This window comes from Panthera tigris, chromosome A1 (genome assembly GCF_018350195.1).
Source record: "Panthera tigris isolate Pti1 chromosome A1, P.tigris_Pti1_mat1.1, whole genome shotgun sequence".
Lineage (NCBI taxonomy): Eukaryota > Metazoa > Chordata > Mammalia > Carnivora > Felidae > Panthera > Panthera tigris.
In genome coordinates this window covers 188425932-188553578 of record NC_056660.1, presented here as the reverse complement: position 1 = coordinate 188553578, position 127647 = coordinate 188425932, and the positions used below count along the sequence as shown (strand labels likewise).

Here is a 127647-nt window from a genome sequence, read left to right as displayed (position 1 = left end):
TTGATTTCTGCTCTGATCTTTATTATTTCCTGTCTTCTGCTGGTTTTGGATTTTATTTGCTGTTCTTTATCCAGCTCTTCAAGGTGTAAGATTAAGTTGTGTATCTGAGATCCTTCTTCCTTCTTTAGGAAGGCCTGGATTTCCATATACTTTCCTCTTATGACCACACTTCCTGAATCCCAGAGGTTTTGGGTTGTGTTGTTATCATTTTCATTGGCTTCCATGAACTTTTTAATTTCCTCTTTAACTTCTTGGTTAGCCCATTCATTCTTTAGTAGGCTGTTCTTTAGTCTCCAAGTATTTATTACCTTTCCAACTTTTTCCTTGTGGTTGATTTCGAGTTTCATAACATTGTGGTCTGAAAATGTGCATGGTATGATCTTGATCTTTTTGTACTTGTTGAGGGCTGATTTGTGTCCCAGTATGTGGTCTTTTCTGGAGAACATTCCATGTGCACTGGAGAAGAATGTATATTCTTTTGCTTTGGGATGAAATGTTCTGAATATATCTGTTAAGTCCATCTGGTCCAGGGTGTCATTCAAAGCCATTGTTTCCTTGTTGATTTTTTGATTAGGTGATCTGTCCATTGCTGTGAGTGGGATGTTGAAGTCTCCTATTATTATGGTATTATCAATGAGTTTCTTTATGTTTGTGATTAATTGATTTATATATTTGGGTGCTCTCACATTTAGCGCATAAATGTTTGTAATTGTTAGGTCTTCTTGGTGGATAGACCCCTGAATTATGATATAATGCCCTTCTTCCTCTCTTGATACAGTCTTTATTTTAAAGTCTAGATTGCCTGATATAAGAATGGCTACTCTGGCTTTTTTTTTGTTGACCATTAGCATGATAGATGGTTCTCCATTCCCTTACTTTCAATCTGAAGGTGTCTTTAGGTCTAAAGCGGGTCTCTTGTAAAGGGCATATAGATGGATCTTGTTTTCTTATCCATTCTGTTACCCTATGTCTTTTGATTGGAGCATTGAGTCCATTGACGTTTACAGTACTGAAAGATACAAATTTATTACCATTATGTTGCTTATAGAGTTGGTGTTTGTGGTGGTGTATTCTGGTCCTTTCTAGTCTTTGTTGCTTTTGGTATTTATTTATTTATTTATTTATTTATTTATTTATTTATTCATTTTTGCCCTCAGAGAGTCCCACTTTGAATTTCCACAGAGCTGGTTTAGTGGTCACAAACTCCTTCAATTTTTGTTTGGGAAATTTTTTATCTCTCCTATTTTGGATGTCAGCCTTGCTGGATAAAGAATTCTTGGCTGCATATTTTTCTGATTCAGCACATTTAATATATCCTGCCACTCCTTTTTTGCCTGCCAAATTTCTGTGGATAGGTCTGCTGCAAACCTGATCTGTCTTCCCTTCTAGGTTAAGGACTTTTTTTCCCTTGCTGCTTTCATGAATATTTCTTTGTCTGAGTATTTTGTGAATTTGACTATGATATGGCTTATTGATGGTCGGTTTTTCTTTAATCTAAGGGGAGTCCTCTGTGCTTCCTGTATTTGATGTCTCTGTCTTTCCCCAGGTTAATAAAGTTTTCTGCTATGATTTGCTCACATAACCCTTCTACCCCTATTTGTCTCTCTTACTCTTCGGGGATCCCTTTGATTCTGATGTTCCTTTTTAATGAGTCACAGATTTCTCTAATTCTTAAATCGTGCTCTTTTGCCTTTATCTCCCTCTTTGTTTCTGCTTCATTATTCTCCATAAGTTTGTCCTCTATATCGCTGATTCTCTGTTCTGCCTCATCTATCCTTGCCACCATGGCATCCATTCCAGATTGCAGCTCAGTTATAGTGTTTTTTTTATTTCATCCTGAGTAGCTTTTACTTCTTTTATCTCCACAGAAAGGGATTCTAATGTACTTTGCACTCCAGCTGGTATTCTTATTATTGTGATTCTAAATTCTGGTTCAGACATCTTGCCTGTATTTATGCTGGTTAAGTCCCTGGCTGTCGTTTCTTCCTGCTCTTTCTTTTGTAGTGAATTCCTTCATTTCATCATTTTGAAGGGAGAAAAGGAATTAATGAGGTAAAAAAATTCAAATTAAAAAAATTAAAATTCAACAATATATTAAAATTAAAATATTAAATACAAACACACACACAAGAAAATCGAATAAAGGATGCTACATCCTAGGTGTGTTTTGGCCTGGGTGTTGAAAGGGGTTTGATACATAACAGAAAAAAGGGAAAAGGAAAATAAAAGCATATCATTTGAAAATTTGAAAAAGTGAATACACTACAGTCAAGTAAAATGAAATGATGGAAGTGAAATAGGATTTGAAAACATTTACACAAAAGTGAAAAATACAGTAGAAAAAAATTAAAGAAAAATATTTTTAATAAAAATTGAAAATAAAAATGATGTTTTTCTCTTTCTATATTCAAGAAAAAGAAAAGAAACGAAAAAGGGAAAAAAGAAAAAAGAAAAAAGAAAAAGAAAAAAAAAAGAAAACAGATGGACCAGTGAACAGACTGAAATATGACTGAGATTACTTTGTTTTCCCCTAGAAGTCAAACTATTAAGCACTTTATAGTCCATAAACTAAGCAGGTGGAGAGACTTGTGTTTCTGAAGAGCGTGGTTGGCCCAGTTGGGTGGGGCTTAGTGTAACGGCTCTGCTCTCCACTAGATGGCACTGCTAGCCTACTGGGGTGGAGTGTTGTGGCACTCATAGGTGCATATGTGCATGCACAGGAGCGGTGAAAATGGCATCACCCAGCTACCAGGTCTCTAGTATTGGAACTGCGCTCTCCCAGATCAGCAATCCCACAATCATCCCTTGTCTTTGGCTTCCATCCACTCCCTGCTTTTACACCATCCGTAGGCAAGCTCCAGGCAGAACCTCCCTGCTGAGTTTTATCTCGGATGTGGCTGTGTTTCCTGACCCCTTATTTCTGAGGCACTGCAGCTTTGACGCATTCTGTGCCTCTTCAGGAGGATCTCCCGAGCAACGGCCAGGTGCAGGCCGCACCCTGAATGTTTGTGGTATTATGCTGCTGCTGACGTCCAGAGACTGTGGCTGGGTGCCAGCCAACTCCAGAAAAAGTGCACAGTATTGTGTAGCAGCAGCGTTTCAGGGATGGTGGCAAATCACAACACGCATCTGGCACCAGGCTTCATCCCCAGTGACCTTGTTCCAGCACCAGTGAATGTGGTTGTTCTCCTGGGTCCACTGGCACCTTTGCCTTTTGGAGAGTCACACAGCCTCTACCAGTGTCTTCCCAGCAGGGGAACTGGCTCTTCCCATGTGCCCCTAAGACCTCTGGACTTCACTCTGCTCCTGGGGATTAGCCCTTTCCACCAGAGCACCACCATGTATGGACCTGCAGAGTTTCAGAATCTGCATTCTGTCTGTTTATAAAGTCTTAATGAAATTTAAACCCTCTCCTTTCGGCTTTTCCTGTATTCTCCGCCCTCTCCTCCTCCCCGCCCCCACACCCCGCCTCTCCATCCTCAAAAGCAGCTCCCTGCCCTCTGCAGCTTCTCTCTCCCCCAGTTTGCCTCTCCGCACTGCATACCAGCTGAATTCTGTGGCTCATGCTGTGCAGGTTGTTGTGTTAATCCTCAGATCTATTTTCTATGTGTGCAGGATGGTTTAGTGTTGGTCTGGCTGTATTTCATGGACACAAGACACAAAAAAAAACCTTCCATGCTCTTCCGTCATCTTGGCTCCTCCCCCATTTTTTATGTTTTGTATTTGTTTTTGAGATAGAGACAGAGCATGAGCAGGGAAGGTCAGAGAGAAGGAGACACAGAATCCAAAGCAGGTTCCAGGCTCTGAGCTGTCAACACAGAACCCAATGTCAGCTCAAACCCACGAGCTGTGAGATCATGACCTGAGCTGAAGTCAGATGCTTAACCAATAGAGCCACCCAGTCACCCCTAGCTATGCCTCTTTAATGGGCTGAGCTCTTTTTGAGGGCAAGTAGCTCATTTCATTCATTTTTGTGTCCTTTGGGCCTAGCATAGAGCCTGGCACATAACAAATGGGTACAAATAGTGTTTGATGAATGAGTACATGAATGCAGACTGGTATGTACATAAAACTAGGTAGCATTTGGGGTTAAACATTAAATTATAGTACATTTTTTAAAGTATGTAGATGTATAAAAGATGAAAGCAGGAGCCAAGTACAGACACTTCATAATTTTGAATCCTGAGTTTTGGACACTAAGACCATGTCTAGAACCATCAGGGAAGCTACATGATCTCTGTAAAGGCTTTGCCCAAATGGGTTTTGGGGCTACATACAGGAAGGAAGAATTTAGTCTAGAACTAAGAGGATTATGTGCAAGTTAGGCATAACCTGACCCTCCTTTTTATCCTTCCTTGAAAACACCCTACCTCAAAAGTCATTCTTGAGACATCTCCTAGTCTCCGTGTCTCTTTAATTCTGCTTATAATCCAGACCATGCTCTGAGATACATGATCTGTGGCCCTTCTACAACCCTCTCCCCACTTCCTTTAAATGCAGCCACTCTACCATTCACCTAACCCCGACAGAACAAAATACAGTCCTGTCACAATCTTGTGGCAAGCTAGATCTCCCAGCATTAAATCACCATTAAGGGTTGCTGTGAGTTTGCTAGCAGCTTAAGTTATTCCCCCCTCCTTTCCTTTTCTCTCATTTAGAACTCAGCTAAATATTTCCTGCTGTGGGAAGGAAAATGCTATAAAGACAAAGGATCGACTACCCTGTCCTCCACAGGTGCACTCATACCACAATTAAGCAGGAGTAGAGCAGAGGAATTCCTAGAAAATCCCCTTCAGGCAGAGCAGTCTTGGCTTGTAGAGCTTTTGGCAGTGGTAGAGAATGTGAAGTCAGCATCTGCATAGCCATTTATGAAACGCTTTCACATCAGGTATTTCATTGGATCCTAACAGGAATCTTATTAAAAGAAGTATTATCATGCCCATTTTAAAGATAAGGATATAAGGATAAAGAAGACGTGGTGTCTGTGTGTGTGTGTGTGTGTGTGTGTGTGTGAATATTACTCAGCCGTAAAAAAGAATGACATCTAGCCATTTGTAGCAATGTGGATGGAGCTAGTGAGTATTGTGCCAAGTAAAATAAGTCAGTCAGAGAAAGACAAATACCATATGATTTCACTCTTATGTGGAATTTAATAAATAAGACAAATGAGCAAAGTGGGGGGAAAAAGAGAGACAAACCAAGAAAGACTCTTAACTACAAAGAACAAACTGATGGTTACAAGAGGAGAGGTGGGTGGGGAAAGGGGCTAAATGGGTGATGGGCATTAAGGAGGGCACTTGTGATGAGCACTGGTGTTATAAGTGAGTGATGAGTCACTAAATTCTACACCTGAAACCAATATTACATTGTATATTACACTGTATGTAACTAACTGGAATTTAAATAAAATTTTGGAGGCAAATAAAAGATAAGGAACCCAGGGTCCAGAAGCGTGGACTTGTTAATTGGAACCTCAGGACTGAACACAGAACCTCTGACTTGGAGACTGGAGATCCTGAGGAACTTTGAAGATTTAATAAGTGATTTTTTTTTCTTTCTCAGGTCTTCCCCATGCATATCAGCCTCTGAAGGTAGACATACTAGGTTCAAATGTTGGCTCTGCCATTTACCAGCTGAGTGACCTTGAAGAAACTGCTTATTTCTCCTTCTACCAACTACAATAATGCCACAATAATATTGCTTAACAAGCAACTGCAAAACTTCAGTGACACACAATAATAAACATTTATTTTTGCTCAAGAATCTAGAGATTGGCTGGGAGGTTTTGCTGATCCTGGCAAAGCTCACTTATGTGCCTGTGGTCAGCTGGTGGGTCAACTGGGGGCTGGCGAGTCAGGTAACATGACTCAGCTCTTCTCCATGTTCCTCTCATAAGATAGCAGGCTTACCCCAGGTTTTCACATGCAGTAGCAAAGCTTTAAGAGAGATAATAGAAATGTGCAAGTTTTCTTAACACACAGGCTCGGAACCAGCATATTGTCACCTCTGTAAAATTATTTTGGCCAAAGCAAGTCACAAGATCAGCCTAGACCCTAGGAATGGGGAAAGAGATTCCATCCTTTGATGAGAGGAGCACAAAGTCACCTGACACAGGGTACACATACAGAGACCATTAAATGGTAACATTAGTGTAAAAAATCACCTCAAATCCCTGAGTTCCTTTGTTTTTGCATTTTAGAAATAGGGATTAAAACAATATCCATCACATGGGGACATTGTAGGGATAAAATGAGCCAATGCACGTGTACCATAGTGCCTTGTATATAGTACATGTAACAAGTGCACATTGTTAACTCACACTTATTATTTTGGATTCCTATTACAGAAGAACGATCCCTTTCCCTGCTTCAGTTATGCAGAACATTTTCAATCCCCTCTTACTTCTCCTTTAAAATATTTTTGCCTAGGGGCACCTGGGTGGCTCAGTCGGTTAAGCGTCCAACTTCGGCTCAGGTCATGATCTTGCGGTCAGTGAGTTCAAGCCCCACATCGGGCTCTGTGCTGACAGCTCAGAGCCTGGAGCCTGCTTCGGATTCTGTGTCTCCCTCTCTCTCTATTCCTCCCCTGCTCGCACTCTGTCTCTCTGTCTCTCTCTCAAAAATAAATATAGATTAAAAAACTTTTTTTAAATAAAATATTTTTGCCTAGAGGGTAATGCCAGTACATTAGCTTCTTCCCACAGCACTCTTTGTTGTATATTAGAATTTTGTATGAACATTTACTTAGATGATATTTCAGGATCTTTAGTCACTGATAAATACCATGCCCTTAGTTATAAAGAAGTTTCACATACCAGGTGACTAGGATGCCTGGGCAGTGGGGAGGGAGGCTCTGGTATACTCCAGAAGACAGTCATGTGCCATGCTCCATGACATTCAGTTGCCAGCACAACCTGTCCATGTGCCTCCTAAGTTTGATCATACCTAAATTCAACCAGTTCATACATTTCTGCTTGTGTTGCATCGTTTTACCTCTTGAATGCCTGTGGAGCTTGCTTTCTGTCTAAATTATTCTCTTTGTCAAGGACCTGAACTTGGTGTCTTGCACTTAGGTACTTCCTTAATGTGTTTACTCTGGAGGAAGGATTAGCTCATTTCTGTTTCAATTTGAAATTCAAAATATAATAAATAGTATTTGATAACAGTCTTCTTTCTTTCTTTTTTCTTTCTCTTCTTCCAGTATAGAACACATGCCAAGCATCAACCATGTCTTGGAAGATGGAAGAGAATAAGAGCTGGACCCTGCCCTCAAGGAAACTATGATCAGGTAGGGGACCTGGCATGCACTCACATAGATAGCTATAATACACAGGCAAATGTGAAAAAAAATGGGGGGGTAGGATAAGCAAGATTTAAGATTTAAAGAGAACTCATAGGAGGGAGACTGGGCTTCTACTGATTGATAAAGGGAGCCTTCATGAAATAGGTGGTCTTTCAGCTGTCCTAATGGATAAGTGAGAGGTTGCCAGTGTTTTTTTTTTTCTTATATGAAATTGCTACAGGTCTTACAGAAAAAAATAGGAAAATGTAAATAAGAGTGAAGTGTAATAAAAGTGAGTCATGTTTTGTGTAAGATGTTTGTTGGTTGATTACACAATATCCTTTATCATGCCACACCAAAATTCAAAGAAGGAGGGAAGTGCAATCCTACCACAGGTTTGAAATGATAGAAGAAAAGACTATTGGTTAGCAGAAACAATGACTTCTGTACTATGTTCTGGTATAAGGAGCAAAAAGTTAGAAAGTTCTTGAATTCCTATGACTTTGTGGCTTGCCATATCAGCTCTGGACTGCCCATCTCCAGACTTCTTCCACTAGAGAGAATAAACCACCATGTATTTAAATCATTATGATTTTTGGTTTTCTGTCACAGGGAGCCAAATCTAATGGATTCATATCTCCCTCACCATTTAGGCAAAAAAGCAAATATTATTTGATGAAGGTACTGGAGAGGAGACATGAGTCTTTGAGGGTAGCCATGCTTTCAGTGGCTTCTGAGAGGAGCAGCCATGGCAGTGCCTGATGTGTGCATTCCAGTTTTGTGTCATGTAATCATGCCACCCTGCACATGAGTAATTAATTGGATCAAGGCCACAGGCACCTATCAGCTGATCAGACCACTGGCCATGAAATGGCCTGGCCTAAGAGCTCTTCCCAGTGCAGGGGCTCCATATTGGGTGATGACTGACTGACTGAATCAGACCCTCACATTTATGTTTTGAATTTGAGACACAGAGAGCAGTAGAAAGACACTGAGAGAGCAGAGAGGCTGAGAGAAGCTGCATTCATCACATAATGTCAGTCCCTGGAGTATCTGGCTACCTCTTGCAGAGCAATATCACAGTTTTGAACAGTTAGCAGGGGGTTCAGTTCTCTGTGAGGTCTGGCTGTGTCAGTGCTGAGACATTTCTTGCCTTCCCTTTCTTCTTTGTGTGACTATACAATAAATTTCCTATGATGTGATAAAAAATTAGAGACCGGCCGACACAGTGTGTGTCCTTCTCCTATGTTCTATACTGTATCGATGATTTAAAAAAAAAATTTAGTGCTTATTTTTTATTTTTGAGTGAGAGAGACAAAGTGCAAGGGGGGGGGGGCAGAAATTGAGGGAAACACAGAATCTGAAGCAGGCTCCAGGCTCTGAGCTGACAGGAGAGAGCCCGACGCAGGGCTTGAACTCATGAACTGAACTCAAGAATGGTGAGATCATGACCAGAGCAGAAGTTGGAGGTTTACCCAACTGAGCCAACCCTGGTGCCCCCTTGTTGATAGTTTTTTAAAGGGTACTTTCACCTAACAGTATGTCATGATTGCCTTTCCATGCTGTTAAATATTCTTTACAACAGTATATGAACTGGTATATAGTACTTTATTGTATGACTTTATTATTTAATCAGTCCTTACTGTTGGATATTTAGGTCATCACCCATGATTTTGTTTGTGTGTTTTTTGCATATATGCATGATGCTAGGTAGGAGTTTGATAGGAGGGTGTTTAGTAAGATGCAAGACATTTTAAACCAGGGATATGGCGTGACATAAACACAAAGTTGTGAAGTAGAAAAGCACAAGGCATGTTATAAAATAATCAAATTTTGATAGTGTTGGTTACATGTAAGGAGATAGTAGCCAAATTATTGATAGGCTTGAATGCCAAGTTAAGTTATGGCCATGAATGAGGATTTTGTTTTTGTTTTTGTTTGTGTGTACATGGACAGAAAATCTGGACTATCTTGGGGTCAGTCTCTCTGTCTTTGCAAGGCTAGTGGTAGTATTTTTTATGTTTATTTATTTTTAAGAGAGACAGAGTGTGAGAGGGGAAGGGGCAGAGAGAGAGAGGGAGGCACAGAATCCAAAGCAGGCTCCAGGCTCTGAGTGGTCAGCAGAGATCCCAATGCAGGGCTCGAACTCACAGACTATGAGATCATGACCTGAGCTGAAGTCAGACATTTACCTGACTGAGCCACTCGGGTACCCCAAGGCTAGTGGTAGTGTTAAAGAGACAGTCAGCAGAGGTTAATTTGGCTCATTTCATACTAGTGTGATTTATAGTAAATGAACAAAACTACCTTTTTGTACTTTTTATTGTGCTTTGTTAAAAAAATAAAATGCTGTGATTTCAGGGGACTTTATCAGTATAGAAATAGTCTTAAAACAAATAATATCCTAACTAAAGATAATTCTGTTATGGGTTAATACCACCACTTCATATTTGTGTCAACTTTTTGAATTTTTTTCAAAATATATAAAGTGTTCCACTGGATCCCCAAAATAGCCTAGCCCCAGTGGAAGGTAACCTGCCCATTTTACAGATGAAGGAACTGGGATTAGGTGATTTAAAGATGTAGAGTGTCAGAGCTAGAATGTCAGAGCTTGATTTTTCAAGGTCACCTGAGCCCATGTCTGCAATTTCTGGGGGTGACAGTGAGGTTTAGCTTAGTTACTAACCATCATCACACAGTTCTTATGTGAAGGAGGTAGGCCTGTGCCCCCTTCTGATTTCACATCCTGTTTTCATTCCCCTCACCATGATGTCATCCAGCCAGTTGGCAGCAGAGTCTGGATGGAGGACCAGGTAGACTGATTTCAAGTTCAGTGCTTTTTCCAAAACACAAGTGGAAATACCCTTGTCCTACTTTCTTTCCTCAAGGAATTCAAACTTTAACATGCATAAGAATCATCCAGGAGCTTGTTAAACATGGAGTGCCTCAGGCCCAGCCCCCAGACACTCTTCTTTTGGTGGGCCTAGGGTTAGACCCAGATATGAGTATTTTTCACAAACTCCTCAGGTGATTATGAGAAAGGTGGTATACAGAGCAGACTTTAAGAAACACTGCCTATCGAATTTGGAGCTTGAAATCTGCCTTGTCTCCTCTTCAAGCATGCCTGCTCTTAGAAATATGACTCCAGCCCCACCTCACTGTAACCCCTTATCAGTTCTTTGTGTTTTGCAAATTGCATTTGCTCTTCATTTATGGACAAACCAGGTCAGCACTGCCAGGCCAATAAGAGCTGGATTTTCCCTGGCCTCATGCATCAGTGACATATTTGCCAAGATCAGCCCGGTTCCAACATCCCTGCAATCGGCAATGGTTGATGATGATGCAGGACACACATGACTCGATTTGCAGAGAGCCTGCTAAGCTTTCAGGGAAGTCAATAAGAAAAATCTCATTTTGATCTGAAGCTTGGGCTCATTTGATTTGGAAGTTACTGGTGGCAAAAGAAATATGGGACCCAGGGATGTCTCTTCAAGCCCCTCTCTGACTGTAATCACCCCTAAGAAGCAGTTTTCTCCATCTGTTCCCTCCTCCCACCCACCCCCCTTTTCTAGATTCAGTGTGTCAGCAACAGGGGGAAAAAAGGCAATAACTACTCTAAGACTTTCTGGACCATCCTTCTATCTCACTCTGGATAGAAAAGAAAGGGTAAAAACAGCACCCAAACCATTCCCTGCATGAGTCCTGGGAAACCCAGTTGGCCTTTGTGACTTTTCACACAGGTCTGTGGCTTCCAGCTTGAGGAGGTCAGAGAGGAAAAAGTGAATGCATCTTTATGCCCTGTGAAGTAGCTCTCAGATCTGAGTGCTCCATAGGCTAACGTGCATGCCAAAATGGTTAAGTTTACCTCCAAACTATCTCTTGACTCCACTGAGACCTATTTATTCTCCCTGCCATTACCCTATGTCTCCTATAGATTCTATAATACCCTCATTTCTTGTTTCCCTGCTTCCCACCATTTCCCATCAAATCCGTTATCCACAGAGAAGCCTGGGTGATCTTTATACACCATCCCCCATTGTAGCCTTTTGGTAGCTTTGCATTATCCTAAAGATAAGGTCTACACCTGTGCTGTCTAATGCAGGAGCCACTAGCCACACGTGCCTGTTGAGTAGTTGAGATGCGATGAGTCTGAATTGAGATGAACTATAAATGTAAACATCAGATTTCAAAGATTTAGTAGAAAAAAGGATGTTATATATCATATTAACAATTTTATATCAATGACATGTTGAAAAACATTTTAGATCTGTTGGGTTAACTAAAATATATTGTTAAATTTAACTTCGGCTCTTTTTTACTTTTTAAGATGTGGCTACTAGAAGAGTTAAAATTACATGTGTGATTCACATTGTATATCTGGGACAGACCTAACCTAAATTCTTGAACATGACTTACTCTATTTCCTTCTTGCACCATCTATTTTGGCCATATGAATTTCCCTTAATCTCTTGAATTAATCACTCATCCTTTAGTTTCTGGAATTTGGGTGGGCTATTGCTTCCTTCTATTCTACTTTCTCTTACTCATATTTCAGGATGTCTTCTGGATGTCATTTCTTAGATGTCACTAGGTCTAGGAAATTGTCCTTGACTTTGTGAGTCTGGCTTAGATGCCTCTCCTGTAGATCCAGTAGAATCTTTATACTTTCTCCTCTGTAATAATTTACACACCCCTTTGGATTTACTAGAAAAAAAAACCCACATATGTATATACATATATATATATATATATATGTATATATATATACACACACATATATATATATGTATATATATATACACACACACACATATATATATATGTATATACATATGTATATATGTATAAAGGACATATATGTGCCCATGCTACTAAATTGTAGGCTCCATTAAGACAAGGGCTATCCCTGTCTTATGCTCCTTTTACCCCAGTGTAGAAAACTCAATACATGTTTGTTGAGTAAGTTTGGTCACTTTATTAAATTGGGAAAGGAATTGAAGTCCAGACTGGGGAGACTTCCAAGTTGAATTCACATAGTGAGTTCATGGCAGAGTACCCGAGGCCAGTGGCATGTGGTGAGACACAAATTTAAATAAGGTATGACATTGGGAGAATTTTAAAATATTCAGCAGACAGAGATTAGTGCATGATGGTTTTACTTCTGCCCAAAAAGGTGAAGAAAGAGCTAACTACCTTATGTAGAAGCAACTGTGATGCAAAGCTTGGTCCTGGCTGGAACATTCTCCAGCTTAAGGAAATCCCTTCTCCATCAACTCCATACTTTATTTCTAGCATTAGAAATATTGCATTGGGAGGAATAGGGACAGGGAAGGAAGTGACAAGACCATGGAGATCTGGACTAGATATAAGTGGAACAGATACATAGGGCAAGCTGAGTCAGGGCTTTAATGTGCTGCAGGGAAATTGTTTACCTGGATCATAAACCACAGGTCATTTCTTGAGATGCCGGCATAGCTATTCCTCATGTTGACATGTTTCTGAACAGAACGAAACAAGAAGAGCTCTTTTTAGTCATGAAGCCTCCAGGGTTCTGGTATCATCCTCTGCCATACTTGTACCTGCAAGACAATCCTATCTGGTTCTAGCAATACATAGTTTAGTGTATTTGCAGAATGTCATGTCATAAGTGCTTTTGGAAAAAAAGTGATGTAAGGAGAAATCTATCTTTTCTGTAGGATTTTCTACTATAATTTCAACTTTTTTTTCCCTATATAAGCTCAGTGCAGGGAAGTTGGCAAACATTTCAGTGCAAAGAAGGAAAGCTTTCTTCATAATTCCATCAGCAAAAATAATCCCACTATTTATACTTCCTGTAAGTCTTTTGACTGTTCTTCATGTATATTCACTTATACAATTTTATAAAAGATGCAAGTAGGATACTGTGAATACTATTTAATAGTATTTTTCCTCTTAGATATATATCATGAACAATTTCCTATGTCAATAAGTACTCTTTTGTAATATGATTTTGATTGCTTAATATTCCAATATATTTAAACCCTCCCAACAATCTTCTATTACTGAACATTTAAATTGTTTCTAATTTTTCAGTATTATAAATCATTCTACTGTAAATTATATGCATATATCTTTGATTTTTGTAAAGGGTAAATCTGTAAAAATAGAATTTATTACTAAAAGACATGCATATTTTAAAGAATTTTGACACTTATTTTCAGTCAGCCTCCTAAAAGTTTTAGCACAGACTGTTTTTCAATGTTCCAAAGTATTCTTTGCACACAAGTTCTTTCATGTTTTTACATTGTACCATCTACTATCATGAAAATTGTCTCTATTAAGTTGATGATATACCCCAAAGAGAAGGAATTCCCCAAAAATATCAAAGTGAAATAAATTCTAGACTCTAAATCATATCGATGTCCATCTGATTATGTCCACTCTCCTTTAGATCCTTAAACGTGACGTTTCCCAAAATGCCCCATAGGAAAAGAGTTCTGTGGTCTGGTAGGTTGGGCAAAGTTACTTCCTCCGTCTCCATGTAGATCTTGAAAAATCCTGCTGTAAATTTCAGCAGGTTCACATCTGTTTAAATCAGTTTCCTTTCTTAAGGCTATTTGGTCACCAAACTACTAAAAAAAAAATCTGAGCCTATAAATTTTCCATTGTATACACTTAGAGAACCTAATTGTCTAGAGTAAATTCAAGGCGGTACATTATAGGGGCTATATATGGTTTTTTTTTAAGCCTTTGTATTTTTTAAACATTTATTTTTTTTTTAATTTCAGTATAATTAACATACAGTGTTATATTAATTTCAGTTGCACAATATAGTGATTTAAGAGTTCTATACATTACTCAGTGCTCATCACCATAAGTGTACTCTTAATCCCCTTCACCTATTTCACTCATGCCTTCCACCCACATCCCCTCTGACAACTACCAGTTTGCTCTCTACATTTAAGACTATGTTTTTTGTTTGTTTTGTTTTATAAATTCCACATTTGGGTGAAATCAAATGGTATTTGTCTTTCTCTGATGGGCTTATTTTGTTCAGCATTCATTATATTCTCTAGAACCATCTGTGCTGTTGCAAATAGCAACATTTCATTCTTTTTTGTGTCTGAGTAATATTCCATTGTGTGTATATAACACATCTTTTTTATCCATTGATGTATTGATGGACACTTGGGTTGCTTCTTTATCTTGACTATTATAAATAAAGCTGCAATAAACATAAGGGTACATATATCTTTTCTAATTAATGTTTTTGTATTCTTTTGGTAAATACCCAGTAATGGAATTACTGGATCATATGGTAATTCTGTTTTTAATTAAACATTTTTTTAAAAAAATTATTCATTTTTGAGAGACAGAGACAGAGCATGAGTTGGGGGGAGCAGAGAAAGAGGGAGACACAGAATCTGAGCTGTCAGCACAGAACCCGATGCAGGGCTCGAACTCACGGACCATGAGATCATGACCTGAGCTGAAGTAGGACGCTTAACCAACTGAGCTACCCAGGAGCCCCTCTATTTTTAATTTTTGATGAACTTCCATACCATTTTCCACAATGGCAGCATGATTTGCATTTTCACCACCAGTGCGTGAGGATTCCTTTCCCTCCACATCCTTGCCAACACTTGTTATTTCTTACATTTTTTATTTTAGCCATTCTGACAGGTGTGAAGCGAGATCTCATTTTGGTTTTGATTTAAGCCTTTATATTTATTCGTAGCTGGCCTGGCCAGATCAGTTTGAGTCTTGTGTCCATGGTCACATGGCAAATCTGAAGGACTTTCCGACATCAGATCTTACATATCTTTCTAGTTAGTCAAGACTATTTTTTGATGAGCAAAGATTAGAATTAAGCTTCCCCCCCCCACACAAAACTCTGTTCCCTCTTCCCAAAACAGATTTGCTTATGAATGTGTGATTGCAAATGAAAAGTTCTTCTATGTCTCATCTTCATAATGTCTAATTGGAAAGTCATTATTGTTACCTGTTTAATTCCTGCCCAAATTTATTTTAAGACTAAAATAAATAACATGTTAAAAATATACTTGTTAAAAACTTCTCTTAGACCAAGTTTTCTTGGTCTATTTTTAATATAAAAACCAAAGAAGTTTTTAGATGCCCAATGTGTCTGTTTCTCAAATATCAGAGTTTTGCTTATAGCCATCATATTTTCTTATAGTATTATTTTGTATTTTTCCTTAAATTAACTTAACATTTTCTTGATATATATTCTTTAGTTTGTCCTCAACAACATCATATGCAAAAATACATATTTGGCAGTTTTAATAGATATTAAAATAAATGTTACATAACTATTAAAAAATAAAACTGTTTGATTTAAAACACCTGAAAGTACTTCAGGGTTTGTGTTGATAAACTTATTCGTAAAGGGTCAGAAAGTAAATATTTTAGGGTTTGAGAGTCATGCTGTCTGTGTTACAACTACTCAACTTTGCTGTTATAATGCAAAAGCACCCCTAGATAACAAGCAAACAAATGGGCATGAATCTGTTCCAATACAACTTTTATTTACAGACAGGCAGAGGCTGGATTTGGCTCATGGGCTGTCGTTAGCCAATCTCTTCTCTAGATGAAACAAGGAGCTTACTGACATGTTCACCTTCTATGTGACTACATTGGTTCATTTTAGGCACAATCTAAATGCACTAACCTGGGCACTATTTGAATTTTGTAGTATTTATATTTTACTCCTATTTTCAGAGATAGTCCAAATTTCAAGCCAAGTGTCTCAAATTTTGGGATTATATTCACCACCCTGAATGTTATAGGACTAGTATTAAAATAAAAATCAGGGGCACCTGGGTCTCCATCGGTTAAGCATCCAACTTCAGCTTCGTAGGTTCATGGGGCTCTGTGCTGACAGCTCAGAGCCTGGAGCCTGCTTCAGATTCTGTGTCTCCCTCTGTCTCTGCCCCTCCCATGCTCACGCTCTATCTCTCAAAAATGAATAAACATTAAAAAATAAATAAATAAATAAAAATCAGAAACCAGCCTTTGCAACAAAAGAACAGACATCCTGAGACAGATTAACGTCAACTCACCCTCCTAATGAACTTTACAGGACTTCCCTGCTCAGTGATTTTACCCTTGCAAAATTATTCTTCATGTGAAGAAGAAAAATAACACAACCCAAGCAAACTGGGCTCCTAAATTATTGACACATTAAAATTTAAAATGTTAATTAACAGAGGCTCTTATCTGAGAGAAGCAAGTGTGCCATTAGTTCCCAATCTCACTGAATCTAGACTCTTATACATCTTCTGTTTGATTGAGTTGGTTCAAGGTTTACCCAGGTGACCTCAAGATTTATAAGAGGGAAACTTCCTAAACATGGTAGAAAACAAGGCTCACTTCTGCCACCCTTCTGCATTGGGCCACATCATTGGCCTTTGTAGATAGGAGGAATATATATTGTGTATAAATATGATAAACCCACCTCTATTTACTGCTCACTGTTTTCCATCTTAGACATTCACAAATAATGATACACCTGAATAGCATTTTTCATATCTACAAAGCTTTTCCAAATGTATGGTCTCATTAAAGTTGCTCAATAATTCCAGGAGCTAGGAATTATAATCCTCATTTTACAGGTGAGGAATCTGGGGTTAATCCTGCAGTTGAACTGCTAGCCACATGTTATGAAGAACCCTGGAGCTATGCTAGCCAATTTCTACCTGCTAGAATGGGATTGCCAAGTGCTCCTCAAGGTGATTCTTTTCCCTACCCTGCTCTGCCACAATCTGCTTATCTCCATCATCCCAGGTCATACCCTCACCCAGCCCTCCATCTACCATGGTGGCCCCAATGGGGTCCATTCAAAGGTGCCTGGCTGGGTCAAGGTAAAACCATCTCTACCACTGAAACATAACTCCAACTTAACATTACAACTGGTAATGTAAACTCCCATCCCTAACTGGACTCATATTTTCTAATTCTATGTCTAGTGTTTTCCTATATTTAGCAGCTTCTTCTGAGATACTGAGGAACTTAATTAGTATTGGCAGAATTGCTCATTCAACTTTCAGTTATAAAGGGTAGTTAGAGAATTAGGATGGGTAATTGTAAAGCAGCATACATTGATGGATCTATTTTCTCTTCATTTGCAAACTCTTCTGGATTCATCCACAATCTAAGATTATAACTTAAAGACTCCTTAACTATCACCTAATTCAACTCCTATATTTCATATTTGAGGAGATATGGGAGAACTTTGCCCAAAAAAGATTAATAATAATAAATAAGAATGATGATCATCATTTGTTTAACTTAGCATGTGCCAGGCACTATTCTAAATGCTACAAATGCATAAAGATTGTTACTCTGGTCTAGAGCTAAAGCATCTAAAACTTGTAGAGAAAAATGGATTTGCCTGAGGTCATGTGTATGTAGGTAGTGGGGCCAGGGTATGAGGTCAGGCCATCTGACTCCAGAATATCATTACAGCATAGTTTTTCTACCAGAGCAGAGACCAAAGTTGTGAAGGGAACAGCACTACCCTGTCATGAGAAGGGTACTTTGGCTCTGCGGTCTTCCTGTTGAAACCCATAGCAGCAGTCCAACTGAGAAAAACATCAGACAAGTCCAAACTGAAGGATATTTTACAAAGTTCCCAACTTGCACACTGCCCAGAGAATGAGTGCCCTGGACTTCCCTCCACAGACACTAATTTAACTAGTCTTGAGTGGGGCCAATATACTGGCATTTTTTAAAGCTCCCTGGTGATTCAGATGTGCAACCAAAATCAAAATACCACTGAGCACGCATTTTTTTCCCAGAAAGAGAGAGTTAGCGAATGAACCAGGAGGGAAAAGGAGCCATAGAACCCAGGCTGGATGAAGCATTGTATCTGGAACAGGGGCTTTCACTGTCCTGGGTGTGCAGATTCTTTTCACTGCAGGAAACAACCAAGAAAGAGGACACAAAGGGCTGGAGTGGGGATGCCTGGAGGCTGCAAATTTCAGTTTCCTAATCAAGAGGACTTTTAGGAAAGCATTTGGGGATCACTTTGGCTCTAAAGATCACCACATCCTTTGCTCAGCAAATTGCTGGTTTCCCTTGCCTTTTTTCCCTTGAATATCGCAGAATACTTGTTTACAGTCAGCCCCACACGTAAGTGGACACTTGTCAGTTACGCCGCCAAAAAGTGTGTGAACAACCAGCCTTGTCAGCTAAAAAGGAGGCTGACTTCTTGCATTTAAAATGAATATTGACTTGAAAAGAAGGGGGCAGGGGGAGGGAAAAAAATCAAAAGTGAGAAAAATGGCTGAGTCAGGCCAACCTCAATGCATATGGTGTAAAATAACATCATTAAGAGTTTGGCCAGGGGTTGGGATTATGCAAGAGCCTCTTTCAGCAAACCTAAAATGTTTGGGAAAATTGTTCTGGAAAGTTTTATGTTAAAAGGTTAGGAAGAACTGGAAGGTTACCTGAGAGGATACACATAATACTTTAGAAAACTTAAAATAGAGACTCTCATTACTACAAAGAAATGAATGCTTTTTTTTTTTTGAGACTTCACTAAACTGATAACCCCAAACTTTTGCCCCACCACTGGCAAATTACTTAATATTTCTGAACCTCAGTTTACTATTCTGTAAAATGGGATTAACCATGCTGGCCTCATAGATTGGTTAAGAGGATTAAGTGAGATAATTTGATGCAGAAATCAGTGACTTGGCCGAAAGTGATGTAAATTGGAAGTGACAAGACAGCCTTCAAACTCATGGCCCCCTGTGCCGTGGATTTCTATTTTACACCCATCCCCATTCCTGGTAAAGATGCAAAAGCCATGGATAATACAGTCACCATAATGTGTGCTATGCTCCTGGCTAAGGAAGCTGCATGGACAAAGAATTTCCAGAAAGGACACTTTCCCCAGTTCCCCAGTTCCCCAGTTCCACAGGGAGACTCTCTGGAGGAATTTTAACCTTCTTTAGTGAGAGAAAAGGATAGTGACCCCAGCACTTTCATGTAACTTGAGAAGACCCTGAGAGAAAAGGAAAATTTTAGATGTGATGGACACATTAATTATCAATGTGCTTTACCCCACATTACGTCTTGATGGAAATTTGGGAATCATCAACTCCTACCTCATCTCTCTGAACCCAGCCAGTCACCAAGTCTTGTCAGTTCAGCCTTAGTGAAGCCTTTTCCCAAAATAATCTTCTTCAAGTACATCTCTGACTGTGTCTTCTGCTTGCAGCTTTCCTGAAGGCCATCTCTCTGTATGGCGGACTTCAGCTGAAAAGCTCATCCTTCTATCCTATCCTGCTTTTTCCTCATCCCCTCCTGCAGCCAAACATAACTACCCAGTGTCCTCGAGCACAGCTGCAGCCCCTCTTTTGTATGAACTTGTCCTGCCAGTGGTACTGCCACTTCCTTCCCAAGCACCTGGAAGTAGTATTTTCGTGGTGGTTAGGAACACAGGCTCTAGATTCAAATTCTGACTTGACCTTACAGGATATGTGTTCTTGGGAAAGTTATTTTATTTCTCTCAGTCTTGAGAATATTATGAGGGATAATAATACCTAATTCAAGGGGTGAATTCATGAGATTAATAATACCTAATGCATGGGGTTGATTAAATGAAATAATGTGAGTCACCTGCTTCTCACAGCATCTGGAATGCAAAAGGCACTCCACAAGTGTTAGCTGCTATTATTACTGCTGATTTCTTATTCTTGTTTTTACTGTTGCCCGTTTAAACAAACCCATCATTTAAACATCACCTCCTTCGAAAAGGCCTACTGACAGCACCCATGCCCCTTGAAAAGTAATCTCTCCTGGTTTTATGTCCTCGTAACACTTTGCAGACCTCTCATGGACTCACCACGTGTTTTCTTGTGTGTGTCTTTATCTTAGTCTTTCCTTTAGAATATAAACTAATTGTGGGATGTTATCTTGGTAATCTTATATCCACAAAAGCCCTAATCACTGAGCAATGACCTAATATTTGTGACACCTAAATAACTTGGACAAATAATAATAATAGATGCTGTTAAATGTGATCATCTAAAAGGCTCTTAACCTAGGCCTTGATTCATAGAAAATGCTCTATAAATGTTAGCTGTTACAACCGTTTATTGTTGACTGTGATATTTCATGCATTATCTAATTTGTTCCTCATAACAGCCCTATCAGGCAAGTTCTATTAATGCTACCATTTTGCAGTTGAGGGCTAAGGCACAAAGAAGGTGAAGTAATTTGCCCATGATCATGTAGCTAGTGAGGGGCAAAGCAAGGATAAGGACCCCTGGGGATTCCATTATATTCAAAGGCCTTTATCTCAAGCAGTGAGTGGGGATCATTGGATTTTATGGTCAAATAACAGATGAGAAAACTGATGAATTGAGAGTCAGTGCTGGGTTGACCAGTCCAGTGGGTTATGCACAGAAAGGAGAGGAGGCCATAGGTGAAAGACATTTTAAGCTTCAACTTGTGTCAAACTCAAGTAAAAAGCAGATTTCATCAAACCACTGATCAAAGTGCCAAAAATGGTTTAATTTTTTAAAAGCACATGTAACTTATTTTCATCTGCTTGACTGGTCAAGCCAGTAAAAACAGTAAAAGCAGTTTATTCAATGAAAAACACCCACACCCACATGGTGGTTATTGGGCCAAGCTGCCCAGCCAAGCAGACAGTTAAAATAGTCATCCAGGTGTGGATAGAGTCTCAGAGGAAAACACTGAAAGAAGCCATTAGCAAAATGCTTTCATGTCTGTGGAGGACATTTAGAGTGTGTACACCGAGGTATCTGGCCAAAGAAACTATGGCTAAGCAAGCGAGAAGGAGGAGAGAGGTCATTTGCATAGGATCCTAGGGATCTTCTATGAGAGTCAGGACTGAGCCCCTCCTCCTCCTTTCAAAAAAAAAATGTAAGCTGCCTTGAATCTTTTGGAGTAGACTGAGTATCTTTGACTGACTCACTTGTGGAGGAGAGGCCTTGTGACTCCAAGGGTTGAAATACACCAATCTGGACTTTAGCCCCTCGTTACAGTAGTAAAAGGGAATGGCTCTTCTGGGTTCAAGAGACAGAGGACCCTGGCACATGCCCTGATTCAGATTTTTTAGGTTTAACACTGAGCCTTGGGAAGATACTTTTTTAGTGAATTAAAACACACACACACACACACACACACACACACACACACACACACACTTACTGTAATTTGGGAGCCCAGAGAAGTTTCACCATGGAAGAAATCAAATGTAGCACTGAAGACCTATTGGCTCTTCAGTAGGGATGGGCTCTGGCAAGGATGGAGCACCCGAAAGCCCACAGAGGGAGTAAAAGTCATTCTTGAACAATCAGCACCAGAGCAGGGGAGGCCTCTAGGTTCAGGAAGGCACACTGGAGTCCTGGTTCCAATGGGCAAGACCAAGCTTGACTTCATCTTAGAATAGTCAGGAAATGGAGATGCTGGGTTCCTGCTAACCCAGGAAAGTCACTCCATGCATATTGTACTTGGGGCACAGGGAGATGCTACTCAGGGTGAGGGAGAGGGGAGATTGTTATTCACACCCAAGATTATAAAGCTAGACATACAGCTATTGGTCACTTTCCAAAATCCATTAGACCTAGATAGATAGATAGACTAGATAGATAGGTAGGTAGGTAGGTAGGTAGATAAATAGATAGATACTGAGGGTAGAATAAAGGCCTATTTAGGAATGAGGATAGTCCTGGAGGAAGAAAGCCATTAGAAAAGCTACACAATTGAAGTTACTTCTAAACCTGTCTTTAATGAGAGAAATCAAGAAAATAAATTTGGTCAATTAGAAAGTAATGAGGACCTTGCAAAAATAACTATTGACAAAAGGCGGCAAGGGATTTCTCAAGTAATTTGAGCATAACACACACTGTATGAGTCAGCAGGTCAGGAGGGGTTGCCTCCTAGGAGATTAGAGCTGGTATCATGCCTACTCGATTTTTGGCAATGATTTCTTCATTTAGCAAGCAAAATTGTGATCTGAAATGAACCCAGAAGCAAGATAAATGAGGTTCTAAACTTCAAAACCAGGAGGAGGCCACGTATTAGTGACTATTCGTCCAGGTCAGGCTGATGCATTTAAAGGGGACTGGGCCTGAAGGAAGGATATCCTAAAACAAAAACACAAAAAAGGAATTCAAAGGGCAGGCCATGGTCTATTAAGGTAAATTTATGGTGTATTAACCAGCTTTATAACCAGATTATCAGAATCTGCATAAATCAATCCAGACAAATAGTTTCTTCTTTAGGTTATCAGAAGGGAAGGCAGTGCAAAATCTTCTTATCAGAGTGAAAAGTGAGGACATTGTTTCTTTTTTTGTGTATATCCATCAGGAAAAAATGATAAAAAGCTGAACTCCTACAGGGCTGGGTTCCATAAAGTTTCATTTCCAAAGCAAAATGTATATGTGTGTATATACATCTGTGTGCATACATGCATATTTGGTGAGGAATGAGACTTTGGTAGAGCCTGGATGGTCTCTTTCTGAAAATGTAGAATATGGGGAATAAATGTAAGGTTGGTGTGGTGTTACAGGTATGGGCCCAGGACTTACTGTGGTCTTGATCCTATGAGAAGTCAGAAAAATATTCACCAGACCATTAACAAATGATAGTGTAGAATTTTAGGGTTGAAGGACTATCAGGGATCATCTAGTCCTGCCTATCTTCTTAAACATTTACTAGACCAGAGATGTTAACTCCTTTCCTAAAGCCACATGGTATGTCCACGTCACAACCTGAAATGAAACTGTACTGACTGGGAGTGGTCTTTGTGTCTTATCATCCCACTTCCTGATGATGCCAGTTCACAGCATCTGTTGCCAACTGCCAGGCTAAAATAACCCCAGAGTTTGAAAATAATAGGAGGAAATTCCACTGGAGAAGAAAGTGAAAGCTTAGTTTTCTATGTAAAAATAATCAAAAGTGGCCAGTCTTTACTGGTGGGCAAACGTCCTACGAGTAATCATGCTGGATGAATCTAGAGAGTAATTTAGTCCTGTGTTGAATCACCTGGCAAGGGGAAAGGCCTTACTTGGGACTGTTTGTAAGGCAACATCAAAAAAGAGAAAGGACAGGTTTGTCAGACTACATTGAGATCCTGTACTTAAATTTTGGAAACACTTCTAGGTTAAAAAAAAAAAAAAAAAAACAGAAAAGAAGAAATCCTGGACATTGGAAAGATTCCAGAGAAAACAGCACATAATTAAAGGAATGGAGTAGAGAAACTGATTTATGGAAGGAATTAAAGCAACACATTTTTTATGGCTCTGTTACAAATAAGGGCACATCTTTGACATATATCAAGGACTTTAACTGAAATAATAAGTTAATCCAAAGAGAGATGATTTAAGCATAGTATCAGAAGAAAGGGTAACATGATAGGATTGGAGAATTACCTGTTGAGATGATGAAATTGTCATCTTTCAAATGAAAACTAGACGAATACAGAACAATTAGGGAGATCAGATTTAATAGTAATTTTATATAAAAAGATTTGGCTTTTAGCCTTTGAAAAAAAAAACTATGAGCCAGTAGAATCATACTTTCTATGTTTCCTCAATTCTTAAAGAAACTTGAACTTATGATACATCATCAATTTAATAGCAGCTATTATACTGCATTAAATGTACAGGTTGATTGCAATCTACATCTCAATTTGAAAAAATGTTAAAATGTGAAAAATATATTCATTTTAGAATTGGAGAACTACATCAATTATTTAAGTGATATACATATACAACCCTGTTCTGTAAGTTCAATTCCTGACTACTTAAAGGCTAATTGTATCGCTTATATGAAGGTGGATGTTCTATGGAATTTGCTTGCTGTGTCCTCATCCCCTTCTCAGAGAATCTGTTCCCACCCTGGTGATTGGGAAGCTGACCAGTTTCTCTGGCCATTACTGATTGGGCCAGGAATAAATATGTGACCTGAACTAGGCCAGTAAATTCCCTTTAAAAAAAAAAATCAAAAGAGAAAGAGGCAGTCAGTGAGATGGGAGCTCATATGAAGTTGGGGCCACCATTAGGCCATGGCATCCAACACCACAAACAAATTAGTAAAGGGCAGCAAAGCCATCAGTAAAATGGAAAAAGTTGGCATGGATTAAGAAAAACAGACCAGATATCCAGCAAGCACCAGAGAAAATAGATGAGTAAATAGAAAGGTACTGTATTCACTTGTAGCCTCCCCTCCCAAAGATTCAATGTGACTCCACAGGAGGCAGAGGGAGGAGCTTCCATGCTCCACTTTTTACTATAGGTCCTAGGTGGTCTAACTGAATGCAGTATCCAATCTTTGGATAACCTTGACTTTCCCTTCAGTAAAGATACACTTTTATCTGAGCCAGTTTGAATGGGTATCTGTTCCTGGCTACTTGGATCCCTTTCTCTCTACCTCTGCCCATTTCATGAATGCCTCCCAGTTATAGCATATTAAGAAAAAGCTTTTCAGAGCAAACTCATAATGCTAACAGTCTGGATTGTAACAATAGTTGTAGCAATCCTACAAATGAATAAACTGATATAATTTCTGATGCCTAAATAACTGGCTGCAAAACCATTGTCTCAGCCATTGGAGAATGTGATGCAGCCTGGGTTGACTCTTGTCCAGAAGCCAGGTCCTAACTCAGCCTGTATTTTCTGGATCTTCTTGCCTTCACAGATGCCAGGGTAGCCCATTCTTATGAATTGTTCAACCGTGAGACTCCTTAGACCATGACCAGTCTACCCACCCCTATCACAAACATTCTTTATCTGGGACCAACATTTACATTCTCAGAATCTATACGTCCTTTCATCTGAACAGCCCACATCATTGACATTTCGATAAGAGGCCATTCTGATTTCAAGAAAAACTCATTTTCTGTTCTGAATTGCAGTGTCTTCTTCTGCAGTGCTTCCCTAAGCAAATGTACGGGCTGTTTGCTTTGCTTTCAACCCTCATGAATTTTTAATGATTTACAAGGAAAAGATCTTTTCTCTCTGGTTTTTTTTTATAATAAATTTAATGACTTAATACACATCAAGTGGAATTGTTGGTTTGTGGTGACGGTTTTATAATTCCAAGTTCAAGGTTTTTTTTCTATTTAATTATGCAAAATAACACTCATGGAATATAATGCAATAACAAAAACATGCACCAATGTTGGCATAAGAGCCTGTTGTTTATTAGTATTGGTTCTGTGCTTTATGTTTGAAATAAAATATTTGGAACTAATGTTGGCCATACTTCCTCCAAACTAGATAAAAAAAAAAGTTTCTTTCTGAAAACACCATGCTCCAACCTTTGGCGATAAAAGCCAGCAGCTCTTGAGACACCAAATTAAATTTTATTTGTAGAAAGCACTGTGCTGTGTTTTGTTGCTTCCTCAGAGTTATTTTTTAATACTAATAATTTAATAAAGTGGAAGACCGATACATTGACCTGTGTTCTCCGAGGCACCAGAGGATTTCCCTGGGTTAAAAGGCATAGTTTGTTGAAAGGTTGTTTGTTTTACATTCTAACCTATTACTTATTTCTCTTGCTGTCTTGCCAGACCTAGCCTTAACTTTTGAAATCATTTTTGAATTTTGGAAAACATAAAGTAGTTGAGTTTTCAGAACCTCTAAGCCAGATTTTTAAAACTCTGATGGATAAGGACTATTTTTCCTAAGATCCAACACATTTGAATTTTGTATTGCTGAATAGTAAAATTATCTCTATTCTTTGACTGAAAAAATAATTTAGAGTTTCTTGGTAGAAAGGACGTAGATGTTCAGTTTCATCAAACAAGTTCAGTAATAAATCTTGTTCAACACATCCACACTGGAGGGAAATAGGTTGCAGTTACAAGGTGAGAGGATTTATCCCAAGGCTCAGCCTGGGATATCTGGACTTAGGTGAGGGTTGTCTGAGAGCCTGGTATTTCGCACAGGTACAGCAGGACTAGCCTGGGGGCTTCATGGTGTTCAGCCAAGTTGGAACCAAAAGACAATATCTAAACATAAAGCCAAGGACCAAGGAGACATTGTAAATGAAACATCCATATAAAGGAGCTGGGGAGGAAGACTGAAATCAGGTATAAGAGGATAGGATGAAAACTAGATGCCCCAGGAGACATTAAGGATGGAGGACAGGGACAGTACCTGGAGAGATTGTCTGAGGTCCTAGAGAAACCCAAGGATTCATTAGAGAGCCTGTGGCCTTGCTGTGGAGGAAAATATAATACAGTATTTGAAGTTACTAATTGAGGAATATGGACATGGGTTCAAGTTCCAACTACACAGGTCAGTTGCTTTATGTGCAAAATGGGGAAAGTATAATAAGCCACTTCATAAAGGCTGTCATAAAATTTAAACAAGATAATACTACTGTTGGTTCTTATCAGTGCTGAGTCTGATGGGAAAAGCTGCAAAGTCAGATTCCTTTTAATGTAAAAATGCTGCTTTTTAATTGTATACATATTTGAATTGATAGAAAGGTATGGATTTTTGGTCTCTTTATACGTAAGCGGTATCTATTTTTTTTTTGATATTTTATTATTTATTTATTTTATGTAAACAGTTTTTAACTGAGGTATAACAATCATTTAGTGAAATGCAGTATACACCTAGGTGTACTGTTTGATCAATTGTAATAAATACATTCGCTGATATAAGTCATATCCCTATCAGGATATAGAATATTTCTATAATTCCAGAAAGCAGCATTCTAGAAAACCCTCCCACAATCTCATGACCGTAGAAGCACATAGTCATATGAGTTATCACGATAGATTAGCTTTTCCTACTCTGGAACTATATTTAAATGGAACCAATAAATATATATATTTTGTATTGGAATTCTTTTGTCCAGAAAAATGTTTTGGAGATTTATCCATGTTGCTATGTGTAATGGTGGTTCTTTCCTTAAAATTGCTGAGTGATACTCCATTTTATAATTACATCATCTTGCTTATATTCCTGTCAATATAAATTTGGATTGTCTCCATTTTAGGACTCCTATAGGGAAAATTGCTAAGGACATTCTTAGATACATCTTTTTGAAGCATATGTTTTCATTTCTTTTGATTATATACCTATGAATAAGCTTCTGCATCATCAGTAGGTATTAGTTTAACTTTATGAGAAAGTACTAGACTGATTTCCAAAGTGTTCATACTGTTCTACACTCCCATCAGCAATGAATGAGAATTCTAAATTTTTTATACCCTCCCAAATATTTGATATTGTCAGTCTTTTAAATTTTAGCTATTCTAATGGAAACATGGTTTTGCATTATGATTAAAACATCCTCTTAACAAGCTAAACTTTTTGTACTTAAATTTATTTCTGAAGTTTATTTATTTATTTGAGAGAGAAAGCACGTGGGGAAGGGGCAAAAAACAAGGAAGAGAGAGAAAAGCTAGACTCACACAAAGGGGCGATCATCCTAACGGGGGCTCACCCTAAGAAGGGCTTGAGTTCACCCAATGCCGGGCTTGAGCTCATGAACCATGAGATCATCAACTGAGCCGAAGTCAGATGCTTAACTTACTGTGTCACCCCGGAGCCCCTATTTTTTTCTTTATAGAACTTTTTATTATCTGAAATATATTTATTTGTTTATTATCTGTCTACCTTACTGTAAATAAAAGCCTTATATTGGCACTAGAATATGCCTAATATATAAACACATACTTCATAAATATTTGTTGAATACATTCCTTTTTGTCATCCTTGATATTTTTTCTAACCTGTGTGTGTGTGTGTGTGTGTGTGTGTGTGTGTGTATGAATTATGTATTTTAATTAACAGATTTCATCTCTTCATCTAAAGGCTTTGGGAAGACTGTGACCTGATCTTTTATTTCAACATATAGGGTAGACTTCCCCTAAAGGAGGGTTCTTAGGCGATATTTCCTGACAATTGACAGTAGAAGAAAACGGGTGGCTATTTTTCCAACTTGTTTATTTGTTTGTTTATACATGTGTGTATGTTTGTATGTATGCATATATATACGCATGCATTTTAACTAACAAATATTACCTCCTCATCTATAGGTTTTTGGGGGATAGCAATCTGACTTAAATATCTTCAACACAGTGTAGACTTTCCCAAAAATGTTTATATATATATATGATTAAAAAAAAATACAGAAGACCCAGAGTTTAATTCTGAAAGAATCCACAGTCATCTGAATGACAGTTTGGGGGTATGACTGGGGACTGGAATGGACACAGAGCTCTTTTAATTCTGTCTAACAAAGCCACAGACTAATGTTAAGGAATGTTTGTGTGATCTCTCCAGCGTGGAATCAGTTACCCAAACACAGGAGTCTTTGCAAAGATCCAAAATAATCATAAAACCATTATAACCACAAGACCTCTTCGGAGTTATCCCCTCAATAGTGAATGCTGCCCTTTTAAGCCAACTCTAATATTCAGAGAAGGATTGTAATATCTCCAGCCTGGAAGAAATCCCTATTCCTGTGGCTCATTTACTTCATCTCTGTGGTTCTTGGAAGGAAACATGGAGTGAAAGCCACCCGAGGCATTTGACTGAATTCTAGTCTTAAGCAGCGTACAGAGAGCTTTAATAAACTTTGGCCATTTATCCAGCCTTCATTCCTGGGAAATACTGTCCAACTATCCCCAAGTCCCAGTAAATTGTTTGTCATAGGACAACCCTCTGATTTATGGTCCTGGGCATTCTTAGGAATGTGACCAGAGAAAGAAAAGGCATACTCACCATGCAGGAGCTCTGAAGGGAAAGCTTGCCCTTGAACCATCAGATGCTTTGAGAAGGGTACCAGTGGACATAATTCTTCTCTCACTTTGTATCTTGTTTTCATTGACATTTCCTGCTCTTTCACACATAGGAGTCACTCCATAAATATTACATGGAGGGGAGAATGAAATAATGTAGGAGAAAGAATGAAACAAAGGGAGGAAATGAAAAGGAAGGAACTCATTTTCACTGGATGTCGGCCATCTAATGGGAGAGTGGGACAAGAGTTCAACTGGTTTTAAGTTATAAAGCAAGGTTAGAACTTATACTTCACTGTAAATTCACACACATAATTTTTTACTTAACATTTGCATTCTCTACTAGACTGTAAACTCTATGAGGGTTGAAACTGTATTTAAAATATATGTGTGTGTATATATATATATATATATATATATATATACATACATATATATATACATATATATATATATATGTATATATATATATATGCCATCGTTTTGACCCACATAAAGAGCCTGACATTTGAACCCATGATGGGCAAGAAACTAAGTGGGCCCTTGCTGTAAGCTGGTCCGAGGATGTTTCATGTTTGTATCCCTCACAGACTTTAGATGATTGGTACAACATGGATGTTTACTAAGGATTTCATAAATGAACACCTGATTGAAAAAAAATCTGAAAAGCTTTATAGCAATGGATCCTTGTTATGTTCTTAGAATTCATTAGAAAAACAACTCCGCTGGATATGAAGTTGAATCACCAAGTTTTTTTCCCCATGTTCTGTTAACCTCTTGCCAATATGATGGGTGATGCCAGCAGAGTTCATCAAACAAGATAGTGGGATTTCAAGTCATTACATAATAAGGAGAATTTTTCAGAATTCTCAAACCTGCTTTGAAAACATTTCTACGCCGGTCACATCATGATCTATTTGCCATTTGTAAAGTAAAACACCATCATGAAAAAGAATATTTAATGCCATAAAGAAAAACCCTACTTTTACCAGCTAATAAATGTCAGATTCCCCATTCCAGCTGCATGGGAAAAAAGGAATCATAAAGTAAGATCATAGCCTCCTGTGATTTTTGAATCAAAATGGAAATTAAGAAATGAAGGTTTAATAATCCTTAATGTTTGCTCTTTGGGAAGTCTGCTATTTGTTGAGAGCAGGGCTGGCATACATTAGGGGGTGGAGAGCTGGGATCAGACTCCTTTTCATCACCTTTCTCTTGTAGTGTTCGTTTATGCAAACTTCCTTGCTCCAGGGTTGTGCAAATACAATGTTTCCCCCGATGGCTTCACAGCATGAGAGGAGGCAAAGCTGAGGAGATGCCAACTCTAACTTTCTGAGACCTGTTTCAACATGAGAGCTCAAGCACCAAAGAAACCAAGTACCTGGCATTGCCCAGGTGCCTCTGGTTGCTTTGGTCTCAAGGCTTTTGGTGGCCATCTTTAGCCTCCTACAGATAGAAATGCCTTTTCTTCAGATCTTCCAGTGAAAGAAAATTCAGAGTTTGCTTAGTTACTTTATATCAGGGCAGAATGTTTAGCACTCATAGACATTGTAGAAAGCATTTTCATATCATCTACAGGATGGCCACAATGTCTGAAAACATTTTGGTACATTTGATACATGTGATACATTTTTGAGCATATAATACACATAGATATGTGTATTCATAGATATTATCAATGTTTTATTGATATGATGATATAATTTATAAGAAAATAATATTATATATGTTTGCAGGCTTTCAGACACCATGTATTACAGTCTTAATGTACACACTCTATAAGCCACACTCCACTTCTCATTATCTCCTTGGACCTGTGCTCAGGGAAGTGCAAATAAGGATGTTCACTGTAGCCATGATTGCACTGCCAAAAAAAATAAATAAAATAAATGGTGATATCCTAAATGTTTATTGATATAGGTCTGCTTAAGTAAATACTGTGTATATGAGAATGAGATAATAAGATAATGAGTAATATATAATGATTTATAAGAATGGCCCTCTCACACAGAACATTATAAAGTACGAACTAAATACAAAATACAAAAACACCTACCTAAGTGCTCTAAAGAGTGAACAATTGGCAGATTTGGGGAAGAAGTCAAAACTTAAAGTTTCTTTTTTTTGTGGTTTTGTCTTATAGTGGGCAGCAGTTTTAGTACACAGCAGGGCAACAGAAGACACCACTCACACACACACACACACACACGCACACACATGCACACACACATACGCACACACCTACCTCACTATTTTTCTGGTCTAAGGAACTAGAGACATAGCCTGGGGCAGACACTGTTATTAATCTAGAGGGCATTTTTTTTTAATATATGAAATTTATTGTCAAATTGGTTTCCATACAACACCCAGTGCTCATCCCAAAAGATGCCCTCTTCAATACCCATCACCCACCCTCCCCTCCCTCCCACCCCCCATCAACCCTCAGTTTGTTCTCAGTTTTTAAGAGTTAGAGGGCATTTTTAAAAGCAGGCCATAGATTCCTGCTTTGGTTTAATAATTTGTTCAAAGATGCAAATTCTTGTTTATCAGTTTTAACATTTGAAAGTTTAGTGAAGGCATTGGGCTCTTTCCTTTAAAAAACAAAAAAGGAATGTAAGAAGAAGCACACAAAAATCTACATGTAATTTCAGAAGTGTCACAGACTCTTGAAAGACATTCATAATGCTCAGATTAAAAAAAAAAAAAAAAAACCAGCTCTGCTGTAGGGTAGACTGTCTTCATGACAGAAACTAAAATAAGGTTGGTAGACCAAGTAATATCATGGAAAAAAGAATCAGGATAAAACATTTCTTTAAGGATGGGGATGCCCCAAAATTCAATCTGCTATAAATGTAAAATCTTGCATTTAGGTCTAAATAATTAATTGCAAGTGTACGAAATGACAAAGATATGACTCAGTGGACTCATAAATAGAAAAAAGCTATGGAATTTTGTTGATAATAAGCTCCATTATGTACTATAAATAATATTACATGCCTGCCAAAAAAACAAATATGATCTTCAGTTGCTTTAATTGAAGAAAAGTCTAGAACTGCACTGCACAATGTGGCAGCCCCTAGCTATGTATAGTTATTTAAATTAAACTAAGTTTCATTTAAACAATATAAAAAGTCCAATGTCTCAGTCACAGTAGCCACATTTCAAGGGCTCACTAGTCACATGTGGTTAAGTGGCTGCTGTATTAGCATTGATATAGAACATTTCCATCATCATAGAAAGTTCTTTTAGATAGCACCCTTCTAGAATAAGGGAGGTAAGAGTCACACTGGGCTCTGCATTGTTCAGAACACACTTGGAATAGTAGACACATGTGTTTTTTTGCTGCTCAGAATGGATTCCTCACTTTCCCTGGAAACAGAATGTTGAATGTCCTATGGGAAAGCACCTCCTTCTCATTCTCAACCATGTGATTTGGGCAGGATTGGTGCCTCTATTAGCTTTAGGAAGAATGGGCTCTTATTAGCTTTATTAGAGCCTCATGGCTCCCTCTGGACAATGTGGTATAAGGATGAGAGATCCAGAACTGCACAGGTCTTTTGATAGCATCACTGGAGAGTTCAGACCTGCCAGTCAGCCACCTGAGGCTATGCCAATGCCAGATTATAGGACAGAGAGACAGAGGGAGATGAAAACTTGGTGACATTGTCTGAACTTCTGGATGAAGCTTCACCTGAAGCCCACATGATTTCTTTTATGTAATACAAACTTATAACCTCTCTTCAGTGTTAAGTCACTTGAGCTTGGTTTCCTACACTTGGGACTCTAAGAGCCCTAACTGATGTCTCTGATAAATTGAGTTCAGTTCAGTGAGTGTTCCATTTTGGACAATGATACAGCATGATGGAATGTTTTCAGAGGAGAAAGACCAGGAGGGTGAAAGAACTTCAAGGAAATATTTATCTGCTATTCCCATGACCAAATTAAGTCCTCATTCCCAGGCTAGTCCAAGTGGCTGATGTGACCATTTTGACATTTCATAAATTCCCCTGGGAAGAAGGATTCTAAAAGCTTTCAGTCTTCATTTAAAGTAGTGTGGTAGAAGGAACAAGATCATTTGATGAAGTCCCTGAATCATAGATCTCCTCATATCATCAGGACAAAAATATAAGAGAGAAAATCATGTAAAATTACTTTCCTTTTAAAAATAAGTGACATTCATACCAGCTCAAGGCTGCATTTTAATAACTATGCTGCTCCAAAATGTGTCACTTTAGTTGGATGATACTATAAAAGAAAACCAGTGGATATTATTTTTGTGTCATTTTTCAATCCAGTACATTTTTATAAAATTCTACAGATTGAATTAATATTTTAAAGCTGTATGTATAATGAAATTTACAATATCCTGTGAAGATAGCTCTCCTGGAAGGCTGATAGAAATGTCCAATAAAGGGCTACAGAGAATTGTTTTCAGAAGCTCGAGTGGGAAGGTAGAAAGATTCTGTGTACTCCAAATCATTTTTAATTTTGTTGATTGTCTTGTGAGCTGCCCACTTGGCTCCTTGCCTGCTACATCACCCTCCTCCCCATATTGAAATGAGAAGGTAAAGATTCTTCAGAGATTAGAAGTTTACAACCCTGTCTGTACACTAGAATCACCTGGGGAACTTAAATATGGATACTATTAAGTATAGAATTATCATATGATCCAGCAATTCTGTCCTTGGTACATACCCAAAATAACTGAAAGCAGGGACTCGAACAGTTACTCATATAGCAATGTCCATAGTGGCATTAGTCACAATAGCCCAAATGTGGAAACAATCCAAACATCCATCAATGGATAAATGGATAAACAAAATGTGGTATATACTTACAATGGGATATTATTCAGCCTTAAAAAGAAAGGAAATTCTGTATATGCTACAACATGGATGAACTTGAAAAACATTCAGTGACGTGAAATAAGCAAGACACAGAAGAACAAATATTTTATGATTTCACTTATATGAGCTACAAAGAAGAGACAGAAACTAGAACAGTGGTTTCCAGAAGCTGGGGGAAGGAATAATGGGGAGTTTTAAGGGTACAGTTTGTTTATAATGATGAAAACACTCTGCATGTTGAGGCTGATGATAGTTGCACAATAATGTAAATGTATGTAACATCACTGAATTGTACATTTAAGATGTACAATTATATTAAAAAAAGATGTACATATATAGGATGTATATATGTAGATGCCAAGGTCTCACCACCAGAAATTCCTATATGGTTGTATGGGGTATAGTTAAATGTTGGAATGGTACAGGCCACTCAGATATTTCTAATGTTCAGCCTCATGCCACAGGGTCCAGGCAGGTAGTATAAATGACTGAAAGCAGCCAGGTGGGGATTGTGAAGACCTGGAAGGCACATGTTCTGTCTTTGGGAAAGAGCTGCCACCACTTGGCCCTGGTGAATTACTGCCTTGATGGAACACAGGTCTCAGAATGTCCAGATCTTCTGAACTGTTAAAAGAAGTATGTACCTGGATATTTTTAGAAACACTTATTTTTCAATGATTCTAACTCATGTTTTAAAAAGAAATAAAATAACAGATGACAAAATAAAATATGTCTGAGGGCTATATGCTAGATATTAACTCTCTTGGTTTGCCGGGGACTGTCTTAGTTTTACTACCAAAAGTCTTCGTCTTGAAAAATTGCCCAGTCTCAGGCAAACCAGAATGGTTGGCCTCCCTAGTACACTACTAGTTTATGTCTTCTGGTCTGAAGGCAGGGCAACACCCATATATTTGATCCCCTTCAGTAGCCATGTGCTGGGGACAGTTTGCAAAGAGGGAGTTCACAGGGTTTTTATCTCCCTATGATATTCATCAGTGGTCCTACCTCAAACCATCCCAAATAAACCTGCACTCTATATAAAAATGCCAAACATGCTAAGCAAATCCAGTCTTAAGACAAATCTCACTGCATTTGCCCTTATTAGATTTGTGCGTCTATGCTCCTCCTTTACAGAAAATTTGGAACCACCACTGGCATAGGCAGCTGCACAAGGCACAATTCTGGGAAGAAAGAACCGTGGTCACGGTTTCTCATTCATTTTTGTTATAAATGAAGTTGTAGAAATGATAAGGAAAGACGTCGTGCCTGTTCCAGAAGGGGGTCCCTGGATGTTGCCTAAAGTCTCTCATTGTTCAGGTTTCTATCAATCTCTGTGGCTCTTTATTTCTTTTCTTTTCTTTTCTTTTCTTTTTTCTTTTCTTTTCTTTTCTTTTCCTTTTCTTTTCTTTTCTTTTCTTTCTTTTCTTTTTTTTCTTCTCTTCTCTTCTCTTCTCTTCTCTTCTCTTCTCTTCTCTTCTCTTCCCTTTTCTTCTCTTTTTTTTGGTCACTTTTTGTCAACTACTCTGCTTGGAGACATTTCCTTGGTCTTCATCCTCATTTCTGGCACAGAGCTCCTAAAACCCTTGGAACTTCCTAAGGGATGAGAGCAACAAAGGTGTCTTCTGTTATGTTAATAAGTTGACTTTAGAAAAGCACCTAAGGGTGGGGTCAGTTGCCTGGAGAACCAGCCATGTGATTAGAAGGTTAGAACTTTCAGTCCCACGCCCCTGACCTCTGGGGAGGTGAGAGGGACTAGAGGCTTAATCAATGGCTAACAGCCAATGATTTAATCAACCATGGAAGCCTCCATAAAAATCCAAAGGATTTGATTTGGAGAGCTTCCTGGTTGGGGAACACTGTAGAGATTTGGAGACAGTGGCTTGGAGAGGCCATGAAAAAAACTCTTTGCCCTTTATCCATACCTTGCCCTATGCATCTTTTCCATCTGGCTGTTCCTGAGTTATATCCTTTTATAATAAACCAGCAACTGTGTGAGTAAATGGGTTTCCTGAGCTCTGGGAGCCATTCTAGCAAGTTAATCAAACCCAAGGAGGGAGTGGTGGGAACCTCTGATTTATAACCAGTCAGTCAGAAGTACAGGTTACAACGTGGACTTGCCACTGACATCTAAAGTGGGGGCTCTTGTTGGACTGAGCCCTTAACTTGTGGGATCTGATGCTATCTCCAAGTCAATAGTGTCAGAATTGAGTCGAATTGTAGGACACCCAGCTGGTGTTGGAGAATTGCTTGTCGGTGAGGGAAAACCCCACATCCAGCTGGAATTGGGTGCAGAACTTTCAGTGGGAGGATTTAGGGCTATTCACAAGTTTTCTGCTTCCTCTCTTTCTGGTCACATGGCTTTCCTGGGCCTCCAGTTTGCAGAGCCAACCTATAGATCTTGGGACTTGCCTTCTCCCATAATTGTATGGGCCAATCCCTTATAATAAATATCTGTCTTTTTCTGCCTCTCTTCTTGTTTCTATATCTCAATATAAAACAAAACCAATAGGATGTATGTATGTGTGTGTGTGTGTGTGTGTGTGTGTGTGCGTATGCACACACACACACACACACACACACACCCCTCTTATTTTCCTCCTGGTTTTATTTCTCTGGAAAAACATAATACGGCATGGCATGTAAAGGTGGGCCTAGAAACACTGTATATTTCCAAGCCATTACTTCTCTTTGACTGGTGTTCAAGGCCCTTCCCAAGTAGGCCTAGACTCCAGCATCTCTTCCCGAAACAACCAGTGATGCAGCCTCACTGGACTCCTCAAACATGGGGACATCCTTACCTTCATGCGTTTGCACATTCTATGCTCTGTGCCTGGAGTGCTCTTCCCTTCCTCTGGAACTATATTATTTTATATATATATATATATATATATATATATATATATATTTTTTTTTTTTTTTTTTTTTTTTTTTTTTTTTAAGCTATCACCACTATGTATTTCCAGAACTTTTCTGTCATCTCAAACATAAACTCTGTACCCAGTGAACTATGACTCTCATTTTCCCCTTCCCTGAGTCCCTGGTAACTTCCATTATACTTTCTCTATGAATTTGCCTATTTTAGGTAACTTATATAAGTAGAACCATAGGATATTTGTCATTTTGTGTCTCTCTTATTTTACTTTGCATGTTTTCAAGACTTATCCATTTTGTAGCATGTATCAGAATTTCATTCCTTTTAATGCCTGAATAATAGTACATTGTATATACCACATTTTGTCTATTTTTGAATTGATTGGTCATTTTTTTGTTCTTGCTGAGTTGTAGGAGTTCTTTTTATATTCTAGATATTCATCTGTTATCAGTATATAATTTGCAAGTGGATTGCATTTTCACTCTATTGACAGTGTCCCCTGAGGCACAAACATTTTATAATTTTGATGAAGTTCAACTTATCTATTTTTCTTTTATTGTCTGTGCTTTTGGTTTCAAATCCAAGACATGATTGCCAAATCCAGTGTCATGAAGATTTTCCTCTATACTTTCTCCTAAGAGTTTTACATTTTTAATTATTACATTTAGGTCTTTGGTCCATTTTGAGTTAATTTTTTTGTGCGTTGTGAAATAAAGGTCTAATTCTATTCTTTTGTATGGAATATCTTGTTACCCCAGCATCATTTGCTGAAAAGATTATCCTTTCCCCATTATGGTCTTAGCACTATTGTCTAAAACCAATTGACCATATATGTAAGTCTATTTTTTTTAATGTTTATTTATTTTTTGAAGCACAGAGACACAGAGTGTGAGCAGGGAGGGTCAGAGAGAGAGAGAGGGAGACACAGAATTGGAAGCAGGCTCCAGGCTCTGAGCTGTCAGCACAGAGCCTGACACAGGGCTCAAACTCATGAGCCATGAGATCATGACCTGGCTGAAGTCGGACGCTCAACCGACTGAGCCACCCAGGCACCCTGTAAGAGTCTATTTTTTTAAATTACAGGAAAGTTTATTATTTTTTAGTCTGATTTCTTATTGTCTTTTTTTCCTAATTACATAACAAAAATCAACTGATGCTTGCACCTGTTGATCAGGTAATTGTAAATGGAAGACAAAATGGAAAATCTTAAACAGTGTCTATCTTGTATTTATATGTGTGTTTATGCTTGTAGTCAAATTCATAGTTTGATATAAAATATTATATATAATATGTAGAAGATTAAATCTTATATATATTTTTAGTATAGAAAGCTTAGGCACACTTCAGTATTCATAGGAAGAAAGGAAGAAATGAAATGATAATCCTTTTAGCTAGGTGTTACCTTACCACCTCCTTGGTATCTCTAGTTTTGAAGGCATCTGCAGTCTGAAGAGTCATGCTGTACCCATTCATTAGGTAGCCAGACACCTTCTGATTCTTCAGCTTCTCAGAGCAAGGGTTTAGCAAATGCAATCATTTCAGCTTCTTTTCCCTTTCTCTCATACCTGACACTAAATCCAGGGGACTCAGAACACCTTGGTTCTGGCTACACTACGTACTTGCAAAGATTATGAAAATCATGAAAATGTCAACTTCTATATTCCAGTTCTGTAGACTATAGATATAGAATTATCTTCACTCACTCCCCGTCTTTACAGCTTGAGCAACAAGCCTTTAGCTTCATGTTTAAATAACAAATAGAATGACACCCACTCCTGTGACAGATGGTTTGCGGATGTTTCCCAGTCTTCTCTCTAGAAACAAGTTCCAGGCTGTGGATAAAGAATACTCTGACACTACATTCTTACTTTTACCCATTAACATGAACAATCTTGGAGGAGCAGCTATCTGGTCAAATTGAGAACTATCGGTTGCACCGTGACTAAGGCTTAGAAAATATATGATTTGGGGGCACCTGGGTGGTTCAGTTGGTTGAGTGTCAGACTTAAACACAAGTCATGATCTCGTGGTTCTTGAGTTCGATCCCCATGTCGGGCTCTGTGCTGACAGCTCAGAGCCTGGAGCCTGCTTCGTACTGTGTGTCTCCCTGTCTCTTTGCCCTTCCCTGTTCACACTCTGTCTGTCTGTCTCTCTCTCAAAAATAAATAAACACTAAAAAAATTAAAAAACAGAAAATACATGATTTCATTGTATTTACATAAGTAATACCAAAATAAAATAATGGCAGCTAGAACAACATAAGCTTCAACTCTATGCCAGGCACTAAAATGAGTGCTCTATGCACTTTATTTTATTTAATTTTCATGACATTTGACCATTTTACAATTAGGAAATAGACGTTGAATGGCTTGTTGAAGGTTGCACATCTCGTTGATAGTTGTTTGAAAACTGACTGTTAAATATTATCACCAGAGCCTGTTCTCCTTCTCTCACACCATCCTCCTTCTTATTAACCTCTTTCCAGGCTCTTTAATTTAAAGAAATGTATAAGTTGGGACACCTGGGTGGCTCAGTTGGTCGAGCCTCCAACTTTGGCTCAGGTTATATCTCTCAGTTTGTGAGTTTAAGCCCCACACTGGGTTCACTGTTGTCAATCTGTCAGTGCAGAGCCCCCTTCAGATCTTCTGTACCCCTCCCTCTGCCCCTTCCCTGCTTGCACTCTCCCCAAAAATAAATAAAATATTTTTTAAAAATGTATATGTATATATACATGTATGTGTATATATACATGTACATGTATATGTATATGCAAGTTCACTCCAATGTTAGAAATCCATGCTGCTTAAATAGTTAGAACTAGTACCTATGTGTGGTCATTACCAGAAGAATTTTTTGCTATAACCTAAGAAAAAAATTTTAACAATACTGACTGCCTCAGAAGGAGGCAACTCTCCATCTTTGGCAGGTATTCAAGCAGGGCTGAAGGATTATTGTTAGCAATGTTGTAGAACAGATTTCTGCCATGGATGGGTAGTTGGGATAAATGACCTTAAAGCTCTCCTTTTGTTTCTAGGATCATAGGTGAAAGGCTTCTACAGGATCCCTTTTAGATTTTCTGAGCAGTTTGCTTTCTCTAACAGTTTGCTTTTCTCCTCCCCATGATCCAGGACACAGGGGTGACCTCCTTGAGCACATGTTTGTTCTGCTTGACTCTGTTCTTTGCCATAGACAATTAAGGCAGAAAAGTTACCAGATCCAAGATGAGTGCAACAACCGCTTCCCATCCTCAGGAATTTAGAACTGGGATGAAGTAAAGCAAACCTGGGTTGGTCTCTTAAACATAGGACATTTAAACTGAAGAACACTGCACTCACCATGTAGACAAGGGATCAAAGGATAGGGTGCACAGAGCTGGAGAAACAAAGACGACAGGTGGTGGTAAAATATCACCATGTCCCTGATGGCCTCTCATTCCCAGCTCCAGTTCTTCCCAAGGACTTACACAGGGTTCTCAGAGACACAGGGTTCTGTGAGCGCAACCAGAAGGGGCTCAAATAAGTGAGGGTGAATAGGGATCAGCTCTCTCTTGAACACTGGCAAAAGGACAGGTGGCCTCTCTCTGTACTGCAATTCCCCATCTCCATTTACGTTGCCTTTGCTACCTGCCAAGTCCAAGTCTGTGAATGCTCAGGAGAGTCCATTTCTGTGTTAGAAGAGTTGTGTGAGAGCAAGGGAGATTTTGGGGGCTTTGTTTGATTTCACTGTGGCTTGGAGGGGTTAGTAAAAAGAAGGGTGCCTGTGAAGGAAAATTACTCAATAAATGGATCTCAGGAAAGCTGTGTTTCAGGCCAAATCCAACCATTACATCCCAAAGTTTGGCCCAACTCTTATTCTATTTATGAAAGTGAAATATTATTGTCTTCCATAGAAGTTCAGAAATCTTTGCTTCATACCTGATATATCACCTCTGAGAATGGCTTTAGGGTGAAATCAGTGAAGCCTGTCTAGTGCTTTCCAGTGAAAAATTTGGGGCCACCTCTCGAGCAAACTCTTGCATTGGGCATGCTTAATCGGGAGAAACATTACCTCAGAGAGACAAATAATCTTCCCATTCTTAAGGAAGTCTGGACTGTTTTTCTAGCACACATGGACAACTCATAATTATTCTTAAGTAACCCTGAGAATTTTAACATGAATTGAGTTATGTGTTTCTTGCTAAATGGATCAAATTTCAACAAAGCCCGGGAAACATCTTGAAAAATCACATGAATGCAATTTCCAAAGAAAACAATCCAAGAATTACTGCCAAAGAGTTTTATTTCCACTAGGAAGGAAGAGAAGAGTTTCATTTTGCCCCCCACACAGACTGTATGTTCAATTTGTGGTCTGCAATGGAAAATTCTGCTGATTTTGCTGAATTCAAGCAAGGAGAGAAATGAAGGGGACTATTGTTGTTTGAGTGATAAAACTGTCTTTCTTTCTCTAGCATTAATATGTTATTAGCATTTTCAATTTGATTCTACAAATATTGAGTTTTAATGGTGTGGGAGGTACAATGGGAGGGGGAACAAAGAACTTAGCACATGATGTTTGTCCCATGGGCCCTGTAAATTAGACCTACAAGTAGGGCACTGCCAGCCCACACAGTGCCCTTGTGTAAATTAGAAAAAGATCCCCCTTCCTGGCAGATGTAACCTTATGGGCAACCAATTAGCACAGGGGACATTTGTGCAAATTAGGAAAAACCCCATCTCTTCCTCTGATGGGCATAGTCTTGTGCCAGGGCGCACACCTTGATTTTATCCTTCTTCCCTTTGACTGGATACTCTTGTGCTGGACACAACTTGCTTATCTGGTTGCAACATTTATGACTATAAGATATGTAAAGGGCTAATCTGGGAATCACCTTTTGTCTAAGAGACAAGGTCTAGAGATAAGGTCTAGAGATCATATTTACCACATTCTCCCAGGTGCTTGTGATACAGGTGATCCAAGAACAATAGTTTGAGAAGTAAAGATGTAAGAAGTAGATGATTGGGGTCATCTGGAAAGAAAAGAGATCAAGGCTGGCTAAACTTATTGGATCTATAGAAGATGGAGGATTTTACTTATGTGATAACTAAACTATAATTTCTGGAACTTTTACCTCAGTAGAAAAATGTTTTCATGTCCCAAAACGGATAAGAAAAGATCAGCTAGCTTCTTTGAAGTTGTCCAGAAGAAAGCAATGACAGCTGAAGAAATTGTTTCTAAGATGAATCCCTGAATTAAGCTTTGTTGGGGAACTGAAAACTTTGCACCCACTTCTGTCTTTAGACATGAAAAGAGCCAATATGTTAGTTGGGACTAGGCAGAAATTGACAGTAACACCAAGACGTCCACAGACATGATACCTCTGCAACTATCTTTCTCATTGCTTTCCACAACCTTCCTCCGGTAGCACCCATAACTTTCCAAGGCACTGCTGATAATACCACTGCATATTTAATAACAGAAAACAGCTCTAGCTTCTGGCACAACAAGATTTCCTTGGGAAATGGAATTGTGGTGTATGTGGAATAGTGGTTTCCATTAAAAAAATTCATTAGGGGTTTTAAAGCTTTTAATCCAAAGTTTTATACTTTTCTGAAGAAAAATATTCTATGATAATAAGGAAAATATAATCTGAAGTATTCTCTGGCACAGAAAACTTCCTTTATTTCTTCTTTCCATAGCAATAATTACTTATGTTTTAAAGTTTATTCATTTATTTTGAGAGAAAGAGAGGGAGAAAGAGAGAATCCTAATCAGGCTCCATGCTGCCAGAATAGAGTCCAATGCAAGGCTCAAACTCACAAACTATGAGATCATAACCTGAGCTGAAATCAAGAGTCAGACGCTTAACTGACTGAGCCACCCAGGCATGGCTACAATTACTTCTTTTTGGTTATATGATTTGGGAAGAGGAGCCTTCCCCATCTTTCCTGGGTCAATCTTCTATCTTTGTGTTTTGTGTGTGTTAGAGGCAATCACTTTATCTCTAAAGGCCATGTCTGAGAAATCCCAGGATGAGAAAAATATAAAAAGAGAGGTGCAGTTGCAATCCATAATATAGCAACTTCCATGATTCAACAGTCTGTATGCTGGATGATAACAGGTAAGAAACATTACAACTGTTAATCAGTCATTAGAAACATAACAGGGTCTTGACTTGTATAGAGTCTTGAACAATAGAGTATTTTCAGTTGGTTTAGGTAAGAGCACAAAGGCAGCAAGGAAATTGGAAGTTGTCCCATTTGATAATGGTAGGCCTTTCCAACCTCTTTTTCATAAATCAAGTATATCATCCAAGTAGCAATTCAATTTGTTTCTTTCTTCTGGTTAACTTCGTTGACTCATTAGTGCTGCCTACTGAAGACCAAAACTTAAGAGAAAGCCTATGTATGGAAAAGGGAAAATGGAACTCATCCTTCATGTTGGAAATAACTCTTCCTTCTTGTCAATTTTCTCTAGGCCATTCATGCTCACCCTGGTAAGGTAAATGATCTATTAAGGTTTAAATAAAGTAAACAAATACCTTTAAAATAATTCTGTTTCCATTTCAATTCATTACCAAACAATAAGTACTTTTTGTGAAGCTGGAATTGTGTAGAGGGATGGAGATGTGGTGCAGGATATGCAGCAGTTAAGAGCATGAACTTTAGGTCAAACAGGCACATCTGGGCTTGACTTACAGGTCTGGGATTTAATGGTTGTGTGTCCTCAAGAAAATTGTTTTACCTCTTTGAGTTTTATAGAACCAAGATAAGAACACCTAACCCATTGAGTTGTTTAGGATTTAAAACGATAAAGCACAGTAACACAGTGATTGACATATAACAAGCATCTGATATGCAGTGGAGATTATCATACCAAGATGAAAATCATATAGTTCTACCTTCAAGGCACTCATAGTCTAATCACAGGGAACCACAAGCTTTTTCTGTAAAGAGATATGTAATAAATGTCATAGGCTTTGTGGACCATTCAGTTACTTTCACAACTACTCAAATCTGCTATTGTAGAATGAAAGCAGCCATACACATATGTAAATGAATGAACATGGTTGTGTTCTAATAAACTTTGTTTACAAAGACAGGTTACAGATCAAATTTGATGACACATCCAGTAGACCAGCTTATCGTGCTAAAATCATTGAAAGCTAGAAGTGGTGCTTGTGCTGCGATCTCTTTCCTTAAAGGACTGTGTGATGGCCCACTAAATAATTTTTAATCCTAGTTGGTATTCTCCTGGAATATACCTTCTACTTTATGGATGAAATAGGCTATATGTAATAATGTCAGCCTTGGTGTTAAATTTTGCTACTCCAGTGAGCAGTGGATTTCTGTTAACTAATAAATTCATTAACAAATTTATAAGCAATGTGTTTGTAAATGTCAAAAAGCAATACGTTTATAAATGTCAAAGCAATAAGTTCATAAATGTCAGTGGCTCAATATCAGCTTCATCTGGATTATGACTCCAATAAGAAAGCATAGCTCATGATGGCAACAAGTGATTGATGTTTGGTCTCCACCAAATTACTATTTTTAAGGACTTATGGCTCTTTCTAGTAAGAACTTTTTTGAAAACATCATTCAATTGACAAAGGTATTCAATACATAATTATGGTCATACCAATATTCTAAAAATTCTACTTGGACCATGAGATAGTAGTCTAAGCAAACCAAGACAAAGGGTTTAATCAACCACTCCCTGGATCCTGCATGCCCAGGGCCTCTAGCTCAGAGTCTCCCTTCCACATCTATGTAATCAATTAAGTATTCAGATGACTTCACCAGAAATTAGCATCTCTCTGTATCATATTTCAATGAATTTTTGGTTGAAACTAATTAAATATTGACTCAGATTAACCTAAATAGGAAGGGAACTTCATTGGCTCATGCATATGAAAAATCCAGAGTCCTCACCTGCTTCAGGTGAAGACTGACTTAGTGACTCAAACAATGTCAATAGAATCCTTGTTTCTCTCTGTCTTTCTGGTTTATCTTCCCTTGTGACATCTGAGTCATAAGATTGTGTTCTTTCATATTTTAAAGATGGAGCCAGCAGTTTCTGCCACATGCTGCAGGAATAAGAATGTATAATGTATTTTTTTCCCAATGTTCACAGCAAAATCTAGAAAAAAATGCTCTTAATATACCAGCTTAAGTTATATATTTATACCTGAGCTAATCACTGTGGCCAGGCAAACAGGGTGTTCTAATTAGTTTAGCCTTGGTTACATAATCCAATGCTGGAGGTCAGGGTAGAGTTGGTTCCCTGAGAAATTGTAGCTGTTGGAATGGAGAAGAGAGGAACTGACATGTAAAGAGACAACCAGCAAAAGGACCAGGAAAGGTTTCTGTACTCACTGGTGAGCAATTTATTCAGGTTGTGGATGGCACATTAAAAAAAAAAAAAAAGTGTTTTTTATGCTATCACAACTCTTGCCACCTTCCACTGGCCACCAGAGGATGTAGTGCCTCATTACCTTAGAAAACTTACAGCCATATAGACCTAACATGCCCCACATCTCTTGTAATCTTTGGCCACCTCAAGATGTGTTAGCTCCACTGCCATCTGTCCTTTCATGTACTCTTGCTTCATGCTTTATGCCTGGTCAAACATTCCTCTTTTCTTTCAGTCTTTCCTGCTATGCCCTCTTAAATCTCCACTAGATGAATAACATACTACCCTGCCTCTTCAACTGTTTCACATAATCAGTCTCAGCATTTCTGTATGTCTCTCTAACATTTTTGAACTGAAACCTAAATCTCCTAAATTCTAGGTTTTATGTCCATTATCCAAATATTTGTTCAAATTTTCCACTTGAATATCCTAGAGATACTTAAAACCCAGCATGCTACAAATAGAAATCATTACCCCTCACCCAAATTCACTCCTTTCCCTTAAATGGTTTCAAAGTTTAATAAATAGATAGATAGATAGATAGATAGATAGATAGAGATATGAATTATGTATGTGTATATGTACATCATAGTTACATATTTAGACATGGTTTATTTGAATTGAAATGAATTCCAAGAAAAAATAATTTGGTGGTAAGATTTTAAAGCTGTAATATTCTTGATGTCTTCATACCTGGTATTAATGTAAGAATATTGAATTCTTATGTTATAAGTCAAAAGAAGGTATTATTAGCGTCTCAAAGTGTGATCATAGCATATGTGTTCTGCAGGATTTTAATAGAAATGCTCAGAAGTGTTCCAATCTAAAAAGAGATAGGGAACACTAGGTTAATGACTAGGTTGCTCTACTGAAGGATTTCTCAGGGTTTTTAATATATTAATTCACACTGTGACTATTTCAAATAGGGAAAAACTACATCATTTTCAGACTTTTTTTAAACCACAAAACCCTCTCTCCCACCTCCATCTACATTCTTCTCTACACAAGTACATACACACACACTTTTAGATTTACATACTATGGGATATACTTTAAGAAATATTTGCAGTGGCTTATGTCCTCAACAAACAATATTTACCTTTTCCAAAACCCAGCCTTTTATATCAGTGATTAACAAGTCACTTCATGGTCTGAAATGAGCTTTACCATCTCAGAAATTCACATCCTTTGGAGTTTATTGAGAGAATGAAGAAGTTACCATTACATGAAATAAATAGAGAAGAAAATGAACAGTACTGGGTAACATGAGTTGGAATCACTGAAGCAGACCAGAGAAGGGTGTAGCAGACACTTGTTGTCCACTCACCATCCATTTCCACTTCCTCCTTCTTAGGGAAACCCTGATTTTGTTTAGGTATCAACATCTTCACATGAAGCCTTGCACCTTTAAAAGGTGACCCCATCTCCAGCTCTTGGGATGGGCCTAATTGGTTTTTTATTAATCGATTTTCCCTTGTCTGTGATTGGTTCCAAGAAAGGCACATGACCCAATCCTGCCCAATGAGACAAGAGGAAAAGACCGCAGAGGGGCTTGTGGTAAAAGTTTCCTTCCTCATAGGAAAGAGAGGTATGAAGAAATAGTTTCTCTTCTTTTTCTAGATGTTGGGTCTTGAGTAATGCCTGGAAATACCATCTTACTTCTAACCTGAACATTAAATTAACACCAAGGATAAGACATAAAGAACAAGGATCTTTGATGATAACACTTAATCCAAACTCCCCGAAGCCTGCCTGAAAGGGCTCGATTTCTGACTAATTTTTGTGTCCATCTGAGTCGAAGTTTCTGTTGCTTGAGATAGAAAGCTTTCTAGTTGAAACTGAGGGTGAGATAAATGTATGATGAGATAAATGTATACTAGAAGTCTAGAGGGGGCTTCTAGTATTTTCTACTTTCATCTTATATCTGTGGCTAGTCAAAACATGCTCTCCCCAAAAATCTTGAGTTGAAACTCTATGGAAATATTATGTGGTGATCTGAAAGATGTTGGCTGGTGAAGACCACAGTTGTTAACCATCTGGATCTAGTGAAGACCAGGATAGTGGAAAGGTTACTGTAAAGGTCAAATACTGGGTCAACAGAATAGGGTTTGCTTCTGAGTTCTGCATGTTACTGACTGTGTGACCTTGGATAAAACACTTAGCCTCTCAGAAATTCAGTTGAAATTTTAAAAAGGGGGTAAATAATAGTATATATCATAAAACTTTTTTATGAGTATTATATAACGTGACCCATGCCAATCCCCATCACATAGTAACAGTCAGCTTTCGAAGAGCTGGCTCTCAACTGTTTAGGGAGAAGAAAGATATTCATTGGTCTCAGGAGTCAGAGAAGGTTATTAAAATGAATAATGTTTATATTACCTTCTTATTTCTTAACCTGTAAGTTTCATGAAGGTAGGACAGAGAATATGTTGGATTCATTTTATGTCTTCCAACAACACTTAGCACAGAAAAAGTATTCAGCAACCATTTATGAAGCAAAATGACATCCTGGAGCTTCTTCTGAAAACTTAACCCATTCTTAATTCTGTGTTGTGGAAGTTTCAAAGCATAGCTGTAAATTCTTTAACACTCTTCCCTTCAAGAAGTGATTCTATGTTAACTTTTGGATCTGGGTGGGCTTATGACTTGATCAACAGAGTACAACAGAAGTAATGTGATGTGATTTCTGAGGATGAGCAATAAAAAGTCATGGAGACTCCACGGTGTTCACTGGGACACTTATTCTTAGAAGTCTGATCTTCCATGTAAGAAGTATGACTACCTTGATGCCACCATGCTATGAGAAAGCCCAACGCACAGGGAGAGGCCAAGTGTATGGTCTCTGGTCAATAGTCCTGGCTGAGATCAGCCTTCAAGTTATGCCAGCCTAGACCTGAATGATGAAGTTTCCAGATAATTCTAGTCCTCAGTTGTTCTAGTCATCCCCAGCTATTTGAATGATCTCAGTTGAGACCCCAGACACCATTAGGCAGAGATAAGACATCCCCACTGTGCTTTATTTGAATCCTTGACACACAATATTTGTGAGCATGATAAAATTGTGCTTGATTTATGCCCTTCAGTTTTGAGTTAGTTTGTTAAGTAGCAATAAGTAACTGGAATACCTGTCATTCTTAGTTTGATTTCATAGCTTAAGTAGCTCATGGCCCAGGATTCCCTTTCAAGACAAAAACACATATTAATGATTTTAAGAAAAGTTTGCATATTTCATGACTCTCTCTTTCAAACTTTTATGTAATTGGAGATGCTCTGGTTAGAGATGGTGCTTGATATCTTATTTGGTTCAATTTCCTTCTTCTAGAAATCTAAGGAATAAGATAAAACTCTTGATATATCTGAAAACTTGACATTTTTCTGAAATTCTCTCAATTCAGTGTTATGTTTCTGTATATCTGGCTTGAGAAATTTTAATTGCTGGGCAAATTTTAAACCAATTTCTTATATAATGAATAGCTAAATTAAAGTCAGAGTATGCTTACCCTCTAGTTTTGCTTTTCATTATCTTTGCTCTCCTACATTGTAGGCAATGTTGAATAGTGCCAGACTTTTTAGCATCTGGAAATCATATAAAACTCAGTTTATGAATAAAAATATTCTACCATTTCCTGGTCAATTTATTTTGTTAAATACCAAAATTTGGCTTATTCCTTTGTAAATGATGAAGAGGAGCAAAACCTAATGCAACTTTCAAAAAATATATATGTTTTTTAAATGACCATTCTGTTGCACAAAATAGTTCCACAAATTAAGTAATTTATAAAATCTGTTTCTGACTAACATCTAGTTCTAAAAGTGAAATCATTCATTGATTTGTTAATATAAATACTCATTCAATAAATATTCATTGAGTACCCAGGATGTATTAACCAGTATGTTGGGTAATGAGATTTCAGAGGTGAGAAAACCCAAAGATTTCTCTTAGAGGGATTCTAAAGAGACACAGAAAATGTTTTCCTGATGATTACATTCCTTGAGCTTTCAGTCCCATTTCTGGAACAGCTGCAGAAGGTTCTCAGAAGCATATTTGCAGTATCTCCAACAACTTTGTCACTGTTGGCAACAGGCAGGAAGAATCTTAGGTGGAGCTGTTCTTTTAATAAATTAAACAATGATCAGAACTTTGTTCACTTTTTCCACCACTATTTGTCATCTCATTTTCAATTCCCATGAAGACACTCTGTGTGTGATAAGTGTATACAGAATCCTACATATAACAAAATAAAACATGCACATATACAGAACACAAATATATATACTGGGTGAAGCATAATTCACCACATAGTTTTAAATATGTGTATTCACCCGGTAAAAGATAGTGTCCACTTTGAGCTTTGCAAGAGATATCTGTTGTTTTGCCTAACCAGCACACGTTTGTTTGTTTATTTGTTTTCCTGTAGCATCATCCTAATTTTCCTTGGGGAAACCAATGCTGTTCATTCTCAATCTGTGTGTTTTGAATGTGGTGAACCGTGCTGCCCAGAACCAGAAATGGGCGTATGACATACGCAGCCAATCAGCATACCTCAATCTTTAGACCACAGTTATTGGCTCTGGAGAAGTCATCTGACTCAAGCTAGTCCAATGAGAGCTTTATCCAAGTTGCTCAAAGGGCTTATATAGAGGCATTTGGTTTCCCCTTTAGGGTTAATAGTAGATTGTGATGTACCTTGGAGCTTCAGGTTACCTTCTTGTTACCACATGGGAAGATTCATTCAGAGAGTAGAGCCAACCGAGAAGGCAGAGCTAAGAGGAGGAGAGAAAAATCACACCCCGTGATGTTAAGCTTTTATCCCCCAGGCTGAAATTTCCTTAATTTTTTTTCCTTTTTTGTTATTAGCAAATCTGTCACTTTTAGTAACTTCGTCCACCTCTGTAGATGTTTATAAACTAACCAGTTTATATATAGTACTTAAACACTCACTTTGCTTTAATAAGCTGCCTTTCAAGCCATTAGAGAAAGATTTAGAGGTTAAAGAATGATGTGGTAGGTAATTTATGTTTGAATCAGCCTCCTTTTTTATAGACTATGTTAAAAACTACCTATAAATATTTCTTCTTGGCATCTTCAGTAATCTTAATGGGTTAAGTGCCCAGCATGTTCTACATGTTGCTCAATTCACAGCGATCTACCTGAGCAGGCATGGGCTTCTTTCTCATTTACCATTTCCCTTCTCTTATTTCCATTAACACTCTGAGGTCTGACTCTTCTGCAGTACAGGATAGTGGATCTCCAAGAAGTTTACACACACACACACACACACACACACACACACACACACACACACATTCCTGGTCTTAACTTTCTGCTTCTACCCCCAGGATTTTGATTTCTATAAGCCCAGATAGAAATCCCATAATATACGTTTTTTTCATTAGAAACCCAGTAATTCTAATCCACATAAGCTACTCTTTGAGAGGTACTAATTAAACTACCTCTAGATTAGAATCTCAGAGGATTATAGCTGGAAAGAACTATGATGTAGTCCAGTCTTAATCTCCAACAGCCATTTCACAGTTGTGGAACTGACTCAGACCCAGAGGTGAATGTAACTGGTACCAGTAGTAGAATCCAAGTCTCTCAACTCTGTCCAAAGCCTTTTCCCCTGTGCTTGTGTGGTCTTCACATTCAAACTCCAGGCAGAATATAGTTGTGCTCTCCTCTGCAGTCTGAACTTAAGATACATTTTTATTTATTTATTTATTTATTTATTTTATTTTTTTTATGTTTATTTATTTTTGAGACAGAGGGAGACAGAGCGCAAGAGGGGGAGTGGCAGAGAGAGGGGGAGACACAGAATCTGAAATAGGCTCCAGGCTCTGAGCTGCCAGCACAGAGACCAATGCGGGGCTCAAACCCACGAACCGTGAGACCATGACCTGAGCTGAAGTCGGATGCTTAACCGACTGAGCCACACAGGCACCCCTTTATTTATTTTTTAAAGTTTATTTATTTATTTTTGAGAGAGAGAGAGTGTGTGTGTATATGCGTGCAAGTAGGAGACGGGCAGAGAGAGAGAAAGAGAGAATCCCAAGCAGGATCCATGAGGCTCAAACTCATGAACTGAGCCAAAATCAAGATCATGACCTGAGCCAAAATCAAGAGTCAGCTGCTTAACTGACTGAATCACCCAGGCACCTTTAGATTACATTTTTAGAAAAAGAAAGAGGATAAAAAAAAATAATGTGAAATCTTTTCACTGATGTTATGCTATTCTGCTGTGGTCCTTTGTCAGTTATTCTGTATATGGGACAGAGAACATCTATAATAATAATATGCTTATAGTTTTCTGAGGATATAATATATGACAAGCACTATTTGCATAGTGCTTTCTTTTAATGTAACATCATTCTTTTTTTTTTTTTAATTTTTTAATGTTTATTTATTTTTGAGAGACAGGGCATGAGTGGGGGAGGAGCAGAGAGAGAGGGAGACACAGAATCCGAAGCAGGATCCAGGCTCTGAGCTGTCAGCACAGAGCCCGATGCGGGGCTCGAACTCACGAACCGTGAGATCATGACCCAAGCTGAAGTCGGACGCTTACCGACTGAGCCGCCCAGGTGCCCCTGTAACATCATTCTTAGGAAAGAGACACTAGCACTGATTCTGGGTGTGAAAAGTGAGGCTAAATAATTTGCCCAAATCACCAAGCCAGGACTCAACTATGATTTCAGTCCTAACAGACACTAGTAGCTTGACCTACTTTCCCTTCTCCTTCTTTATCTTTCTCTCTCCCTCACTCCCTACCCCCCAACCCTGCTGTCTTCTATCTTCTTCCTTTTCCTCCTCTTTTCTCCTCCCCATCTTCCTTTTTCTCCTTCTTCTCTTTCTCATTCCTAAGGAATAGACCCCTGACCTCATGCAGCAAACCTGAAAATGCACACCATTTGTTATAATATAGGAGTGGATGGCAGGGTGCACTATGCCTACACAGCAATTTAGAATGGGGTCAAAAGCTTTGTCTTTGTCAATAGAGGACAACGTGTTTTAAAATAAAGCCCCAGAAAGCTCAATTGCCAGGGACATGTTGGATATGGAGCTTGAATCTCTTAAGGTAGAGGAAAAGTCTGAGATATTCCTAATGATGGTGATGATTATGGCAGTGATGATGATGATGATGATGATAAATAATAGCATTCATTGAGAGCCAGTGATGTCTCAGACACTGTCTTAAAGGTTCTGTATACAGTATTTCTTTTATTCCCCACAACAGTCCTAAGATGTATGAACCATTATTAGTCTAATTGCTTTTTTTAAAGTTTATTTATTTTGAGAAAGAGGGAGAGAGTGTGAGTGGGAGCAGAGAGAGAGGAAAAGAGAATCCCAAGCAGGCTCCATGCTTGTCAGCACAAAGCCTGATGCGGGCTTGAACTCACAAACTGTGAGATCATAACCTGAGCCTAGATCAAGAGTCAGATGCTTAATCAATTAGCCACCTAGGCACACCAGTGTAATTGCTTTTTTAAATACACTGAGTCAGAAATTGTTTCAGGAAGCTGCCACAGTTCTAAGTGGTGAGCTAGGAGTCAAACTCAAGTAGTTAAGCTCCTGAACCTATGCAAAATAGGATAATGACTAAATTAAAAAAAAAATTGAATGACTTGCCCAAATCAGGAAGGGTAAATCCCCAATTCAGAGTCTTTAGGAGTATCCAGGAAGACTAAATATTTCATGCTTCTTGTGTATCTTTCCAGATTCCTAGGACAGTGTTAGTATGGAGAATAATGACAGTAATATTGATTACTAAAACATTCTGATAATGTACTCTATATGGTGGACACTTTAAGTCCTTTGAAAGCATGATGCTGTGTAAACCCATAGTCACCCCATGAGTTGGATACTGTTATTAAATTCCACTTTCAGATGAGAGATCTCATAATTTGCCTAATATCATTGCCCAAGCTGGTATCAAAGCTTTCCCTCAGACATTCGAAAGTACTTGTTACAAAGCACTTGATCTCTATCTCTTCTAGGTCTAAAAGTGCAAGAAGATTCTACAAGTCCTTGTCAGACATTATAAGAGCTTGGTTATCCTCTTACAGAAATAACCACAGTCTTAGTGTGGCTCTCAGTGGCTGCGAATACTTCCAGCATATTGTATGCAGAGTTGTCATTAAACATTTTTCTACTGCACCAGAGTACATTGGCACAAACCCAAGTGTAATCCATAGCACAGAGTCCAGAGAGGGTCAGGCCAGGACTCACTTCATCTAAATAGGAATGAACTTTATATTGTATTCTTCCTGAGCATTCCTGATATGGAGTCCATTGGAAATAACCAAAAGCCTCCCTTTTGGGGACTGCTTTATAATTCCTCAAACATGAATTACCAAAAAGTAAACATTTAAATCATTTAGCTATATATCCTGCAAATATAATTTCAATAGCTTCTTTTCCATTAAAGCTTTGTTCTTTTCTCTCTCTCTCTCTCTCTCTCTCTCTCTCTCAATTCCTAACAAAGCAGCTCCCTAGCTGATTTCCTGTCTGTGGTTTTGAGTTGAGTTGCAGTATTTGGGTCGAGACTGCAGCCCACGGTGAGCTCTCTGTACCATCTGCACACCTCATTTAGCACTGAATCATACATTCTTCTGTCTTAATGTGTCTCTTGTATTGCAGCTTGTATCGTTATTTAAATGTTTGTGTGTTTAACTCTTGTCTCCTCAATTAGCTTATAAGTTCCTTGAGGTCAGGGACTATAATTTATTATTATTATTAGTATTATTTTTTGCAGCCCCCACAGTACTGTTGAGTACATTGCCAATGAAACCTCCTGAAGGAACTCTCTCACATGCTGTCTGAGTTCTCTGTGCTTTGCACATTGTGGAGACTTCATAATCTTCATCAAGTTGAAGTGCTGTCTTTGTTCAAGTGATAGGTCCCCAGGACAGTGATAGGTCCCCAGGAGGGGTCAATAACAGATGGTGGGTAATGATCAGACTGCTTTGGCTTATATACCAGCTCCACCACTCATTAGCCATCTGACTTCAGAAAGTTTTTAAACCTCTCTAAAGCTAAGTTTCCTCAAATATTATGACGCTAACAATCATGCCTACATTCTAAAGTTGGTTGAAGGATTGAGTAAGCGAACACATGTAAATTGCATAGAAGAGGCCTTGGTGTTTTGTAGATGATCAGTTTGTGGTGGCTGTTACTGTCGTAATTACTGTTATCAATGACCTGTAGCCAAAGACTGCTAGGAGCACACTTGTAGTTGAACAAGTTGCGTTTATTAATCATTATAGTGGCAGAGAGTACACATCATGAGGAACCATGGAGCATCTCACTAAGAGGGTGTAGGATTTGGGCTTGTGGTAAGTGATTTGGGAGAGGGTTTAAGGAAGCAGGAGTATGCTCTGGGTGGGCGCTGTCAGAAAGTAGGGATAATCCTATGAGTGGCTACCTAAAGAAATCTTCTTTAGAAGGAGAGATAAGGTAGAGGTTAAGTGTCTAAATAAGTCTTATAAAGAAGTAGGAAATGACAGACAATGCTAAGGCTGTATTGGTTAAGAAGCAATAGTCACTTATTAGCCAGGAAGGGGTGAAGTTTGGTTATTTTGGTGGTTGGACAATGTTCATGTGTTGACTTTATTCAGATGTGATTATGGAGTGGTCTTATTTTTAGCTTTATCCATCATGGTCACCAGAATGGTCTTGTCTGGGGGTTATGCTCTATGAAATTGTTTATGTTCAGTTGGAGAACACTGTGGCCTAGCTGATAGTACTAGGTCAGCTCCTGGTTGTCTGAGGTGGCTTGTCTCTTTCTCTGTGTGAATAAAGTAATAATGATAGCCACCATTTAACGAACATATTTTATTTTCCAGACATTGTGTTCTAAGTGTATGGAAGAGGGAGTGATACACTCATTTGTTCAATAAATATTTATTGAATATCTCCTCCAGTATGGAGGCATCATGCTAAAACTCTAGGTCTAGAGTTGAATGAGTGAAATAAATTAAGTCCCTGACCTCTTGCAAGTTATGTTTTGTGGGAGGGAGAAGCATTAAACAATTAAACAAGTAAATACATAATTATACAATCAGATAAAAGGTAGGAAGATAAGGAACATATCTCTGTGGTAGACAGTAGCAGTATGAGGGTAGGACAGATATTAGCCCTAGGTAGGCAGGGAAGGATCTCGAAGAAGCAACTTTTCAGCTGGGACCTAACAGCTGAGAAGGAGACATCTTTGAAAAAAAACAAGGGAAGAGCATTCCAAGCAGAGGGAATAGAATGTATAAAGGAACTATGACTGGAGAAAGCTAGGGAAATCCTGGAAAAGGAAAAGGATCTAGGGTGACTAGGGTATAGTTTGAGATGAGATGGGAAGACAGCTGGGCAGATCATTTAAAGCCTTATAAGTTTAACCAGAGAATCCAAAATCCTTTCCTCAATGCAGTGGGAACTCATTGAAGGCTTTTAGGTAGGGGGTGAGTTAATTTCAAACTATAGCCTCAGAAGGGCTTAATGGCAGAGGGGCATTTAAGTTGGGCCATGGAAGTTGGATATTATTAACAAATAATATTTGACATTCCAAAAAAAGTAGAGCGTGTGAAAAAAGGCACAGAATAGGGAACCTCAGAATATGTGTTGGGACCAGTGAGTGATTCCATGATGCTGGAGAGGAGAGTTTATGATGAAAATGGAGGGTGCAGTGGGAAAGCAATTCTGGAAATTTTGCTTGGAGTCAGGATGTGGGCCTTGAAGTCCAAATTTCTGTAGAGAATGAGGAGTCATAACATCAAGAGACATAGGATTGACAGATGGCACAAAAGGTCTAAGTTCTTCTCCTTTTTGATACTTTATTTCTATGGATTGATTTGTAAGTATTCATTGGCCGTTTTCAGATAAAACCCAGTGATAACAGAGCCAGGAAGATAGATTCAGTTTGCTTACAAATACAAACAAAACAAATACAAGATTTGAGGTTTATGGTATTGAAGAGATTCATTTTTCTGTGTTGCTAATGCTTTATATAGTGATTATTGTTATTAATGAAGTAACTCTTCTCAAAAACTCTCAGACTTGTAGGTTTTAGCTGGTACTAGAGAAGGCTAATCAATATTCTAGAGAAACATGTGGTTTTTCTATTTGCACAAGAAAGACTTTTGAGGAAAAAGTCTTTTCATAATACTGTCATTTTTGTCAAAATGACATTTTGACAAAAAAATGTCATTTTTGTCAAAAAAACCCAACTTTTTACACCTGAGTAGCTTTGTCCTTAGTTTGGACAAAATACCAATATGGCTGTGGGCCTACTGTCTCCTCCTGTGATAGGACCATTTGATATTGTAGGGTGGGAGAGGATTTCTGGAATCTCGTGCTCTGTGGACTGTATTATTATAATTGTTAGGATTCTTTTTAATTATAACAAACCTATTTGATATAGCATAGGAGAAAAAAATTTTTAATAAAAATAGGGGACACCACTTATTACTTTTGATCCTACCATCTATCCACCTTACATATGATAATCATATATCAATGCCTTCTGGTAAATCACTTTTTCCCCATTTCAATCATGGACTTCAGTAGAGCTGGCTTTTCCTTTGGCATAAGTCTGACCATGTGATTCAGTTCTGCCAGCCAGAACAACACATTCCTCCAGACCCAACACCTCCAGGTGTTGGCTAAGTGTGGCCAGTTTTAGCCATGGAGAAGCCCAATACTTTTTCTGGCAATCCTGCTTAAAAAAAAAAAGGTCTCAGTTTTGTCACAGAGAATAAACCTAGCAGAGAATAGTGCTGGGAAATCCTGGAGGACATCTTATGAGTATGAGGAGTGAGCCTGCCAGAGAGTTGAGAAGAAGTTCCATCAGGGAACTAGAGCTGAACAATGGAGAAAATGAAACAGTTCATTGCTTGTATTCTCGATCAAGCAGTGCCTGAAGCTGATATATTCTGAATTGTTCACTCATATGAAACAATAAACTCTCATGCTTAAGTCAGTTGGGGTTGAATTTTTCTATTCTTACAACTGAAAAATGCAAGGGGGTGACGAGGATTTTATGGAGCTAAAGAACAGGAATTTTGATGAGGATCAGAAAGGGCATGAAAGCAAAAAATAGAGACCCATGCAGAACCCCAAGCAGCTTTCTTACTCTTTCTCTCCTCCCTACTTCTGCCTGGGTGCCTTTTTATCCTTTTCTCACTGCAGACTGGCTTCCTCTCTTCAACAGTTGCCTTTGCAGCACCTGCCTGCCAACAGCTCCCCAGCATGCATGTTACCCCTCAGTCACTGGAAGAGATTAACAGAGTCTCTCTAGATCCCAATTCCAAATTACCTGGGGAGAAGGTCTGAATGGCTTCAGTTAGGTTGGGTAGGCTTAGGAATAAATTCTATTATCTGAGCTCTGAGATCTATTATTATCAGGGCTCTGGATGGAAAATGTTCAGCTTCAGACTAGATTTATTATCCCCATCCTGACTCCACCCCTCATTTGTCAGAGGTTTGGGAATAGGCAGCATGAATGGCATGTTCAACATTGACAGAGATGGGCAGTCATGTCCATCAGTGAAATGTTTCTAACTTTAGGAGCTTTCTATGGTCAGTCTTGCAAATCTGGACAAGAGAGATGAAGGTCAAGTATTTTCCCAGGACTAGGGGATTCTTAGGACAAGGGACTTTAGTGCTAAAAGCAGGACGAACTTGGACAGTTGGTCACCATAGATTTGCTGGTGGCAGGCTGAATCTTAATCCTTAGACTAGAACAGAGTGCTGGCTGCATGGTACTCCAATTAAAACTGTGGTTTCAGCCACCTTCCCCTTGTTCACACTTCTAATTATTGGCATCCTGTATCTTGTGTCATTGGACATAAATTAGCAATCACTCATTAGAATTTCTGTCTAGCTGATTAATGCACTATTGATAGGTTTATTGGGTTCTTAGAAAAAAAAAACATTTTCTAGTTTTGGCCTGGGATGTAGGGTTCAGTGGAGAAGAGGTAGCTGTACAGAGCAGAGGCAGAGATAGCATATCTTGGTGAGACTTTTCCTTTGAACCTCTACAGGGCATGTAACTGTCAGCAGCACTCTCTGGAACTCCAGGGACCTTCTAGAAAAAAGATGGATGCTCAGTTATGGTTCCACCACCACCACCCTTTAACATTCAGACTTATATTACCATCATGGAATATTTCAAACTAACAGTCTAGTACTTTAATTTAGGAAAGTGGCTTCTGACCTTGGCTGCCTATTAGCATCACTTGGGTAGCTTTCAAAAAAAAATTCCAATGTCTCCTCATTCCCCCCAGACTAATTGATCAAAATCTCTGGAATAGGAGTTCAGATTTTGTCAGTTTATAAATGCTATCCAGGTGATTCTAAGGGGCAGTGAGGATAAGAATTTCTGGTGTAAGGGACTCTTTACAAAGAATGGGCTTTCTTGGTTGCTGAACCAAACTCATCAGCAAGGCTGCATCCTTGTTTTGATGCTGGGTGAAAAAAGCAAAGCCATTCCTGGGTGTCCTGGGAAAACATTTCAGTCTCTTGTCCCAGGGTCTCTGAAAGCCTGTCTCCTGAACTGGCACTCCTCACTCCACACAGTGCTTAGACACCAATGTTAACCTTTCTTTATCTTGTGCAAATGAGGCTAAGTAAGTAAGGAGAAAAATTAGGTCTGTGATTCACAAAAAGTATTGCATTGCAGAGCGGGGAGGAGTCCAACCTCCTAACAATGTAGATTTTCCAACTCCCCAGCATGTTTCAGCTGCACATTGCGTTCTGGTCAGCCATGGCCAGAGAAGTAGGCATCATTTAGTATGCACTTGGTTACTGGAGTCCCAGCCTTACCCTTGTGGATTAGAGGGCAGTGTCTAGTAAAGAAGAATATTATGAACTGGATAAATACTTCAAAAGGTGTCAAATACAGTATTATCTTTACAAAAAGAAATGCCATAGGTGGAGAAAAAAGGAGCATTGATAAGGTCTCATCACCTATACTTCTCATCAATGAAACCTAACACTTCCTCTAAACCCTCCATCCACAATCTGATGTTCTGTGTGATGAAAATGAAACGTTTGGATGAGGACAGAAAGAAATTAGGAGAAATATGGCAAGAGAAATGTGGGAAAGTGTTGGAACCTGCTTAGAAACAAAATGTTTGGAGCCTAAGTTGTCAAAAGAACAGAAGGTGGGAGAAACCTATCTTTTTATCCCAACTAGTACCATAAACTTTAGTGGGGATGGAGAACCTGACTTTGTTTGAACAGCTGGAGTAAGGAGTTAGTATAGTTCACTTGATCTGTCTGGGTGTGCCCCTCTGAAGAGTAATTAAACCTCTAGCATCAGAGAATGACTGGCCTGCTAAGGGCCTTAGTACTTGTTGACTTTACTCACTCACCTTACCAATGGACTAATGGGGAAACAGAGGCCCCAGGATAGCCCCAAAATTTACCCATTTACCCAAAATGTCTTAGCTAGTTAGGGGTGAGGCAAGGATTAACTACAAAATCTCCTGACTCTGGAGACAGTGAATGTTCTCCTTAGAAACAGACTTACCAGAAAGAGTCACAGTGAATTCCCACATCCTCATCCACTGCCAAGTGGACCCAACATACCCTCTTTTAAGACAGAAGGACATTTCCTTTCCAACTGTGACTCCCCACTCCCAACAAAGCCCACTCTAAATCAGATTGTGAGATAACCCCTGAACCTACAGATGGATTTCATTTTGGAAGAAAGCATCACACCCATAATGCTCACAACAAGATTACACTGAGGACTTTCTCCAATTCTGCCAGTCTGCTGTGTGGCTATTTATTATATCATCATATGTCATTTTGGATTGTTCTTTTTTCTTTTCTTTCATTCTTTTTTTCTTTTTCTGAAACAGTAAACCATATTATTTCAGACTAGTGAGACATGTCCATATGGACTAGTGATGATGATAAATTTGACCATGGCTTTAAAGAAAAGTGTTTTCATTATCTGAAAGTATACTCCATAACCCCAGTTAGGAGTTTATTTTTTATTTTTTTAAATTTATTTTTGACAGAGAGAGACAGAGCATGAGTGGGGGAGGGGCAGAGAGAGGGAGACACAGAATCTGAAGCAGGCTCCAGGCTCTGAGCTGTCAGCACAGAGCCCGATGTGGGGCTCGAACTCATGGACCGCAAGATCATGACCTGAGCCGAAGTCAGACGTTCAACCGACTGAGCCACCCAGGCGCCCCAACCCAGTTAGGAGTTTAAATTTCTTACAAGAAGTCCTTAAAGTATCTGCTTTAAGTAACATACATTCAATAATTTTTTGTGTGTGTGCTTGCTATATGTTGCTATGGTCGTTGTTGGAATTAAAAAGGTGCAAGCAGTTAATTTCTGCCCTTAGGAAGTTTGCAGGAGAGTAGGGATAGAATAATTAGTTAATTAATATGATAGTTATTTGTAGGATACCAAAGTCTCTAAGATGGTTCCTAAATGGGTCTTTTTCATGCAGTTTATACATCTTCCAATCTTCTGCCTCAGAATTTTCTTCATGCTTCTAATGCCCTCAGCAAATCTTTTCAGTACAGAAAGCTTAAAGGGCAAGATCTGCCTAGCTCCAGTTCCATAGATTGCAAATCCTGACTCAGTAACAAGGTTTGATGAGGTATTCCTTGCACACAGCAACCCCTTGCAGAGCACATAACCTTTCTTACACCAAAATAACAAATAAATGCATGTATTTGCTGATCTCATAAAGGCAACATATCTCATTGTCCTAATCTCTGCGAAAGACATGAGGGTGTGTCTTCCTTTGGCTTCATCTCTAAATCACCTCCAGCCCTGAAGTTCCAGCCTGTCCCCAGGCGGCAGGGTGAAGGGGCTCCTGTTATCTGGCTTTGCTGATATGCCAAGCTAATGGCATGAAGCTCTCTTGGCCGTCCAGAATGGAAGAAACAGAACACCAATTTAAATCATGAAAAAAGTCAGTGAATCTATCATCATTAATCTTGCTGTCAGTTTTAATTTTGGGGACATTACCTCACTCAACACCAGTTGAAAAGAGCTGCCAAAACCGATGATGTCATCATCACTAGCTGTGTCTGACCCTGCCTGCTGATTCTCAGAGCTCGGAGCAAGTTAATAAATCCCCTGGCATTTGGACACACAGTGGAGTTTTATTACAATGAAGGTATAACCCATGATGTTGTTTCAATTAAATGGCCTGAGAAAATACTTTCCTGTGTTTAGCAAAACTGTAAAACATAATTATCCTCATGCAGTTGGGCCTGGTCATTGTGCTGACGTGATGATTATATATTCTCTTCCCCACTCCCCCCACCTCTCTCTCTCCCTCTCTTTCTTGCTATCTCAATCTCTCGTCTCTCTCGCTGTTTTGCTCTCTCTCTTTCGCACACACACACACACACACACACACACACACGTGCAAGTGTCAGAGAGGAGTGGCAGGAATTCCAAACATGGCTCTAAAGACAGCTGAATATTCCACACAAATATCTTTTCTAGGTCACCACCTAGAGACCTGGCTCGTAGCTGCATAACTACATAGCTACACTGAGGCATCCAGGAACCTTTTGTGTGAGAAGCAGTTGAGGGAATTCTGGGGCTTGGCATTTGAAATCTTAGTGAGAGCGGAACACTGACTCTCTTAAAAAGGGGCTAATACACGGGGGAAAACCTGCAGACCAACAGCTGCTCACTCCAAACTTGGACCTCGTCGCTCTTCAAATATTTATGAATAATTTCCTTCGACATGTTTGCTAACTGTTAAGGATATTAGTTTTTGCTGGTTCTTACTCACGACCCATCTGAAGTACCCTGGCCTGAGCCTCTTGTGAAGTCATCCTGCTGAACAGGAGCCATTGTCTTAGGGGCATTGCCATGGCGTCGGCACACGGGGGCCATAAACACAGGCCTTGGCGGATCCCTGCCATTTCAGCTGGAGGGGCACTGGGCTGTAAGGTGAGAAGGCTCCTTCTTTCCAGCCCAGTTTTCTTTGAAGCAATGCAGCAAGTTTAGAGGACATTATACTTGGTACGTGATGTAGAAAAGCAATGTTTTCAAACACTATTTGGCAGTGATTATCTCCATTCTTAAGCGCTTCCTATATGATATTATGCATGTGTGACTGCATGAATGTAAACATACACACGCACACACACATTTTAAAGTTTTCGAGTGAAATGAGCTTTGGTAAACAGCAGAAACCTGGCCTAGTCTCCACGACTCCTCTCCCCCTGACTTATTCCAAGTGACTCCTCCTAAACTCTTCTCCCCCTCTCCCAGCAAGCTCCCATAAATGGCCCTCATCAATCATGCCAAATGATACAGTTGGCTTTGCACAGAGCACAAATGAGGATGAAGGGAAGACCCCCAAGCTCATTTTTCATGCCCATCTCAAATCGGAACTGATCCTAGGTCTCCAGGGGTGAGTGAACAGTACACAAATTCACTGTCCCTTTTGCCCTCCCTGATGGAGGCCCTTGGAGATTCTTCATTATTATTTTTAATGGTCTAATATAAAGTATATCCATTCACAGGATACACTGCCTGATTTGAGAATCCATAACTGCATCCTGTTAACAATTCCTACTGTTTATGGAGTTTTGTCTTGACATGCTTGTTAAACCTCAATAAATATGTTTTTAATAACCATATGGTATTTAACATATAATAACTGTTTTATTAGGTCTAAATTAAATTCTTGCTCATGACACTAACTTTAAGGTGTGACAGTCTTTTTCTGGCTAAAAAGGAATTCGAAATATCTACTGTGGGGACACTTCTTTTGGAAAGAACAGAATGGTTAAAAAGTATGTGTTTTGATGATATGATTAAAGCAAAATTACATTTTTTTAAAACTCATACATGAGGGATCTGAGTGGAAATAACCTACAGTGGAGTTGTAACTATACAGGAAATTGACTAGGTAAAGGATCACATTTAGAACTCAATTATTTCATGTGTGATGCTTATAAGTCTCTAAGGTATGCTAAGAGAGTGGCTGTGGCTTATCTCTCCTTTTGTTCATGTTCCTTTGCGCTGCCCAGCATGAAGGTGTTAGACAGTGCTGATTCTGGGCAAAATAATGAAGGACAAAAATGAGGTTGCAATGCACTCCTCTTTACAGGTAACCTTTTACCCTTTTTATTGTTTTTTGTCACTTCACTCATTTTGTCCCTTGGTCATTCAGTTTCCCACATAAATGCCTGAAAAGGACTTATATGTCCTTTTATGCTCCAATGCTTTCCTTAACACTTTGACAATCGCCAATGTGGAGGGTGAATGGACAGAAAGAGGCTTGCAGACAAGTGGCTGGGGAGATGCCTGCCATGGTTGTATTTTGGCTTATGGAATCTGTTCAGGCAGGGAGGCTGCCCAAAGAGCTTTGGAGAAGTAAGAGGTGGAAGGTGAGTGTAAGTCTTAGCCTAGGAAGCACCTGCTCTAGGGGGCTGTGTGAATGCAGTGCAAGGGAGAGGAAGTTCCAGCCAGTAGTGACAGAAGTGAAAGACAGACCCTGAGGACAGAGGCCAGCTGCTGCAGGAATCAAAGGATCTGAGCTGATACCAGGAGAGGCTCGGTGAAGTGGGTGGCCTCTAAAACCTTAGTTGGGTAACGTTTGGCCCTGTGAACACAGAGGTCCCTTTAGTCTAGACAATGGTTCTGTGGTCCCTGACCAGCAGCTACAGCATCTCAGAGGAACTCATTGGAAATGCACATTCTCAGGCCCCACTTCAGCTCTACGGAACCCAAACTCCAAGTTTTAGAAGTTTCTCAAGTGATTGAGTTGCAGGGCACCATTTAAGATCCTCTGTGCTAAAGTAGGCCTCCTCAACCTTAATAGTACTGACATTTGGGACCCGATAATTCTTTGTTGTAGGGGATTGTCCTCTGCATTTTAAAATATTTAGCAGCATCCCTGGTCTCTACCCACAAGAAGCCAATAGCACCCCATCCCTCCCCAGTTGTGAAAACAAAAAATGTCTCCAGGCACTGTCAAATGTCCTTGGGGGAGCAAAATCATTCCCCCTGGTTGAAAATCACTGCTCCAGAAGAAAGAACAGCATATGAAAAATCATGGCATTAGGAATCTCAGGGCATGTTTGAGAAATAACGGGTGTTCTAGCCCAATGAGCATTCTATGTACGAGTGTAGAAGAGTTGGAAAATAAGCTGTAGAGAGAGGCTAGAGCCTGAGTTTGGGAACCATCGAACACTGGGTAAGTTTGTTTGGACTTCATTCAGACAGCACTATGAAGTCACTCAAAGGTTTAGGTAGAGGGTGGCATAACTTAAATCTCTGCTTCGGGCTACATTAGATTTGAGCTATGGCTTTTAAGCTATTGTGAGAGATATATTTACATAATGATGGCTCAGGGCATATACATACACCTTCAGCAAAACTTTTAGAAACAAACAGTCTGACTTTTTCCCCCTGTTTTGTTCTATTTTGTTCTGTTCTATTCATTTTATTTTTAAAATGCTTATCATGTCATTCTACATGATTCCATATCCCACTAATGGGCATGGCCCACTGCTTGAAAAACACTGGGTTAGAAATTAAAGGCATTGGAAACAAGGCAGGGGAGAGGAATATTTCAATTATCCAGGAAAAAGATAATGCTACCCTGATACTAGGGTGGGAATGGGGCAGAAGGAAGAGCTGGAGGGGACATTTCAGATATAGAGACTTTAAGGAAGAAGGAGAAGTCAGAAAAAAATGTCATAGATTTTTGTAATTACTATTAATTACTTTAGTGCAACCAACCTATCATATGCCTAAATGATAAAGTTGGGGAAGGTTGTTTTTGTTGTTATTTCTTTAATAATTTTTGGCAAGGAGGGGATAATGTTTCTACCTATGGGACTGAAGAGTTTGAGCTGCCTAGCACAGTAGAAATGTCCAGTAAACCACAGGAAAGGTAAGCTGTGGCACGGATGAAGGTCAGAGGTGGTGTCGTGGATTTATGAGTCATGCCCATGCAAGGCCTGGTGGATGAGGTCACCAGAAGAGAGAGAATGTGGTTTCTGAGACTAATAGCCTCTCCCTGTATATTGATATCTATCTGAGTAATAATATTCATTTCTAGTGTAATAAAGACCCACTCAGCAGATGGTATCACATCATAAATAAGTCAAGACAAACTCAAGATGTGATCCTTGCCCTTTGAGAGGCTATAATTTATTTAGGCCCCCCAGTTTGAGCTGAATCGTATTTTCATATTTATTGAGCACCAGCTATCAGCCACACACTATTCTAAGTGCAGAGAATAAAGCAATGGGCAAAATAAATATTCCTGCCAGCATAGAGCTTATTCTCTAGTAGAGGGATAAACAAATAAATGAAATATACATTATTTCAGATGGTGGTAAATGCTGTGGAGAAAAATAAAGCAGGAAAAGGGAATGGGTGCCAGATAAAGGAATTCCAACTTTAAATCAGGGATTCCTCTTGAAAAATTGGCAATTAAGCCCCCTGGGAGTCCCTGGTTTCTTGGGATGACTGACATGACTAGGGATAAAAGCATAATGAAACTAGTCCCGATGGTTTCAAAGCAAAGCATGATAGAAGGCTGTGATGGACATGGTCAGGAGGCAGGGGGTGAGGATCTTACTAGGAGCACTCAGCTCTGGGCTCCTCTCTTCATTCTTGCTTTGGAGGCATAGAGGCCACGGAAGGGATCCCCCCAACCTTAATTCCTAACTTCTTCATCATACTACACTCCCGTTTATTAACTCTTCATCCCCAAAGCTCCTTTCCATCTTGGTTTTCATCTAGAAGTCACAAGACTCTCTGAACATGGGCATCTCAGAATTTAATCACATGACCAGTGAGAGACACTGGTTTTTGTTCTAGATGTGTCCACTCATAGCTGACTATGGAACATTGGTTCTATAGGATAAGAGCTATTACCTGAAAATAAGATTTTATGGTCAAATATGTTTTGGAAATGCTGGGCTAAACAAGTATAAACATGTTTATATTAAACAAGTATAATGGAATTCTTGACTATAAGACATCACAAAATCTTCAGTGTTCTATTGGGCATTGCAAATCTCCAAGAAGGAAACAGAGTTTGCACGATTTTCCAAACTTATTTGGTCATGGAAACCCTTTGTTAGGGAAAATCTCTCAGGGGACTAGGTATACACTTTGGGAAATAGTCAATTGGCTGTATTGTATGATGATGGGCAAATTACTTAGCCCTCCTGAATCTTACTCTCCTCATCCATAAAATGAGAATGTTGGCCTACTGCCCAAAGAATGTCAACGGTACCACAGGACTCTGTTGTTGGCCTTGAAGTTGTTCAGGATTTTATCAGTGACCTCAGTGAAGAGAAAAGAGATAATTATCACATCTGGAGATGACACAGGGTTGGGAAGGGTGACTAATAGGTCAGATGACAGAATCAAGACTTAAACTTATCTTGACATGTTAGAATGATAGGCCAAACTGATCTGCAGAAAATTTAATAAGGATGAATATATGTTCTGCTTTTAGTTTCATAAAATTGATTTTTAAAGCATAAGATGTGGGAGAGTAGGTTTGACAGCAGTTTATGTTTAAAAAGAGAGAGAGAGGGAGAGAGAGAGAGAGGGAGAGACCTGAAGATTTTGATTGATCACAAGCCCAAGATGAGACATCAGGGCATGTGGCTGCTCTAAAAATGAAACCAATGAGGCTTTATTAACAGAAATAATTCCATTCTGAAGGAACTGTGGGCCCCCCTGGGGCTGGATCTTCTGGTTAGTTGCTCCCTGGAGCATTAATGTCTAACATTTTTTGAGTGTCTGTTAAATGTTTGTCACTGTATCATACATGTTGTATGTGTCATCTGCTTTGGACACACAATAGACACATGAAGCGCTATTATTATAATAACCATTTCCATTCTACACGTGTGGACACTGAGATTCAGAGATCACACCAAAAGTGACTTATGGAGCCTGGATTTGAAAGGAGGTGGACTACATCCAGAATTTGAGTTATTCTGGTTTATACTAGGTTTATACTAGGATGGCCAGAGATCTGGGAATCATAAAATTTGAGGGAATAAATGATGTTGTTTAAAAGGATGAAAGAGCCAAAAAATGGGCACAATCTCCTAACATACAAAAGCTCTTCAATTGAAGAGGCATCAACTCTTACTATACTACTTTATTGGATGGACTTAGAAATGGCTGGTGGAAGTCACAGAGAGAAAGGTTTCAATTCAATATAAGGAAAGACTGTTTAAGGGTTAGAGTAATCCAAACTGGATTGAGAAACCTCCTTAAATAGCATTCTCTGTCTCTGTCTCTGTCTGTCTGTCCCTCCTCTTCCCTCCTTCCCTCTCTCTCCAGGTGGTGGCTACATAATCACAGGTTCCAATTCTTGGTAAAATGTTGAACTGCATTAACTGGTCTAGTAATTAACTACTCCAATAACTCAATCTGTATATGATGCTTGAGAAACTTAGGGATGCACAAAATAATGTGACACAGTCCCTCCTTTCAAAGAACTTCTTATCAAGTCAGGGAAAGAGACATGTAAACAAATAAAAGGTGATCCTGGACCTACAGTGGCTTAACTTGTGAGCTCTGCTTTCATGACCCTTTTTAGCCTAAATAACACCTTCTCAGAAACTACCAAAAATTGTGTGTGGGGTACAATGGCTGCCAACGACAGTCTTTTGACAGTTAATCGTGGTCAGGGTCTAAGGCAATTCAGGGCACACTAGTTGAAACGGAAGAGCCAGAGATCACTGGCGAAGGGCTGGGGTTAAAGGGGAGGGAGAAATGGAAGCAGAAGCATTAACCGGTGTGCTTTCAGAAGCATTAACACATATTGAAATGTACGGTTTTTGAGAATGATGATTCTAGTTGTGAACACCATGCAGGTCATGGCAGCAAAGAGGAGTATCTCATAGGAGAGTAACCAGGAAAGGAAAGTTTCTTCCATCCAAGCTCATTGGATTCTTGTTTTGAGGAGCTTCAACCATTCTAACCCCTGATGAAACTTTTCCTCAAAAGAACTTTTCGAACATAGCCTTTGTGTTCAGTGTTCTATTTTTATGTAATGAATGCTTCGCAAAATCATTTTTTCAACTCATTTATTTTATATTAGGTTTGAAATTTTTATAGATTTATGGAGTAAGGCAACTCCTGTAACTGAAACATATGTAGGATATGATGGGGACACCAGGGAGGAGATGACCTACTGCCACCAGAGGGGTTGGGTGGTCAGAGAGGGTTCATGGTGAGATGCTACTTGAAATACCAGTAGGAATTGTTTAGGCAGAGTAGAGAAGGAAGAACAAATACTAGCAGGGGAAGTAATGAGATCAATATCACAAAGGCCCACAATAGTATGGCTGCATTTTTCAGATTATTCTATGACTAGATCATTGTTTAACAGAATTATGAGATAGCTATTACCTAAGGCATACAGAATGATTTTAAGTGAGTGGCACAAACTTATGGCATCAAATAAGACTTTATCTAATAATGAAGAATTATTTCTTTATGATTTGTTTTAATCCTTCTGATTATGTCAAGGAGAAAGTCTTAGATTCATGCATGCATGCATGCTCACATAGCATTTTAACAAAGAGAGAGCAGGTCCCAAGTTTACCTTTCTGTGCCTCAGTTGTCTCATCTATAACATGGTGGTGACAAGGTGAAAATAAGTACTATTTCATAGAGTTGTGAAATTAAGTGAAATATTCTATGTTTATAAAGCATGCAGAAGAAGGCCTGGTAACATACTAAGGTCTCAATAAATACTACATGTTATTTTTGTTTTTGTTGCTATTGTCTTCCAAGATAAGCAACATTTATCTGGCTAGAATTTAATAATATGGCTTTGTTTGTATTAAATTTAATTTTGTAGTTAACAGTTACCTTATGTATATTATAACTGATACTGATTTCTTTTAAATTAGATTCATAGAAGTAAAGAATAATTAAAGTGGTACATGGAAAAGGCACAAATCATGCAGGCAGAATGCAAATGAACACAGTTTGGAAAATACAGACCTGGATGATCTCTAAGGGTCTTTGTAGTTCTAAAAGTCAAAGATTGCACTGATGGAGGGAGGCCCAGAGAGGATAGAAATTTTACCCAAGGTCACTGGGCTCATTAGTGGCAGAGCTAGGAGCAGATCCAAGACCTCCAGATGCTCAGGCTCACGTTCTTCCCTCTGAGTCTTGCTCGTGGTCCAAAGCCCTGGGACTTCTCAGCTAAGAGAGCCCTGTCTTGGATTTGCCCTGGAAAAAGGGGCTGCTGACAGGGGTACAGTCCTACATAAAGTTCTGCTCACTCCTGACTGCAGCAAACCCTGAACCATGTCCTAAAACCAAGCTGCCTGCCGGAATCTTGCTGCATTCTTACCGAGCCCTGACACCACGGTCAACACTGGGAATTTGGGTGGGCCTAGAGTGCCTTTAGTATTACTGCTATAATTCAAAACATCCAAATTATTATTTTCTCCACAAGATGAAGCCAGGGGAGTGCTGTTAAGTGGAGAGAAAAGTGTTTGTTACGCTAGGCGTTCCAACAAAATGTCCTCCTTTGCCATTAAATCATAGCATTTCTAAATGAAATGATATTTTGCAAACTTTGGCAGTGCCTGAAATTTGGACATTGTGCAGATTTTTTTTTTCTCTTTCCCATTTTGTGCTTTTTCTCCATGTAATACAGAGAACTACTATTTTCTGGCTTTACTTTTCTTGTTTGTCTTTCCTTATGATTCAAGTTGTCTACTTTCCCCAAAGACTTCAGAGAACTTGATTTTCTGCCCATAACTTATCATTTCCAATAAATAGTGAGGTGACAAATAGAGGCTCAAGGATACAAACCATTGCCCAAATTGGTTGTTTCTCAGTATCCCCCTTTCTCTAGAATTAATTATGAAGGACTTTATGGAAAGAGATCTGCTTGTTACCAGGATATCCTCAAACAAAAAATTAACGAGGGTGGCATACACACACACACACACACACACACACACACACACACACTGGAATATTACTCAGCCATAAGAAAAGAATGAAATCTTGCCATTTGCAACAACATGGATGGAGCTAGAGAGTATAATGCTAAGTGAAATAAGTCAATCAAAGAAAGACAAATATGATATGATTTCACTCATATGTGGAATTTAAGAAACAAAACAAATGAGCAAAGGTGGGGGGAAATAGAGAGGTAAACCAAGAAACAGACTCTTAACTACAGAGAACAAACTGATGGTTTTAGAGGGGAGGTGGCAGGGGCAGGGGGAAATGGGTAAAAGAGGTGATGGGGATTAAGGAGTACACTTATGATGAGCACCGGGTGATGTATGGAAATGTTGAATCACTATATTCTATACTTGAAACTAATATTAAATTGTATGTTAACTAAATGGAATTTAAATATAAACTTAAAAAAAATGAAGTGCACGTAAGATTTTTAAAAACTAATGAGAGTATATCAACATGGCAATTAAGTCCTCAAAGACTAAAATTGACCAATAAAATCTATGAAAGTTGGCTTCATCCACATTAAACTCTCTACTCTTGTACATTCTGCGTGAGCAATACTAATGTGTATTCACCTGTTCTCCAATCACCTCTGCTTCCATGAGGCAGCTCTGGGTAGAATTGACTTCCTCAGGTCCCAGCTTCTTTTTCTTTTCTTGGTCTTCTCTGACACTGCCTGCAAATTTCAGGAGAGTGGCTTTTGCATCCACAGCCCCACTGCTGGAGCTCAAAAACTCAACATAGCTGCTGAGGAAACCCATTGACAAGGCTTGGGTGTGTCTGGGCCTATAGCTGGCCTGCTTTCCTCCTATGAGACCTCAGGGGCATTGATCGAGTAGGACTGAGGTTGCAAGTCAGAAAACTCTCTGAGAAATCTGGCTTACATTAAAGAAAATTCCCCTTGGTGAATTGAAAGGCGGAACTTGACTGTTCTGCTCTCTGGCTCAGGGAACACACCATACCTCTTCCTTCAGAATCTTTGGGCAGTGTCTCTCAGTAGGCTTGGCTGTATCTCTTTTGGGCCCCCTGTTTCTCCCTTTCTTGCCAGCTCTCCATCCTCAAACAATTATTTAGACCTATAACCTAACTTTGGAATGTTTGGACTCAGGGCTCAAGGAACAGAAATAATAAATAAGAGCAGCTATGTTCCCTGGCTTGGCCTGAGATTGATTCTCATTACTTGAGTATCTTGGTATTCATTCATTTACTCATTCATTCATTCAACAAATATTTATTAAGAACAGTGCCCAGCACCATTCTAGGGATTATCTGTGAACAAAAGAGACAAGAATCTCAGCTTACATTGGAGCTTACATTCTTGGGATCAGCACCAGCTTCATAATTTGCAGGGGCCAGCACAAATGAAAATGCAAAGTCCTCGGTTCAAATTGTTAAAGATTTCAAGACAGCAACAGCAAAGTATTAAGCAATATGTGAGAGCCTTCTAAGCGTGGGCCCTAATGTGACTTGCACAGGTTGCCAGCTCTGGTAGGGTTGAGTGGAAAGTTAACATGTATACCACTAATGGATGAACAATGCAAAGGATGGAACACAAGAAATCTGCTATCTACAAGAATGACAACTGTTGGATTTTCCTTTGGTGATTCAGGGATCAACACAGAATTTTCCTGGGTCTCAGGACATTATCAGATTATCATTTTTCATTGCACAATTAAAGCGTTGGCTTTGTGAGCTCTGAGTATCAGGATGATGGCTTAGGGACAGTCAGTGTGCTTGGGGATTCTAAAGGAAATAATAAGCTCACAAAAATTATACATTTTAAGATTAAACTGAGTGGAGTTACTTCTCATGATTACCTCCCACAACCTTCTGAAAATCCTTTCAGTATCCAAGTGAATAAAAGTGTGCATGCCATATGAATACCGAAATTGTTATAGCTGTAGATATCAATTATTCTGGTAATTTAGGACAACCTGTTTGAAAGAGCCCCCAGTGGAGTACCAGTGTGGTACATAGGTTCAGGGGTTAGTTTCTCAGATGATCTGTATAGGTCCTCAATGTGATTTTGAATGCACTGACTGCCGATATCTGCGGATGGCTATTCCATCATGTCAGGCCCCAAGCTTGTGCCAGATCCTTCCCTTACCTCCGTTCATGTTTCTCTTCCATCCAAAAGTAATGAAAAGAGAGCCAAGGCTCTGAGAGTCAGACTCTGTTAATTTCATTTCTGGAGAAAAATACCAAGAACATGATTCCCAATTCCAAGCCCAACTGACAAGGAGGGGGATTCAAATGAATGATGTGCTGGCATACTCATCCTGGGGTTTTGTGAAAATAAAAGAAGTCGTGCAGTCTTTGAAAACGAATACCAACTGAGTAACAGCACTATGTAGGAAAGGTTTTGTTCTCAAGGTGACCATTTCACAACTTGGACTTTTGGGGGGCTATTCTGTTTAACAAGTGATGTGCTCATCATAACTGTGTAATCAGGTGTATAGAAAGATCACTGAATGAAGAGTCAGAATAACTGCTTTTGAGTCTTGTCTCTACCATTAAGTCAAGTTTCTAGTTCTCTGAGCCTCAGTTCCCATCTGTAAAATGGGGAGCTAATAATTTGTTACTGAATTGCAAAGTTCAGATTAACGCTACATATGAAAGTACTTATAACCTTCAGAATGCTTCACCCATGTAGGGTTGATTATTATTGTTATTAGTTTCTATTTTCCAAGATGAGCTCTTTAGATGGCAAACGTGAAGATGGATGAAAGCGACATTGCAGGTGGAGCCTCTGACTATTCCCTCGTGGGGAGAAGCAGATAGAGTACAAGATTTTGCCTCGCAGTAATGGTTCAGGGCAGCTGAGTCCTGTCACAGAAAATTTAAAGGCCCTCCCCTTTTTCATTTCCCTCCAAGAACTTCTACCTGTAGTAATAAAAAATCCTGTGTTCGTGTCTGTGTCGCTTCATTTTGGGAACTTGACTTTTATATGAATCTCTGTCCCTGTGTGGGGCTGCTGAGTATTATTTCTGCCTCATCTTACCAGTGAAGAAAGGGAAGTATATGACATTAAATGATTTGCCCAGGTCACCCAGAAGTTTATGAAAGAGTCCATTGTTTTCTTCGTTCTCCACCTTGGTCACCACAAGAAATCCCTGCAGAGTGTCCGGGATAGTCTGATACTCAGCCTTAATTCCTTGCCAGGACCAGAAGCCATGGTTATCCCTGTAGGGACATGCATTCGACCCTCTCCCTGTCCCATATGACTGGCAGACCTTCTTTCCTGTAACCAAGACATTGTTAGCACACAGGGATTATAAGCAATACTTGCCCTATGCAAACCCCTTAAAGCTAGGTACTGACAGACACTAGAAGGGGACCTGGCACCCTACAGCAGAAGCACAAGCCTAGGGAGCAGCACTGGAGGAACCTAGAAAGACCTGCTCTAAGAGCCATTTGCACCTGGTTTTGAACCTCAGGCTAGCCACTTACTAGCTGTGTCACTCTGAACAAGTTACACAACCTCTCTGAACTTCTATCCCTTCACTTTTAAACTGGAGTCTTTAGTATCTACCTCAGGAGGACTATTATGAGAATTCAGTGAGCCTCCACATGCATATATAAGTGTGGGCATACACAGACGATAAGATTGAAAGAAAGAAGGAAAGAGAAGGGGAGACTACTGGCATATGTTTAACACATGCTGGTAGTGCAAGAAACATCATTTCCAGCTCCCTTTCCTCCAACTGGCCTGTGGTTTATCTCAATGATTCTTGGCTATATGGTGCTTCTCAAAGGCTATCATAAAACACTATGGTTTTAGGTTTGAATTAAGTACTACATTGTTTGCAAGGAAAATTGTTCATTAGCACTCAGAGAGGAAAGTTATTTTATGACTTCTTAGAAGAGGATTGGCCCCAGAGCAGGTAGGCCACAGGCATTGTATCCTTGTAGCTCCCTGTACTCGCCCATCATAACCCTCAAGAGGGCTCGTTGCTATTGCTTACTTCAATTTTTGTCTTTCCTGCCAAGCTCTCAGCCCCCTGAGGGCAGGGGAAGGGTCTGTTCCATTCATTATTTCTCTACTCACACCAAGCCTCCTACCTGTATATTCTAGCAAACCAATAACTGCTACTCATGTCTGATTGTATGAGAGGCTAACAGGAATTAAGTTCATGGGTGGTAGGTTTAAAATGGATTATTAACACGCTAAGTAGATTTCAGGCCCATTTCCTCTTTTCGATATCAGTGTGCAAAGGACAATCCAGTTCTCAACAACAGTTCCTTGTTAAGAGAAGAAACTTGGTCTGGCAGAGCCATGTATTCATTCATTCATTCATCCATTCCACAAAATTCTTCTAGCATCAACTACACACCACGGACTATTCCAGCTGGGATCCATACATAAGTGACCCCCCAAAAAACCTAAGTCCCTGCATTCTAGTAGATTACATTCTAGTGGGAGAAAACAGACAACAAACAAAAAAATACACAGTGTATCAGGTGGTGCTGAATGCTATGAAGGAAAATAAAGCTGGAATAGAGAGCCAGAGAATAAGAGAGGTGCTGTTTCAGATATTTCAGGTGCTATCTCAGTTTTAGATAGGATAACAGGAGAGGCCACAGACAAAGGGAAGTTTGAGCAGAAGCCTGAAGAAGTGAGAGACTGAGCGTGTGGGTGTCAGAGGCAGCATGTCTGAAGTAGGAGGGTCGGCCAAAGTTGACAGTCATGATTGGCTTTTCCTCTGATGGAGATTGGAAGCCATAGGACTAAGGGAAAGCTACGGGAGCCAGTATGGTGGTTGCAAAGAAAATATTATGCTTCTCAGAGCTTGCTCAGGGCAATCCTGGCTCCTCTTTCAAGCAAACGCAGGTGACCATTCTTGTCTTTGGGCTAAGGAAACAATTGTGGCTTTGTTTTATACCTTGGCCAATATTCTTACAAAGGTTTTAACGATGGAAAATGCAAACCTGCAGATATGATTCCCACACTACCTGAAGGCCAAACACCTATTTACGTTACCCAGGTTGCCGCAGGGCCTGGCCGTGACTCCTTCACTCTGGGAGGCTGCTGGCCAGGAATAGCTTTTGGGAGCCAACCAAGGCAGATGCCAGCCCCCCTCTCCACCATCACACCCAGGAATCCTTCACTGACAAATAACAGAAGAGCTAGGGCAGGGAAGAGAAGCATGCCACTTGCCCACCGAACACACACTACAGCAGCTAGACAGTTAATCTTCCATCTAAAGAAATTTTCAGGCAGCTTCAAGATACATATTTCCAATTTCTCCTGAGAGGAGAAACTGATGGGAAAGTCGCACCTCCCAGTCAGTCCCCAGTTCACAGTGAAGAGCTTGAAAAATCACACACAAGGAGATGTGAAACCGATAAACAGAGCTGAGAGCTCCTCTGAGAAACTCAGAAACGCAGTGGCAGCTGGAAAACCTTGTTTTCCTCAGGTTTCCAAACTTCCCTCAACTATCTTCACTGTTGGTCTCCGTCTGGTGTGAAATGATTAATTCTTTTAAATGATGTAGGGCATCATAGAGATCCAGGGCTTCTTTGCTCTGCTCTGAGACTAGAAAGAGACAGATGCCATCTCACTACCTTCTGGTTGGTTTTGTTATATGACCTCTCCCCCATAAATATTTATGCTGGCAATTTAAAATGACCAAGTGATGCTCTATTTACCTGGGGCAAGCTTATCCTCGTTCATTCATTGTTTTTCTTGTACACCCTATCTGCTTTGGCCACAGGACACACTTGTCTGCTGATCTAAAGATAATACTCATATTCCCTAGTCCCAGGGGATGCAGCGCTTGGTAAAAGTTGTAGGAGCTGACCTGGACCAAGGGGCTACAAGAAGGTCAAGTAGGTTGAATGGCTTTTTAGTTTTGAAATTGTCTCACAGTGTCTTGTGAATTATTCATTGATCCAAAATTATTTGTATTAAGTGCTGAAATGTGCTGTGTTGGGGTTACAGAAATGAATAAAATGTGACCCTCAATCTCAAGGAGATCACAAATTGGTAGAAGCAGAATATGAAAATTGAAGACTAATGTGACAGTAGTGTGGGTGGTTAGTGGCCTACCCAGAAGTTTGCCCCCCCTTCCTTCCTTCTTTCCTTCCTTCCTCCCTCCCTCCCTTCCTCCTTTGCTCTCTCCCTACTTTCCTCTCTCCCACTGTCCCTTCTGCCTTCTGTCCCACTCCCCTCTTCATTACATATTATTGATCATTTAACCATAGCAATTACCAGTTGACAAATAGCACATAAGACCAAGTTGTTACCCTCAACACACTGACTCTTTAGTATTACCCAATGTCTTAGTGAGAAGTGGTTTACTTAAGGGGACCAGTGGCTCTCAAATTACTGGGCTTTTTTTTTCTTTATTTTTTTACCCCGTCAGCCACACTCTCTAGAAATATCTCAGCAGCAGACCGTAAGCAGTTTCTGGGAGTAGGAACTCAGTTATTCCAGTTTTCTTCTACTTTCTGTTTATCTGGTACAGAGTAACAGCTCAATAAGTGTTGAATGAGTGAGTGAATGAATAAATAAAATATCCCAATTACCACAGAGTGGCTGGGAGACTTAACATCCCACGGGAAAATTGGATCTTTATTGGTGGCCAAACCAGATAACTCAAACCACAGTTGGAAAATTTACTTTGGTGTTTTGAGTTGTATGCCATAGACCTAACTCAATAAAAATATGTGGCTCTCTTGCCCAGGAGGTTTCTAGACCCATCTAGGAATGACACTCACTGAAAATATTTTGGCAGCTCTTTTGTCAACTTCTTTCACCACTTGAAAGCTGAGTTTTAGTAGCAAGAATATTTTACCAACTCTTACCTGGAAGGTTCTAATGATGCCCAAAGGGAGCCTGGAGATGACTTGGTGGAGTCCACTGTGCTTCCTGTCCATGCTAATTTCATGCCCTATTGCTATACCTTTAGGACTTAGGATCCTGGTTTGCTCTATGTCATGTGCTTGGTGTGGTGAAAGTGGTGGAAGAAGATTAAATTCGAACTTAAAGGATCAAAGGGCAAGTTGGGAGATAGGCAGTGTGATCTTGAGTCCTGTATTAGTTTCCTGTTGCTGTTATAACACGTGACCACAAATTTAGTGGCTTAAAACAATACAAATATATTCTCTTACTGTTCTTAAGGAAAGAAGTAAAAAATGAGGCTTATGAGGATAAAGCAGAGTGTCAACAGGGTTAGTTCCTTCTGGAGGCTCCTGGGTGAGTTCATTCCTTGCCTCTTCTGCTTCTAGCTGCTGCTGGCATTTCTTGGCTTCTGGCTGCATCATCCCAATCTCTGTTTTTGCAGTCACATTGCTTTCTCCTCTACTGTGGTCAAATAGCCTTCTGCTTCCCTCTCACAAAGACCTGTGTGATCACATTGGGCCCCTCAGATAATCCAGGATAATCTCCTCATCTCATGATCTTTAATCACACCTGAAATGTCTTTTTTGTTATGTCAAGTAACATTCACAAGTTCCAGGGATTAGGAGGTGCGTGTCTTTGGGGGAAGGGTCATTATTCAGTCTACCATAAGCCCTTCAGTCTTGCTGAAACTATGTATGTAAATTATGGAATAAAAATGAATTGTTACATGGTGTTTTATATCACTCTTGTACTGTAAAGACCATTAAAACACACAGTTTATTGCTGTTGTTGTTATTGTCATTACCACTACTCTACTGAAGAACCCCACTACATTTGCCAGTCAAAGAAGGTTCATGATCCTCAAACAGGATTCTTTTAGTGAATTCTCCCATCCCTACCCAGGTCCCAATAAACTGTGAAACTGCAAAATCTGTTTGATTATTACATTTAAGGTGCAACTTACATTCAGTAAAGCACACAAATTTTAGCTTAATGAATTTTCATGTATGTTCACCTTCGAGTAAACAGATCCAGATCAAGATATAGAAAATTCCTAGTACCTTAGTAAGGTTTCCTCAGGCCTCTTCCCAATCAGTTCCCCCAGGTACTTAATGGTCCTGTCTGGATGGGGGTTTTTTCATTCAAAAATTTGTCCTTGAGATTCCTTTGAGTTTTTGCAAAACCAGAAGTTTATTATTTTTTTTCACTGTGTGAATATGCCATACTATATTTACTCATCCTATTTTTAATAGACATTTGGGGTATTTACAATTTGGGCTATCATGAATGAAGCTGTCATGGAATATTTTTGTGCATGTCTTTTGTTGGATATAAGCAGTCATTCCCAACAACCAGGGAAGTCCATCATAATGGAGGAAAAATAGGGAAATGAAAAGCCAATTTCACTTTTAAATACAATGTAACAAATAACAAATTGAATCCAGACCTAGATGTGGAGTTTTATAAACACAAAACAGGAGGGAATGTTCTTACCCAAGTTAAGGAGGTTAGCTCAGATACAGTGGAAGAATGTCTGAGAAGTTCACAGTCCATTTCATGGCCATGATTTTGTCTGGGACAAAAACTTTGGTTCTCTGTAGGGGCTGCAAAGACCCATCAAGTGCACTTGCTGACCCGTATCAGTTAGGACAGAAAACTCTGGCAGGAATTGAATCAAACTCTGGCATGTCTCTCTCTCTCAAAGGTGGTTGGGTAGGTGGAAGAGGGCATGGTTCAAAGGCAAGTAGGGAGGACTGTGGTTTGAAAAGAAAGGAGGAGCCATTGGCAGCTTAAGGTCATGGAAATGTGGAAACAATCCATGTCAGTTTATTTTATGATCATTCCTCAGAGTTTCCATCTCACATTGGATTTTTTTCTGGGGCAGATTAAGAAGGGGAATCAATTAATGTGAATCTCATGTTACTGTAAACAGTTGGAGGTCTTAATTGGGCCAGGAGTGAGCAGGTGGTCCTTCCCCAGTCAGCTATCCTTTCACCTGTCAGTCAAATGAGGACTGGGCCTCCATCATTCATTAGCAACCATTTGTCACCTCAAACAGAGCTTTGAAAAGATTTCTTTGAACTTTGTTTGGGATTGATTTTCTGCATATGCTGAGCTGTTACTGACAAACTCTGGGCAACTGCTCCTCTGTAACAAATGCATTAAAAGAAAGGGTGAGAGGATTTTAATAGCCTCCAAATTACAGAGCCTAGAAGGCTGGGATTCTTTCTCCACCCCGAATTCACCTCACCAACCCTTCACTTCCTGGCATTGCATTACAATGAATAACAAGAACTTTATCCTTCTTAAGAGAACTTACACTTTTGCTTATTTATTTATTTATTTATTTATTTATTTATTTATTTTAATCTGCCACTAGTTCCAGACTAAAATGGATTCTTAATGATGCTTAATTAAGAGCGGACTTTATACCTTGGCTTTGTCTCTTACTTTTCAAGGAACATTCAGGGAGGGTATTTGCATTATCAAGGGCTGGTTTGGAGCACTACCCAGATGGTCCTAGAGATGCGCTTTTAGCCTCTTTCTTCCATTCTTGCCCCTCTTAAGGTCAGGGGCTATGGCTGGTTTGCTCAATACTAGATGTCAAGTATGCTCCACTGTGTCTAGCACAGAGGTGATGCTCAATGAATATTTATTGAGTTCATTAACTGATTCAAAAAAACAACTAGTTGTCACTTTTGTCTTGTAAGGTAAAGACATGTTGTAACTTTCTGTAGCCAAGGAGAGTAGCCATAGTTCATCAGCCAAATAAATTGTTGGAAGGATCCAGCTTCTATTTATTGATTTACTTGTTTTACGAGTATACGAGTAAAATTTATGCGTTGTGGAAATTTTGGAAAACATACATAATTCTGATGAAGTTGTGATATCCCCTGCCATAGAGCAGGGTCTTATTTAAAGAAACATGAGTGATCCAGCCAGAAATAACCATCTTTACCTACATTTCTGTCATATGTGGAAAGCCACTGAAGAACTTCCAACACGTGAACTCTTATTTCAATCTCTTCTTCCCCCTATGTCTTCTCTGGTACCAGAAAACATCCAGAGTCTCCATTTCTCTTCCTATCACTCTCTCCTCTTTCAACCTCTCCCTCTCCCTCCCATGCCCTCCCCAATAGAACACTCTTGCCCTGCATGATGGCTCCACCCATCAGCTTCCCAGTCCCCTCGCTTTTCCCACCATGGGAGGCTAGTTCTGCTGTGGCTCTCAGTACATTTTCTAGAGATAATCTGTCTAAGCAACTTCAGTTCTTTCTCAGAGATCAGGGAGGATGAAAGGGTGGATTTCTCCTGTCACACACACGTTAAGAATTATCATCCTATCTCAGGCAAAACTTATTAGAGAATTCAATTTAAATTAAATCTCACCATATACACATAACCAGTTTGTACTTTTTTTGTGACGATACTATAAATTACAGTATTGTATTCCACTGTTTAACTTAGCATTTTGAGCGTTTTCCCATGTAATTAAATAATATAAAAAATGATTTATAGGTGCTGCCAGTACTCAGTCTTACGGAGGCCACATTGTTTTAGACAATTCTTCTATTGTTGGGCATTTGGGTTGATGTGAGGTTTTTATATTTCTCTTCAATTCCATGCCATAGGGAAGGCATTGGCTCTAAAAAGTGGACTTTGCCAGAAGACAGGCACCAGCATAATGAAAGGGGGGCACTTTCATTATGGACCTAGGTCTCAACATTTACTATACACATTTTCCTCTTGCTGGTTTGGCCTCCTGGGGGTCAGAAACTGAAGCTGTAATCAGTGGAAGCCAAGTGTGCGGGCTGCCAACTTGACTCACATTAGGAAGTTCCCAAATCTCCTGGGCTGTATCTTTCTTTAGAACCTGACAGATCCAGGCATAGTGCAAATTAAATAGGATGAGCCAAGCCAAATCTCCCCATCTTTCAAATTTCTGAGCGTAGGTCTGAAGCAGCAAGGGGACTTTTAACACTGACCTCTGGTAAAAAATGATAACACACTTCTGTTAATGGACCTGGAAAACCCCCAATAGCTAGAATCGGTGTGTGTGTGGGGGGGGGGGGATATTTTGCATTCTCAATTTTATTAGTTTGGTTCACTCTACCAGATTTTTATACTCTGTTCCTTAGGAACTATGGAATGCCTATAAACCCAGAAAACTGCACTGAACTTTGGGAACTGATCCAGTTCTGGTTGCTAAACAGATAAAAAATAGAAAAAAAAAAAAAAAAAGGAGCTTGTCAGAGGATAAGCCTCATTTCAGTGCTTGCCAGTCTTCATATGTGAAGCCCTGGGACTATACTGCCTCAGTTTATTTGTAAGGAAGATTAACAAACAATCGTCTTGGGGGGCACTCACCATGTGTCCTGAACATCCCACTGCTAAGTAAGCACGTGCTGGCTGACACCGCCTTTCAGTGGGCAGAGTTCTTTGGGAGTCAATGCAGATCCATATGGAAAGCTGAGTTCATCCCTTAAGATCCCTTCAGTGTTGGTTTTTGGCCAGGATCATGTTTTTGGATCACCAGAGAACACGTGCTTTTTGGTGTATTTCCTCTGGCTAGCTTTATGCTTTTTGGTTAGGGAAAGGAGGCAGCGTGTCATCTCCCTGCTTTGCTTACAAAGGTGGCTGTTCTGGCATTACATGAAAAATGAAATAATGGGGAAAATGTGACCAACACTGGGATGGTAACGTTAATAAGTAATCAGGCCAAGGTGTATGCGAGACAGGTGTGAATGGGACACCAGTACCTAATGGCTGTCTCTTCGTGGATGGGGCCTAATTTCTTGACACTAAACATGGACAAACCAGAGGTTGTGTTAATTGGGAATGACAGCATGTATCCTGTCTGTGCTAGTGTTTTGTTGAGGTTGACAAAAGTTGACTAAGCCGGGTACATTGTGCTAGGAATTGGGCATTGTTTTTGACACTGACCTATCCTTCTCTACTAATATTAGCTCTTTAATGAGGTCATGCTGATATCAATTTTTAATATATAAAATGTTGTAAATATCTGACCTTTTAGCTGCTGAGGAGACCTTCACAATCTTGTCATCATCTGCACAGATTCTTGTTTTTCATGTTTTCCTCCTATCTTCTTTTATGTCCATGCTTTTATATTTGTCGTTAAAATTTTTTTTTAATTTAAAAATACCAGAATCAATTTTCATGTTGGAATTACATAACACTCCATTGTTTTAAGAGCCACTCTATTGGTCAGCTACCTTGAAGGATGGGACTTACATTCTTTCCATCTCTGTGTTAATACATTTATATTGTTCTTTCTTTAGTGGTACGGCAACTTTGGAACATTGTAGAAACCATAGGGTATTCTCGTAACACACTGTGTCCAGATCACTTACCCGATGAGGACCAACACAAAAAACACTCTTGTAAAGGTTTAGTCTGTTATGATACTATGGCAGATCTTTCTATCTCCTGCACTGAAGGCAGTGTTGAAAGCAATCATTGGAGGTACTGTACCTAAGATATAATGCATCTGTATCTAGCTTGCTATTTATAATTTTAGCACATCCATGGTATCAGAAAAACAGAACAACAGCTCTGTTTAAAAATCCTTGGCAATCTGTGGTAATCTTCTTCACTTACCTCATCACGTTTGCAAGGTAAAGTTGATATTGAAACTAAACTCTGGGAGTCCTGTCTTAGTATCACCAAAGAGTTAAAGAATGAAATTCATAGCTTAGATTTTTCTCATCTGTACTTTGGGAATAAGATTTGAACACATAGCACCAGGTACTGGCAAAACTGTAAGTTAAAAATGACTAGATGGATAAGGTATCAGGAGTTCAGATGATGGCAGGAATTGATGAGGTGGAGTAGGTAGCTTCACAGGACAATTTGGAATGAGAGAGGAAACTGAGGCAAAATTAATAATGGCTTAAAGTATTGAGTCTTTTGAGAATATTTCTATTTAATAAACCAGAAAATTTTCAAGAACCAAAGGACTGACTCTATTACAATGGACTATCAGGCCAAATGACAAGTCGTGAGGATAATTTGGGGTCAAGGATTTTAGCACAGAGCCAGTAAGTCACTGAATAAGCTATCCCTCTTAAAATGCCTCTTTAAACTGAGTTTTGATAGGCAATGCCTTTGGGCACTAAATCTTTGAAATAAGGCAATTTCTCAGAAAGAGTAATTAGTGCCTTGCTGTGGAACTGCCTCTGGGGCCTATGCTTTGGGACCACTTTAGAACTGAGGCTGCTTTGTCACATAGTGCTTCAGGTGACTGTCAGAAACAAATCCTCTTTATGCATCCTTTTTCTTGCAGCTGATGGTTTTAATCTGGTGAAACCTGGAAGCCTGATAAAAGTGAGATTCCCTTGCTTAGAGCTGTGATGGCATCTGCACCAGAGTTTAGTTGGAAGTGGTTAGACCAGAGCATGCGAGGCACAGGCTCCTGACCAGACTCACAAGGATGTGGCTGGAGATACTGAGAGTTCTCAGTGCTGAGTTGTCATGGGCCATTGTCATTGATCCCAGATGCCACTGGCTACTTTGGGAGATAGCTGATGGTGGTACCTGTTAAGTCTGGCAGTAGAAAATGAGCAAAAAATCCAGGAAGGTAGGTAAACACCATCCTTACCATATTCTAGAGACTTCCTGGATCTAGCTCTTGCCTGCTTATCCACCCCATCTCTCACTACCCTCCCCTCATTTATTATCATCCAGCCCTAATGATTTTGGAACAGGCCACCAGTTGGTTTCTACCTCAGGACATTCAGACTTACCATACGAGATGAACCTCCATCCTGTGTTTGGCTCATTGTCTTCCTTCAGTTTCATCTTCTATATCACCTCCTAAGATCATGCTCCCCGGATCACTCTCCCTAAATTACCCTAATATTACTTTAGTCACATGGATTAGCTAGAATTATCCCATAAATTTGTTTATTTCTAGCTTATTTCTAGAATATAAATTTCTTTGAGAGCAGGGAGTGTTTCTGTTCTTTTCACACTGTCTTCCAGATGCCTAGAATGGTACCTGCCATATAGTAACTGCTGAGTAAATATTTCTTGCGTGGATAAATAAATAAGTGGACAAACAGGGGAGCCAACATAGGAACTGAGAGGTAGAGAAAAAGAAAGCTTTGGGGTATAAGGCCATGAAAAAATAACAAAGAATTAAGCAACAAAATAGTTATTGGGACCAAGTAAAATGTCAAACTCAGCTTAGTAATAAATACTGACCTGATGAAAAGCCACTGACATAGGTCCTTAAGTTTGTTCTAATTAGCAGTCACTTTTAGACTTACAGCCTGTAGTATGGCTGAGCCTGCATGAGGGTTAAGTCATTTTTAGAGTTGCGTGCCTTGAGCTAGAAAACCAAGTGGACATTACAAACAAAATTGGAAACCAGATCAGCAAATCCCAGACTGGTATTGGTGCTACCACATCCCTCTCTGCACAGATGGCAGACATCGCTAATAGATGACAGAATCTTTATTGCCAATCTAGCAACCACCGACCACTAGAATGTAAACTCCATTTGGGCAGGACTTTTGTCTATTCACTGTTTTATTCTCTGCTCCTAGAACAGTGCCTTTTACTTGTAGAAATGCAATAAATATTTGTTGAATTAAATATTTGATGAGTGACTCAATCAGACTTGACAAATGAGATACATTTTATTTGCCATCCCTGACCTAAAGCAAAAAAGATAAGGAATTAAAATTGGATTCAGAGAAGTGTTATCATAAAAGAGTAACAACTAATCTGGTCATTCTGAGAAGTGTTTCCATGCTGATAATAGGCACCTGCCTCACCATCTCCCTAAAGTACAAAGCCTGGGGTTGTTCCTTCAGTTTGCTATAAATTTGAAGCAACTCAGCTAAGATCCAAGATGCATTCTCTTTGTACCAAATTATACTACTTAGCAAAAAAATGTGATAGCAGTATATCAGGTTATTGTCATACTGCAAGGACATCCATTCAACATTTATTTATTGCCTACTATACACTTATATTGTCCTCCATGATGAGATTTTTGAGCCTAAATTTCTACTTCCAGAGAGGAGAATTTCTCCAGCAAACATTTCTCAAAAAGTCACTGTTCAAAAAGAGATTTGTCTGGCAGTGATTTTATCTATTAACATACTGTTGATCCATCACAGAGGCTATAGCTGAAATCGTACATGGGTTTCATAATTAAGAACATGATCTCTTTTTAATTCATTCATTTATACAATCAATATTTTTTGAGAACCTACTATGTGTCAGGCCTGTGCTGGGGATACAGTAATGAAAAATAATGATCAATAATAAGAAAAACCCAAATCTTTTTCATGTAGATTATATCTTAATAAGGAAAATGGACAGTTAACAAATCAAAGCATAAATATATAATACAATCTCAGTAATGACAGAAAACTTGTTTCAGTCGAGTAGTGGAAACAGGAACTTGATTAGAATGGGTTCAAAAAAGAATGAGATGTTAGGACATAAAATAGTGATATAGGACAATTTTTAAAAATGGGTTTTGTTTTATAGGGAAGCCAAAAAAAAAAAAATGGTTGAAGGAGTAAGAGTATTAAGGGCAAGGATTTTATTAAGGTGAGAGATTGTTTCAGAGCTGCTGGCAATGACCCACTGGATGGGGGAATTTCACAAAAAAGAGAGGGGATAATTGCAGGAACAGTGTCTTGGAGGAGACATGAGGGGGCAGGAAGTAGTAAGCACATAGCTTTTATTTTGAGAAAGGTTAAGGCCATTCTATACTTGAGTGCTAACTCATCCAGGAAGAGATAAAATTACCTTACTCTCATCCCCATCTGTGTTTCTTCATGCCAGCCTACCGTCAGCCATATTGGAGAAACTGAGGCAGTTTAGTAGCTGGCTCACGACTGAACCTGGGGATGCCAAGAGAAATGAAGCAGAATTCTTGCCTTCAAGGACATCTCAGTCTAGTAGACTTCTGGAAAAATACACCCCTCTCCTCATATTAAAGAGAGGTTTTCTCCCAGAGAATGACTTGATCACTTAATTGATTTTGTTGAGTCATTTTAAATCCAGATTTTTATTAACCTTTCTTTCTTTTACACCCATTCTTGAGTATCTTGCCTTGAATTCATAAACTCCAATTAAGTATTCTTGGCTAATAACTTTGCCATGAAAATATCTCAAACTATTAAAGTCTTGAATAAAGTATTCTGTGCTTGACACTCCCCACAAACCTCATAGGATTTGAAAAACTTGAAGTATGCAGAGGGAAATCAGACTAAACGCTCACATATATTTTATTAGAAACATTTCTTTAAAAACATGAAGACAAGGGGGAAAAAAAAAAGACCAAATTCAATTTTCGAGCCTGGCACTTCAAGTTCTCCACAGATAGCTCTATTCTAAACAGTAAAAATAAAATCAGCTTTGTTCCTGAGCATATGCTTTTGACATTTTTTTTTCCTTGAAGTCTGTGAATTATTAATAAACTAATTTCTCTTTATAGTTCAATCTTTGGAGATTTAAAGTGTTCACTCAAATGCACAGGGCAGAGATAGAGCTTCAGTTCCAATCAGCTCCAATCCTCTCCAGAGATGCTGGCCTTGAGGTATCTCTGAGTCTTTGATATCAATCTTTGATCCAACTGGGAATTTCTGATCATTTCTAGAACTAGTCTGTTAATACCACTTAATGCCCTATTTAAGTTGGACCATTCTGCCAGCTGATTTTATGCTTTCACTTTGCTCCTGAGATACTTTATGTGTGTGTTTATGGCATACATATGTACATATATCTCGCTATATAGTTGTACTTGATGGATTATTTCTTGGCAGGTTGTATTAAAAGGCAGAATTTTTGATAACAGAGGATGTCTAGTATATTGGCAGCTCTTGTAATGAACCACATTGGAGCTAAGTACCACCGAGAGTTCTTCTGCCCTCTCAGTGGAGCTTAGTGAAGAGAACTTTGGGCTCTATAGAGAAAATAAGTTTGCAAAACTCAGAACTGTATGACAGTGGAATAGGTGAACTCTGGATTAAGTTCCTTCCATCCATCCTGCGCCGGTGACCAATGGTCAGGGTGAGGAGGGAGAGAGGATTCCTCCATTAGCTGAAGCCACTTCCAACATTATTTAATTCTATTCCCTCCTATGTCCTCAATGTATGAAAATTATTCTTTTTTGTTGTTGTTTGTTTTTTTATTGAGGGAGAAACTGAGACACTGAGTTTAATTGACTTGCCTCATATCCTGCATGCTATATTAAGGGACTGAGCATGATTTCCCATCTATTTAATAGACCTTAGGGGGGATTCAGATTCTGGATGAGGTCTTCTGCCTCTCTGATCTCTGGTCTATATTATTGATCCAAAAGGAAAAAAAAAAAATCTAGCAAACACAGGCCAAGCCTTATGCACCAGTTCCTTGCCCCTCGCTCCCTTGATACTCTCTGAGGGAAGTGGCTTCATACTGAACCCATCCCTGCCTTTTTCCCTCTTCCCTCTCCCTTAACAACCTGCTAGATTATTACCAAGATACAGGGATCAAGCGAGAGGATCGCCAGGTGACCATGTCGAAAGAGCCGCTTAGCAGGAGCACCAAAGAATTCAGTCTTTGCCAACATTGCCAGCTCATGCAGGCAGCAAACTTGCCTCCCTCCTGAGAGGCCTGGGTCAGAACCTGAGCCACAGAAGCAAAGGGAGGAGGAGGAAGGGAAGGCAGAAGAAGAAACGAAAGCTTTTCCTTTTTTATTTTTAAAGCCAGTTCTATTCTGGGACTTTATTTACTTTTTTTGTTTGGCTCCAGGGGTTAAAGGGCTCACAGTAATGGAAACTGGAGGCCACCACTTTATTACTCTTCCTCTGGACTCTCAGGACTGGTTTACTTGGTGCTGAGTATCAGCTTCGTCAGTTTTTCTCACCCAGGACCTCTGCCTCATCTGGCCCTATGAACTCCCTCTGTCCAGGACCTGGGAAAAGTCAGCTCAGCTGTAGCCATTGCCAGCCTCAGCTAATTGGAGGTTCAAGTGGTTGTCCATATGAAGCAGCATTTGCGTTTACCAGTGTTTATGCTTCTCCTTAAAGACCCAGAAAGCTTTGGGATGAAAGAAAATGCTTGTCAAAGAAAAACTTTTTTTTTTTCATATTTTGTAGTATTTTTAGCCTTTCCAGGTTTCCTTTTAAAGATTTTGGTTCTCCCTCTTCTCTCAAACTCCTGGGCTTCTTCTAAAGAAATATGTCCTTATCCTACCATTATACATATTGCAGAAATGTGTGTCAATAGCATGTCACATTTCTTTGTAGAGGTGGATTTGATATAACATGCATCAGATCCTTTTCTGGAAGGAAGAAGGATATGTCAAGAATGGCATAGAGAGTCTGAATAGGCACCACATCAAGGTTCTCCAGAGAAATAGAACCAGGAGCTGGCTCACATGATGATGGGACTGGCAAGTCTGAAATCTATAAGGCAGGTCAGGAGACTAGATACTCAGGCAGGAATTGATGGTACAGTCTTAGGACACATGTTTTTCTTCTCTGGGAAATCTCAATTTTCCTCTTAAGGCTCAACCATACGATCTAACACTAATCTTCTTTACTTAAAGTCAACTGATTGTAGATGGCAATCACACCTACAAAATTCCTTCACAGCAACACCTAGATTAGTGCTTGATTATTTCACTGGGTTCTAAGCCTAGCAAACTCGACACATAAAATTAATCATCACATGCACCACCAAGTCCTTTCATTTATATTTAATGACTTTCTCTAATTCATTCACTTCCCTCTATAATCCCACTCACAACCCTAATCCAAACTGTTGTCATCTCTCCTGAAGCAATACAACTTCTTAATTTGTCTCCCTGACTACACTTTTCCCTCCACTCTGCAAGCAGAATAATCTTTTCAACATGTAAATCTGATCCTGTAGCCCTCTGCTTAAAATCACTCCATTGCATTTGCCTGGATCTAGGATCAGTCACCACTTCTTAGCACCATGGAAGAAGCCCTGAAATGTTGGGTTCTTCCAATTTCTGCAGGCTTCTCCATGTTTTGTGCATTCCAGCCACACTAGCCATTCAGTATCTTGTATCCATCCCTTCTGCCATATGGTCTTTGTTGGCCAGTTGCAACCAAACTGTTGCTTCTGCTTGACAGCTTGTTCCCTCCTCCTGGGCCTGGGTAACTCCTACTTATGGCCATTAGTCAACCTATTCTTTTCTCCACTACCCTGACCAGATCAAATCCTCTAATTATATATTATCATAGCCCACACCTCTTCTTTGGAAGATGCATTACATTAGACAGATTATATTCATTTGTATGATTATTTGATTGATGTCTATGTTATCCCTAGACATTGCTCTGTGAAGATAGCAGTGATGACTAACTTGCACACTGCCACATGGCTAATGTCCAGTATGGTGTTGATTCATGGAGGGTACTCAGTAAATATTATTGACTGAACATAGGGATGAATTGTCCAAGTTAAGATGGAGGTCATGAAAGGATGCTGGTTACATCCTGCCCCTTATCCTTACCCATTTCACACTCTTCTCCCCACATCTTGGACACAGCTACAGTTTCCTCTGACTTACAATCTTACCTCACAGTTGGACACTGAGACTAGGAGTTTCAAAAATGGCCAGGAAATCAATGGTAATTACTGCATTTCAACCTATTTGGCTGCTCCCTTGAGCTTGTTTGGTACCTAGACCCCTCACACACATCTAGTGTCTTTAGTCCACTACACATTTCTATATTATTTTATTTTATTTTATTTTATTTTATTTTATTTTATTTTGTGAGAGAAAGAGAGCACAAGTGGGAGAGAGCAGAGGGAGTTAGAGAGAGAGAGAGAGAGAGAGAGAGATGGGAAATCTTCAGCAGGCTCTATGCTCAGCATGGAGACTGATGCCAGACTCAACCTCAGGAGCCTGGGATCATGACCTGAGCCAAAATCCAGACTCAGACACTCAAGCCACTGAGCCACCCAAGTGCCCCTCCCCACCAACATTTTTGTAGTTTTGAAGATAGTTCTAATATTTTAAAATAAAAAAATTTGGGGCACCTGGATGGCTGGGTCGGTTAAGTGTCCAACTTCGGCTTAGGTCATGATCTCACAGGTCATGAGTTCGAGCCCTGCATCCGGCTCTGTGCTGACAGCTCAGAGCCTGGAGCCTGCTTCGGATTCTGTGTCTCCCTCTCTCTCCCCTCCCCTACTCACTCTCTCTCTCTCTCTCAAAAATAAAAAAAAAAACATTAAAAGCATTTTAAAAAATAAAATAATAAAAAATTTTTATCTAAAATATAAATTTATGACTTTCCACTAAAAAAGAACAAAAAAGTTCTATCTACCCTGGGCCTATCATCTAATATGGCAAAAATGAACTTGAGTTGAGTAGCCACTGTCCATGAGTTGAGTTGAGAAAGGACAGGTGTCCTCCCCTGTGTACATTGGAGTTTGAGGCTCCTGCTATAACTGATGACAAGCTACCAATAAGCTTACTTTTCTCTCTCCTTCTCCTCTATTCTGCAATAAACTCCAAGGATCATGTTGGTGGAGGCGGGGGGGGGGGGGGGGAATGCAATAATTTAAAAACAAAGAGCCATCTGATGTCCTGTCTACTGATGCTCTCTGCTATAGGCTGTGGCTGACCAAGGCAAGGCCAGCACTCTCTATTGTTCACTTAAAAGCCTTTTGATTTGGGTGGGCCAAGGATGAAGCAAGGCTGTGAATTTACGGGCAGTTTCTCTACAAAAACTGAAACAATTGCTGTATCCGCTTTTGTCTGTAGAATGGGAGTGAAAATACTTAGCAGAACTGACAGCCAAAATGGCACAGTATGAAGGCCATGCACACGAATTTTTTATGGCCTTACTTCTCCCGGGAACTTAAGAAAATTCCCTGAGCTTGTGACCTTCCACTGGATGCAATACAAAGGGTTGTTATTTGCTCGATTCTCATGCTTAAAGGAAAAAAAAAAAAAAAAGGAAGTCCAGATGAAAGTTAAAAATAGGGCATGTGAATTTAATGCAACTTTCTCTGGGATCATAAGTCTGGTGAAAGGAAATAAAGAAGGAAGAAAAAATAGACACTATATTAAGTGAGCTTCCTGGAAGAATGTTATTTGCTCACAAATATTTATCCAGAGAACTCCTCAGACTAATTCCTCATTAACAAAAGTGTCCTGGAATGTAGGTGGAATCCATCCGAACATCCTCAAAGGAAACTTGATAGCTCAGAAAAATCCCAGGCTTAGAGACATTTTCCCTGTTCTGTAGATTTTTCCCAACTACTCTTATCCCTTACTAAGTATTTTTTTCAGAATATCTAGAACACACACGTATAACACTCCCACCTTTCTGGAAGTCAGAATTTTGCTTTGGGTCATATGGCTGAATCAGAAAAGAACACCCTATCATTTCCAAATTCCAGGGTCCATAGTAAAAGGGACCCTTCTACTTAGCAGACAGGATTCACAGATAATAAACATTGTTTTCTGCAGTTTGGTCAAAGGCAGGGATGATGAGTCTAAACTTCCAATTCTGCCTCTGAAGCATTATTCCAATCAGGGAATTATGCTGCAGGTGGAGACATGTCCCTGGGAAAGAAACCATCTGCTTCCATACAAATGTCATCAGTAATAAAGAAAGATGGGGGAGCCATGTGATTGAGGAATTGGATCACATCCATATCAGATCTGCTTTTCAGTTGTAAAAACAGTTAAGTTACCCTCAATTATTCTTATGCACTATGTGAAAACCTTTTCTTAGCTTTATCAAGGTCCAGAAAGAGACACATGAGCCTGGTGACTGTTTTCGAAAATGATCATTTCTGAATTCTGCCTCAAACTCCATATGCCACTTCCTGGTTCAGGAGCAAGAGGCTTGGGGGAAAATAAGTTTAAGCTCATAAAAACACTCAAAGGGCATACTGGTCATCAAACAGCTCTGAGCAAACTGCATTTGCAAATGAATCTGAAAACATGTGGATTCAATTTTCCTTGAAATGCCCAGAGGTTAAAAAATTAAAGGGGGAATGCTTGGCAGAAAAAGGCTGGGGTTTGGCTATGTGCACCAGTTTCTGAAACATAAATTGATTGTTTTGCCAGAAAGAAAATATTACCTGGTCCCCCTTCTCAATCACATCTCTAACTTAATTATCAGTGGCCCCATTTCTCATTGTGCCTGCAAAGTGGACAGGAGACTTGAGCTCATTTGAAAGAAAGCAAGTTTTGTTCATTCCCAGGGTGGCCTTGTATGTGGCCGACCCAGGATCTCAGTACTGTCATGGGTTTCAACTCAGTGACACAGTGGCAAGAAAACCATCTGCTAGCAAAGTCGTTTCTCCTCTGCCTATTGCCTCCCATCTGCCTCCACTCATCAAGTTTTACCCCTCTTTTTCCTTCCGCCAACCCCCTAAATAATACCTTTTTTATGACCAAATAAACACAGGCAAATGTGGAACTGCTTTAGAGCAAATCCAAACTGTTTTAAAAGATCATGAAAATAGAGTGGGTGGGGGAAAAACTACATCTGTGAAAAAGCAGTGATTAGCCTTAAAACAATGTGAGGCCAACGGCACAGAGTCCCATTACAAGATGATGTGTGGTGCCTGTAAGTGGCTGTTCCTGGTCTCTGAGGTAGCAAAATTGTCACATGTTTCTGTTGTTGCCATGGCAATAATCTGTAATTGTGCAGAAAATCCACAGAACTCACAAGCAACTCCTTAGTGGATTGGGCTGAAAGAAAATCAAACCCGTGAAAGCCCTGAATTGATGTGGTTATGAGAGTGCGTTGGCCAAGCTGGTCCAGTTTAAGCTGACCTGATTTTGCGGATTTCCTTCCCCTGGCCCCTATCTAGCTATGGTGAACTCCCTCTTTATGTATATTTTTCGCACTTTTATGTTCCTAGCCGGTGAGAGGCATAAATCCTACTCAGCTAGGGAAATGCTTCAGCTCATTGCTTAGAATTCTGAGTGCACAGTTTGGGATCTATAGGGTGGGAATTAGGGCTGCCAGAACTTCTAGACCTTGGACTAGCACTGAAGATGGAGGCCTGATTTGTCCATAAAGGTGAAAAACATTGAGTGTCCACAAGGCCAGGTGGATATTTCTCCCCAACAGGGACACAGTGGGGAGGAGATTAGTGCAGCAAGGATGTGTTTTTCCTGGGGTAGCTTGGCAACTGAGTACACACACATGTACAACACACCCATCTGAAGGCGTGCCAAGACTCGCCTTCTTTAAGGCAAGCTAATACAAACCATGCCCAAAACATGGCCAGGAAACAGAAGGTAGGTAGCACGTCTCCTTTCTGCACTAGATGCTGTATGACGTTTATGTATGTATCAGCCGTCAACCCCAAATGTTTGAGGGCATGAGTGAGTGTGGGGGCCCCTGTCAGAAAATTGAGCAGGAAGAGGGGCCAGACAAATCACTCTCATGTTCCAAACTTCAGTGAGAATCCCATGGGAACGCAGCTTCCAAGTAGATCCCATGAGAACATCTGGGATGAGGATACTCACGCCAGGCCCTAAACCCAGACTCGTTAGTAATAATGCCTCATTTTTTCTCATGTATTTATTTATCCTCTCATATACTGTGAGTATGATTTACGTTCCTTCTACAACTTTTCCTAGTGGGAGCCAGGAAAGCAAGGTGGAGAATGAACACCAAGCTGTCTATTAGGAGGCTTTCTCTTGGATACCCTCTCATTTGAGGTTACTCAATTGCAGGCAACAGAAACTCAGTTTGCTTAATTTAAGCAGAAAGGAACGTATCATAGGAGAGTGGAGGGCTCATGGATTTTGGGAAAGGCTTGAGAATCAAAATAGGAAACAGGAACCTAACAGCTTAGGATTCTAAGTAGCAACAACAACAAAATGAGCAGTTTGATCATAGTTTGTCCCTAGAATTCTTAGCTTCAACTGCTTTACTCTTCTGTCATTTTCTCGAGATTCAAAATCTTGGGAAAAAGAGTCTGAATTGCCTAATTGAAATCAGAAACCCAGTTCTCTCTCTTGGAACAGGCATGAGAGGGAAAGAAGGGAAAGTGTAGCTCTTAACTTAGAGTCTCATCAAGATTCCATAGAGTGGGAGAGAGATACTTTCTCAAAACAAATCCTAAAGTGCGCTCAGGAAGGGAGGAGACTGAGGATTGTGATAGTTGAGGTGTTGGCTTGGAAGAGAGAGTCAATGACTAATGTTCAGCATTGTAACCTGGAGGGAACGTTGAATAGTGGAAGTGTCGATCAACTGACATACATCCGTATGCCTGAGCAGAAATTTGCTAAGGAAAATTGGAACAGAAAGGTTAGGTAGATGGGGAGTGAGTGAAGAAGAATCTAGAAAATATTTTGTTTGGCATCTGAAAGAATTTAGAAAAAAGGTTGTTAAAAACAACCTGATTTGACACCAGCCATGCTAATGGGGTAGACTTCCTGCTAGTCAGAGCTCCCGGTTAATGTCCACTTCTCAGCGTGTCTGATTACGGGTTGAAGTTGACCGATCAGCAAACTACTCAATTATAAGCCCATCTTCTCCCTGTGGTGCCACTAATTAAAACAGGAACCATGTTGCAGCTCACACTCTCCATGCAGTTCCACCTTCCAAAAGCTGAATCAGTCACTACAATTAGCTGTTGTCAGTGGAATCAGCCTGCCTTTCCCTTTTTCCGATCCCATTCCTGTTTGGTGTGAATTCATCTCTGAAAAACCTTCCCTTGGGGTGATTGGTCTCCCCCCATACCCTCAGCTGTGAGAAAGGAACACATGTGGCGGGAGCTTTGAAATGCAACCTCAAGATGCAGCTATGTGGAAATCTCAGTGTTCTGGAATGCTCTGACCTTTTGTCCTGCCAAGTGCCATTCTTTTTTTCTGCAATCATGTCGTGAAGGGTATTCCTACATGAATTTAATTTTTAAGAGGAGAGGAAGAAGAAAAAAGACATGGCTCAGTATGGATCCATTTGCAGGAAAGTTGTTCTTCAGGCAGCTGGGACAAAGAGCAGCATTTTTTATTATTATTATTATTTTTCTGTCTTGATGAACATAATGGACCACTTGGGTAATTTCAGCTGTAAATGTACTTCTCTATAACGGGATGATGCTTCCATGTGTAAGAGTGGAGAGAGAAAAGATGTTGAGAAGCACCATGGTGACAGGCTAGCAGAACAGGGGCTTGTTCCATGACTACTGAGCATATCCTAAACTCTCTTGAATGCCAAGTCCATGGCTTCCCAACCAGAGAGAGGAACTTTTGTGAACTTCTCAAGGTCCAGTTCAAATCTCCATTAGTATTAAAATCAATACCCCTGGCCGGAAACAAGATGACATTTCTGGCATCCTTCCAGAGAGACTGCCAATTAGCCTCCAGCAGAAAGGTCTCGGCCCACACTCCTCTTAATGTCCCTTTTCCCTTGAAGAGGCAACTTTAGGTGCCTTTGTCTTTTAGTACAAACTTTTCCATTCAGTGTTTGATGACTCCGATGTTTTCTCCCCAAAATAAACTTCTAAGTTTCTCTATCAAAAATTTTTCTTCTCAAAACAACTGTGCACATTGAAAAGTTTCTAAGAACATCCCTGCACTCAATTGTAGAGGGGCAGACCAATCTCAGGGTCACTGCACAGATACAGTATCATAAATGAGAATAGAATGTAGCTAAATGTTTCGTATAAAGCAATGGTTAAGTGCCTTGACTCTGGGGTTAAAAAGATTTTCATTTCAATTCTGAAATCACTAATTAATTCATCTCTGGGTGTCAGTTTCCAAATCCATAAAATGAAAAGTATAATAATGCCTACCTCATATGGTTATTGGGAGGGTTCATTGAAATGAGGGTTAAAGTACTGGGCATAGTATTTGTCACATAGAAAGTGCTCAATAAATGGTGAGAGTTATTACTGAATAATTTGCACCTTGGACAGCATTCCCAAGCAGGTGACCAGTCAAAGTGGGCAAGGAGGAAGGAGTGTCTAGAGCTCTGGAACCCTTATGATATGCTCACCATGCATTAGCATAGGACTTCTGACGGTCTGTGTGTCTCCATATTACCCAGATCTCTTTGTCACTTTGTTTCTACCACTTACATTTTGATATAATCATGCCTTCAGTCCTGAATCTCCTACCTTGGGGAAGATGTCCACAATGGGATATGGGGAGCTGCAGATGACTCAAAACCTCACTTATTTATCAGTGTTCTTTATCCTATGTGACTTCAAGTTACTAGTCAGATGACAAAAATGGAGCAGGAAACACAGACACACACATACACACATTAAACCAGAGTCATCCTGTTCCACAAATACATGTTCTCAAAGCTAAACACTCAGTGACTATCCACGTATCTGTTGATGGAACATCTTGGAAATGGAGATCATTTTGTATATTCCACATTTTAGATTGATTTAGGTTGGGATGACAAACTGATATCAGCCAAAGTTCAAGTCAGCTCAGAGATGGAGAAATGGGGTCCACAAGTGGCCAGTTTCCTCTAACCCAGTGCCTCTCTGACCATTCACACTCTAAGCAGGGGACAGGGCCTATGCTAACAAGGAGTTTTCAAGGGAGGACACAGTAATATTAGGGAGATGGTGGGTGGGGTTCAGGAAATAGCATGACTAGCTCTTACACAGGCTCAGGTTGCTCACTGTCATATACAATAAATCTGCTGAAAATGTTAAGGCAATTAAATAAAATAAAGAGAATACAAATGTGGAAAAAAGCTATTGTAATTGGATATTCCAGAACTTGAGACCCAGGCATAATGTTTTTATAATAGTGTATATAAGACAGTGTTCTATTCAATAACATAACAAGGATTATGTAATTGAACAACATTATTTCAAAATATTTTCTGGGTTGGATCTTATGTCCCAGCATCTCAAATACACACAGTTCTAGTTATGGGAATCTGCAGTATTAGGACAATGAGCTCCAGCCCACAGAACATCTGGCTTCAACCACTGTTCCCAATCTCTTGTTTTTATAAGCAATAAATTGGGAGAGCCAGGTTTGCATGCTTGGGTGATTTGATTCACTTGATGCACAGATAATTTTGGCCACTTGTTATAGCTAGTAGTCATAGGTACCTGACTTCAATCCCTAAAAGTAAAAATGGTTATAGTCTTTCCAGTTAGTCATTTAAGGATATTTTAGGTCCCTGTTACCTACATAATGCTTCATGATGGGTCATGATTAAGTCATTTACAAAAATATTTATTGAGAACCAATGATGACACAAGTTCCCTGCTCTCACAAACTTACAATCCAGCAGGGGAGACAGACATTAGATAAATCAACACCTAGATGATTATTTGATTACAGTTGTGAAGAATGATTCAGAGGAGAAGGATGAGGTGCCATAAGGATGGATGCTCACTTGGTCTGGAGGTCAGCAAGGCTTCTCTGATAAAAACAACACTTAAGACATCTAAACCAATGGCTGTGTTGGTCAAGGGAAAAGGGAAGAGGTAGGAGAGGAGAAGTGAAGTCTAGAGTTGCAAAAGCCTAGAGGCAGAAGGGATAAGATATATTGAGGAACTAGAGGAAGGCCAATATGGCGGGAGTATGAGAGTTACAGGGGAGCTTGGCAGGAGATGAGAGGGAGGAGGTAGGCAGGGCCCATGCTGAGGACAACAATCTTATTTGCAAAGGTACCATCTAATAGAGAAGCAGCTGCTTCTCCAAAGTAAATTTTGTTGATTAGGCTCTCAAAAAATATTTATTTAATGTATAATTACTCCTTGCAATTTGTTCCCACCACTGGTGAAAGGAAAAAGAAACAATTCAATATCAATCCTACTCATTGGGGGTTGGTACAAAGCACAACACATTTCTGTTACCAATGTTTCCTGAGTTTCTGCCATTCATGGGTTAGTCAGGATTCTCCAAAGGGACAGTGCATATATCTAGGACTTAAGAAGAATTAGGGGTGAATATGGAGACCAGGAAGTCCCAGCATCTACAGTTGCCAAGCTGGAGATGCAGAAGAGGCAGTGTGTGGGTCCAGTCCCAGTCCAAAGCCTGACAACCAAGATTACCAACACGTAAGTTCGAGTCTGAAAGCTGGCAGGCTCGAGACCCAGGAAGAGTTGATGACTCAGTCTGAGTCTAAAGGCCAGAAAAAGCCTATGTCTAGCTCAACAGTCACACCGGAGGAGTTCCCTCTTACTTTCATTCTCTTTAGGCCTTCAGTTGACTAGACGAGACCCGCCCACATTTGGGAAAGAAATCTACTTACTAAGTCCACCAATTCAGATGTTAATCTAATCCAGAAACATCCTCATGGACACAACCACAATAATGCTTAACCAACTGTGTGGGTACCTTGAGGCCCAGCAAGTTGACAGGTAAAATTCACTGTCACACAACCCTAATGATTTTTGTCACACTCATGTGACACCCATATCCTAGTTTATATAATATTTTTGTTTAAACAAAATCCTCTTTTTCTTAAACACATTTATTTGTAAATGGAACTTTAAGTCACCACTGTAAGTGCCATGTCAATATTACCTGCCATAAGTTGGAAGTATACACAAAAATAGAGTTGTATCAAAACAGTATTATTATGTACTCGAAAATCATCGTGGTCTACTGGAGTTCTTAGCCTGTGGTCTCCTCTCCATTATATAAAAAGAGAGATTAAAAAGAGATGGAATAAAAGAGATGTATAAACACAAAACTGAGACTTTTCCCCCGACTCTGTTAGTTGGTTTCAAAGAGAATTGAAAAGGAAGCAATTTTCTCACTGAGTAATACAGTGTAAGTAATGTCATGTCAGAGTGCCACATAAAAACATCCACAAACCACTGGTGGCACGTGGCCCACACTTTGGGAAACAAAGTTATTTCCTAGATAAATGTAAGCCAAAAGTGTACAGTCTCAATTCATTGAAGGAAGGCAGGCCAGTCCTTGCCATGGCAGTGAATGTGTCCTCTGCTTTTTGGAAATGAAATAGACACTTTGATAAGTTAGGAAGCTTTTTTATAGATAAAAATCTCAGGGATGCTTTATATGGACCAGGTCTCGGTGCAGGTGGACCTTGAGACTAAAGGGATCGGCCAGAGGAAGTCACCTCAGAGAGGACCTTGCAGTGGAATCAGGCCAACCAAGGGTCATGGAGAGGGGGTGGATGGGGTGTTGGGTGACCACTAATAGAGGTCAAGTGAAGCCTGACAAGCAGCCACAGAAGACTCTTAATGCATATTCTGTAAGCAGAAGCTCTTAAAATTGTTGATGCTGATGTTATCATTTTAAGTAAACGTGCCAGCCTGTTACTGGCATCAGCAGAGTCAAAATGTTGGCAACAGAGACTGGGAATCAAGGACACCATCTCTGACCTGATGAGAACTCGTGAGAGCCAAGGAAGATCCAGGTTTCAGAGGGAATGGCCTATTAGGCTGTTATTCAGTCAGAGCCTAAGGCATTAAGGGAATGAACAGGAAGAGTCAATCATCAAAACTAGGCATTTGGCCCCCCATGAGGCAGGAGTTCTACAGCCCTTGAAGGTCAGTGCAGAGGAGAGGCAGACCAGGTGTTAGTTTCTACAAATACAACATAGCTAGCCTTGGCCACAGTTCCCAAAGTGCAGTCCCCCGGTCACCAGCAGCAGTATCAGCTGGGAACTTGTTAGAGAAGCTTATTCTCTGACCCCACCTCCTACTGCATGTACCAGAAACTCTGGGGTGGGGCTCAGCAATCTGTGTTTGAATACATCTTCCAGATGATTCTGGTATATGCTACAGTTTGAGAACGACTGGTCCAGGGGAACGAGGTGAGTCTAAGTGTGCACAGCTAGAGGACAACAGGGTTGCCGTCCTGGCAGGGACACACGGGTGTCTCTGCTCAGGACACCAGTCAGGACACTGTCCAGCTTCTGTTCTGATCTCTCTTCAGTTGGTAGTGGCTTCTCACACTTCAGCAGTCACTTTGTCTGGCCCGCTCCTCTCTTTGTGCACACAAATAAGCCTCACAGTTGCAACAGGTAATTAGAAGGCTCTCTCATTAAATCATTGTTAGCATTTATCCTTTTTTTTCCTCTCTTTTAGATAGAGACTTCTGGGGGAATTTCTCCTAGTTTATATGATGTGGTAGATAATTTTATGAACATCTCCTAAGGTTCTTTTGTTTGGTTTGGTTTTAAAGCGAGGGCCCCTCTGTACTACCCCATTGCCTAATGAGGCACTCAACTCTTGCCTGACATTGGAAAAAAAGCCTGCAGCTTCTCTCTCCCCAACATTCATGCAGATGTGGATTCGTTCTGGGAAAGAGGGTGATTTTGCAACAGAGGAACAAAGACCTTGGCAAAGGGAGGCAGCACGGGAGGCAGCACAGGAGGCAGCAGGAGAGGAGTCGTGGCCGAAGCACAGTCTATGGATCCAGACAGACCTGGGTTTTCTTGACTTTGCTAAATGTTAGCTGCTCAGCCCAGGGAAGTCACGTGAGCTCTCTGTGCCTCAGTTTACTCATAGTAATATAACAATTTCATAAAGTTATTGGGAGGGTCCAAAAAGACAGTGTGTGCATATGAAATGCCAAACTTACATTAGTTGCTCAATATAGAGATGTCATAAATTTGTGTTATTCTCTAATTCTTTCCCAAGTCTCTCGGGATCCACAGAAGGGTAGTTTACTGGGCACGATCTGACAGATAATAGCCAATACTTACTGAATTCTTATCAGTTAGATGATTTTACTGCATGTAACCAAAGTCTGACTCAAAGTGGTATAAATGACAAAAAATTATTACATCATATAACAGGAAATCCAAAGAGGGGTTGGATGATACAATCAGAGCTCCAGCCCTCATGTTCTTGGTTGTACCTACTCTGTAACTCGGCTTTCTGAGACTGGCCTCCTTTGTGGTCACAAGATGACTGCAATAGCTGACGTTTAGGGGCTTCCCTGCTCACATCCAGCAAGGGAGGGAAAAATGTCTTTTGTGACCAGTCTTATTGGACCAACATGGGTCATATGATTTTCCCTCGAATAAAGACATGCACTGATTGGCTATGTTTCAGAGGTCTGGGGCTCTGATTCAATCGCTGGCATCCAGTTATAATGATTAGTTAGTCAAACCAGAACCCTGTCTGAAACTTGGGGGATAGTACCAGCTTCCCCGAAGGTTCTTGCACCGAGTTTTGAAAAAAGGATGAATAGCTAGAAATAAAGAAAAGGAGAGCCAGATATGTTCACTACACTCTTCTACATCCCAGGGACTGTGCCAAACATTTTATATTTATTCTTATTTCATCTTCACAACCACCCTATGAAGTTACTCTTTTCACAGTTGAGGAAGAAGAAACTCACAGAGGTTAAAATCACTTGCTCGATATCGCTGGCAAGGTTGACAGACCAGAATGCAGGCTCTGGCCTGAGTGCCCCCAGAGCCATGTTCTTCACCTTTGTATTGCCTAGTTGGCTGGCCTCTTTGGCACGGGAGCAATACTTTAGCCTCACAGTGCAGGGTCCAGGGATCCTGGCACTAGCCCAGTGAGGTGGACTCGTTTTTACCCCATGCAGAGGAGTGATGGGAACACTCTGCAAAGAACTTGAGCTCAGCTCTCAGGTTTCCACAGTTATTTGTCTGTTGTTACCAAACACTAAAGACTTTAAAAATGTACTGTGGTCATATAGGCAGGAAAAATGACCTCATGCTTGCAACCACAAATCCAAAATGCTCTGGAATCTGTAAGACGAACTGCATTTTAATTAGAAGAGAGAAAGAGCAATGAAGACGTTTCTTGGATATTTTTTCAAACCCTCCCTTGGCTTGCCTTCAGGCCAAAATGTGACAAGTGCCCTAAATCTGATAACAAACACACACTTCTGAAATCATTGTTAGCTTTCCTAAAAAGAAAAAAAAAATCACATTAGTTTCCTGTTACCAGTAACAGTTCAAGAATGTGCAGCCTTGAAATACAGCACATGGGAACACAGGGAATCATCCTCCATTAAATATTAAAAAGTAAAAGTGGAGTTCTCAGCCCATTTTCCTCTTTGCTTAGAAGGGTTTTTTTTTTTTTTTATTACGTTAAGTCCTAAGAACCTTGAACCAGGCAATACTAAAACGACTTGTACTTATCCCTAAAATCTAGTCAATGGTTATTGTCCATGTGTTATTCTTAACCACTGGGTCAAACTTCCTAGCTGTTGATGAAGTTTTCCCAACCGACAGCAGTGAATGATAACGCAGTATCAGTGAGCTACTATATCCCATGATTTGTGTATAGAAACTCCTGACCTTTGACACAGTAGCCTCTTAATCAAAGGGTGATTGCAGGGAAACAAGAGAACTTTTTACATGTTATATGCTTACTATAACGTACACACGTATAACGTATAACGTTCCTGAGAACTTTGTATGTATTATTTTATTCAGTACTCTGAACAAACCAATGTGATCTTTTATCCCATTTTATTGATGAGCACAATGGGACCTAGAGAAGTTAATTTACTATGGTTGACAAACAATATAGATTTGAACTGCATAAGTTCACTTACATGCGAATATTTTTTTCAATACAGTACAGTACTGTAAATGTCTTCTCTTCCTTATGATTTTCTTAATAAAGTGTTCTTTTCTCTAGCTAGCTTTAGAGTAAGAATACAGTATGCAATACATATAACATACAAACTACGTCTTAATCAAGTATTTCTGTTCCTGATAAGGGTTCTGGTTCACAGTAGGCTGTTAGTAAAGTTTGGGGGGAATCAAAAGTTATACCCAGATTTTTTTGACTGTGTGGGGATCAGCACGATAACCCCATATTGTTTAAGGTCAACTGAATATGTAAGTTAGAATTACTTCAACTGAAAGCAAGAGAATGTATACCTGAGAATGGTTAACTCAAGGATTTGCAATCTCTTTCTGTAAAGAGCCAGATAGTAAATATTTTAAACTCTGTAGGCTATAAGATGTCTGTCAGGATTGACAAGCTCTGCCATTATAGGATAAATATATCTATAGATAATATGAAAACAAAGGTGTGGCTGTTTCCAATAAAACTTTATATATAAAAGAAGGCATTGGGCTAAAGTGGCTCTCAGAGTTTGCAGAAAACTGGCTTCAAGCAATGCTTCTCAAACTATCTGGGACAAACAACTAGTTCATTTTTTCCTCTAATTTCCAGTATATCATGGATTGATACTTTTGTAAAATGTGATAAAATGAATTAACAGAAAATGAAATAAGAAGATATTTATGTTCAAAATTCTTTTGTTTAGATTCAATAGACATAAAATTACTCCATCAAACTGTTGCGAAATTTATAAATGCTCCCAAATTCTGAATTTAGCATGAATCAGTAATAAATAGTCCATAGATTGGCACTATTTTATGATTGACATTTTGAGTAGCTGTGCTTTAAAGATTAGGATATTTATTATCTCACCTAGCAATAAATCTAGAGACGATCAGGGTCAACGGCCTAACCATGTTCTCAAGGACCCAGGCTCTTTCTACCCCTCAGTGATGTGATGCTCAGCATTGTCTCTCTTCTTTGTTCAAGATGGTGACCACAGTCATCACTGCATTCTCACTTCCAAAGCAAGAAGGTGAGGAAAGGAGGGCTTCCACTTGCTCTACTATCTCTTTTATTAGGCAAGGCAAACTTGCCCCAAGCAGCAGTCTATTCCTATGTTTCACTGGCTATGGATAACATGAAATAACTACATCAGTCTCTAGGAAAGAGTAATAGGGATTCCATGGTTGGCTTGGTCCAATTGTGATTTGTCCCCTCAGGCTGGACCCAGACCCACCTGACAAAAATAGGACTTTTTAAACCAAGGAGGATGCCAGCTCCAGGAATGTGTTTAAGGAAACCTTGCTATTAGTTATATCCTGGGCCTGCAGTCCTGATCTATTACAAACGGTGTTCCTTGTGCTCCGGTAGTCTGTTCCAGGGAGAGCATTCTCCTTCTGCTCTGGTTCTGGCTTTATGATCTGTGTCCAGTTAATCACTCGTAGGAAGCTTTAAAGATTATAATGTGCTTCCATGTATATTATAAAATTTCAATGTCCATGCTTACGTGTTTGTATGGATGTTGTATCAAAGGATGGAATTTAAGCCCACCAATCATGCTTGAGATCATACAGCAAGAAGAGGCAACATCAGAGCTCTTGCCTAGGGCTTCTGACACTCTTCAGTGCGTTCTTCTCAAGGTATTTGACCATTTGTTCTGTGCTGATCAGTCAGTAGAATCAAAACCACAGCCAACTAATCCAGGCAAAAAGTCACACAGACAATTGTTAGTGTGAATTCACTGGTTGTGTCATAGAAAAGACCCATTTTTGACCATGTTGATCTGGATAGTCTTGTGTAGGGTGACCAACTGTCTTGATTTACTTTGGACTGAGGGACTTCCCAAGATGTGAGACTTTCAGTTTTAAAACCAAGATAGCCACAGTTTTTCATTTTAAAACAGAGGAAGTTCCAAGAAAACCAGGACAATTTGGCCATCCTTGTTTCTGACCCCTGTCTTTGCCATATTAAATTCATAGGCCCCTAGTTTTCCTTGCAAATCAATAAACAATGAATCTAGTTTCGTCTTGTGAATGACATTCCCCCCACAATTAAAATATCTAAATTCAGAGAACCACAGATACATCTGAGATATTCTTTACTTCTTCCACAACGTCCATGATTTCCATGGGAATATTTTGGAAATATTTTTCCTTGATTGTGAAGAGAGACATACAGGAAGACCTTGTCAACATCTTTTCTGCTTCTTTTAGATCTGCTACCGAGGCCAACACAGACACATGGCAGAAGGCCCTAGAACCCACTCATTGAGCTGAATGTATTTAAAGGTGCTTCAACCTTTTCTCTGTTTATCTACAACTTGGAAATCATGTTGTCCCACACATTGTATTAACTATTCTGGTGGCTTAAAAAACAAAATCAGTCTGAGCAGTTAAAGAGGCCTTAATGAGAACCTTTACAGCTATGAGGCTTGCTTTTGTCATATTACAGAAAGCAAGGCTGTGATTTGTCACTAATTTTCATTAGAAATTACCTAGGGCCCTTTAAAAAATAAAAGTAAATTAACAAATTCCCGAGCCCTACACTATGCCTGTATTGGAAGCTGAGAATGGGTAGGAAATGGGGGATGGGTTTGGAGCCCAGGGACCTTTACCTTTCACAAAGTTCCTGAGGTATTCCTGACATGCTGCCAGCTTCAAAAACCTGGCTAGAATATGTCATTCAACCTGTCTGAGTGACAACTAAAATTGTAATTATTCTGTTAAAAGAAAACCTTATGAAATTGTAAAGTTGCTCAGTTTTTCCTTTCTTCCTTTCTTTCCCCTAATCTTCCTTTCTTCTTCCTTTTCTTCCTTTTCTTCAATGGTAGCAGTTTACATGCATGTTGGGAGCAAATTTAGGAAATGTTTGTGGAATGACACTTAAAGATCTTTGAAGTAAATTTAAATATGCCTTCTAAAAATTCAATCTATTTTCTACCTAATGCCTGTAGGGATATGAAGCTGGAACAAAAGCTTGAAAGAAATTGATCTCCAGATTTATCCCTAGCAAGGGACATCTCACACTGCCTTATTCCTCCACTGTCATCGTTCCTCGGGTCTTTTCCTTCTCGCGCCTTCATTGTCCTCACCCACCTGAGACTGCATGGGCAGAGAGGATTTGATTTACATTGCTCATTAGGCCACCAGTCTCTTGGCTGAGCCAGGCAACAGGAATGAAAATTAGTGACAAATCACAGCCTTACTTTCTGTAATATGACAAAAGCAAGCCCCATAGCTGTAAAAGTTCTCATTAGGGCCTCTTTAACTGCTCAGACTGATTCTATTTTTTAAGCCACCAGAATAGTTAATACAATGTGTGGGACAACACGATTTCCATTGGGGCACAATCAAAAAGGAAGCTACTTTCCGCACTTTGTTTAATCTCTCTCCTTACATCAACCTGAAGCAGTGCAGAGGTCCCCCTGGGATTCCTGCTCATCAGCCCTGCCTCCTACAAAAGGGAGATTTTGCCTAGACAGCTCCAAAGAGTCCTGATTCAAAGGTAGAACAATTAGTACACATTAATCATCACAAGGATGGTACTAAAAGCATAATCCTCTTAGAACTGGAACAAATTAAACTGAAAGTAGCAATATAAAATCAAGCAAACACACACACACACACACACACACACACACACACACACACACACACACAAATGCAAGGAAGATGAGAGGACACTGCTCTGAAGTCCCAAATCTCACTGCCAAAGGGGTCCCCAAGCATCCACCATCTTTGGTATTCATACAAAAGCTACCCTGCCTACTTCAGTTCCCTGTAAAAAACAAAAGCTCTCCAAGCAGGGGCCATGTAACCATCTCCTCACAAATCTGGATTTGTGAACACCTGGAAACTACAATTATAGTCTGATATCTAATGGGTTTTCTAAAGGTGGAAAGTTCCCCCAAAATCCTGGAATCAACCCACCAAAGACTTCTCCAAGAGGAGAGAAAATTATTCTTCTGCTTTGGAAAAGAAGGATCTTTGCTCAGATTTCTAAATGAGGCCAGCCTTGGGCCAAAGTTTGACTTAGACAAGGAATGTCTGCTTCCTTCACACCCCTCTTTATGGCTTTTGTTTTTTTCTCTCTTTGCTGAGCTTTCGCCCATGAGATGAGAACTGTCTGGGAAGAGAAGACACATACTACAATAAGTAACAGTGCTTTCACACCCTGTAACAGCTGGAAGGCATGTAGGGTAGGTCCACCAACAGGAAAGATACAAAGATATTACTTATAGTCAATGACACATACACTTGGAATTCAGAGAAGGGTGCAAAAGTAACTTTTCTACTTTTTTCAAGTTGCCCTTCATGGGCCCTTTGATGTTTTCCTTTGTTCTCTCTCTATCTCTCCATCCTTTTTACACTCTCCCAGGTTCCCAACCATGTCCCAGTACCCTTTGTCATAGGCAGTCCCATTTCAGATTAGTATCTTTGTTCTTTGAGCCAACAAGCCTCATTTGCTCTGGACCTTCAGAGTATCCGAGTAACAACTGGTACCAATAAACTCATGAACTTTTCTCTCTTGCTTCCTCATAGCACAAATGATGCATTATTAGAAGACCTCCTTCCCACCAAAATTAAGATAAGGTGAATCAAAGGGAATGAAATGGACAGAGAACCCACCCAAGGTGTGTGGAACTGGGTGTTTTATTTGCACGTTCATAGAGAATTATCAAAAAGAGGGCAATGCTTACAACAAGGGATTATTGGTGGATTCTCATGACAGTGTGGGAACTATTGAAGATAGACGTATCTTCCCAGAGCCTTTATATCCCTGCTTATGAAGTTGGAACCTTTTCCAGATATAATCAGATTTTTTACCGTGAGAGGAACCCAATTTACAAATTCAATTCCTTTAATTTATTTTGAAGCTCATGCTATTAACTAAATGCTCAAGAGTTTAAATTATCTGTTTTTTCTTCTCACCTTTGCCCACTTTCTTACTCTCGGGATATCACCACAGGAGACAAATAACATGATGCTAGGAGGAAGGCCAATAGTCATTGGCCTCAGTTGAGGTTCTGGCTTGCAAACTCCCCCAGAGTCCTCCTATCTCAGTTCTGCATGTCTGTAGGACATACTAGGGAGGTGTTTGATTTACCCGCCCGTGGCAGAGTTCAGGTCATGTGATTATGAACTTTGTGCCATTTCCAAAATGGAAAATATTCAGTTTTTGATGAGATTATTAGCTTTCCTCCTGTCCGGTTCCAACAAATGAAAACCAGATTTGCATGTATAAATAACAATCAAGCGCTGAAATGATTTATTTAGTAAAGTTACTGTTTTGGAAACTAAATCGATGTGTCATGTCAAGATCCAATCTGCCCTTCACTCACATGGCAAAGGAGACTTCTCCGGGGTCTACTGGTAAAAAAAAAAGTTGGAATCCTATTAATAGTTTACTCCTGCCACGTGAGAATTACAGTGGAATCCAGCTATGAGAATAAAAGCTCAAAATAATGTTTCCGAGAACATCCTGATAGTAGCGTGTGCTATTTCTTATTGTATTCAAGACACACATGAATAACTCTCCCCCAGAAGAAAAGGAAACAAAGCAAAGGGCAACATATTTTCCCACTGTGTAAATTTCCTTCCTCAAGTAGAAATAGTTAAAATTAGAAGGCAAATCCTATGGTCATTACATGTCAGAATGCTGACATGATGACAACTTCAAAGGCGTGTCGGGCTACATTTGGCGTGCTCTTTTTTAAAAAGACAATAGGCATTGAAAATTAAGCACTGCATCAAAGCCTCCCAACTCTATTGAGACAAGTCTATGGAAAACTCAAACCAAGATGCAAGGCTGTTCCTGTGTAAATTATGTGGAGGGTTCGATGCATGGGAATTGCATTGTCTAAGATGCTCTGGAGACAACATACAACCCTGATCTGAGTGGCATGTCAGAGCTAATGACTACAGCTAGTATGGAACCATCTGCAGCTAATTTTAGTCATCCTCATGGCATTAAACTAAGACTTGTAATTTGAATCAACCCTATAAAAGCTCAGAGACCTCACTGTGATGCCACTCAGTACACAGTGGGCTTGGATAGCTGATAGTGCCAACTTGAAGCCTGTATGAGGGCCAAACACCAGAGAGCAGAATGGACCAGGAGGAAAGGCCAGGCATTAGACCAATTCCAGGTCTGTTATTTGTCAGATAAATTGCTTTACATCGATTGTTTGATTTCTTTGAGCCCTAGTTTCTTTATTTACAAGATGGAAACAGTAATAGTTAACTTGAAGGGGTATTGAGAAAAATCAGAAACTTGCATTATATAGTGGTGACTCAATAAATGGCACTATTATTTATTTATTTATTTATTTATTTATTTATTTATTTATTTGCTATAGCACCTAATGCATCCTTTTATAGCAGAGATTATTAATCTGGGGTCCAAAGACATATGAGACCTAAACTCACCCACCTCCACTGAAATTATATACAAAGTCTCACGCATATGTGCATTTTTCTGAAGACAAGAGTTCATGAATTTCATAATATTCTTAAAGGAGTCTATGATCAAAGTAAATGTTAAAGTCACCACTTTCTGATTTGGCTTCACCTATGTGTGGATCCTACAGCACACAAAGAAGAAACAAACAGTTTGTGATTCTTTCCGTGTTTAAAGTATTCTGTATCCAGTTGGCTTCTAAAATAAAGTTCTGTGTGTGTATGAATATGTGGGTGTTCACATGGACATTCATGCTTGTGGGTTTAGGAAATGCTAATTTTATAATGAGCCACAAGTTTACTGGGAAGACAGAACAATTGTAAGACCAAAAAAGTTGATGACAGATGTACACATGGAGAGAGGCCTGGGATACTGTGGGAAGAACACCAAGGGAGGAAGCAAAAGGAATGTGGAGGAGAACAGAGCTCGGGCAAAGCTGAGAGCCCACTGGGGCCCATTTTTCCAGAGACTTAGCAGACACAGGATCCCAATGGACTTGTGGGAGGGTTCTTAATAGGAATGTATGATTGGATGCTACATATAGAGAGGGTATATGGAGAATCAGCAGGAAAGAATGTGTGTTATCATTAAAGGTGATACCACAACAAGTTCTGGAAGAAAGAAAGAAATGCCCCAGGTAGGGGCAAATTAAATAAATTAGATAAAATAAGGGATAACCCAACAGGCAAAAGACTCAGAGATTTAGAAGCAGAAGAGAAATTCATAAACTTGTTCCATCCAAGTTCACCTGGCTTTCCTTGACTGAGATGCCAGTGGTTTAACTTTCCCTAGGGCCATGCTGTGCTTGGTGCATAGTGGTGAGGCATGGTAAACATGTCTCATAATGTTGGGTAAGGAATGAAGTTGAGTACTTGAGTTAAAAAAATATATGTATGTTTCTATTCCTACACACATGCACATATATGGACACATACTGTGTGTATGTGTATGACTCAAGTTCTTGATCAAAATTCTTGAGCTTCACTTATGCAGAATATAGCTCTGTATGTGCATAGGTACATATATAAATATAGCCACAAACATGCCTTAGTATTTACTATTTGCTAGGCTCTGTGAAAAGAGTTTTAAAGCTCATTCCCGTTTAATCTTTAAAGCAATTGTATGTGATAGGGATGATTACTGGTTTCCATTTTATGGATGAAGAAACTGAGACATACTATGGGAAGTGATTTCCCCAAGATCACACACTTAGTAAATTCTTAAGCTAGGACTTTAACTGAAACAGTTTGATGCTGGGCACTGTAGCCACACTTTGTGTATATTCCTAGGGAAAATTGAGTCTGTTTACAAAATGCGAGGGTGATAATTTAAGCTGCAGCAAAAGAGAAGGGAACTCAGGTTTGAAGTTTGAGGCTAATTCTGAGTCTCATGGAACCATTTCAAAATACACACCAATGTGGATGTATGATATCTTAACTTTGTACTGTGCTCTGCCATGTTTTATTACTTCTCTGTATACCAGGCAATAGAACTCCAAACAGAAAAGAACGGTCAGCTTAAGAAAGGAGCATAAAACTATTGAGAGCCCTTTTATTTTTTCTACACTAGCCCCGTAGGTCTGAGAAAGTCAAGGACTTGATATTTACCACTCAGTCGCTCTACACAAATGGAGATGCACACTCAGAAGGCACAAGAACAGAAGAAAATGAAATTCAGCACCTCCTAGTGGTCATAGTAATGTGGAAGGACATGCTGGAGCTGATCTCTAATGGTGACTGGTTAGTTCTCATGAGAAGTAACCAGCAAGGAGGAAGGGTCTCTTCTGTTATGAGTCTGGAGAACGTCTTGACTTTTACAGATTTCTTGTGAAAGGAAGTCAGTATATTGCATATCTCTGAAGATTAGAAATTTGGTGAATTTTCTCAAAGGTCACAGCGGCTTCTGAATGCCCAATAATTCATTAAGTACTACACACTGTTCTGCCTCAGTTGCTTACATTATCTTTCTTCTCTAGAACGCCTGCAACTTCCTCATCCCTGTGTATTGTCCCCCCACCCTTTTCTTTTTACTTACTAATGAGAACTGCATTGGAACCATGTTATGGAACCATGTTAAGATAGAGACTGAATGGCACACACCTATGATTAGGCAGCCAGGTTTCTGCTGTCTGAATACAGCTGCTGAGGTAGTTGGGGCTTCCTTGGAGAAACAGGGACATTTTAACACACTGATTTGGATGAATGCTAATAGCCTTCCTTCCTTAGGCATGCAAGGTGTTGTTCACTTTTTTAAAGTTTATTTTACTTTTTATTTTGAGAGAGAGAGAACAAGCAAGGGAAGGGCAAAGAGAAAGGGAGACAGAATCCCAAGCAGGCTCTATGCTGTCACCACAGAGCCTGATGCGGGCTCAAACTCACAAACCATGAGATCATGACCTGAGCCAAAATCAAGAGTCAGATGCTTAACCAACTGAGCCACCCAGGTGCTCTGCACTGTTCACTTCTCTGCTGAGATTTTAGATATGGTCTGAGGATATCTTAGAATTCAGAGAATATCTGTGACAGATTGGATGCTAGTAGATATGTTTTTTTTGTTTATAATATTTTGTTTGTTTATATGTATTTTTTTTCTGGCCAACATGTAATTCTCTACTATTCCTAGTTATTGGAGCTTCTGGAAATTACTCATGCCTGTCATTTTCATCACTATATTCTAAGCCCCTAAAGCAATGCCTGCCATGTGATTGGTGTTCCATAGAAACTTGTTGAAGAAATGAATAGATGGCCAAATGTGAATTTGTATCACTAACGAGGTGGCCTTATCATATCCCAGCCTTGAGTTCCTAACACAGTGCATGGTTATGGCTAATCTAAACAACTATTGTGAGATACTCCTGCAATTCCTGGGTATATGGACTATAAATCATATAGAGGAGTTATCTGAGGCTAAGGGTTTCTCTGGGGATCACACTAGGGCAATGGATGCTGGGAAGGAGTGGGAGGAAGAATCAGTTACCCTTGCTCTTTAGGATCCTAATATTGCCTTGGTTGGCAACACTGTCCTTTGGTTCATCAGGATCTCCTCCCTAGGACTCCTTAACTTACCTTATGCTGTGTAGTAAATTCCTATTCATGTACCCACTCTGGGAAATATTTCCATTTAAACAGGAACTTTACCAATATTGGGCATTAGTCTAAAGGAGAAGCCCTAATAGTGGACTCTTCAGAGAACATAACAAGCCAAAACAGGAGAGATGTTTGGAAGCAAGTGACTATTTTCTGTTCTTATTTAAATTCCATCATTCTGACATCGTCTTTCTCTACCTCCACAAAAAGGGAGTCATTTCCTCAGTCACTATGGTGATAGTTCTTTTATTGGAGGGAGAAAGAGACTCTCAGGAAAGGAACCAGACAGGCCTAATTGAAAGAAATAAGACTCTTAAAGAATACCTTTAGATTCTCCCCTACTTCCTACCACGATTTCAAATCAGCATTCTTAGTAACTTCCCTTTAGAAGAGCTCCACCTCCCCTGTGTCTTTTTGTGAGGAAAAGCAACTCAACTTGTTAAAAAGCCATTGCAGCTAGCGTATTTGAAAACTATATTTTATTTATTGACATTTCTCAAAAAAAACATACATTTTTAACAGAATTTTTGTTGAAGTTATTTTTAGGTGATATCAACCCTTGGATAAAATGTGACAGTGTGTACACAGTATAAATGAGTGAAGTTCTGCACATAAAAGATGGAAATTAATGATGTATGAATTTCACTGCATGTATTTTTCCTTTGTATAATACCTATATCTAGAACAGTACCAGTTTCTTTATATCTCGATGTCCTCTTATGTGGCTCTGAAATGAGCTCTGGACCAAGTCAGGTGCTCTGAGGTTTAATCCTGGCTCTGTCTCAAATTTTCTCTGAGGCCTTGGGAAAATAAGTTTAAGTTTTTTAAACCTCGGTTTCCTAGTTTTTAAAATGGTATTATTGTAATTTATAGAATAAAAACACCGGAGCTTTGCAGTCTTAGTTTGGATTCTGGATAGACTCTTACAAGCTATATGATCCTGTGAAAGTCATTTAACTTCCCTGATCTGTTTATAAAGCAGAGATAATAACAGCACCACAAGTTTACATATTAAAAGGCATAATCTATGGATTCCTGCTTCAAGGTTGGCCATAATAGGGTATGGCAGGCAAATACTTCCATTGTAATAATCAGGAAAAATGATAAATTACAAAAATAAACTTTTAAAAACAAAAGAGAGCTATAAGAACAAAGTAATGGGAACTAAACTAAAATTTCAGAGAAGAAAGATCCCTAAATAGGAAATTGAATGGTCTCTGGTAGTTTTCTTAATTGGAGACATTTGCAAATTCTAGGATTGGCCTCAGGATTGGACTTCAACCAAATTGAGGGATTTTATGGAGGAAAGATAAATCAGCAGAGGTTTTGGCAGTCTAGAGCTGGCATGATAAACTAGAAAATAGAAGAGTCCCAAACATAAGGGAAATTTGCTGAGTTCTAAGAGGGTTTAGGAGACCCAGGAGTGCCTGGGTGAGAAAGGAAAAGTGGAAATTCCCACACTCTTGCAGTATGTGTAAGTGTGGCCTGTTGTCTTAGTTTATCTGGGACTCAGGGGGCTCCCAAAATGTGAACCTTTAAGTATTAAAACCAAGAGAGTTCCAGAATGAATTGGTCACCACTAACTGTTTAGAGAAAAAAGTCCAAGTAGTGATGGAGCCTAAATACACAACCAATCTCCTCCTCAAGACATTTGCCAAATATTTAACTTGCATAAAGTCTGGGGCTAAAGAACTAAATTCAAAATATGCAAAGGTTACACTTTAAAAGTTGAGGAAATTGAGACAATCAAAAGCTTGTCAGGGCCATGCTTAAGAACCTGGATGGAGTAAATCTTACTAAAACTGAAATCCAATCACAACTCAACCAATCCTTGATGGGATTATAATGACCAGCTCCTCACTGTGTAACAGAGGAAAGGAGAAACTCCGACTGGTAGAGAGTATCATATGGAGATCCTATGGTTCTTTTATGTCAATGTTCAGTATAGAATCCTTGGACACAAAAGGAGCAGGAAAATGTGAGCAATAATCAAGAAAAAAAAAATGGGTAGAAACAGACCTGCAGAAATGTAGGTATTGGAGTGTATGTATAAGGAGTTTAAAATAACTATAATTAACATGCTACGGAAAATAGTGGGGAAAATTGACAAAATAGATAAAACATAAGAAATTTTAGAATTTTAACTAATAATGATAGTAGAGAAAAAGAATCGAGTGGACATCCTAGAACTACAAAACACAAATATTCAAACAGCTGTCTAGGATGGCAGAGGATATGATTAGTAAATTCACAACTGGTCAGTGGAAACTATCCAAATTAAAGCATAAAGAGAAAAAAAGAATAGAATGAACAAGAGGAATATGAAAAAAATCAAAAAGTATAAAACCTGTAGTTAGAGTTGCAGAAGGAGATGAGACAGAAAATGTTTGAATAGATAATGGTCAAGAATTTCTAAAATTTATAAAAACCATTATCCCACAGATTCAAGAAGCCCAGTAAACTTCAACGATACATAAAAGCAGAATGAACTACATAGTCACATTTAAAAAATTTTTTTAAATATTTATTTATTTTTGAGACACACACACACACACACACACACAGCACGAGGGGGGGGAGGGGCAGAGAGAGGGAGACACAGAATCCGAAGCAGGCTCCAGGCTCTGAGCTGTCAGCACAGAGCCCGATGTGGGGCTTGAACCCACTAGACGTGAGATCATGATCTGAGCCGAAGTCGAACACTTAACCGACTGAGCCACCCAGGTGCCCCCATAGTCACATTTTATTTAAGCTATTAAAAATTAAAAGACAATGAAAAAGTCTTAACAGTCAGAAAAAAAAAAAAAGACACATTGCATTCAAAGAAGAAACAATAAGATTAATAACTAACTTATAATTATAAATTATTGGAGTCTGAAGACAATGAAATCACACCATCAAAGTAATAAGAGGGGTAAAAAATTTCCAATCTGTAGCTCTATACCCAACAAAAATATTCTTCAACAGTATGAGAAAGAAAGACCTTTTTAGACAAACTGAATATGAGAGAATTAATGAATCCCATTCAAGCAAATAGCCATTCCAAGAAATACTGTAGGAAATTCTTCAAGCTGAAGGAAAATGATCCCTAATGGAAGCAGGAAGAAATAAAAAAACACCAGATAGGGTAAATAGATGAGTGAATGTAAGCAGATATCAACTGTCTAAAGCAGTAATGAAACAGTCCTGTGGAGTTTGTAACATCACAGAAGAAAGAAAGAAAGAAGAAAGAAAGAAAGAAAGAAAGAAAGAAAGAAAGAAAGAAAGAAAGAAAGAAAGAAAATAGGTTAACAATAGCACAAAGGATAGAAGAGTAAAAAACAGTTGTAAAGCTGAAATGTTTCTTTTGTTATTTAGGAGGTGGTAAAAATATTAACATAGACTTTTAAAGTCAGGGTTGCATATTTAAACTTGTAGGATAATTGCTAAAAAAAATTACAAGAATATATATCTAGAAAGCTAATAGAGGAGAATATATTAAATAAAACACTTGAGGAACCCAAAAGAGACAGGAAAGCAGAGTAAAGAAATAAAGGATGTATGTGAAACAGAGAAATGAAAAGCCAGTGAGTGTCAGTTATTACAATCCAGGTAAATGAATTAAACACTCCTAAAAAATTGAATGTTTGGCAAAACCTTAACTATATGCCATTTATAGGAGATATAAGTTAAATGTAAAATTGCAGCTGGGTTGCAAATAAACAGATGGTAAAAATATGCATCATGAAACACTAACAAAGCAAAGTTACTGTCACCATATTTATATTGAATAGAATATTTTAGTGGAACATAGCAATTGTTCAATAAATTGTTAGCTCAAGTTATTAAAAGAAAATATGTTATAAAAAATCTGAAATCGAATGATTTGGAATTCTATAATATAACTTAGGGATGATCTTAAAAATTTTGTACTATATTTCTTCCAAGCTACTTTTCAGAATCTGCCATAAAACTTTGGTTTTATTTGCCCAGGTATATTTTTCAACTGATTATATATTTGTTGACATGTCACCACAGTTAAAGCAAGACTCTATTTGTACATTAAATATTTTCAATTTGGGTTCTCTAAAATACATCAGGTACATTTTAAGGGGAGGGCTATGATATGCCAGCATGCTTGAAATTCAGATAGCCATGAAAAATCAGAATTTGGAGGTTCAATCCTTAAATTGCTAAATCCTCTGTGTTACAGACATTGAAACTTAAAAATCTAAAGCATTTATTTTTTTTAATGTTTATTTATTTTTGAGAAAGAGAGAGACAGAGCACTAGAGGGAGAGGGGCAGAGAGAGGGAGACACAGAAACCAAAGCAGGCCCCAGGCTCTCAGCTGCCAGCACACAGTCCAAAGTGAGACTTGACCTCACAAACTGTGAGACCATGACCTGAGCCGAAGTCAGACACTTAACCTAATGAGCCGCCCAGGTGCCCCCCAAAAATCTAAAGAGTGTAGGTCTTTGCAGGCATCCACTTATTTTGCAAGTGAAAGAAATGTAGCCCACAAAGGTAAAGATAAAGGGGTGTATCCTTGGCATCCTGAATCATTGTCTGATATTCTTTTTACTTCAGTATCCTGAAGGCCTTCCTAAAACTCATTTAACAAGTATTTTGGAGTATTTTCTATATGAAAAGCCCTGATCTAATCATTGGAAATACAATAAAGGGCAAGGCCCTGCTATCCATAGGCTTACAGCCTAAAAAAGAACATAACATTACATTTTAAAAATTATTCTTTTATTAAATATTTAATGAGTGCAATCACATGTAGTAAAATCTCAAGAGTGAGATTCAGCCTAGTGTACTTTTCATGGAAGACTTTCTCAATGAAGGGAATTAGAGTTAACTAGGGAAAGTCAACTAGGGAAAGGGAAGAATATTCCAGGGGGAGAGGAGGAAGTATGATGACCTGAGATAGGAAGGGGTTTGGTGCCATTGGATCTGATAGAAAGCCAGTGTAACTAGAGTCCAGAGAATGTGTGCATGTGGGAAAAGAGTCAGTGTGGGAGGTATAGCAAGACTTGAGATTACAGGTCTGATCCTGAGGAACCTTATAAAGCTTGCTAAGGATTTTGGACCATATTTGGAAAGCAATTAGATATCACCAAAGAAAGGGAGAAAAAAATGTTCAGATTCATGATTTTTTTAAATAATCTGATTTTCAAACTTACATTTCATGAAGACAAAGATGATATTTTTTTAATATAACATTGAATTCTCAAACCCTAAAACACAGTGCCTAACACATAGACTTTCATAAATACCTGATAAAGGGTGGAGATTGGACGGATGGGATGGATGGATGGATGGATGGATGGATGGATGGAAGGGAGGGGAAGGGAAGGGAAGGGAAGGGAAGGGAAGGAAGGAAGGAAGGAAGGAAGGAAGGAAGGAAGGAAGGAAGGAAAGAAGGGAGGAAGGGAGGAATAGTGTGGGAAATGGGTTTAAGCAGATACAGTGGAAGTGGGGACCAGTTCAGATACAATGAATGTCCAGGCAAAACATAACGGTGGCATAGAATAGGAGAGGTAGGTGGTGACAGCAAAGATAAAGTGTACAGATTTGAGAAATTTTAAGGAGACAGGTTAAACATAACTTGTTAATGAATTGAGTATCATGGCTTGGAAAGAGGTTATCAACGATGATTTCCAGTTTCTGCTATGAACTCCTGGATATATGGAGGTGCCATTTATTAAACCAGTAAGAGTAGGTTTGAAGAAATATTGTGAGAGTCCCTAATGGACTTTTCTGCCTTTCTGCAGTGAGTGAAATAAACATAATTCAGTCTTTCTTCTCTGGCTGAGGAGTTTACAGGAGCAAAGCATCCTTATTGGGCTCAGCAGGGAGTATTGCCCAGGGCTATAGATAGAGATGCAAAGCAGTAGGCACTGAAACAGAACCATATGCAAAAAAAAAAAAAAAAAAAAAAAAAAAAAAAATTGTAGGCTTATTAAATTTATTTATTTATTTTGGAGTGAGGTGCTTGTTTTTGATATCAATTTGTTTACTTAACAAATTTGTGTCTTAGTCTCATAAATTACCATATTTCGGGATTCTAAGATGCAAATATTTTCACAACTTAAATTGGGATGTGTCTTACTATTCATAGGGCCTGCCTGAGACTGTTTGTAGCACCTTCATGCAGGTAGTTTAATTTGGGGCCAACAGTGAGTGTGTGAACAGGGAAGGAGGGGATGTCAATGCAAGTCAGTACTATTGAATGGCCATAACTGTAGGCAACTAGCAATTCATCTTGGACCTTTTGTGGAGAGCCTTATAAAATTTGGCTCTGCAGCATCTGCCTGAGGATATTGTGGGCAGTTGTTTGCAGTGGCCCCATTGGGCATGACTTGTCCAAGTCTTTTGTTGCAGGTATGCCAGTACAAAGTGTAGGCATCCCATACTGTGGTGTCAGAGAAATTCTGGGGCATAAAGCAAGATACAAGTGGGCCAAAGACTGCACAGAGCTGTTGCATGTGAAGGGATGCATAAAAGGCATATGTAGTTTACAGTCTAATCGCAGTTCTTTCTTTCTTAGTGCTACATATGATAATAGAGTATCTTAAAATTGATGCCATCTTAGATTTAATGGAACATGGTAGAATATTGACCTTGCAAAGATGAACTTTGTTGAAGTAGGATTTGAATAAACAACATTTGTAAAACTAAATGGAGCCATTGGAGTCGATAAGGCACTGACTGCAATTCTTGTATCTCTTGCGATCATTGGAACTGTACAGACAATTTTCCACATCCAAGAGTTTATCACTAGTGGAGAATATTTTACCTGGGAAGAACAAGTAGACTGGTAAAATGGTATCCTGTTATTTAAAGTGGCAAAGAAGAACAGTTTTCATTTTTGTTCTTAAAGAATTGAATCCTTTGTTTTCACATAAAGTATTTTCCAGAACACTAATTATCTGTTTTATGATAGGGAAGAATGGACAAAATGGAGACAAGAGTGGAGACGAAGCAGGGTTTGGGGGTTCCAGGACCCCACAGCTATATTGACTCCTTATCCCCTCTGCAGGCCTTCTGAGGTTTTTATATGGAACCCTAGAGTTCCCACAAGATTAAGAACCTGTGGTTCACAGGAGACTTGCTTTTCTGAACCCACCAAGGCATTTATTAGTGTCCTTTCTCTCTTATTTGAGACACAATTCTAGCAGATTTGGCTATTTGGTTTCCTGGCTTACAACAGATTTATAAGCAACAAATTACATGAAGGGAATAGTTATTAAAAGCTGGCATGGGAATCTTTACAAAGAGAGGAAGCTGGAAGCTAGAATTATAACTGTAAAACTACAAAAAGCAGCCTTTAAAAAAGGACAATATTCAGATAAATTTGGCATGTGGACAATGACCCAACCCATGTTAATAGTTTGAGAAGTGTTGGAGTTCTTCAAGAAGATGGAGGAGGTATTTAGGATTATAAGAGCACTTTGCACATCCTCTATTCAGCATAATTCTTAAGGTGCTGAAGTGTATAACATAATTTATAATAAATCCCATCCCAAACAGTTTAAGTCAAATAGATTTGATATATAATGTGTCAAGCTTCAGTTAGGTGAAACATTTGTGTGAGAAATTTATTTCTTGAAGTTGTTGAATAAATAAGACATTGCTGTGTACATTAGTATTCTTTCATATCTAAGTAATAGAAAATCCAGCTAAAACTGGTAAATAAAGGGTGTAGTTGAAAGTCAAGAAGTTTCAGGTAGGGTTTGATCTAGCTTACTGATATTACCAAAGAATGGATTTCCTTCTGTTCTCCAATTTGTTTTCCATACTCCCATAGGTCTGGCTCACTTATTGGCCACAAAATAGCTGATTGCTTCTTTATTCATGTCCAACAGGGGTGGGGTAGAGGGCAGTGAGGACAGTGAGAGATGGGAGTTAGTTCTCTTTCTTTAATCATTAAGAGAGTCCTCAGATTGACTGAAACAACACAGTTTGTGTGCCCATTCCTGATACAATAGCTTGATGTACAATAGATGAGATTATATGAATTGATTTAGGCCAATCAAGGCTTACCTCTTCAACTAGAGATGATGTTAATTCCCATGGGCCCCATGGTGATATATATATATATATATATATATATATATATATATATATATGTATATATATATATATATATACACATATATATATGTATACATATACACATATATACATATATATATGTGTGTATATATATATACATACACATATATATGTGTATATATATATATGTGTATATATATATATATATATACACACATATATATATATATATATATATATATATATATATATGGAGAAACAAATGCCTGGGATGGTAGCAGACCATATCCACAGCATTGTTTCATAAGGTAAATATTGATCAACGGGACTCTAAGCTCAGTGAAGTCAGGTATCAACCCTCTCTTGCCCATTGCCATAGCCCATGTGTGAGTAACCAGGACTATTATTAGAGGACCTTAGTAATATTTATTTACTGATGAACAAACAAATGGATTTTTTTTTTGTTTGGAGAAATGCCAAGATTTCAATTTTATTTTTTTTCTACTTCTTGATGCTCTCTGGTTGCTTGTTCTAGCTTAACAAGAAGCAGAAAGTATCAGGATCAGTCAACACACAAGAAGCATTTTCTCTTAAGATGTTAAGCACTATTTCCAAAATAAAAGAGGATGAAATCAGTTGGAATAAGGCAAGATGAAGTCTATCATTTCTTTCCTCAATTATGGATATCAAAAAAAGAAAGAGGTGGAGAAAGAGAAGGGAATGGCGGGGGGCAGGGAGAGAAGGAAAAAAAAGAAAAATAAGAAAAGGATGAAAGCAAAGAAGAAAGGAAGAAAGAGGGAAGGAGAAAGGGAAGGAGGAAGGGAGGGAGAAAGAAAGGAAGGGAGGATAGAAAGAAGGGGAAGGAGGAAGATATAAATAGAATCTGGTTCCCGGGCAAAGGCACTTGAGATAGTGGTTAATCTATGATACGAATTTGCTGTGTGTGTGTGTGTGTGTGTGTGTGTGTGTGTGTGTACACGCACATGTTTCTTTTCCTGATAGAGTAAACATCAAGCCCAGTTTTAGGCCTTTAAATTGACCAAACGGCTATGAGAATGTGGATAGCAAGTTATAAATCACCCAATCACTTGGGTGTGGATAAAAGTCCCGAGCCAAATACCTGAGTGTCCACTTCATAACAGGAATAATAAGGCTATTTGAAAACATGACCCAGACCCCAAGCTATAGTTTTTTTTCTTTTCTAGAGGACTGCCTGACATGTTTATATGCACATATTGGAATTGTATCCAAGGGGGGGAAAAACTATTGACTTTCTGACTTTATAGTCTGTCATTGACTTTTAAGGTATTTCATGAAATGAAGTAATAACTTCGAGATCAAGGGCATTTTCCTTTGGGTCTTCATCAATTATTTCACTTTCTCTTGGCAATGGCCTCCACCCACTTCTTCCGAAATATCACCGGGCTGATGTTGCACTGGAAAAACTTACTCTTTCTCTTTGCCTTCCTGAACGCGTGTTTCATGCATTAAATTGTTTTAATCACTTCAACTTTTACTAGAGTTTGGCAATTGGTACATTGCTGGATTGTGTGTTCTCAATTTAATGTTTTTAGAATTTATTTAAGTAAGTTCCAATGCACTTAGTCATTGCTATTCAAATGAGAGAACCATATTTCAAGGAACGGAGCTCAGGGAGAAAGATGAGGTGAGTAATGAGTAATAAGCAAAAACCATCTATCAAGACACATTGGAGGCTGAAACAGATGGTGAAGAAATGCCCCTGAGTCCATCCCCCCTTGCCCTGAAGGACCTACCAGTTTTATTTCCAGCAAACATACACCTTGGCTGGCTTGCTCTCATAGCTTATGGCCGATGTTTCCTATTTTAAGATTTTAGAGAAGTGGGAAACTGACTTGTTTCTCAGACTTCAACTCGTAAAAAAGTCAGCCCTGTGGGGAAGATAAAGGCCAATGTTAGGAGCCCCAGGCAGGTGCTGACATTTATGGAGGGAGGGTTGGCTCCGTACCCATCCGTAGCACTGGTTTCTGTAGAGTGTTAGGAACAGGACAAAGGAGCAGTGGCATTGAGGGTAAGCATTCAAAGTAGACAAAGCTTGGCCTCTTCACCCTACTTTTACTACTCATCCTCCAAGTGCCCAGGGCATTTTGTGGCCCCATAAATTCAAATTTCAATAGTAAACTTCTCTCTTTGAGGAATTTATCCAGCTTCTGAGCTTCCGAGTCTTCATATATAAAGTAGATCAGATGATACCAGCTTCTTAAGAATGATCTGTGGCTTGCACAAGATAATGTGCGTGAAGAACCTTCCAGAACCAGGCACAGGTTAGTTGTGTTTTTCGCCAGATATTTTCTCTACCCTGGCCTTTCTTGCAGAATCTGGGGAGCTCACAGTGAGCTTAAAGGTAGGGAGGGCTCCACCATAACTGGACATCTGGGACCTAAAATTTGAAAAGTAACTCTTCAGGCCATTTGGCAATCTGTATCAAATCAGCAGTGCAGGGCATCCAGAGCAATTCCATTTCTGGGAATTTATCCTAAAGAGACATTTCACTTAACTCTGCAAAACACACATGTAAAATCCCACATCATATCATTGTTTATAATGGCAAAGAATTACAAACCACCTAAATGACCATCAATAGGGTACTGGTTAAATATGGTACATCCAGATAGTGAAATAATATTCAACTTTTAAAAATGATGTGGTAATTCTATGTTTATTGATATTAACATTTGTTCATGTCACACTATAAAATAAAATATGAGTTTGCAAATCAGCATGCATAGTATGATTGCATATATGAATACATTTATCTATAGCTATGATAATATATATATTTTTAAGTATACTTATTTATTTTGAGAGAGAGAAAGCGTGCATGTGCCCACATCAGTCAGGGAAGGGGCAGAGAAAGTGAGAATCCCAAGCAGGCTTTGCACTGTCAGTGCAGAGCTCGATATGGAGCTCGATTCTATCAACTGTGAGATCATGACCTGACCCGAAATCAAGAATCAGACCTTTATCTGACTGAGACATCCAGGCGCCCCTACCTGCAACCATATTTATAGCTATGCAGAATCAGACGGCTACAGAGATATATCTGGAAGGATGCTAAGTAGGATTTTAACAATGTATTATCTCTGAGTAGTGGCATCTAAGTAAATTCTTTTTTCTTTGTACTTTTCTACCTTGCATGAATATATATTTTTTAAACAGTGGACTTATGTTTATCCAAAACACTAAAACTATGTGTCCCCTGAAAATTTCTGTGCCAATTTGAAACCTTGAGAATAGGTATTTCTATCTCAATCTGTACTGAACTCTGCCTCATCTGTTCGTCACTCTACTGGTGTAATTGCCTAAGTCGCTGATTGTTTTCCCACTAGCCTGGAATCTCTAAACTCAGGGTTTTACCTTTACCCTAGTCCCAATGTCACATACCATTGCCATAATACTCAACGAATGTTTCCAATTTTTAAATCTAGAAATCTGGTGATCTGGAAGCTATCCCAAATTCTGACACTGCCTGGCAGTGAGGCCATGATCAACACTTTCTCCTGAGATGGTTCATCCTGAAACAAAACTAGAATGATCTCTGAGGTTCCTTCTACTCCTAACCTTTGTCATTCTGAAACCGAACTTGTCCAATCCTCACAAATCAAATGAAATCAAAAAAGACAACATACAAAGATGAGCTTTATAGACTCCAAAATGCAATAAAAATGTAATGTGGGATTAAAAAATTTTTAAACACAAACAATAACAATGATGATTCTAATATATCGAGGCTGACATAGAGAAAGCAAATTCTACTAGGATCTGAATGATCTCTTATTGCCCTTCGTCTCCCCCTGCCCTCACCTCTGGGCCTTAATTCCTCACGGAGTTAACACTGATACTCAGTTTGGGGATTAAAGCAGGAGCTGACCTGGATTTGCTCCACGTTGCCCATGCCCTAGATTGAAATGTTAAAGGACTTGGAATAAAAAAAAAAGTTGCATTTTTCAGTAACAGCTTCACAGTAACTGGGGAATTAATGTCAGCCAGACAGTGATTTCCCAGTGGTTGGGTTTGTAGCAAAAGTCTTCAACTTTTATGTGTGGCCTGTTTGAAGTTGAAAATTGTTGTTAGACTCTCCAAAGTTGTTTGAGGTGTCACTCATCCTTCCCTTTTGTGTTGGGGTGAGGATGTGAAGCACAGAGGCTGGGAATAGTTCTGTGACTACCACCTCCAAGGCAGGTCTCTGCCAGGGCCCAATTGAGTCCCTCTCCCAGGGAATTCAAAGCTTTCAGTGCAATGCGGCTCTGCATCCATCCGCAGCCTTATCACCCACTACTCCCTTGCAGGAACTCTTCACTCCGGGAAGAGGGAGGATCTCATGGCCCCATGAATGTGCCATGCAAATGTACGTGTCTAGCATTTTTATTCAACATACGATTTTCCCTCCTAGGATATCATCCCTCAGAGTGGCAATAGCACAGGATAATAATAACAAATAAAGATAGCATAACAACAATAATAATACCAGCAGCTAATGTCTTATTTAGCACTGACTATAGGCCAAACACTTCACAGATGATTTTCTCTTTCGATTGTCTATCAATAACCCATCAGGTAGATACAAATATCTTTATTTTATGGATGAGCTAATCTAGGCCCAGCAAGCTTGAATGAATTAACCAAGGCTATACAGATATGAAGTTGGGATTTGAATCCTGCAGTCTGACTCTAGAGGGGGCTCCTGAGGGGGAGGGGGCTGAGATACCCTGCGTCCCACACAGACACCTACCCATATGGAGTAAGATAGCAATTGAATTCCATTCATGGACTTTGAAGGCAAGGTTTCAATTCCAGCTCCTCCGTGCTCTGAGTAAAGCAAATAGCTGTTACTATAAGATGGAACACTCAGTGCCCATGTGAATGCCCTGCTGGTTTGACATTCTTATTATAGAGGCTGAGAAGCTAGAAATGGCATTGCGTAAACTCCACTGCAGTTATGGCATCCACACAAGACTCGGAGGCGGCCCTGAGCAGTGGGAGGTGGTGATTATGTTCAGAGAGAGCAGATCTTCATAGTGAAAGAAGCTTCTGTAATGGTACCATTTCCAGTATCCCATCTCTAGGGTCAGATGTATTGATTGATGGGTAATGCAGGCAAGGGTGTAAGTGGGCCTTTCTCCTGGGTGTGTCTATATACAGTTAGTAGGTTGCAAATTCTCTGTACCTTCTGTACCCATATCCGTGGTCCTCTAGGAGTTTCTATAAGCTACATAGTATCTTTTTACAAATTTTCCTGCTTGAAACAGCTATACTCGCTTCTGTGTTCTGCAACCCAAGAATCTTGACTGATACACTAGAAGTGTTATTACAGTTAATTACTTAACTTTCTGGAGCCTCAATTTCCTCCTCTGCAAAATAGTAATATTAAAAGGATTGCCTCATGGCGCCTCAGTGGCTTAGTTGGCTAAGTGTCTGACTCTTGATTTCAGCTCAGGTCATGATCCCAGGGTTGTGGGATCAAGCCTTGCGTCGGGCTCTGCACTGAGTGTGGAACCTACTTAAGATTGTCTCTCTCCCTATCTCTCTCTCTCTCTTTCTCTCTCTCTCTCTTTCTCTCTCCCTCCCTCCCTCTGCCCCTACCCCAATTGCACTCTAAAGCTCTAAAATTTAATAAATAAATAGATAAATAAATGGATTGCCTCAAATGAAATAATGTGTGCAAAATATTTATCACAGTATATAGTCTAAATGAGCTCTCACAGAGGGTGAGCAAGTAAATAGGAAGTTAGAATTAGGTACGATATATAGCCAGGGGTGGTAGAATGCACCCAGAACTTTGAAGCCCAAAGGAGGAACAGCAAACACAGCTTGGTCAAAAAAGGCTTTGTAGAAGACATGAAACAAACAAACAAACAAAAGCAGTGCTTAAGTTGAGATCAAAAGTATGATTCCCATACAGTATGTACAGTTTTCTGTGTCTTCTGGATTTTTTTCACTTAGAATCATTTTTCTGAGTTACATCCATATTGTGTGTTCCTCCCTTTTTATTGCTGTATGGAATTCCATTGAATAGATATACCATAATTTCTGAATTCATTCACCAGTTAATGACATTTGGGTTGTTTCTATTTGGGCCAATTAGGAATAAAGGTGCTATAAACAAACAAACAAACAAACAAACAAACAAACAAACAAAAGTATGATTCCAAGATAGCCACATGCAGACGGTCTGGGGAGAGAGCAATGGTGTGCAGCTGGGCCTCTCCTAATAAGAAGACACAGAACATGCGAAGTCTTGCAGAGAGGAGAGAACACACCTTGCTGAGCAAGTGAGAGAAGTTTACCATGACTGCCATGGAGAGTGTGAGGAAGGAACTTGGAGATAGTGTAGGTGGACCAGATAGTGAACAGCCTGGAAAACAGAGGTGTTTGGAAGTCATTGGCCTTCCACAACATGTCACTTGAAGACCGTTAGTCTGTGGCATGCCTGGTTTTACTCCCTCAAGTCACCCTTTGGTAAAGATGCATAGCCTTGATCCAACCAGACTACAAGCTCCTGGAGGGTGGACACTGTGTTTTTTACTTCTCAAGGGGCACTGTCTTGCCTTCTCCACCAATACTTGTCCAGTGTACTTGCTGTTAAGGCAAGTTTAACAGAGCATATACTTTTGCATGGAGTATTTTATAAAATAGTAAATAGCTTTCTATGTAGGTGAGGACCTCTGGGCCCCACCCAACACTTATATGGAAAGTTTGTTCCCTTCAACTAGCATGTGTTCTGTGTGGTGAGAGCTGTTTACAAACTTACAAACTGAAGGGCTTTGTGGACAGGGTCTCTCTCTTTTTTGACCTTGTTTGTTTTTTCTTTCCTACTATGACATCAATTATTTTCCAGCCAATTGAGGTTTGTTGTTGTTGTTGTTTAGCTTAGAAATCATGCCATAAGGTTGAAAGGGTCAAGTACAAATTTGTTTGTCTTTTAAGTAAGCTCTACACCCAATGTGGGGCTTGAACTCACAACCCTGAGATCAAGAGTCCTATGCTCTACTGATTGGACCATGAGGTACCCCTAAATTTGTTTTTTTGTTTGTTTGTTTGCTTTTGTTTTGTGTTTGAATCTGAAGATTTTGTTTCATAAGATGCTATTTCAGCATTCCAATGAACACTCTTTAGCCTAGTTGGGCATTTCTGATTCCAAGGTGAGGAGCCAGTCTGCAATCACCCTGGCAATTGCCCTGTGGGTTTTGGAAGACATCCTGGAAGGACTTTGTAAATTCCTGAGGAAGAATTTAGACTGGAATTAAGAGCCATTTGGTGGATGCTCATCAGGAATCTAACAAATGCTGCCATTTCTTAGGCTAAAGAGGAAACAAAATCCCTCTGATCTCCAAAAGTATGCTAGAACAGGCTCATAGCAGCCTATGAAAACCAATGATTAGGTATTCAGGAATTTTTCAAGCCTTTTGTCAAACCATTAGTAGCTTAAAATCATCCACGGTGGGAGTATTTACACTATGGGAATTGGCAAATGTTACAAATCAGGAACTCTTCCCTCTTTTCCCTCTCAAAGCTGGTTTATCAGCACAGTATTGTGTCTAGCCTATCTTGAGGAGTAATACTTTGGATATCCTGGTAAAAAT

The 127647-nt window shown here is 39.4% G+C and overlaps 1 long non-coding RNA gene across 4 annotated transcripts; it reads left to right on the top strand.

Annotated features, from left to right (window-relative positions):
* Positions 1-61753: 61753 nt before the first annotated feature.
* On the top strand, positions 61754-110731 carry LOC122240499. Of its 4 annotated transcripts, XR_006220310.1 has the most exons (5): positions 61754-62126; positions 63143-63222; positions 75809-75923; positions 106980-107071; positions 110467-110731. It is a non-coding gene; the product is annotated as an uncharacterized LOC122240499 (long non-coding RNA). The 4 variants fall into 4 exon arrangements; XR_006220311.1 differs by lacking the exon at positions 75809-75923; XR_006220309.1 differs by lacking the exons at positions 75809-75923; positions 106980-107071; positions 110467-110731 and adding an exon at positions 72770-72989.
* Positions 110732-127647: the final 16916 nt, after the last annotated feature.